This window comes from Necator americanus, chromosome V (assembly GCF_031761385.1).
Source record: "Necator americanus strain Aroian chromosome V, whole genome shotgun sequence".
In the NCBI taxonomy this organism is placed as follows: Eukaryota; Metazoa; Nematoda; class Chromadorea; order Rhabditida; family Ancylostomatidae; genus Necator; species Necator americanus.
The window spans coordinates 13777189-13888544 of NC_087375.1; the positions used below are offsets into that span (position 1 = coordinate 13777189).

The following is a 111356-nucleotide window of genomic DNA, read 5'->3' on the forward strand; positions in this document are numbered from 1 at the left end:
TTTTCACTTGCATTACTTACATACAACTATGTTCGTACATCCTACAAAGCTACTTGTTTCCAGATTTCCAGTTCATTCCACCTAGAAGGTTTGTAAACACGTTCCTCTTTGTCGTTTCAGTAGTTTTCCATACCGTACGCACGTACGTTTTTCTGCTTCATTCAACCGCAGGTTCTAGTTCCGAATGTATTCCGAAGATTTTCCTTCCATACGTAATATCAAGTTATCCACGAGCAAACAGCTGTAAAACGCCAGCATTCTTAAACAGTTGCCGCCGATTGTTACGCTTCATTGCGAAAATGCGCGTAACCAGATCTTCACATACGTACGTTACGTTACGGATCAATTTCATTCCCCTTCACTGTGCAATACAGTAACGCAACCAGAGAATCCTGAGACTATGCCTTATTTTTATTGAACGATGTCTTACGATAGCACTGCGAGGAATCGAGAAAAAAGGAGGTTTATGAGTGGAAATAAATGGAAACGTAGACGTAAGCGGACGTAGCGGCAAATCTTTTTCACCGTAACATGATGATCTTGCTTCAAAAGCACGAGTGTGGGAGAAATATGACGACAAAAAATGTGCTCCGCTGAGAAACCGACACTCTTCTCTTTTCGCCTTTTGAAGGATGTATTGGTTTCAATTTGTCTTGGAGCGTGTTTATTGCTTTATTTCTTTCAGATTTTTTATTTTCTAAAAATTATTATCGTTCCTCTATCGTATTTTTCCACTTCCATACAAGTACGAAATTTTTCTGTCGATTCATCGATTCATTTTTCACTACATCTACAACTCTATCTCTATCTGCGCAACCCTTGGTTTCGCACTGCTTCGATAGTTTAGCGGTGCAAAGAAGTTTCAGAGATGTTCAAAACACAGCTATGGGGCCGAATACTTTCTTCTTAGTAATTTGCACCTTTTTCCCATATACCCTTAGATTCCTTTTCTAAATAACCCTTTGTTCAGCATAGAATCCTTCCATGTGTCATCTGGTTCTTCATTAGCGTCCACAATTCCTCAATCTTTTTTTAAAATAAATTTCGTAGTGTACAGCTAGAGATGAGCTGGAAGAAATTAAAAGTCTGTTAAGAGTAATGTGTACGTCAAATGTCAATTAATCAGAATTTTTGAAAATTGGATTGGAGCAAAAAAAAATCGGCAAATGAATGTTAATGTTGAAAAAATTGAACGTCTACCGACTCAATACTTCTGCGATTCGCTAGAAATTATAATTCTCTATCAATTAATCATAACTACCAATGTAATTTAAGCTACATATGCTGTAAGGTAAGAAGACTGTAATCCTCAAACACGCGTATCTCTAGTTCATGGCTCGTTTCACGAACGGAGACCGCATGGTCATATCCCGTGACTCTGACACGTGTCTAATTTTATGAAAATCGTGGAAGTGAATGCATGTCCGCATGGCTGTGTCCATAAAGTCGGGAAAATCCTGCACAGCTTTCTTGATATGCTGTGGTATCTTTGCGTGGGCAGGTGTAGTGTAGCGGTTAGAGGTTCCGCTTCCGGCACGATCGATCGGAGGTTCGAATCCGACCTAGTGTTCACCAAGCCCTTCATCCCTCCGGAGTCGATAAATTGGTACCGGACTTGTCTGGGAGGATAAAAACACCGACTCGACACACCGGCTGGCCACCGCAAGTCATTGTATAGGCCAGTTGCACGTTCGGAAACCTCTGAATTGAAGTGAACATGGGGGCTCATCCCAAGCGGATTGATTAACGCCAGAAAATTTGTCCTTTATCCTTTACCAAGTTGAACCAGAGATCAACGGGACGCAGATCTTCGCTTTCATACTGTGGTGGTCACCATAGGATAAGAGAAAATGTTCTGCTCTACTGTCGGTCGTACTCCGCGTTATTCTGCTTTTTTTTTCGTGGTTTTCGTGGTTTTTGCGTTTCTAACTTTTTATTGTGCCGATAATGGTTCCTCTATTCCATTTCTCAGCTTTACATTTGTTTTGACTGAATTTTCTTCCTCTCTACTAATAACACACCGTCGATTTAAAGAAAAAAAGCACACTACAATGAAAGCAACATGCTAGTTTCCCAGTTTTCTCTATTTTTTCTTTTGCCTCTACCCTTCTCAGCTGATGTTTTCTAGCAAAAGTTTCTGTAAATAGTTGTTTTTTGTGCCCGTCTAGCCTATTGCTCATCGGTCTATTTGTCATATACCATCATTCTCAGACTTTAACATTTTCCTCAGAAAACCAGGAATCGATGGGAATCTCTTAGAAGAACATCAAAAGGAAATTCAAAATTTTTCAAAGAAAAACAAGTATGCTCCCTCTTACTGGAAATTGTATAATGCACCGTTTGTAAATATGGATATAACAAGCTACCTTTAAAATATGGTGTTGTAAAGGTAACAGAAATATAGAAATATACTATTTCTCCTACGGAACCTCTTTTTCCCGAGCTCTTCTTCCCACCGGTTAGTCTAACCTCTGTGCTTCGATCTCTCGTGCAGATACTCGAAATCCTGGTGAGGGCTCCGAATTTCGATTTTTATTTATCTGTTTGTCAAACGATCATGATCCTCGAACGTGAACCTTTATCCCTCAAGCGAATGGGAAGTGAAGGAAATGTGGCGCTGTTCGGCGCGGCTACTCACGCACACCTCATAATTCCTCAAATGCGGCCGCCGCCTCCTTTCCGCTTGTACATCACTTGAGGTCAGCGTCACTTCTTCTTTGTGCAACGTGCGCATTCGTTCTTATGAAAAGTCAACAGACAAGTCGTCGGCTTGTCGGGAGTCGTCGGGCACCTGTGTTCAGCAGCAGAAGGTGCGCGCTTCCGTGCTCGAGCGCTACACTCAGCAAACACCGCACATGACCACCAACGAGACGATCATCCCCGCGTATTGGACAAGCCTCTAATTATAGGGGGTCAACACCAATTTGCCCCCAAATTCCAATTAGACAGAGAAAATTGAGTAAAAAAAGATGCTTCGCATTTATCTTTTTAATAAATATCTCTAAATAGTTCTTGGTCCTATGTAGGCCTTTTAAATAGCTGCGTGCCAACTAATTCTGGAATGCTAAACAACTGACTTTTATTTGCTATATTCTGTGAATTCAAGTTTGGAGCAGAAGTAGTGCTTAATTAATAAGTGTAATTATGAATATTTAATTCATTTCTTATCACTGGGTGTCAGAGCTGCTTCGAAATGGGAATCTATTGATAAAAATGGAAACATGCATGGCGTTCCAGCTACTTGCTATCGCCCTCTAATTCCTCCAGTTTTCTAGGATTTACACACCTAGCCAGAAAAAAGTCCTTGTTTTGAGTTCATAATTCCGTAATTCATAGTCTAAGATTCTGGCAGAAATAATGCAAATCCAGGATCACCTATTTTTCAAAGATTGTTTAAAAATCGAGAGTCATGGAAGAATATCGAGAGAACCTTTAACAAGCAAAGCACAAAGAAATTCCAGAAAATCTAATATTGAAGTGAAGTTGGAAGTTCAGAGAAAAAAAAAAGAAAGGGAACCAAATGAGAAAGTGTAGCAATCTTTTACTCTCCATCGATAGGAATTCTTTTCGGCGTCATCGTTTTTTTCAATTTTTCGCCTTGCTCAAAGTGCCACACTCCACTTCAAAAACGAACAGAATACTCCCGTCCACACACAACAATGAATGCACGACCAATCCGTTCCCTCGTTCCACGGAATTAATGACGATAGTAGCGATAAAAAACTTCTGCACGTCCATGGAAACAAAGATATCGTTTGTTCCGGCATTTTCTTGTTCCAGTGAAAAATTGCCGCCAGTTTTATCAAATGTAAATGATATGATTCGAACGATTTCTTTTCCCAGTATTTCTCGTATAATCCCCTATAGGCGTTAAATCATTAAAACGAAACCAGTTCTATATGAGGAGGATTTTCTTCGAGAAGTCGAGGAAAATTTCTACGCGTCGCTGGTTGCTTTATTTCTCCAACGGCCTCACTTTTAGTTTCCGTACAGATCGTATCCGACGAAGATAAGCGCCTGGTGTTTTCAGCCGATCCTGTTACATCCGCTCGTTTCGTGTGAAATCAGCCAACTTTAGTGATACTACTGGTCCGATTCGATAGTCGAATTCGAAATGTCATCGAATCGTTTCGCATGAACAAATCATCTAGCATTTTGAAATTATTTTTGCCGATTCCGATGTCAATTTCCTCGTCGCTCACACAAATCATCGCCCCACATTTTCATTTCCTTGTCCAATTCATTCTTGGTCGTCAGTTATTTCCACCTTGCTCACATCTGACAATTCGTCGTTGTCGGTAGATCATCACAATCGATAGATTCGTTCTTTTTTACAGGAATTGCCCGAGAATTCTAGAAAAATCTTCTGCTCACACTTCCGATACCACTACAACCATTATCTGTTGTTCAAATCTCGCTACTTGACATTCCTTCATGTTTTCTTTTTTTCTCTAAGTTCATCGATACGAATGTAAAACTTCCTGCGTACCTTTCATTTAGCCCTTTGCAGAAATTTTGGGATTTTTCAAAAATATTACTTGGATGGATATTTTATTACCTACTTATTCTAATCACCAACATCATTGAACCATCTTTAGTCTAACTAGTTGGGAGTACCTATTACTAGTGTTACTTTATTAGAATTAATTATTGCAATGGTTGGGTGAAAACAGGAAGCACTGTACTGTGGATTTATTAGTGAGATTTACTGCTAAAATTGCTCCTGGGTGATCAGCTATAAAACTTCAAGACACCCTAGTCCCGAGAAATGTTACCTTTGAAGGCTTCTTATGTCGAAAAATTGCGTAATCAGATAAATCCTTAACGGATACTCCAGAAAATAAGCGCTAATGCACGCAACTGATATTTTCTACTCCGATGTTGTTTCCTTTCGTGTGCCATACCAATTTATCTCAAAAATTAGTCACGACTTTTTTTCTATAACATTCCTTTGAGGTAGATCTTTGCGTTACGTAGAGAATTAGCTCCGTAATGTGACTTGCAATAAGGAACATGGATGAACATCCAATAAAGTCCTGAGAAGTTTCCCTGTTCGTTTCTGAAGTTTATCACGGTAAACGTCAAAAATCTGCCGATCCTTGAGCACCGTTAGCATGGGAAAATTGCTTGGATACTTCGACAAACTCCTTCGCCGCACCGGATTCCTGAAATTAGAGTCCAATGATGCCGAAGTGCACTAATGAGCACGTCTATCGATTTGAAAGTGAGATCACGAAGTGTCGGAGTTTGAGAGCTGTTTTTCATCAACCGCAACCCCTCGTATACGAATCGTCGTCAGAATCCGACGTCACGTCGAACCTGAAGTGCAATCGATATTCCTTGGGTTACTTCGACTACGCAGCATTCGGACATCAGAGAAAGCGAACGTTTCTTGTTTCTAATCCGTACCACCCCGCTTTCCTTTCCTCTTAGGGTATGTACGCAGCTTACGATGCTATTAGCACTCCCTATTAACGGAATTACTACCTGAATCATCGTTCACATTACATTTTCTTCAATTATAGCTATAACTAAGCTAAGCTGGTTAATTTTAGCTAAAATATACGAACGAGCAATTGCGATAGAAACTAAGAATTGGATCTTTCAGAAGAAAAAAATCGACAGGACGAAGAATTGCATTCTTCTTTATAAGTTTGTAACACAAAAACAAGATCAGTCGGATTTCGTGAGCCTTCAAGTATTCAGTGCAAATCATTGAGCTAAAAACTATTCTGTGCTATCCGCTCTCTACATGTGAACCCTTTTTCTGCGGGAGAAATCAATACAATTTTTCATGTTCCCTTTTTAAATTTGGAATTTCAAATTCCTTTAAATTTTTTTATGGCTGTTATCACTATACTATAATAATATTATCATTGAATTCCAATTTTTCCAAACTTTTTTGCCTACTTCACAGAAGCGGATTCATCAAATGCAGAAGAACAAAAAACTTGAACAAATATCTTCAGGTAGCCTGCACTAAAAGACGTCCCATACATCTTCCACTAAATTTCATTTGGAAATTTTTGAAAGCGTGTAAAATTTCTCTGACCTAGAACACGCGTGTATCTCCCACTTCTGATCGCTTTGTTTATTTTCCCTTGTGAATATTTAAAAGAAAAGAACAACATTGTCTTCGTAACCGGTCCTACGACTTACATAGAACAAAAAGGAACGTTTGTTTGATGAAAGTGTGGATCACCTCTCAAAACAAAGTTTTTCGGAGAGCGTCATCTCTGTTCACTCACGTCTGCAACGTTGTTTTCTCAGTTACGACACTTTCTCATGACTGAGTTGTCGAATAGGTGAACACGTATCGAAATAATGACTTATTTTATTGTTTTTAAGAGGTGAGTGATACAGTGCAAGGGTGAGGCTCTGAGTTTTCGCAACGAGGCCTTGTGTATGGCTCGAGAAAGTGCTAAAACAACGAAATCATTGATCTTTTTAGTGGCAAAAAAAATTGAGGATTTGGAAAAAAAATAGAGGGAAATAGGTTTGGGAGGATAAAGAAACAAATTTGATATCAAGTTGAGTCAAAAAGAAGTTCCGTCTAGGTAGATGGTACCTATTGTTATTGTTTACGCAAACAATACATTACCCAAACAAGGGATTTTTGTTATAGCAGAATTTCGGTTAGTCTTTATAAAACAAGGTATGCAGTGTTGTGCATATTACGCCTAATTTTTTTTTGTCCTGGATAAAATGCAAAAGTTCAAAAAATACACTTAAGCTATGTGAGGCGTTGGATTCTAAACAAGGTCAAAAATTAAACAAAAATTTTAAAAAATTAAACAGTATGCATGGCGAAAGAGTGCTAACCGGTTGGGCGGTTGGAGATTGGTTTTTCAAACTCCGTTCCGGAGATGGGACCTTGAAAGACAGGAGCAAAATCCACGTTGAACAACGAGAGGGTTACCGGAAAAGCTCAATACGTCACAATCAACTTGTTTAACCCCACGAAGAAAAATGTATGAGAATCAAAACGGACGTTATCTTAATCTCATACATGGATTCATTGAAAAAAAAACTTTACAAAACTCTACAGTTCTGAATTGAAATCGAACGTAGCATGCATTTCAAAGCGATCAATCAATCGATCGGACTCAAACATCTCATCCTTTGGCCTTTATTCATTTGTTGTTTATTATTTATTTTTCATGACAGTCATCCATTTCCAGCAAACCATCATTTTTCACTAGTTTAACACTTTTATATGAGCTTAATCATTTGTTGTTAGCAAATTTTGTTTCGTTTTCATCTCACAACACTTTTTTCCTTAGTTCTTTTTTCTTTTCTTCTTGCTCGCATTCTTCATCTTTCAAACACCTCAGGTCAACTTTTATTTTTTTCTTCCAGATGAGCTCTTACCTTTTCGCTAATCTTCACCAAACGTTCATCAAATTTCAAAAAAAAAAACTACGTAGAAATTTTTGCAATCCTCTCTATTCCGGCTGTAGGAACAACACATTCTGCAATTTTTCATAAATTCACGTTGAGATTTTTTTGATTGGCAATATAAAATTCATGGTTCATGGGAGGAAATGATATGAAATCAGTGAAAATTAAATGGAAAGAAATGGATTTGCAGTGTGCAGAAGTGAAAAATCTTCTATCGGCTCTAAATTAACTGTAATCTGAAAATTATCGCTTGTGTTAAATATTCATTCAGCTATTGTTGCCTATTTTTTTCGCATCAATTCCACATTGCGTTTAAAATGTTTGTTTGTTGTTGTTATCGCTACCTCGAACAGATTTAGACGAATTCAGAATGAAAAAACCCCTTCTGGTGTTGTGTTTGGTTTGCGGTGTTTCATGTAGGATAGTGCTGTCGCCGTCACAAGCGGAAGATACGAGAGAGAAAGAAAAAGACTCATTAACGATCGTGGTGAGTCATCGTTTTTCAAAGCATATATGATCCGAGAATTTGCAGGATATTACTGTTAAACTCGCAGAAGAGTATAGCGTATAATGTCAATGCTACATCAATGGTATTTATGCAAGATATTTATTTATTTGCTCACTCACTTACTCATTTTCAATCAAATACAGAAAACCACAGAATCAAGTACCGTACTCGATCTCTTTATATGTGGGGGAGCAGGGGAGAAGATGAAAAAATATTTGTCGTGTATCCTCGACACCATAACGATGACTTGAGCAAGGGCCTGCTTGACACTTTATGTCTTTATGCGAAAGTAATGGTCCTGGACCCTTGATAAAGCGATCGGGGTCTCATGGGTTCTGGAGTATCCCAGACCTGGAGTTCATTTACTTTGATTCTTCTAGAATAACTAAACTCTAATCTCCGGGATATATATTTATATACATAAATATTTGTGTAGGTATATTTGTATATAACTGAATGGAATGGTAAATTAATTTTTCGCAGACAATTTCGTTATTTTCAGGATGCATCCCAACCGGATGCATTCGACGACAACTTATCGCCACCTGAACTTCCCAGTTTATCCCTTAACGAGAAGCTCAAGCTTATACGAAGAAGTGGCCAAGATCCTAGCAGGCGGAGAAGAGCACGACATTTAATAAGAAGAAGTGCTAGAAAAAAACCTTTTTTCCTACTTATTCCTCTCATATCAGAAAATTTAGTGCAAAAAATGAAGCGTGACTTGGCGCTGACTCCATGGCGGATCACGCATGTCGTTCCGCGAAAGCCACCACCGCCGAAGAAAGCGAATCGTCCTGCGGTAGCCCTGCCAGTAGACCTCTGTCCGGATCAGATTGATGCTATCACAAGAGGTGAGGAACGTCCTTCCTAAACAGAACACTCTTGAATTTTTGCAGACGTTTTCACAGGAGTTCGCTTAAACCTAGACGCTCGAGTTGGATTTCCCATTTCTCCATAGTTTTTTTTTGCTTGAAAAAGATTCATCCATTAATGCATACTCTGATCAAACCTTTTTCTTTCGAATTTCGAATAATCTTCGGGTAATCTCCGCTTAGATATGAAACAAAATTGTTGGAGGTTAAAAAAGACGAAATTTAAACGAAAACATCAAAATACATCTCTTCTAAGATGGGTCAGAAAGAAAGCGAGTCCCACTGCCTTTTAGTCGTCCATTTAATCCTAATCTTCAGGTTACAATGGTCGAACCTATGCATTCGCACGAGAGCGTGTCTATCAAATGTGGTACGAGGATGATCTTCCACAAAAAGTATGCTCTCACCACTTTTCCTTTCCTCATTTGCTGCTCTGTTTTACTTTTTCACTTGAAATTTATATGATGTTAGTCATGGTGATAAAAACTGGTAAACTTTTGTTTATGTTTACAGGCTTCTTACCTGATCACCGAACTCTTCCCTGGAGGTCCGCGATCCGTGTCTGCAGCGTTGACTAACTCACGTTCGGGAGTGACCATTCTCATTGATCGACGGACCGCGTACCGTTTTCGATGGAACAGAAAACATAAACGGTTCCAGGTGCGATCCATTCACATCGTTTTTCTAAAAAAAACCGTTTTATTAGTTTGTCAAATTTTTCCTTTTCTTAAAGATGAATTTACATGTGATCGTTCATGAATGAGTTTTCAGCTGGCTCGAAACACTCCTCAGAACCTGCCTGCGAATATTACGATAACTCCACAAACTGCCTTTGAGTGGATGGATGGCAATCAAGTCCTACTCGCTGTGAGGATTATTAGCTTATGTTGAGGCGAATTTAAAAATTGCAAAAATGTGTAGAGAGGAAGAAGGAAAGGAAGAGAAAGAAAGAGATAGCATCACGCAGAAATAAAGGGTGAAAGGAAGATCAATCTCTCCAAGGCATTTGATTTAAATTCAGCAACCTATGTATCAAGCCAGTTTTTTTTCTGGCAGACAACTGTACTACTAAATAATCTTCGTGGAATGAAAAGCTCAGTTGGCTCTGAAGAGTCTAGAACCATCGCCCAATCGCAGACGCAGTGGTAACCTTGTGATCGATTTGGTCGAGTCGTAGCCAAGATTGGTATTGGTCCCTCTTTATTAACTAACAGCGAGCGTTTCGGCGTTATCGTTTTCGCCGAAGCCTGAAAATGAAAGTCATCAATGACTTAGCCTCTCAGGCGCCTCATCACTCTGAAGAAAGCGATGAAAGGATAGGCAGACTCAAAGGACAACATATCGGCTTGTGCTTACCTCACTTGCTGAAACTTGTGACGTAACAGACCACCACGTACCACAACCCAGCCGGCCCCATACACCAAAACCAGCAAAGATCTTGATATGGGGATAGCTCCTTCGTAATTGCTATGTACTCATCCTTTCTGTTTTTGGATATTTGACAGTTATCCAGAATGCCTCTAGTGTTCTGCGTCCTACGGTCTAGGACTCAAACGATAGCATAGTAACTTCTACCTCTATTTGGGGGTTTTGATGACGTATTCTACGTTGCGCTCAGAGTGGGGTGGAGAGTTTAGATTTTGTGAGCCCATCTAGATGCTTCTTCACCCGAATACGTGGTGGGCGTCCCATTTCTCTTGTGTAGGGCACCACGTAGTGGTTACCTCCTACCACTGCGTTACACCCGCCGTAGCACACAGACATACAGGGATTTCATAAACACCAACATCTGTGCTTGTCCAGACCACCATGTGCATTCGGTTGAACGGAGAAGAAAGCGAAGATGGATGGTTTGCGGTCGATCAAGTAGAGGTAGTAGAAGTAGAAGTGCAAAATACAATGCACAAGTCTAATTTTTTACTCAATTTCAAAAAAAAAGTCAGCCATAGCGGAGTACGTCTTGAAAGATCAACTACACAAATAGAAAAACGGAACGAATGGGATGACACGGTGGAAAGAGGAAACTACTTGCAGCAACAAAAGGAGATATATTTTAAGTACACTGAAGTCAAACAAGTCCAGAAACTGATGGACATACAAGTATTGTCAGACAGACAAATCCCTACGCTGAGCTAATCCTCAACTGTAATATTTTTAGGGAGACAAATTTATTATTTATGATGCTTACTGGAACATTGCAACATTTGCCGGACAAACAAAAAGGTATACTCTTGATGTAGTTGTTTTGAATTATTGTTCCGATACACTAGGTTCTTTGACTAGAATGTGAAAAAATTAATTATCTTCAAACCCAAACATTAGTTTCGCTTCTTCCAGGTATTTTCCTAAACTGCCAAGAGATCTGCTTGGCATTATTTATTCAGGAGGAAACACGATGTTAATGTACACTAGAAGCCATTCAGTGAAGGTAATGCGCAAAATTCTTTGAAAGACTGGAAGAGTGTCGGACACAGCCATCATGCTTTTCAGGTGTACAACGCTAAAAAATACCGTATCCTACAGGAGTATCCGTTGAAAATCAACGAGTACTTTGGATGTTTGCTAAGATGATCTTCGAACGGTGGATCTGTTGCTGTAGTGTGTGTATAGACGCCGGTATTTATATTTGTGCTGACGACCGCGCCGTGGACCCAGCGCATCTGAGTTGATGCGGACGCGTCGCGGTCGCTCGGACAAACATAAGTTCTGGTGACTGTATGTGTTATGTGCCATGTCACTGCCGTCAGCCACTTTAAATCATATGCCATTCCTTGGTGATGAAGCAGGATTCTGTAACGAACAAGCCCTACGTGGGGCTGATCCAAGGACTTACACGAACCCGCCTGTGCTCACCGTCCTCCGTTTTTCATTGTCCACTGCCATTCTTCTCGAAAATTTTGTAAAGGAACATTTCCAAGACTTTTCTCTTTAAAGATCACAATAGGAAAATATATAGAGAAGTATCACCCCGTTGTTTATTACACTAATACGTGTATTATGTTCATGTGTTTCCTATTTTCAAATAGTTTTTTTTCTTTGTTATGTTCATGAAACTCTACTTTAGGTTATCGATTTTTTTGAATTGTCAACAATTCCATTCCTATGGTCGTTCTCTGGAGTTTTGTTGGAAGTTTAGTTCATATTTTCCCATTCTCCTTCTCATTTCTCTGCTTTTATTCAATTCATCTCGCTGTTAATTATTTACCGTCATGGATTGATTGTCATCTCACTATGCTATTAATTGATACGATGAATGCGTTTTTTTTGCTTGGTAATTATTGTTGATCCAATATCTCGTTAAGGGGTCTCCTCAGGCGTTTCCAGAGGTAACGGCGAGACCAACTGCTGAACTGAAAGGCAACATTGCTTCAATCACAGCCACAGTTTGCTTCAAATTTCCTTAAAAGATAATGTCTTACAGTGTTCCAAAGATTCCGTAGCTTCCTGAATAAAATTCTAATAGAAAAAGAATAATAGATTTCACAATATTCGAATGACTCCATACTTGCCTCTGATCACAGTCTACCTCTGTGATCAGTGGTTAAGGAAAAACTCGATTCATTCAAAATATTGGCGCTAAAAAAATCTCTGCCAGGCTATTTCTTTGTGCATCGTCGAAAGTTCTAGCATTCAATCTACTTTTTTTTCTTCCGAATTCTTTTTTTTTTTCTTCAAAAGCTTCGTTTAAAACCATCGCTGTCATCTATCAACTGCAACCACTTACTCTTCGTTGCAGTCATTTGTTTTTCAGTGACATTTTCATTGGCTATTAGACAAAAAAATTGTAAGGGAAGGAAATAAATGATAATCAGAGGGGTTGCGTCAGAAGTGCAGGGGCGATGGAGTACTGCGTCGCAGTCTAGCTCTTCGGTTTTTGAAGGGTCTCCTAAGCTTTGCGTCGTTATCTTGAAGGAGATGCACCGAAGCTCGTCTCGTCCCCTTTCCTCGAACAGCTTACGCGAGTTTCCAGAGCTGAGTTGCATAAATGACAGTGGTAACAGTGCGTCCTCGCTGTCTTAGTACTACATTCCCCCAGAATTCCAGAAATAGCAGGGGAGGGCCTTCTTGGAGGCATTTCCGACATGCCTTGTGTGGGTCTTGTACTAAAGGGAGCCACATACGGGTGCTAGTCTCCGGATCCTCCTTGACAGCGTCGAGAATGGCGGAGTCTTCCACACTGTTACGCCATCCTAACCGAGTCTTGTGTTCGAAGATCGTGTCTCCTCTCGCGAAGCCAGCGAACCAGTGCAGTTCTGATAGTAGAGGTGCTCTCCCCCAGTGCTCTGTTGATGTTGGGATTGCTCTCGTCGACCCAAGTCCTCGTCGCCATTCATAGAAGATGATGGTTCAGAGCCGCTCTTGTGAAATTGGTTTTGTGCTCAAAGTCAAATAACAGTGTTCGGCTATATAAACCTCTTGTGGAGAAGCTTTGAGAATGTCTTGTAAGAACCACATGATTAATCATAGGTATCTATAAAGAATCGAAAGTTCTAAACTTTTGAAAAACCCTGAATACTTTTTAAACAATCTAATTATGACCACTTTTATACAAGAGCAGAAAATTACCACATTTGCCCGAACATCTAGTGTTCAAAATCCCTTAAAGACCAAAATTTTCCTTTATAGAACCATACGATGTTACATCATCATGTTTATTTTTAATTTGTATTGTTATCTGTGGACTCACTAGCAGTCAGTCGTTTTAGTATCCGTAGGAGAAAACATGTACGAAATATGTAATCTGTTCTGCTTTTTATCCTGAAATTTCAAGTCTTTTCCGCTTCTTCCTAACATTTCAAAACAGCAACGCTGATCTTGAAGCATGAACGTAGTAAACTGTGCTGAAAATAAACATTTTTGTGTCGTTCCTGACTGAGTGAGTATGTAGGGACATTTTTCCCCTCCCGCGTAGTAAATAACCGCAAAGTGCTACTTACCACTTCACTTCTTGCAACTTTTTTGCCCTTGCACCTGTAAATCTCGACAATTTGTTAAGTGGACTTCACCGTTTTCGAGAACTGGTTTTGCAGAAAGTTCATTCGTGGTTAAGTGAATATCGGTCGGCATTATTTCTGAAATGTTTACGTCGTTTAAAAATTCCCGAATTTCTAGCGTTATTAAATATTTACGTTTAAGTTCTAAGTTTTGATAAAAAAAAGGACATTATTGAACGGTTTAAAAAAAATTATTGAAGAATTAAAAACACAAAAGTTGAGAACAAAAAATTGTTCAATTATTGAACGGGTTTTAGTTCCTTCCTTGAACTATATACTACCACTCAATTTCACACCATACTTCTTCTTCTTCTTAATAGCGTTTGTCCGCGTTGTTGCAAGATCCGCTTTTCTGCTTCTTGTCTTCCATTTGGTTCTATCCATTGCATCAGCCGTACACAAACGCGCATCTATCATATCCAGCTTCACATGGTCTAACCAGCGAATCTTTGGCCTCCCACGCGGCCTCACTTCTGAAACGTCGAGCTTCAGAGCGGTTTTGCAACGGAATCTTCCTCTCGCCGCAAGACGTGACCAAAGCATCTCAGTCGCTCCTCCTTCATCTTCTCAGTTATCGGGACGACGCCTAAGATGGAGCGTACAGTGTCGTTGGATACTTTCTCTTTTAGCGTTACACCTATCGCCCATATCAACATCCGCATCTCCATAGCGTGTAACACTCTTTCCAATGCTTTCGTCGTCGGCCAGCACTCGCATTCGTAAAGGGCAACAGGACGCACAACCGTCCTGTAAATCTTCGACTTCAGTCGAACAGGGACCTTCTTGTAGCACAGTACGCCTGTTGCCATTTTTCATTTCATCCATGCCGCATTAACACCTGCTCGACCTTCTTGATCAATGTCGCCTGTGGAAGTCACCTTGGATCCGAGGTACTTGAAACAGTTCAACTTGTTTAATTCGGTGCCATCGACACGAACTGAACCATCCTCTATCCTTATTCCGCACTCCACGTACTCAGTTTTTGATGTTGAGGCGCAATCCATATTGCTGCAGTCGATCCTTCCAAGACTGTACTTGTTTCTGAAGAACATCTCGAGACTCTGACGGGAGCATGACATCGTCGGCAAAGAGTAGAGTCCACGGATGCTGCTTCTGGATTTCCTTCGTTATCGTGTCCACGCACAGTATGAACAGCAGAGGTGAGAGGGATGAACCCTGATGAACCCCAACTTGTACACTGCCTGTTTGTTCCAGCAGCACATCGTACAACACTGGTAGGCTTCGCATAAAGCAGCTTTGTCCACCGCACATATTCTTCTGGTACTCTATGCGACCTCATGGACATCTATAACAGCTCATGAGGGACACCGTCGAAAGCTTTCTCGAGATCGAGAAAAGCAAGATGCACACTGCGGTTCTTCTCTCGATGTTTCTCCAGGAGGATACGGACAGCATGGATAGCATCTATAGTGCTGCAGTCCTTCACAAAACCGCACTGGTTGAGTGAAACGCTGACAATTTTCCTCAGACGAGCTTCCAGGACGCGCTCAAAAACCTTCATCGTATGGCACAGCAGTCGTATAGGCCTGTACGAAATGCAGTCAGAAATGTCTTCTTTCCCTTTCCAGACAGGCACGGTCACGGAAGTTTGCCAAACGTCTGGAGTCCGTCCTTCTGCAACGATCTTGTTAAATAGAGTTGCGAGCCACACGGACCCTCGATCTCCTAGCAGCTTCCACACATCAGCAGGTATGTCATCAGGACCGGTTGCCTTGTTCGACTTCATTTTTGCGAGGGCAGCACCGACTTCGACGGCAGTAATTGATAGAACAGGACCCTCGACGCTGGGAACAGTTGGGATCGGAGGATGACAGAACTCTTCGTTACACAAGTGATTGGAGTACTCTCGCCACCTCTCAAGGATCTGACCAGAGCGGCGCAGAACGGCTCCATCAGCTCCCTTAACGGTCTTGGTGTGTTCCATATCCAACCTTGGGCGATGACGCGCTGTGACTAAACGATACACTGCCCGCTCGCCTTCTCTGGTATCAAGCATGTAGTACATGTAGCGGTCCGACTTCGCCTTGGATACTGCCTCCCTCTTCGCCGCTAGGTGAGTACTCCCTCTTCGCCGCTAGGTGAGTACCCCGATCTTCAGGCTGACGTGTCCTCCATCAGAGCTTATACTTGGACTTCTTCTCACGAATTGCCGCCTGAACTTCCTCGTTCCAAAACCACGTAGCCTTCTGTACTTTGGGTTTACCTAGAGCCGTCTGTCCCACAGTGTTCTCCGCGATCAAGCGTATAACGCTGGAAGTAGACGACCACATTTCCTCCACAATACGAGTTATGTGAGGTTGTAGACATTAGCAGTATGACGCGACTGGGGTGTTGTCCTCGGTCGGCCTGTCGCACTAGCAAGCTAGCAGCCTGGCACCGGAATCGTCGCACTACCTCCTCACTTAGCTAGCCTGTAGTCTTGGCACAAGGACCGAGCTACTAGCCGGACACCTTTGTGGCATGGTTGAACCTACCGAGACGAAGTCTCGCCACCGCTGCCCGACGGCCAGGGCCTCGCCGCCACCGCTGCGCCGCTTTGAGGCGTGAGGTAGGATTTGCAGCAGAATTTCACACCATACTGTACATTTACATTTACATTATATTATGCCACCGAAGATTCTGAAAAAAAGTCTTCAAGTAAGTCTACCTACGACTAACGAAAATTTTGACTTGCTAATTTATCTACTCTTACATAAATTTTGATGCAATGCATTTTTTGAAAATTTATTCTGTTTACGCACGTAATTTATGCGTTTTTTGAAAATTTGTTCTATTTCCCAGAAATTCACGGGAATCAGAATAAATTTTCAAAAAAAAAAGAAGTGGAAAAGAAATGGAACATCTGTTTTACGAATAATTAACCTTGGTTTTTTAGATTTTTAGATTTTTGCAACTCCAACCATCATGACTCGGAGAAAATCGGAAAAACTAATTCGAAAATTTCTCAGGTTCCTTTAAACTCTGTTGCCTGGTTCTCTCGCTAAGCTCACTTAAAAATTGATTCTAATAAGAAGACTACATTTAAAAAAAATGACAATCATTTTAATTTCTCTTAAGGTAAATTTTTTCAGCAGGCTAGTATTATCACGAAAGTGGAGATCATCATTCTCTCTTCGAAAAAATTAAAAGAATTATTTTCTGGATATGAATGCGAATTATTTATAGGCTAAGCTACAGCTGCAACCATATGTGGCCGTATTTTCCTTCTTAAAGCAGAGTGGTTGATTCCACTTGGAGTCGTCAAGGGTCCCCTCGACATAATATGTCTCCGCTTTGTGCGATTTTATGCGGTCATAATTGAACAGTCCTCCCTCGTCGCAACGAATGCATCGAAAGTGCACCTATTTAGCAGCGAAATTCTTATAAGTTCCCTACATCGGCGGTCAGTAGCCGCTACTTGGAATTCTTCGTAACAAGATGGGAGAAAATCCGAAAAAAAATCCGAAAGAAAGCTTTGATGCTGGATTATTTTTCGAGCATTTATTAGGGTACTCCTAAACAGATGTACATAGCGGGTGAAGTTATCTTAATGTGGTAGCCATTCGTTCGTTGAAAAACACTCGCATGGTCAACGCCCCGCTTCTACTCTCCGTTCGCAGGGTGTTTCTCGGCCTTGAGCCCAACGCTTTGCCAATCGTTGAAATGGGGATTCGTTTGACAACTGTGTTCAGTTAAATGGTTGTGTATTTCTTACTTTCATAGTCCTTGCCGTTTTTTATTGTCTTCCGTTTTTTGATACTCTATTTATTTTAATTGTAACCTTTTGAGATCATTTTCGACTTTCTGTCTGCTATTTTTACCAATACTTCATGTATTTCATTTTTTCTGGAACATTTTGAAAAAATCCACCAAGACGCTTGCTCATCTTCGGAGCCGTTTTCTCTCGGACAAATCTCTAGAAACTTTTATTGCGCATTCCTAAGGTATTTAATATTATTCTATATGATTACAGTTTCCCCCAATTCGTCATAAGCAGTACAGCCTGTTCTTCGACTGATTACATCCTCGCCGCTATCGGACGAGTTCTCACTTCCGTCAACATGCTTGATTGTTCTTTGAGTTTTTCTCGGAAGCCGTTCAATTAGAGTTGTTCCAGAAAAGAAGCCGTGTTCATACTCTAAACGTGTTTATCGTTAGTTTAAGATAATCAAAAGTTCGAACTCGTTTTGAGGCATATCGAACATTCCGGCCAACAATTCGTCAATTCGTACAATTAAGTCAGTTCGACCGCTAAAATAGACGTCACATACTTTTAAAAAAGCAACTAAAAGAAATGAGAGCACTAATGAGCTAGTGAGGTTGAAATTTGTGTTAAAAAAACACTGGTAGTTTTTTTTTAGTTAGGAAATAGAGAACCTTATTCTTTATTCTCCAACCTAATTTTATTTTTCCAGATATTTCGCAGCAATCTAGATGTTTGATCATTTCCTGCCCGAACATTTGTGTTCAAACTTTTTGATCTCCCTATTTGTTCACTTTTATCAGAAATCCCTCTCGGTGACTGTAGTCGGCTGCTGTCTTCTTTCCCCTTCTTTTTTCTCGAAAGCGAATTGCTCTGTGTGCGTGTGTGATATATGAAGTGCGTTGCTACGTATAAATTATTTGCTTAAAAAAGGCAATTGCTGTTTTCCACGATTGACCTGAATTATAGAACTCTCGGGACGGCTTTCAACATTTCCATATTTTACCTCAATCTGAAAATTTTTCCTCCTGCTATGCTTACTTTTAGAAAGCAACAATGATAGAGTTTATGACTCAATGCTGGATGGAAAGTGCGCTCTAACGTATTCTGGGACGAGCTTCATCAACACAGTTTTTCAGAATTTTTTCTCTCAATTTTTCTACGTTCCATGTCTTGCACGTCCTCCTCCTTCATGTAACAAAATCAAGTTTTTACCGCTATTGTGCGAGTTTCCGCTAGCAATTATGATTGATTGCCTTCAGAATCGCCCTTGACTTCCCACACAACCTCATCTTCAAGTATGTGTGTACGAATTGTAACGAATTCCAGTTATCTCATCTTTAATCTAAAACAAACTAGAATTTTTGCGTTCCAGGTCGTATAGGAAAATCGCGCTAGGGAAAATCACTGTTTGTCGGTACTAGCTTCTTCGTCTAATTTTGCTGATTCGGCCGATTGTTGGGAATTGCTACTCCCATGATTTTCCTGTGGCAGCTCGCGAGAACACGTACTTACAGCCGACGAAACTTCTGTGGTTTTCTTCGAAAAACTGTAATGACCACATAGCACTAATCAGAAAGAAAGTCGCACGCCGCGATTGCAATGCGGTGTACGCACCCATCCAATTTGAGAGTGTTTCATCATTTTGGTGTCTGGCATTCGATCCCGGCCGATCCCGCAAAATGAGGCGACAACTCGCGCGACACAGCAAAAAGTATAAAACCACCCACATCGCCTCGTTTTTTCGCGAAGTCGCGTTCGTCACCTCCCTTTCTTTCACCTTGCAACGAGGCCCACGGAGCCGTACGATTGGTGAAGTGACTTTGGCTCACCTCCACAGAGAAAACGTAACATCTTTGGAATGGCTGGAGTTAAATACAGTTAAAATGTTCATTTGGATAATCGATGCACGGTAAATAGTCGAATTTTCAAGAAAGCAGGAAATATTGTAGGAAATTGAAACATGGAGGTCCGATTACTATGTCAAAGTACTGGGTCATCCAACAATGCAGTATTCTACACTTTTTTTTACTCTGTAAAATTAGTTTGATCAAAAAAAGATCGGAAACACAACCTCTTCACTTTTCCACAAACTTCTTTCATTTTTCTGGTAGGCTTTCAACTAGCGACTGTCAAAATTCACTTGTTCGCGACGAAAAATACTCCACTGCTGTTCAGACCGGATCTACTGGAACCATACTATTTACAGTATGTCAGATTATATCAGATTATGCACTTATTTATTTATTTGCTCACTCAGCTACTTCTTTTCATCCAAATACTCCAGAAGAGGGCACAGAATCAGGCAGCGCCATCATCACTGTCACACAAAATAGAGCGTCATTTTTACGAGCCAGCTACCGTACTCCATCTCTTCGTATGTGGCGGAGCAAGTCGAAAGATGGAAAATTTTCATATCTTGGAAGGTCGAAGGGAACCAACTAAGTTGGTGAACATATGTACATATACATAAGTGCAATTATATATACCATTCAAATAGATAATTAGACTAACAAGTATAAATACCTCCCTCGCGGAAAAACCTTCGTTCAGCAAAAATAGGGAACCCCAGCTTCCGTTGCGTCTAAAGAACACAAACTCGTCTAAGTGATCTCAGAGGTTGTTCGGTTAACTTCCTAAAACGAGTCTAATTAAATAAAAGTTAAACACTTAATAAGAACTGAAAGGGAACTTCAGAACTCCACGTATGTACATTATTTTTCCTCTAAATGTCCATTACGGTCGTAATGTGAAAGTTTCGGCTCGAATTTTCCACTCGAAAACGTTGATTCGATTTCGACGCGCGGTGTTCGCCGTGCCGTCGGTCCGTCCACACGGCCCGGCCGCCATCGCCAGCGCAACCGTTCGTTCGTTCGTATTTCTTTCGTTGCTGTCCGCTCCGCTGCGTCGTCGCCTTTTTCGAATGGCGAATTCTTGAACGTGAATCACGGAACGCACTTAACTCTGCTCTGACTAAACTGTATGTCTGTGCGCACCTTTTTCCTTTTTCTACTTACAAGAACTCTCTTAACTCATTATCATCCTAATCAAAATTTTCTACTCCCTAGAAAACCAGTTCTGCCATTATTTCGACATCTATGCATTTTTCGCTGAGCACATTGAACAGAAACATAGTTCATAGTTGTTTCGAAGGCAAAACAGGAGCTAATTAATTAATTTGTTTTGAAATTATTGAAAAGCATTCGATAATTGAAATTTCTTACCGTTTTAAAGTCAAAAACTTTTCGAAGTCTAAAAAAAAACTGAAAGGAAAAAAAATTAATTCTAGCGTAATGATGATTGGAAACAACTGATCTTTATTATCCTTTTATTCATAACTTCTATACTTCTTTGTGATTATTTCTTTTTATTTTCTCTATATTGCCAATATTTCTTTTTTTCTTTGGATTCGACATTTTTGAAGATAGATAGGATATTTCAAGAAAAAGGATCTTCTCGCCGGTCGCTTTGTCCTCTCTTCGTTTAACTACTCATTTGCTCATTTGCCTGTTTATTCAGTTCAATCAAAAAGCGCTATGGAGGATCAAATTCCGACACTGACGATCGCCTTCGTAATTTTGTTACCGCCGGATATCACCCATTCCTTTTTTCTCTCTTGGCCTAATCGAATAGGCATCGCGGTCATCCGAACAAACATGAGCACCTCGCACCTATATTTGCATCCTTTTCATTCGATGGAAAATATGAAATGACCACCAACCCTTCTCCGAATTTCAGCGCTTCTTCCTGTTCAGGCGACTTTTAATCCAGTCGATCCTCTGATCCGTCAGCGCAGAATCTCCAAGCAGTTTGATCCTTTTTTGTCCTACACCATTTCTCTAAGGTTATGGAGTGATCATTTGAAATTGGAGTGTTTTCTTCTCTTCTACGTCACTGAGAAAAAAGCAGCAGATTCCGACAAGTTATTTTATTTAATTCAGTGGAGATTTCCGTGTATTTTTATCTAATCTAATTCTAATATCTAATCTATCTAATTTTCTCTTTTTATCTATTATTCTTTGTCACTTTTATTCCTTTTTTGTTCCAAATCCACATCCAAACTGCGAGCATTCACATTCCAAACTGTTCATGATTGATGAAGTTCTTGTGGAAAAGTGTTCGTAAGTGAATCGATGTTTTCTTCCTCCTTTCGTCCCTCCTCTCCTATTGACCTTCACCTTCAAATCACGTGCGTTTGTGTTCCTCATCTGGTTCCTCATCGTTCCACAAGAAGAATTCGTTGATATTGCGTCGAATGTGGATTTTCAATGCGCAAATTTGAAACCATTCCTTCAACAACCAGATTTTGCACCTATCAACAAGCAATTAGACCTTATGGACCGTATCCTCGCATTTGAAAACGAAATTTGCGTTTTCGTTTCACTCGTTGCAAAAATTGCTACCACAACAAAAAGTAATACATGCAATACTCTCATAATTTATTCATGGGAATTTCTGGGAATACTTGCGCAATGGTTTTCACGGTGGTCTTTTATTTTTCTCTTTCTTAGTTTTTCTTGCTAATTGTTACCGTTAATCATTGGATTTTCAATTTTTTCCACCGACAGCCACTTACTAGCACTGACTTATTTTCTTGGTTTCCACTATTTCCATCATTCCCACTTTTGTTAAGTATCCTTATCCTCCTCGTTAAGTTCTTTATTTTATCATATAGGGCTGACCATATGTGACGTCTCATCATATGTGGTTTGATAAGTAAATAAATTTCAATAAGCAGTGAAACTTTTACTGTGTTAACATATTTCCTTCTCCAAAAAAAACCTTCTTCCATGAAATCCTCCCTTTAGTCCTTAATTTCGATAGAAGAACATTGCCACAGAACTGAAAGTATAGACCAGGATCAAATATTACCATATCCGTTAAAAGAGCGAAAAAAAAAACATAGTCGCATAAATGGGTCAATGCAACGTGACTCATTTTCCGTTCGACAGTCCACGCCTATTGCCTCCTACCTATAGTATTCCCAACGATATGTCAGTCCTCTTCAAAATTTTCTTCAGAATCCGTTTTCTTTTAGACGTTAGTCATATGAAATGGTCCTTCTTCTTGAGTTACTAATCTTTCATTTTTCAAAGAAACTCCGTTTTTGCTCCGTTCTTCGACCTACCTTTTTTTTATCAGACGATACTGAATTGAAGTGAACGCGTCAGCGCATCCCAAACGAATTGTTGCGGATTGACTAAAGCCAGACACTTTATCCACTTTACTCTTTGTCTTCTCTTCACTACCGTTCCTAGAAGGCTCGCTATTCTCAACACACCACAAGATTAATTTCTCCTGGGCGTGGTTTGCGTTGGACTTCACCCAATACCACTATTTCGCTGCACTTTGTTTAAATGGAGTGTTTCGCGCATCGTCCCAAAAATAGCGCGGGAAAAGACGTTACCTCCTTCGAGAATACGTTAGATTCTCGTAGGAGGTAACGTCTCTCGCTATCCTTATCCTTATCTCTCGCTCGCCACGCTCCTGCCCTCTCAGATTGGTTTTACAGGAGTAGGCCGCTGAGGAGACCCCGCTGATCTTCGACCGCTCGCTCGTCAACGCGGTGCGTGGGCAAGTGTGGAGCGTTGTCATGTAACTCGTGGAAATAAACATCGTTTCTCACGCCGTTTTTGAGACGACTAAGAAAAATTGAACGGAACCATCCTCATATTCATAATCTATACTTCGGAGCTTGCAGTTTTTTCCGGAAATCTCCCGGCTATGCCAGCATCAAGTTCAAATTTCATGCGGAAACTACTTTTTCCCCTCTCCCGTAGAAAATGCTGTCGATATACAATAAAACGCATGGCAATACGCTTCGGTACTTCAACCTTTCCTTCTTGAAAACGCAATAAAACGTGAAGGTCAGCCACTGCAAACCGCAACGAGGAAGTGCTCCAAAATCTGCACAAAGCAACAGAAAGTGGTGAAATAATTCGATATACATACACCTAATAAAACCCGAGAGCTACTGTTCTTGATTGTTATCCGTGGGAAAAAAAGTTTCCATCCCATCGAAAGAGCAAGAAAGAAATTTTCACACCACACTTGGTTGTTCTCTACTAATTTTATTGTAGAAATTATTGTTGTTGTTTTGCTAACACTTTGATTGCTTGGTCAGTCATTATGTACATAGAACTTCTAGTAGAAAGAGGACGAAAATTTCTAGAGTTTTCCTCACAACTCTATATCTATTGCTATTTGCTTGTGTCACATTCCTAGCACTTTTCGTTGTTTTCTTCAAGAAAAAAACATGCCCACTTTCCATTTTGTCATTTTTTTTGATACAATTATAGTTTTGTTGATTCATTTCTTTACGAACAACTGCTGAGCGAGAGGACCTTTTCCGTTGAAGGAGAGCTTTTCATTTTGTAAGGACTCAATAATTGTTCATCCAGTAAAACTTTAAAAAAAGCTTATACGGCGGTTTCATGTTGCTTTGCTTTTTTATCTGCAGTCGCCTTAGCTCATGGCCTCCCGAGCGGCCGCGACGCGTCTGCCGCAACTCGCGCGCCCTTCAGTGAGCTGACACGTACACTTCCGCTCCCAGTCGTCCTCTGATGGAACGCGCACCACGGTCGTCGGGGCAGAGACAAGTATCGTATATATGTGCGTATTTAATAGACTAATTATCGGTAGCGAAGTTAGGAAGTAAAGGGCTCATACTGTAGAACGTCTCTTGCATCTTCAAATGAACATTAAAAATGAAATTTGTGGTTGGAAAGACTAGAAAAAAACTGTCAGGTTTCCCACATATGCTCAGCCAAGGAGGCATGACAGGCAGGTTGGAGTCCAACAATTTTGGCACTCACAAATAAATAAGTAAATAAATCTTAATATTCTGTCCAGAAAAAAAACTAGATTACTTTCTATCCATTGAGAAATTGCTGTATGAACATTTCTTATCGGTACTACAACTATTCTTGCACTCCATTAGCATCTCTTCTTTTTTTTCTTTTTTTTTTTGAAGATCTGTCTTTGGTTTTCGCTAGTGTTCAAAGAAATTTTCAGATCATCTGTTCCATTGCTAATGAAGAAAAGTCTTCACACTGAGGTGATGCGATAGAGTTGTTCGTGGGCGAAAAAGAAAATAATCGAATCTTCATCGCCGGTCATTCGTTTTAGTCACACACACAAACGCTAGAAAAACTGTGCCACCAGTCCAACAACTTAGCTCCTCCGGCTCCGCCTCCGCACCTATCAGTTGCCCGGATCTTTCATCGAGGTCGACCTTCACCCGTTCATACGTATGTGCACACCCGCAAAGGAAACTAGTTGACTTGCCACCGCTTCCGTCGTGGTCGTTTATCATTTCCCGCCGTATTCATCGTGAAAGAAGATCCTGGAAAGTTCTATTCTTTTCCTGTCATTCAACGACTAAAATTTCCACATTTTCACGAAAACTCGCTCTCGAAACTGTCACCACAGTGGTATTTCTGAAGGTTAACGGCAGAAATTTTCCCGTAAAAAAATCATCAAGTACTTTCTTTTTGGAAACTTTCTATTGTATTGAATTTATGTGTTTTCTTTCTGTGCCAGCGAGGCTACGGTGAGATCCTATTAATGGAAAACAAACCGTTTTAGGACTTTGATTTAGACGAGGTTGTTGAAACGTCTGGCCGCTAATAAAGTTTTAGAAGGACTTCGTTGGCACAATGGGAAAACGTATATCTCTTCTGAATGTTAAATCCACAGTATTTATACATAATGGACTTAATATAAATCACATAAATATACATTTATTCATTCAGTGCTCTGGTAATGACAAAGTAACGTTTGTCACTGAATTTTTTCCCCGTACATTATTCTCCAACGCTATAGCTCGTGAATTTATTGCCGGTTGGTTCTGGTTCACATCATATAAAATGTGGATGGTCATACGAGAAAATCACCGCCTAGTGGTTGGTTCCAGTTCCGGTAATAACCTATAAAAGAACCCACGAGAGTAGGATATTACGTTTTATTACATCTGTACAACATTCCACATTGTTATGTGATGACCTTTTTTTTTACTTTTTCTTAAAATCCAATTGTTCTACCCAATCAGGCAAGGATGCCTGTATCCGGTGATCTGCCAATTTATATCAATGTAAGTGAACATCGATTTTTTCGGGAAATTGTTTAGTTTCGAAAATTTCTGTTCATTCCCCGTCGTGTAGAAACTTGTAGTGTAAATTTGCGTGTCGGGTTTCTCTTAAGACTAATGTGATTTTTTTGAAAGGTAATAAAAAATAGTAATAGAACTAAAAAAGAAGGACAAAAGGTAAATCAGTGGGAGTGTTTGAAATATTGCATCTAACTCTTGTTGTTGTTCTTAGAGGCAAAAAAATTGGACCAAATTGACCAAATGATTTAATATTTATGAAGGATATCGATCTATATCCTTCAGAATTCAAAACCGAAAAGCTTGGATTTGAGGGAGTTCTAGAAATCTACATAATGTTCCACATTTATCTGCTATTTTCATGGGCATCATGATTCCTTTATCGTATCTACTTGTGTATATTCCGGTTTGTCAAAAAAAAAGTTCCAAAACTATTTTTTCCATGGCTGCTCATCTTTTGATCCTCCCCTCCTATGTAGTGCAAATTTACGTGTCTGTTTTGTTGCGTCACGCGACATAGTGGCCGAATTGTTTTCCTACAAAGTTCTACAGTACCACCCAGTTTTAAGAACGTAATGCCTGGCGATCCCTATTATCCTTCCTGATAGATACGTAAAATCGTCCTAACGCCTATGAAAATCAGGTACATCAAAACAAAGTGAAAGTGCTGAAAAATAGAGAGGTCGAGGAATTGTTGGAATTAAAAGTGGAGAAAAAGAAAATTCGGAAATTTGGTGCTTTTTTCCGGATCTCTAAGAGTACGTGAACATGTAGAGGAATGTGAAGAGGACGAGGAGGAACGAGGAAAAAGATGTCTCTGTTTTCCTTCCACCCACACTGCTCTTACTTGCGATTCGTCCACTATTGTTACATGTCATACAGAGGAGACCAGTCCTCACATATGTTTCCTGCTTTTCCCTCCCAATCACATATGCGTTTTGTCGTTCTGTGAGCCGTTCGAATTTCCTGGAAGACAGCTATCGATCGCTCAGATACTCCTCGTCCTCAGATGCCAAGGTAAGATTCATGTTTCGTATCAGGACCATCTTCCGGAGAACTTCGTCACATCCCATACCTTGTTTCCTCACATTTAACTATTATTTAGGAGGCTTAGATTCCTTCCAGAGAGGTCATGCACGATAGTGTTCCACTGTGATCTTCCCTAACTCCTCCTCTCGCCATCTTTTCTGATCTCCCTATCGCACTGTCATCCGCTGGTGACCGAATCGATCATTCTTTCTTTCATCCAGTATCCAGTTACACTGCCAGCGTCTGTCCGTCCTTTGTTTTGTTTTTTGCATGCTTCATTTTCTGGACTTTCTCCTTTTCACCAGCTTGTATGTTTTCGTTCTCCCAAATCAGCCCGCTCTGGATTCTTCGGATTAGCAGCTTTCACACCGGCTGGATTAAAAGACTGTTGATTTGAATGACGTTTGTTTCTTTCCTTTCTTCATTCATTTCAGGACTTTATTTAACTTTTTAATAATTATGGAAAGTTTTCTGCTCTTATTTGCCTAATTTTTTCCATAGAACCCTTCAGGGTAAAAGAAAAGGTTGTTTTTTCGTTTATTTGATTGTTTTTATTTCTGATTTTTCGGCCCAAAATTTACCACCAGAACTCAGAGTTTTGGAATTAAATTGAGGAGCATCACCAGAGAACACAGGATTGAGAATTGCTTTTTTACATCTTGAAGTGTTCTCCAAAATTTCAGAGTTATGAAGGACGAATTTCAAACTCTAAGGGAAAAATGAATTAAAATGAAGAAATTTTGCGAAACGCTTCAAAACGCATAAATTTTATACATTCATTATAATTATACATTCGCCTTTTACATTTAGTACTTATCATTTTTCTTTATTTCCATATCTGTTCGCTTTCTGTTTTGGTTTCAGTGCTCTCAAAGAAATATGTAAACTCAACTAGGCCTCCATAGCTTTGGCTAACTATAATATAAACGATCCCATTCTCCGTGTTCTCTGGAGATTCTGAATGGTTCCGCTTCCGAATTGATGAAGTGCAGGAACATCTGTCAAACAATATATCAGCCACGTTTTTGACTGATCCGTGGTTTTATACTAGATTTAAAATTGTAAAAGAGAGGCGAGGACGCCGATCATGCTCGCACTCGGTGGGATTTCATACCTTTTGAACTCATCTAAAACTTCCGTATAATCCAAGAGATTTTTTGGAAAATTTCCTCTTCCAATCCAATACTGCCTTCCGAAGCTCTCAACTTCCAATCTGGATTACTTATGTTTGTTAGTGAGACCGCAACGGGTCAACAGTTACTCACTGCCCCACCACTGTCCTCTGCTTCTGCTGTTCCTATCCAAATGCCCCGATGTAGTACACGCTCCATGCTGTGCGTGATGCGGTATGTCTTCGGGGATTCGGGGACTTTGAGTGACAACATGCATCCATAAATTCTTCACGGGGCATCCGAGTTGACGTGGTGAAAAATAAGATCGACCCGCTCCAGAAAATTCCAAAATAATTCGTGCAATTCCGAGATATCGACCACTCGCTGCAGCAGATGTTTCACATGTGCCTGTGTGTCTGTATGTTTTGTGATGAACAATACTCGTACGAACAACAAAAACACTGCGGATGTCAAACGCCCATCCATCCTGGACAACAGATGGCGGCCAATCGCTAGTGAGTTGAGCACAAAAACCTCCGCAACATATGATTTGTACTTCACGCAGCAAGATGTTCGTCGGCGGCGTACGGCCATTCCGTAGACCTCCTAAGGCTCACCACCACACACATTCACGACTCATCATTGCGCCAGACCACCACCACCTCGTCGGGCACACAGCAAGCCAACCGCTTGCCTCAGTAGTTTCCAATCCAGTCATGGCTGCATTGATGGTGTCCCTGGTGTCACTCACAAACCCTGCTCATCTTTAAGAATCCTTTAATCGTCCCAACATCACTTCGCGGGAGGACAGGATTAATTTTTTTGACCAACTGGCCTCTGCCACTCGTCGTCGCCTCGTCACGCTCTCCATCGTTTCCCTAACGCGTGAATTGCACGCTATCGATGACTGCGTGGAGGCTGTGCTTTGATTTCTGACCCATTCGTAGCTGAGAGCGCTTTCTTGACTTTGGTTTCGAGAAAGTCCTGGAAGGAAAGGGTAGCAGTATCATGAATAGCAAACAAACCTGTCTTGGATTTTCTAGAACCTGTAGAAGACGAAGCACAGGTTGCTTCTTCTTCTCCTCCTCGTTCTCCTTTTTTTCTTCATTTCCCTCTGGTTTCTTCCGCACCAGTTTAGTGCTTCTTATTCTGGGTGTAATCTACTGTTGCTCCTCTCTTTTCCTCAGTTCATTCCCTTTCATAATGAGGAATTATGAGATGCTGTCCTGCAATTCTAAACAAAATTGTGAACAAATAACGTTCTCAAAGCTCAAAACAGCGAAAGCGCTTGGAAGTTTTTCTTAAAGTACATTCTTCTCAAAGTAACAGCGCAAATCCATTAACTTTTTCCCGCTTTCTTTTTTCCAGTCCCCTTGAAGTCGTTCGCCCTTAACTGAGATACTGCTAGAGAGAGTTTCCTTGTTACTTCTACTACTTATAATTTCTGGAATTTTTCGATTCCATCGGCTGCGAAGCTCTTTGATAGAACGAGAAACAAGTTAAAAATAAAAGGAATGTGAATCCCAAGCACTTATTTTTACGTCTGGCCGAAACGTTCGGGCGAGTCTGGGCGTTTGATGTAGAGTTTCGAGAACTTCGTGTGGCAATTTTGTTGTGCAATAACTTCTGCCGAAATGTTTCCATCTTTTAAGTCCTCAGGAAAATTATGAAAAGTTAGTTTTTATGGAAAGTTGATATGCAATTTATTTTCCATGTTTTGGTTTTCTATCAATGGAACGTCCGTCAACGCTGGGAAGATATTATTGAAGGATTACATGTTTGTCATCATCAATTACATATCTCTTTATATTTGGGATATTTGGAATATTCGCCCTCTCATTCTTTGATTCATTTGCGTTTGTTTTCTTGTTGGTTTCTTTGCTAAAAGACTAATTTTTTTTTATTTAGGTCTCCAAAGGACAAGTGCACTCTTTCTGTAAAGTTTTTCGGCTCACATGTTCTGCATTATCAACAAAGAAATGTAATGCTCCTGAAAATTTCTGGAAAGAAATGCTAGTCGTTCGAATATAATCAGGTGTTCAAAATAGCTAATCATGATCACAAAAATGGCCGTCGTAGACCTTGACCGTGTTTTTGCAGTCAACTAAAGCCGCGTCGACGTTGTTCCGACGTTTCTGGATCGCATTTTTGTCGCATTAAATGCACGGTCGATTTCATGCAGTTTACCCGAGTTCTTTCATTCGCACCTCGGTCAATTTGCAAATTTTATATTTATTTTACATATATTGTTTAATTTTTCTTTTGTCTATTATAGACAGTCTATGTATTGTTTATTTTTCTACAGTTTACTAATCCATATCTGTTTATTCGCTTTACTTTCAACATTTCTGGTCGTTCGAGAAAAAAGGCATCAAATTTCTATTTCTATTCAGAAATAACCTCCTACAGGATTTTTCTGCTTTTTTTGAGTGGAAATTAGTTTTTTTGTTGACATTTAAAAAATATTTTTGTGCCCTCACAAGTAAGCCATGAAACTCGTCCTCAGTAGCACATATTTTCATCTTCTTCAATATTTCACCTATTAAAAATAAATTTAAAAGCTCCTGTTGCCGATTCCATCGCTACCAACATTTAATCCGCCAAGTCTACGTCCGATTTTTTCTCTAATGTTCTGACAGTTATCATTTTCAAAAAAAATCCATTGACATCTAGGATATAGTTATTGAAAAATGAAGTTGAAAATGGAAAGATGAATCCTCAGGATCACACTATCAAAATAAATCCAGAACGGCAAGTAGTTTTCTTCTTGATACGGTAAGCCCGCAGATCGCTCCGATTTCCGTTTACATTGGTTCTGTAGGCCGTGGAACCGTTTGAACTCAACACAATCTTCAAATCGCTTTGATTGCCTCTGTTTAGCCCTGTTATTCTTTTCTGAAAACATTGCAAAAAATTAAATCTCGGCATTATTCTCTCTTCACATTTCTCTGTAAGTTCAAAAATAGTACTTTTCTAAATGTTTCTCTTTAAATAATTTCGTAGGGTTTTACTATTTCTACGGCTTGTTTCTATGTTTAACGCCTCTTCCACTCGAACTTCTTCACTCATTGGGAAGACTGTCCATAACTTCCTGGTTCGTAGTGACTTTTCCAGCCTGAAGAGTCCCAGAGTCCCTTCCTCTTTTACTTCCCACTGAAAACACACACTTCTCATCTTATCTTAATTAGACCAAAGAAGGCGTGGCTTACCCTCAACGGTGATTGGCGGTTGATGGTGTGTCTTTTCTTGGTGTGTTTCTTCTTGTTGGTTTGACTTAAAACCCATAATTAGATAATTTTAAAATAAAAATGATTAATTACTTTGAAATCTGATGATTGGGTAGCTTGTTGTTGTCAGTTTGTGTATCGAAATAAAGATGGTGAGTGTACAATTTTATTGATTTTCTTTTCAATTATAGGTTAGTTGCACTTACTCAGATGTGTGTACATAACCTCGGCACCATTTCCAACAAATCCTTGAGACTAACACCAACTTGTCCGCACTACTGAACTGTGTTTAGTTCTCTGTAGATCTTGCGAAGAAAATATCTTTTTTCTCAGTGTTTCCAGTCTTGCTCTTCATGTCGGGTGACGTAGCAAAGTCGCTAATAGATTCCGCTGTTTCTGTACGATCGGAGGTTCGAATTCACCCTAGTGCCAACCAATCCTCTCATACCTTCGGGGTCAAAAAATTGGTACCAGACTTGTCTGGGAGGATAGAAACACTGACCTGACACATCGGCAAGCCACGGCAAGTCGTTGTATAGGCCAGTTACACGCTCGTAGACCTCGGACGATTCCGAATTGAAGTGAACGTAATGGTGCTCCCAAGCGGAATAATTAACGCCAGATTCATCCTGTATCCTTTGATTTTTTATGCGTGCAGTTAACGATATCTTTTAAATCAAATACACTCATCACGCAAATACCATACAAGAAGTTTGTTTACCCAATGTGTCGCGTCTGCAGTAAATTTCAAGTTATCTTCGTTAGACACATACGCACCCTGACCTCTGCCGTGCTCCAGTTGAACACGCACTGCGATCGCGCCGGTAAACCTAAGTATCTGACATTTCTGTTGGATTTTCCTGCACAAATGAAATCCCATTGAAATTGGTCTATTTACGAACATTCATCGAGTCATCAATGCTTTTTTTGGCAGAGAAATGTTTCTTGTGGTTACCATCTGTGCCGATTTACGTCTGACTTTCTGGTGTGGTTTTGTGCTGGAGCAGAATGTTACGTAAAGCATGCGTTTACCACATTATCTTCTACAATCGCCCGTTATTTCCACTATACGAAATTCTCACATCTGGCGCGCTCATCGTGATTATTTTTTGTAAGCAATATTCCTATTGGAACGTTTATTTGCGTCCTTTTATAAATAAACAGAGTCAGAATCAACAACACAAAGAAATTGTATCAGGAAATGTTATTTTACGTGGAACAACCACGCGCTGAAAAACGATCGCTTGTAAGAACTATAAATTGGCCTGCTCACAGGATTTAGGAGGTTACCCCACACATGACTAACTTAGGATCGAAAAACAGAACGTTAAATTCTGTCATTTCTTGAATTCTCTTCTGCCACTCAACTCTTCTGTAAATATTGTCATTGAGTGCAAATTTTGAGGCCTAAAAAAATTGCAATTTAAAATCGATGATCACTTTTTGCCAAGGAAGTTCTAGCATCTGGAGTTTTTTTTTTTTTGCGTTTTCGCTTCCATTTGAATGCTTCATGTTGTGTGTGATATTTTCTGCGTTTAAAGAATTACTCCACCGCTGTTATTGACGTTTTCCCCTCTCTTTTTCTTTGCTGAGTTTATAGTATCTTCATTCGGCGCAGCAAATCAGCGGTTGACCTCTCTGTGGTTGCAGGTGCGCCGCCATTTTGCGAAGGAGGAGGTGCTGCGCCGGGAGCAGCAATCGCATGTCGATGTGGATTCTCTACGGGTGTTTCATCGTCACTTTTTTCTACCTGCTCACCGTCACAAACATATTCGAAACGAACAAAAGTATTCACGAATTCATCAAATCGTCTCGAGTGAAGTACGCTCGATATCGTGAAGGAGTGGCTGCCGCTAAGGCTCAGAATCAGCCGAAACAGCTGCAAAAGCAGGGGGGTAAGTGGAAACAGTTGTTTCTTCATCATCTGGATGATTCCCATTTCACTGTTGTCCCATTGTCCTCACAATGTTATTGCTAAGCTACCGCATAGCAGCCAAATCTGTCCGAGTCGTTCTCCGTTCGCCTTCAAGTGTACCTTAGCAGCTTTTCGAGGAAGAGAGAAAAAAGAGAAACTCCCTGAGGGGTTATAAAGGTAGAAAATAAGTAGTTGCTCATTTATTCTCTATCATAATTTGTCTTCATGCTGCCAATCCTTGAGAACAAAAAGAAAAAGTTTGGAAGTGTAATTTTATCATACTACCATCAACTGAAATATCTGTCCCCAGTTCACCGTGTTGCTGCTTTTTTAGGATCTCTATGAATTTCTAAGTAGACAAAGGCTTTTTCGAACCATACAAAGTTTCTTTTGATTTAGTCATGCAGAAATAAATTTTATCCGTAGCAAACAAATATTGTTACAAATATAAGTGGAAAAAATGCAATTTTGAAACGATGAGATGATTTTCGACACGACACACATGTATCCTTCTTATGAACCCAGGATTGAAGACTAATAGTTGGATTTTCGAACCAACAGTTGTTTACAAAGGCTAGTTCCTAAATCACAGTTACGGTAAATACTGTCCCAGAGACCCATGTACTAGTCATGGAATGCTCGCATCGCAGAACCTGCGTTTTCCGTGCAATCGAAACACTCAATGCTATTTGGTTAAATATTACTTGATCAGCTTCGATGAAAAATTCCCAAGATTTCGTTTCTCAAATTGTCCTTAGAGATTTCTATGATGAGAATGTATAAAGCAAAAAAGTTAGGAGTATTTGTCAATCATTAATTCAATTTGTTTACCAAACTATATACTTAGACGCAGAGGAAAATTGAGGATTTTCTGATTCTTTTGCTTTGCGTCGGAGGAAAAATTGCAATAGATATTTATGTACCAGCAGTATCTTCGAGAAATATACAGCCTTAGTTTTTTTTTCCAATTCTTCTCATTTTTTTTAAAACGTTCTTGGAATAATAAAAAACCGATTTTAAGCGGAAACGTTGGAAAAATAAAAGAAGTGCGAATTCATTGGTGCAGGCTCGTTGAATCGCAATCGTGGAAAACTTCTGTCTTTTTCTTCCACGCTAGAAACTCATGCACTGATCTTTTCCTACTGTTGCTACAGTACTCTTTACTTTGTGGCATTGCGGTTCTGTTTGGGAAATCCTCCTGTAATGACACTGTTAATGAGAGTTAATCGCCATCTCCCATGGGATCCGAGTAACTGCCGCAGATGAGCGCAACGCTACATCTGCACTTTTGTTCATTATTGAGTCTGGCGAGGATCCCATTCACATCTGGCCCGCTGGATAATGAACGTGGTCAGCTGAGTTCAGGAAGATTCGGGGATACTGCGGTTATAACTGGTCATTTTCTTGAAAAAAAAAATCCATTCTTTTTGTTCAAAATATTGCCAAAATAAAAAAATAAAAATAAAAATAAAAAATATTTGCCGTTCAAAATAAAATACGGGTAGGAAACCAATGTAAGGCCATGATATGTGTTTTTTCCACCTCTTTCTTTTCATCAACACCTCCTTCTTTTTGTAAAGAAATGGAATAGGATCATGAAATTTGTCCTGATTAATTCAGAAACCTGAAAATTGGTTGGTTCCCGGGAAAATCTCATTGTTTTCTTCGTTCTTCAATCCATTTGTTGTTTGAAAACATTGCATCGATCCGAAACTTTTGTTGTACATCAGCTGTTAACCGTGGAATGACTCAAACTCAGGATATTGAACACAGTTACACATGATTGCTATAGTGCAGCAGCGAAGTGAATTCTTCTGGATATTTCCCTCGAAAAATTGGATTAAACCAGTAATAAAGTTGCGAATCCAGAAAATTAGAAAGAATTGAAATTTAGGAATTTCAAGAATAGTGGAGTTTATATTCGAGTAGAAAATTTTCGCACGATGCCGAAACATTGAAGAAAATCGATTGAATCTTCATATCAAAAATTATCCTTTGATATCTTTTCGATCTAAACCTAATCAGAGTGTTTTTATGTCACTCACTGTCCTTGAGAGCTACCAGAAATTTGTAAGATCTGCAAATTTTTTCCGTCTAATCTAATTAGTTTCACTCCTCATTCAATGATCAGCGTTCGTGAAATTCGAGATGCGTTGGTTGTCACAGGTTTCAATGGATTCTGGATGTTTTACTAGTGAAAAGCTCCTAATAGTTCGAGTCCTCTCCTCGATCATCAGAATTTTTTGACAGGATACTCTTTTTCTGTTTACTTGTGTTCTATTTTAAAACAATTACTGGCTGAATGGAGCTGAAATCATGAATTTAGTTATGTTAGAATTTTATCCCTAAAAGTTAGTGTAAGGCGAAGTGTAATGTTTTTCTGAACAATATGCATGTGCTGCAGAATGCGATTATCACGAATTCTCACTTTTTGTAAACTTAAAAGCCAGGGTTTTTCTTGTGGAAAACGAATGCGAGGAAGAAATCGGAGGAAATCTATTTGAATCTAAAATTTCACTGAAAGCGTTACACTCTATCCACTCAGGTTTCAGATAATGACACAGGAACGAAAAACTTGAGGGAAATTTGAAGAATTTCATTTCCAAGAAAAATAACTGCAGAAGTGCATGTTTTATGAAATAAGAAACACTAAAACGGAATCATTTTGCCGAAAATGAAGTTACAGATTATAGTACAACGTGGCTAATTGCTTTAACTTTAATGCTATATCTATAAGAAAAGCACAATAAAGCGAAAAGAAAATTCTGGAAGAAAAAACAGTTGAAGTTCCAATTTTGTCGCTGTGTACAGAATTGGGTCTTGTCCTGAAATCTAAATTTTTACCTGGAATTTTCCATTTCGCGATTCTATTGCTAAATCTACTCCATTTATTTCTACAGGCTCTTTCTTTACTTAGTTTTCTCTATGGAAAAGGTGCTAGGCCCCCATACTCAGTGAAAGCGTACATAGCGCCGTGGTAAGAGATCAGTGCTACCCTCTCACGGTCAATGGGTCGAAACCGCGGCGGGCCAACCAAACCTTTCCTCCTACTGGAGTCGATTCGTGTCAGATGTGGCGGTAAGGTGAAAACACTGACTTGAAATTACGGTTGGCCCCAGCAACTCATTGTGTAGGCCGTATTCGCGTTCCTAAACCTCGAACCATTTTGAATTGAATTCGAACGAGTTTATGTGTCCCACGCAGATTAATCGACACTAGACACTTTATCCTCTATTCTTTAATAAGATTAAAATAAAACCACTTTTTTAAGTGTTCGACTATCCGCTCAACAATTCACCGCAGGATATTTTCGACACCTGCCCTTTCGTTGCGCCTGATCCATGGGACCCGGAGATTCTCAACTATATCGAAGTAAAGTACGGATTTTTCAATGTAAGTCGACTTTCGAACGATAGTTCCCTTTTCCCACGGGACAAATCTCAGACATAACAAACAGCTCGCTATCAGTTTACGACATCGCTTTTACAATACTCATGTGTTTCCCACAGGATGATTGGAGATTAGAATGAAAATAATCCTTCCTTCCCTTCCTTTTTTCGCTTGAGAGTCACGGAATGAATTCTGAGTTTGCATACTGTAAAAGGACAGATTAGAGCCGTAAATCGTAAAACCTCGTCTGTACATTTAATTATGGCGACGATGCCATTCTTCGTAGAATTTATGCTCTACAGCTGCAGTTTTTTGCGCGGCGCTCGTCCCAAAACACCTGCACTTATAACTGGCCGAGATTTATACTAGTCATTTCGTCCAGGTAATAGTCTCCACCAGCATTTATGGGGTTTATGACCGCCATGAAATTATAATCCGGGCTCCACAGGACGTTCTGCAGTTTTTGCGCACAGATTCCTGCCCTTCGTGATTTTTATTTGACAGCCACTTTTTCGCGAGTGAAACTATTGGGTGATCCAATAAAGTGTTTTTCTGGACTATGGGAGGGAGGGGGAGTTGGGACGTTTTCACTGAGAGTCCCTCAGAAATACGTAAGAGTATTGTAAAAATCAAAAGAAGGAATATCTTAGAAAAATATGATTATTTTTGAAGACGATTGTTATAATGCTTCTAAAGCACCTAAGAGAAATTATGTTTGTAATAGTTTTGAAAAATAAAGGAAGTATTGAATACTGTGTTTTTTCTTGTGATGACCCAATATATTACTGTGAAAATAAGTAGCAAAAGAGAAGAAAACGATTTTCTTCCTTTAACTGAACCTGAAAAGTAGTGATTATAAGGTTTTAATAGTTTTTAACAGTGAAATAACGTCATTACGCGCAAATTTTTAGGCTTCAAAAAATTGCAATTTAAAATCAATAATCACTATTCACAGAAAAAACCTTAGCATCTAGAATTTTCTCCTCTTTTTCCTTACTTTTGAACCGTACGTGCCGTATGTGATAGTGACACTGACAGCTGTGTTTGTACAGAATTGTACAGTCAACGAGAAATGGGCTCCAATCACGGAACTTCGCAATGGTCGTGTACGAATACTGCGGGAGGGAAGCGCCAGGAAGTATGAATGTCGAGCGAGGTGAGAAGTGGGAGCAGAGCAGAAATTAAATCTGAAACGATGCTTGGAATATTTTCAGTGGTTTTGCTTTTCTTTTTCTTCTGCTTTTTTAATGTTCAATAAGCTCAGGTGTGTCAATTATTTGGATGAAGAACATGTCGATTTTGATCCATGGAAGGACATCGATGATCCGTTACCATTTCTATGCGACTTTGTACAAACGGAATGTATGTCCAGAAGACGAACCCTGTCCTACATTCACATGCAAATTGCGGAAATGAGGTTTGTAGAAGCACATATGTCTTTCTTTCCTTGATTTGTTCAATGATTTCAATGTCAAAAATGGAGTGCAACGCATCTGTCACAATCACGCTAATTTACGCAATCATTTCAAGTTTCCCCCAAGCATATAAAATGATAACTGACCGCCTGTAGAACGGGAAAATCGAATTTCATGGACAATAGTTTGTGAATGACACTTTTTTCTCCAGATTAGCTGGAATTTTGCTCAAAGGACAACATTTTCTGAATTTTTTCAACATACAGATTAAATTTCTCTCCATCAGGGAAACAGAATGTCTCCCTGATGGAGAGAAATTAAGCTGTGGTGAGAAAATACTATGGAAAATGAAAACCATGTTATTTGTCATAAACCATCGCTTTTCTACGTCTTGTGCAGAATAACTAAATGATGGTTTGTTACTGATAACTACACCAAAATTTTCAGTAGATTGGGATAGACCAAATAAATAGACAACAAAAAAATAAGATTTTGAAGAGCAAAGAAAAATTTGTCATAGTTGTGCTACTAAAACGGGAAAAAAACTCCGTTTGAAAATTGATTATGAAACAGTTTCTTTTGCTTTTGTAAATTTTTAACGTTTTTCTACAGTGCATTTTTTTAGCACGAAATCAGTACATGCTGCTATTCATCCGAATGTGCATGTTATTCTTGTAGATTCGGTGGCTTCTTCGCAAGCGATTAGGTACGTGAGCTTTTCTATTTGTTTATTCAAATGTTCTCCTACATACTGTTTATATTTGTGCCCCTACTTTCTTCATTTATGTGTAGCTTCTGTTTCGAAAAAGAAAATACAGGAAGGATAGCAGTTCTTACCGAAGTTTTCTGCAGAGTTAATAGAAGTACGACAGTCTGCTAAGCAGTTTTTACCTTTAGGGCCCTACCGCGTACTGTCAATTTTCTCACCAATGCTATGGATGCTGTGCAGTTCAGGAAGTTGAACAAAGTTGGTGCAAATAGTCGACCAAATGGTTTCGTGATGCTTTTCGGTGAGTAATTCGTCCGATTCAATGTGAAATTTGCGGATTTTCAGAACAAATAATAATAATAATAATAATAATAATAATAATAATAATAATAATAATAATAATAATAATAATAATAATAATAATAATAACAATAATATTAATAATAATAATAGCAGAGCTAATTAAAAGAAAAGATCATTGCACACAATATCTTATTTGTCTTTCTTGTCTGTTTTTTGCTGCTTTTTGTTTTTTTTTTTGTTTTTTCTTGAGGTTCACTTTCTCGAACCTTCAATTCAACTTCAAATTCTATTTTCTGTCTTCTATTTTTGCACAAATTTTCTTTTCCAACCTGTAGGTAAAACAACTGAGCCGGTGATGCGAGAAATGGTCGACCAGGAGCCGATCCCAGCTGACTGGACTTATTCGACCTACTGCAGAAAATATCTGGATGAATCCGTGTACATACCTGTACAGTATAGGAATGCAGGTTACAAGGTGCTCTTCTGTTTTATCTACGTATTTGAATTCTTTGTTTTTCGTTTTCAGCAGAGAAAAATGCGGAAATAAGCACTTCCATGCAAAAAAAAAACGTTCAGAATGTTTGATCTCACATTGACTTTTAATCTTCAGTCAGTTCTTTGGTGTACATTCGATCGATTCCGATTTGATATGAATTTTAGGGGCAGAAAAAAATGGAATTCTGGCAGGTTCTCAGATTTTGGCCTTGTAGCTTTCTCGAATATTTTCTTCACTGTTTTTTTTTTGCTGTAGTTGCTTTCACCTTACCAGTGAAAACTAAATTTTGGCTACTTGGCTTCAGTGGACCTCTGGACATATCGAGTTTTGCCTTAATACTCCAGAAATTACTCATAACTCCGCCTTATAATGGCGTCAAAGACCTTCATGGGCAATTAGTACCGACGAGTTGCAAATTACTGGAGATCTTTTGAAAAACTTTAACAAATCCCCTATTTAGACTATGTTACGTGCGACAATTGCTTATAAGTGAACTAAATTTGAAGTATAAAAACCTCTCCCAGTGTTCATCGGTAAAGGAATGGATTTTTTACTGCTAAAAAAGGGAACGGTTATAAAGGATCAACAACACAAGGTAAAATTTGAAGTTAACTCACTATCTTCAGACATTTGGAGCGCAAGACTATTCGGCAAGTTTGCTGAATTTTCCCAACTGCATGGGATTAGAGAAACGGGAATTCCAACACTCGTACAGGTTCCTCTTCTTTTTCCTTCTTTCTTTTTCACGGATTCCTGCAAAAAAAAAAAATTACGGTCATCGACCCGTTAACCATTTTTTCTTCAGACCTTTTGATCTACTGCTATCAATGGATCGAAAATTGAAGATCGCACATGAGACAGCACCTTGCCTGCGATCGCACAACAACATGCTCAAGTACTTGGAGAAATTTCTAAACTCATATAAAGGTACATAGTTATAAATTTACAATTTCACTATCAATTGTTCGTTTCTCCCTTGATTGAAAGTGCCGATCGAAGACAGAAAAGATTTCGGCGTCATCAATAAAATATACATGCATACTTGACCTCTGACTAAAAGCAAAGTAAAAAGAAGACAGAAGTGCCAAACACGATATCTTGTTTGACTGAATCTAAATAAAGTAAACATCGTTGCCGTTTTTGCCTCTTTTTATTTCCGTCTTACAGTACCAACATATGACATAAATACTGTATTTTCAGAATTTCATTCTACTTATTTTACTTAGCAAAACAAGCTACAGAAGGGCTAAAAGTAAAAAATTACATTCGTTTTGTAGTCAGTACAGAATGCGGCCAGCATCTGTACAAAAAATAGTTCCGTTTAAATTTCCCACTACTTAGAGTTCTCTGAATTTAAATTTTTTAGACACTTATCTCAATTTTCAAACATTTTCTTGAATTTGTCTGGTTCGATTCCTTTGTGTTTTTGTATTTCGTTGTACTTTGTGTTACTTTTTTTTCGAACAATTTTTAATTTTTACGGTCTGTACCCCACCTATAAAGTACAACAAACCGCCTAGACCTCAGCATAGTTTTTTGTCACTACTTGCAAATCTTTATCTGTATTTGCTGGAGCCTTTCCACAAATTCAGGATGCTGCTCGTAATGTTTGTCGTCCTTCCAGGCTCGTCAAAATTTTCGCTATCATGGGTGACGAAGCTTGCACACGATGATACTGGCCGTTTGTACAAAGGAGACAATGATTTATATAATTTCTTTGTGAAAAATAGACAAGAGGTAGGACTTAGTTCTATCTTCAGCGATTTATCTGATCTATAAATGAATCGTCAGAAAAGAGGCGAAACTATATCAGTTTTTTTTAATTTCTAGCATTTATCCTTGCTTCTGTAATTTATGATCGGAAAGTAGTGGAATGAACCCGTTTTTTCAACTAAAATTCTGAAATAAGGAAAACCGTGAAAGGAGGCGTGTATGTGTCTTTTTTTTCAGCTCGATAACTCTTTTCTGTTCTTCTTAGGCGATCATGGACCTCGTTTCGGAAAAGTATGTTTCCTTTTGTTTACAAATATTTACTGTTTACTTGATTAAAATGATGTTTCGTGGTGTTTTCAGCTGAATTCCTGAACGTTTTCAGGAAACTAAAACTGCGTTTGGAAGAAACGAGGCGAACAATCCGTTCCTATACGTGACGGTTCCAAAATCGATGAGGAACTCGGAGATGTTCCGAGTTCTCAAGGAGAAAGAGTACGAACTCATCACGCCGCATGACATTCATGCAACACTCAAAGATATTCTTGAGGTAAGCGTCATGAATGAGGTGATGTGACCATATCGATGATTGCGAGCGAATTTCGGAAACTATTCTTCTTCTCACCGCAAAGAGCTCATGCTTCCAACCTGTAGGCCTACAGATTTTTAGAGTAGCATGATTAAGCAAACTTTGATATTTTAGCTATTTTTGCAATAATACTTGTTCTGTACACTTGTCACTAAGTAACAAGATTGCTTACTAGGAATTTCCAGTGAATTTCAGTAGGAACATCTTCTACTAAATTTTAATTCATTTTTAACTCTGAATTATTTTATCCTGCAGTGTACAGATCATCCACGTACTTTAACTCCTTGTAGGGATATGCGTTTAAAAATGGGTTTGATAACCTTCGGTTTCTAGGTTATTCCGAAGGACTTCAATTTGAATAAGATCCTGAGGATATGAGCTTACTCATGCATCGACCCTATTCAAATTTTTTCCCTAAAATTACTCGTCTTTTTTTGGGTATGCTTCCATTTTTTTTCTAGGAGCAACCATTTTCCAACTTCGTCGACACCGCGTTCAAGTCTTTTTTGCCTTCGAGCAGAGGTTCCTCACTTTTGCGTGAGTTCGAACCGAGAACGGCACGGAATTGCAAGACGTTGCCCATACCATTTCAGTACTGCATCTGCCAGTATGCTAAAGTACCACTTGAGTGAGTATGTTCCTAGAGATTCCAGGAAAAAAGATTGAAATTATTCAGCTACCTTACTAGAAGGAAAATATGTTTTGAAAAATGACTTCTTTCTACAGACTAATGATTTTCAGTGATGACTCCTTAGCAATAAAGTTGGGGCAATTTGCTGTCGACGGCATCAATAATATTCTGAAGCAAAATAATGCGTCAGAAAACTGTACACATCTTATTCTTCATCAGGTAACAAACCTATTTGCAAGATCACGCACCTATTGATTGATAGTCTAATAGGTTGGACTAATAAGATCGATATTTCTGTTGGTGACGTCATTTTATTGTTTAGGTCCATTCCGTTTCTCGTTATGTTCTTCCCGAAGAGCAAATGAGAACCACTGCGATTTATGACGTAACATTCCAAGCATCTCCTTCCGCCGGACTATTTCAGGTAAGCAAATTTGTGTTTTAAATTCCCAGTCCGTTCTGAAGAGGAAAATTTATTGCGAATTTACGAGAATTTTCTCAACAACTAAAATGATGTTGAAATGCTGGTTTACTGAAACAGTGGCTTGATTCATGTAGAGACGAATACAAATGAAAAGAGAGGAAAAGGAGGTAAAATTATTGACTAAATTAAAAAAGTACTAAACATCAAAATGGAACCGCTAAGATGTGGCGACGAGAAAGTAAATTTTGAATTCGAAGAGTCACGGATAATGCAAAAGTTTATGTCACCCTGAAAGGTCCCTTTGCAAATTAGTGAACACACTTATTCTTAAAAAATCCTTCAAAGCCCACACTGTTCCAAAATTCTTCCTCTTCCAAAACTCATTTAAGACCACAGGAACGGTCAAGGAAACGGTACAAAAGCTAAAAGAATGCCGATCCCAGCATTTTCTATAACTATTTCTTGCATCTTCAGCATTTCAGCAATTTTTTTTATTCATTCGTTGCTATGTGAATGAGAGGCGAATCTATACTAAATAAAGGGAGGTGGATATTCTTTTCGAATGTTGATGTGCGGTTTATACGAATATTAAGCCAGCTGCCATCACCGAGGAAACACGAACGTAAGTGAAAGAGATTGACGTGGATCGGATCCAAAAAGGTTCCTCATCGAAGTGAAACTTAACTGATCAAAATTATTTTATTGTTCGAGCTCATCACTAATTTTTCTCCTCTACGAACCGATGCCTCATGTTTCATGCAAAGGGTAAAATGTTTTCACTAAAAACAAAATAAAATATTCATCCGCCTTGTTCATCTATACTCTTTATTTTCTTATTTGTGTTCTAATCTTTCTGTATTTGGGTGCTTGTCATATTTTATTACAGTTACACCTTATTTCTACTTTATTGTATTCAATTTAACCAGTTGCATCTAACGTGAGCAGTCCTGAACAGGATTAAAAGAGCATCAGATGAAAGACAACCATGTGAGCAGGCACGGTTTCTGAAAGGGTTGCTCACATACACACCGTTTCGAAACTCATCGAAGTATCGCGAGAATACAAGATTCCTCTCTGTTCCACCTTCATCAACTTGAGGGAACGCTTCGATTCAGTTGAGACAGAAGCGGGCATGGGAGCCAACGTGTTTTTACTCCATACATAAAGATACGTTGTGAGTTATATAGCAACTTTACGACTAAAATTCCACAACAATGGCGTATTGCAAGCAGGAGGAAAATGCAGTCATAGAAGACTTAATCGAAAGGTGATTCTAGGAGTATCCCGCTTTACGCAGTTGAAAGTGAGAACTCGAACTTATGTCCTACGTCAACGATTGAAGATCGAGACGGTGCCGCATATCCCAAGTAAAATTAAGTGGACGTTTCAACTCATCAGAGCTGGGGGCACTGGATACCACGCTATATCAAACACACTGCAGAAAGACCATCGACCCGAAGTTCAGACCTTCCCACGGAGTTCTTCAAAGATAGATGCGATCTTTTTTGAGTCCCTCACAAGAAGAGAAGCCGCTGGAGAACACTTAGGTACGACCAGGACAAATGGAAGTATTACTGGTACCCGCTCGACAGGTGACAGGAGCATAGGTGCAGGTGAACCAGCTGAAAGCATTTGTGGAGTTATACATTAAAATGTAATTCCTAACCTTCTTTGAATCTTGAAATTGTACAGTTGAATCGCGCACTATCTTTTTTTACTAGAACCAAGATTATCGATGTTTATCCTGGCTGGCTTTTCGGTGTCGTCAGAGGCTGGGAAATCAAACACACATGTAATCCATCCCCTGAAACGCCTAGTCATCTCACAAGAGTAGCAAACAAATTGCTCAAAGACAACGTGAGAGAGGCGAACCAAAGATAGTGCTCACCTTGATAGCCATAAAACCGCGATGTTAGTGGAGCATCGTTTGATAGATCTGCACCATCAACACTAACTAATAACTATCCACCTTTCGTCTAACCCCGTAGGTCAAAACCCGCACAGGTCTTGCTTGATACGGCGCCTGCTCGTTGGTCACAGCTATGCATTCTTGCGTACGATTCATGATTGGACTTTTGGCTGTTATGTTATGATATGAAACGCTTCCAATGCTTTTCGCGCTAGGACGTCAGGTTCCCGTGCCAAGATCGTGACTGCTATAATGAAATGGGTGTGTTCATTATACTTTCTGCCATGAGCACTCAAAACGGTTGATGATTCTGATCTTGCAACTCTATCTAGGTGCTCCTTGGCCCAGATACATAGTCCTCTTCTTGTTTCGCCAACTTACTCATCCCCACTTAATCGACAAGTAATGAGACTAAGACATAATCCATGTTTCCTCCTAGATCTGTATTTTGCGCAACATCTGAGTTCGATGCAAAGATTAGAACCAATTATCGAAATATCCTCTTGAAGTTTTTCAGTTATTTTTGTTGTTTTTTACTTTTGTTTCGTTTGACTATTTCTCTTTTTCCTTCGTTATTTTTTGTCATATTAATTTTTACTATTGTTGTATTTCTCTGAAAATGATGCGGTCCAAAAATGTTCTCATCGGTCAATTTTTTAGATCCCAATTCGTTCTAAAAATGGTGTGTTTATGCTGGCCGGATCAACATTTACCCGTCTCAACGAATACGGGAAACAGTCGGTTTGTGTCGCTAAGGACACACTAAAACCGTTATGTTACTGTAAAAATCAACGAATCGAGACAAATTCTTAGATATCGTCTTGAATTGAAACGGGTATTCTCCTCTAGTGCCTTCTCGGTCTTCGTATATGATGTGATTGTTTTATTTTTGTGATTTTAATCATTTCCTGGAGCTTTCCACACGTTTGTGTCTTCTCTTCTCGGACCAAGGTCCGCAAAGCGAACTCTTGTTCATGTTATTCTCTTACCAGAAGTGCTCTCAGGTTGACCTTTTTTTGTTTTCGAGCGTGAATTCGCCAGAAATTCACAGGGAATACAAAGCAAAAAACCTCTTTGTTAGGAAAAATTCTCTGCAAATCGTTATTACTCCCATATCAACCATACTACGCTGTCTATTTTCAATTTTCTTGCTTAATGAAATTTATCATTTTGTAATTTCGTTGCTTCGGCTGGAAATTCAATAACGATTTGCGATTTCTAGTTCTCTGGAATTGATTGCGATATCCAACTTATTTCCAGCGCTATGAGTATGAGTATGAATTGAGCGGGATTTTATGATGAAGCTATGGTTGTAAAATTTGGGACCAGATTTTTACAATCTACCGTACAGCTCCTAATTTTTTAGAATGGAATTTTGTGAACGTGTATATTACCGATTTTAGCTGAAGAAACATTTCTCTGCCTTCGGCAATTTTCTCACCCGGTTTTTTTTCGTGCAGTGGGAAAATTTTTCCCATTTTTGTGTTGGTTCCGTTTTTTTTCGTGCACTTTCAACAAAAACCCACTTCAAACTGCTGGTCCACGCGATTCGATGGTGCATGTTCTTTTTTCAATGTTCACCAAAGCGTGTGTGTGTATATGATCTCTATGATGGGCTCACATTTTACATACACTTTGATATTCAGTTTTTTTAATTGTTTTTATTTTGCTAAGAAGATGTTTTTTATAAATATGTATATTACGCTTTTCTGTTTTTGATGTGTCTTTGTTAGAATATCAGTGTGGGGATAATTACTGAACGTTCTACAACGAGAATCAGCTGAAACATCCCCAACTTCTGTCGGGTGCAATGAAAATTTTGGAGAGGGCGAATCGACGTTATCAGCTGTTTTTTAGACTCTGCCTCGGAGTCTTCTGTTTGCTAGGAAGTGCAAAACATTGTCATGTAAACAAGTCACTCAGTTGTTTTCTAAAAAGAGAAGAACAATGAGAGGAATTTCTTGGTTGTTGTGGAACTGGGAAGTGAAAGAAATCCTTAACGGTGCCAAGAAAGTGATATAGCAGTTTGCGCGATTTCATCTGCTTACCACACATTCCGTGAATAATACTGAATTCTGGTTTTTTAAAGTGGTTGGGGAGAATTGTAATGCATGCAGAAATCGTTAACTTAGTTATTCAATTTTAAGCGCATATTTCAACCACCCGGAAATAATATAGCACAGATGGATCCGGTTACAAATCCCTTTTCTACGTTTTCAATTTGGTGCAAGTCACCACAACTGAAGTTAAAGACAACTTTTTTCCTTTTTTGGATATTCCTGAATCGTTTGGGAAATGTCTATGGAATTTCCGAGAAATTGTCTATAGAATATTCGATACGATAAACGATCGATACGAAAGAAGGAAGAATTGTATATGTAAGTTTAATCCGTTCCACAATAACACTTGTACCGTTCAGATAGTCTACCAAGACCTGCATTCCTATGCTCCATGCGAGGAAGTCTTTTTTTCCTCTTTTCAATCACTTCTACTTTCTGATTTCATTTCTTCTCATGAGCAGAAACTGTATGGCATCCACCCACTCCTAACATAGCGTTCCGACGTGGGTGATTCTCTACACAAAAGAGATTTTTTATTGGCAATTATTAGTTTTAACTTTCATTTAGACATATTTTATTGGCTTCAAGCTTTCACGCCCATGTTTATAGACTAAAATTTTAGTCTAAGTGTTATCTTATCTATTTTAACGAGGTCTCTACGACCATGCCCTGGCTGGCGTTGGTCATGATTGAAGCACACAGCAAGGTTTGTGGTGTTCCCCGCGGTGTGATAAGAAACTTCGGATCGTCATAGTGCTGAATCATTGCTGAAACTATCGCTTTACTTATTCTCTTGTGCAAACAACGTAAGAATTTATGAACGCTTGAGGAAACTCATAAATCATATATTTTGTGCAAGAAAAATAAAAATGGCTAGTTAATATTTATTTTGATATCAAACTCGAGAAAAAAGCATTGATTCAAGCTTTCAGCTGTAGTTTTCAGTGAGATAACAAATTTGGTAGAATGGTATCTCAAACTCGTTACTTATTATTCTATTTCATATGTTATTGGTCGTTTTTGTCATTTTTCTTTGCTTTTCGAAAAAAATCTCAAATACCATGCACACGAAAAATAAGACAACTTAATGGTTTACGGTTGAAAAAAAGAAAAAAGAAAGTAATTTTATGTGTGCTTTTTTCTGTTTTTTTCCTTTTTCTGTTAATAGTCAAGTAGTGAAAGGTATCTAACTATACTTTTACTAATTAATTAGAAGTTCCCATACATCTCAATCACACACCCTTTCTCTAAATATTTTTTCGGTTCTTCTTCGACGATTTTGATTTTTTTTTACTGATTCAGTAATTCATTTCCTCTCCCATAGAAACGAATTCCCTTACTGTGTAGTTATTTCACAGAAGTGCTCCACATTGATTGTACCGTTGAATGTACCTCCCTGTCTGTCCTGGAGTTTCTTATTTTCAAACCGGAGTGTTATATGAATCACTTGTCAGAATCCCCTTGCAGAGCAAAGAACAGAAAAGAAAACATTTTAGTGTCTATGCTACTATTGAGTATTTAGTGCAAATCTTCAGTGAGTAATTTATGAAGTCCCTTGATTCCTGTGGATTTGCAAGTTGGAAGGTTAATTTAGTTGGAAGAGTAAAATTTCCCGAATCTTTTCAATGGTAATCACATACATTTCTTAATTTTTTATTCCCGACTTCACTTCTGTTTTATTTGATTGTTCATTCCCTATTTAATTATTCACGAATTATATGATAGCTCACGTTAAAAAACGACTTTCCGAGAGATTCTGTTTTTTCAGTTTCTCTTTGTTTTGCCGAATTATATGCGAAGAACTCTGATCAAAATTTAGACCCAAACCTAGGTCCCCATAGTTGATAGTTCCCATTTTCCAAAGCATTTCAGTTGAATCCCTAGCAGTTGGCCTATGTGACATTGCTACGCAGTCAAGCGATAGGACTTCCATGATATTCATGGGCTTTGCCGGTGGCGATAAGCTGGTGGAGATGAGAATTTTTCTCGATTTTTTTAATATATGACCGAGACATAGGCGAGAAAGATCAAAACCAAGCGATAACAGAAGTCCAAAGCATAAGGAGAGTAAGGAGAGTTCGATATGGAAGCGACCTCTAACGTATCCATTTGTTTCGCATTTGTTGACAGTTCACAGTTCGTCATATTTTTCGTTTTGCGCTTTTTATTTGCACACTGTGCACATACATTTGTCTAAGGAGTTTCATCGTGTTTTTGATTGCAGTATCAGCATTTGGTTGCGTCCCTTAGATACATACATTTGAATGTGAACAGTGCTTTGATTCCTCATCATGTTGTCACTACTTCAATTTTGTTTTCGATTCCTCACGTCGTGACGTCTTCGGCTTCAGAAGGATCCGCGGTCGAAATGAAAGTTGCAGCTATCAAAAGACTTCTTCTGCCTCCTGTCAGTTATGCAACAAATATTTCACTTCTACGCTCTATCTTATTGTTATTATTATTATTACTATTGATGTTATTATAACCATTTTCACTATTATTATTATTATTATTATTATTATTATTATTATTATTATTATTATTATTATTGCTGTAGTGATGTAAAGAGCCATCTATTTTAGCTGAGATCCAATATTCTTCGCTAATTGAAATATTATTCAAACAAACATTCTATGTAATACATGGACTTCCATGCAATTTTTTTTATAACGTTTTTGTTTCCAGTGTTTTACCTTTTCTTATTTGTTGCATTCGTGAAGAGATTTTGTAAATGATTACGTTGGATTCACATAGACGCACATAAAATATTTCAATTACCTAAAACCTAAACCCACTTTTTTTAATTAAAGAATTCTTTCATGCTGTTTGAAACCTTGGAAATATTAGATAAACAGGATTGGAGAGAAGGTTCAGATCCACGTATAAGGAGATCTTTTTTTAAGTAATCTTTTCAGATGACTGGACTTTGGTTACTTTACGGATTCGTTATAATCGGAGTACTGTACTACGTAAGCTACGACGTATTTATTCAGGAAATAAATGAGCCTGAAAGGAATGAAAAAAATACCAGTTTACCGAGCAATAATTTAAGAGTAACAAGTGAGTTCCTCAAGAGTTTCTTCACGTTTCATTTCTATTGAAGAGTTTCGAAAAATTATTCATTGATTCACTATGTTATAGGACTGAATCGAGTAATTATTGATGTATCAGGAACAACAAAGCCCACTTACAAGGGCATCCAATCTTCCGTTCTCTAAATCCTTACTTATCTAAGGAACGAATATGACTAGAGAGCAACTTCCATCTGATCATAACAATTTTGAAAACCTGAATTCACTTTTAAAAATAGGAAAAAGTTATGCATTGTTGATGCGAATCAAGGCAGTTGCTGAAAAAAAAAAGATCAATAGCCTTAATTTGGCAACCACAAAACTTGTGTACGAGAGGATCTGACATGGGTCTTACGGATTCGAACTGATGCATTTGTGCCCTGGTGAAATCCCGCATCTCCACCTCCAAAACTATTTGTTCGGCCAAGGATGCATCTTTCCGCGACATCGCACCCTGAAAGAGAATGCAACACACAACGGCATGATATCGCACCTTGGGAGACAATAAGAGCCACTGGATTCCACGTGATATTAAAGGCAGCATACCACAAATCTGGGGTGGTATAGATTTCAGGTGGAGTATCCATATACGGGGTCGTAGATTATGGAGACAGGGACGGTTCCGCTCATCTCTCCCTTAATCAATGCAAGCAGCAGGCCCCTAAATGTTGTTTTACACGATGCCTTCTGTTGTAGCGCCCCACTTTTGCACGCGTAATGTCCCTTAATGCCTATCGGGGATTTTCGACGAATCGCAGGGCGGAGACGGAGCAAGGTTTGGAGCGTTGCAATAAATGCCGTCGTACAAAACAGCATTCTGGAGGAGGCTGTTTGCAGTAATGCAGGGAGAGATGAGCAGAACCACCTCGTTTCCATAATCTACGACCCCGTATACGGATACTCCACCAGAAATCCGCACCACCTCGGATTCGTGGTATGTTGCTTTTGACGTTATCACGACCGCGGCCTACATGATGCGTGGCAAACTGTCACGATATTGCACCCAACGAGTCATGACCTACATTGCATCGCACCCAATAAGTTAATGTGCTCACCTCTTTAACACCGCCGTACTTCCTGCTCTGACCTATGCTTCAGAAGCGTCACTGAACGCTCATCGCAATTTTTCCTGCTTACAAAGTGCCCAAGTGGAAACTCAAGAGCGATGCTAGGAGTATCCCGTTCTATACAGTTGAAGGACGAGATTCAACGCTCAATCTTCTCAATCTGTGAGGCAACTTGCGACATTGTCACAATCTTTTGACACCTTTTCACACCCGCCTTACTATCGCGATTAGCATTTCCACACTACTACGATACCATTTTCCACTAAGTCGAATGTGTCTTGAGACAACTTGAGATGGTAACCTATATCCCTCTCTACGGGAGGCGACCTGCATATATTCCACGACTAATAACAATGACAAGCACAGGGGATGAAATGAGAAAGGGAATTGTATTTCTGAACCAATTCTTTGAATCTTCGCCTAGTTTCAGCTAGTACTATTTCTGTTTAACTCGAAATCAAAATATAACATGGCAAAAGACAAATTATAGGCATAATGTTTCAGCTGTGAACAAAAATTCAACAAAACAACTTGACACTGATATTTTCGACTATTGCCCATACAAGCCTCCAGATCCATGGCATCAATCAATCATGGAATTCGTTGATGTGAAATATGGGTTTAAAGAGGTGGCTCTTATTTGCATTTAAATATAAGTCCTTCCTTGTGGTTTTAGGAGATGATGTCTCTATTTGTATTTTGCGTAAGCATTTTAACCTAATGGCTGCGCGACATAAATGCCATATTCTTTTTTTCCTTCTTTTAAACATAAGGTCTAGATTTTTTCAGCAATGTACTTCCAACGCCTCTTTGGATCCAATCACACGACTTGAGAACGGAATAATCACCCTTGATTTAGGCACAGAAGGATTCAGTTGTTGGGCGAGGTGGGTGAATAAGACATTCTTCAAATATCTCACATGAAACATCGAGGTAGCGTCATTTGAATGAAAATGAAAGGTTTCTTTCCGTAAAAGTGACTCTAGGAAACGAAACCATTACAGCGTTTGACTAGTGTTCCCTCTTCCTTACAACAATCTGCCCGCACTAGTATCGCTTGAGATCGATCAGAAAGTGGGCACCAGTAATACTCCCATTTGTCTCGATCGCGCGCAAGAGTTGCCTGGAAGCATCCTTTCTCGCGAGGGACTCGAGAAGCGTTGTACTTTTCTTTAAAGGACTTCGTAAAAAAGTCTGATCATTAAGTCGGCTGTCTTCCTGCGGTGCGTTTGATGTCTCGTGGCATCCACTTGCTTACAGCCTTGGTCCAACGATTACCAATGAAACGCATCACGTGCCCGGCCCACCTAATTTGCTTCCCTCGGCATATGCGGCGGCGTCTCTGATCTTCGATCGGTGACGTAGGAGTGAATCCTTTCTGTCGCTTCCGTGAGTTACTCCTAGCATCGTCCTTTCAATTCCGCATTCTGATCGCATTTCCCTCTTGCTTGCGAAACGCCCACGTTTCCGAAGCGTAGGTCAGAGCAGGAAGAACGGTGGTAATAGGTGAGCACGGAGCCGGATGTTCCTGGTCCTTTTCACCACATCCTCGATGCTCTTGAATGCTCCCCAAGCCGTTCGTTTATTTCTGCCCAGCTCGGAGGTCAGGTCGTTCATCATGTTGATTTTCCGACCTAAATATACACAGCTGGAGCATTTGGGTATGTTCGTTCCGTTGGGCGCGAATGGGGCATCAGTCAGTTCCTCATAAACATCGTTTTGTCTAGGTTTAGTTGAAGACCGATCTTTTTCCGCGTTTCATCAAGTTCGGCCAGCATCCGTTCCGCCTGATTCATGTTTGATGTTATAAGAACGATGTTACCAGCGAAACGAAGATGGTGTAAATGACGGCCGTCAACTTCCACTCCCATGTTATCCCTTTCCAATCCTCGCATCGCGTTCTCGAGAGTGACACTGATTATTTTGGGTGAAATTGTGTCACCCTGACGAACTCCTCTTTTCACGTCGATTATGACATCATTGTAAAATGGGGGGAATGTAAAATTTTGTTCGTGAAGTTGCCATACAACTTACGAAGTACTTTTATGTAAGGATACTTCAACGAATTTTGAATCCGTGTGTATGTGGTCAATCGTACTGAACCCTTTTCGTACGGCTGTCCTTCATCTGATGTTCTTTCTATCCTGTTTAGGATTACTCCTGTGAAGAGCTTGCAGATGACAGACAATAAATAGATTGGACGATAGTAGCCGATGTCTTGTCTTGGGTCTTCCTTCTTATACAGCACGGTCTTGCTGGTTTTATATTGCTTAGGAGTCTTGCATTCCAACAGATAACGAGTAAAGAGCCAGTGTGTTGATGAGGACTGGCGGTAGGCACTTCATATGTTCAGGTTTGATTCTGTCAAGACAGGATGAAGTACGATTCTTCACCGACATGATGGCATGTGGGAACCCTCGGAACCCTCGGAATGGCATGTCCATCTTCCCTCAGATGGTGAGTAGGCAAGTGGGCATGGCTGTCGAAGACATCTGAGTAGAAGTCGCGAATGACATTTTCTATCCCCCTTCTCGATGCTGTAGTTGTTCCGTCTGAGGCCCGGATTGTTGTTTTACGATTGGCGGATTTCCGACGGCCGTAACGAATGTTCTGTCCCCCTCTGCAACTTCAGCCAACACTACTGCTCTTCTCTCTCTTTAAGGTCTCCCTTTATCGCCTCTCTGCAAAGTCTTGCGAGCTCGGACGTGAGTTCTTGGGTACCTGCATCTCGTGCAGCTCCACACTCACGTATCGGCTCTAAAGGTTTCGGATACAGGCATCTCTTGCTGGTTTTGAAACTCTTCGCTTTCCTCGTACGGTCGTGAACGTCATGTTCTGCAAGCCATTCGTCGTCGATGTTGTAAGTGACGGCATCTTTCCAAAAGCCGACAAACGAAGCGAAGAGCACCCAGTCAATGATGGATTTTGGAGTTTGCTTAGTTTTCTCCTCTCCGTGTAAGACAAAATCTTCCTCGAAAGAGGCGATGGTCCGATCCCGTATGAAACTTTGGTACAACAGTGACATCCGTCGGGCAAAACCTTTTACTGACGATGATGTGGTCAATTTCATTGTGATACTCTCCGTCAGGTGATTCCCACGTCTAGCGTAGAGACGAAGGCTTCTGGAATTGCGAGTTTCCATGGAAGGTCTTAGTCGTCATGATGAATTCTGAAAGGCTCTCTCCCTGCTCATTCCATTTAAGGCTGTGAGTTCCGATGTCAAGATCTCCAGGCGTTCTTCTGCGGCCAATTTTAGCGTTGAAATTACTAATTATGACCTTGTAGAAGGTGTGATACTCTATAGAACTTCTCAGGTCCATATAAAAAGCTTCGATTTCTTCTTCTTCTTCTAAACTTCTTAACTTGCATCATCAGATCTTCAATGGTCGCATCCGTTGTAAGCGTAGAGGCGTTATAAGCACACCAACTTAGTCCTTTTCCGTTTTGGTAGCCTACATGACTCCTGCAACCGCGTCCTTCACGGCGTTACCGCACCGGGCTTTCCTCCGGAATCAAGAGACTCTTTTCTACTAATGTGTTTTGTATAAAAATTTAAAACGGATCTCCCTCTTAGAGACCTTGTAACCTGCCCTAAGACGTAACCGCAACCTTGTATCTGCCCTAAGACGCAGGTGGATTCAGGATATGTACTCCCTGCTTCTGTTGTGCCAGGATTCGCTCTTAATACTCTAATATTCTTGTATCGCGCACATCGGTCCTCCCAAAAATCAAGTGACTGGGAGGTGCAGAAAAGGCAGTTTGAAGTCGCTTCCAATAAATAAGTTCCACTTGTTCACTCCGAGAGGGCGCAACGTTCTCCCAAAACTCATGGGGCTAGAGGCCGACTGTGGAAAGCGTGGTACAGTAGCGCCAGTAAGGACGGGGTTGCAGGAGTCATCTAGGATACCAAAATTGTGTAGAACTTGAGTGACGACCTGCACGTACCAGGCACGTATCAGAAGCTGTCATTGAAGAACTAATGATGCAAGCAAAGAAGATTAAGTACGACGTCGTCGTATTGACCGAGACGAGACGAATCCCAACCACTGCAACTCGTATATTAAGCTAGAGGGAGTCCTGTCCTTAGAGTGCAAGAGTAAACGAATTGGTGGAGTTGGTGTCCTCATATCGTAACACGAGTATGACTAAGAATATCATTTCTTTCGAACAACTTACCACTCTAATCGGATGTTTGCGAATGAGAAGATGTGGATCAACGCCAGCGTTTACCATCTACGTCACTTACGACTTCAATCTACAAAAAAACCTAATATGTCTATATGGATCTAGAGAAATTCAACAGAAAAGATCATACCTTCTACAAGGTCACTGTTGGTGATTTCAGCCTCAACATTTGTCCCAGAAGAATACCTGAAGAACCTCACATTGGAAACTAAGGCCTTCAATGGAACGAGGCGGGGGAGAGGCTTTTCGATTTTATCATGACGACTAAGACCACCCATTGGAACTTGCAATTTCAGGAGCCTTTTTCTCTACACTGTAGTCACGCGGTCGATGGTACCGTTATGAAATTGATTTGAGAGTAGAATGTGAAATTGGGTGGCCCGAACACGTAATGCGTTTTTACGACGAGAGCTGTGAGCGACTGGATACTACGTGATATGAAACGCACTGCTGGAAGACCGAAGACTCGTTTGTCACACCTATTCACAATTCTCTTCAAAGTAAGATATGGTGCTATTCATGCGAAAGGAGAAACTACTGGGCGACTCTTAGATGCGATGGGGAACAAATGAACTTAAGCAAATCGACGAACGACAAGAGCACAGCTGATGCAAGTGAATCCCTATGTATAACAGTGAAGGATCATCACTTACATGTAAAACGGTGATGAACCCTTAGTCTTTCCAAATATCAGAAAAATAATTATTGTGGTGTAAAATAATGGAATGATGATTTTAAATAGCACTGGCTGAGAGATTAAGCATACTATTTCTACATTTGTCAGAAAAAGGAGTTGGGGAATTTCCATTGCATTATTCATTTGAAATCACTATGAAATTACATTACAACAATGACAAAATCGTAAAAGCCACAGACACATTCAAAGAATTTTAGGTGTTTGAACTACAGAAACGACAAAAGCTATGATGCTGGACATTGGCTCCCCATTGAGAAATCAGTACTAGAATGTGATTTCGTTGAAACTGAATGCAAATCCAACGATACAGTGAAGTCCTTCGTTCACATGCAAATAAGTGAAGACGAGTAGGAAATATCTCACCGCCTTTTATACTTACAACTTTTCATCCTTGTTATTAATGGATTTAATTCTGCAGCAAAGAATAGCTACCTGAGAAAACCTTTAGCGCAGGTTGAACAGAAAAGAAGCCGATGTACGGAGTCAGAAGAATCCAGATGTACACCTCATTGTGATTGATTCGGTAGCGTCAACTCAGCTGATTCGGTTAGTCAAGTAATGCACAGCCATTGTCGTTGGGTAAAATTCCGTAGGGAGTGTCTTTTATGTTTGAGAATAGAAGACTATGATATACAGCAATCCAGAAATATTTAGTGCATTGCCAAGAACTGTAAATTTCTTGCTACATGGAATGGACGCTGTTGAATTCCAAAAACTCAACAAAGTAGGATCAAATAGTAGGCCGAACGCTTTTCCGCTTCTATTCGGTATGTGTGTATGCTGCTCACTATATTCCTCGTGGTTTTTTTTTTCAGTTGTTCATTTCTGCAAGCCCCACGCTTTCAAAAAATGTGAAAATGCAGAGTTATGCTAAATAACGAAATTACTGCATAATCAATTCCAAAATCTGAATTAAAGCAGCATTTTAGGTATAACTACTGAGCCTGTTATACGAACAGTTATGCAACTGAAGGATATCAAAGCGGACATGACTGAAGATCAGGCCTGCAGCACCTACATGGATGAGAAGTCATTCATCCCAGCTGAATATAAAAAAGCTGGTTACTTTGTAAGTTTTACTAGGGAATTTAGATGTAACGGTGCAATATAAGGAAGTAACTTGTGTACAAAATGAACCTATCGAAAGAAAATTCCAGACATCCGATGCTGAAGATTACTTTGCGAGCTTGGTTAATTATCCAAACTGCCGTGGACTGAGAGAGAAGGCTTTTAATCATTATTATAGGTTCGAGAGAATTGCTCTTATTCGTATGTTTAATGCTAGATGCCCAATATTAACGCTATTCATCTTTGGGTTCTTTTTGACCTCTTCCTCTCCGTACTCCTGGTTCTGCTGTGGTCTCGCGGAACTTCTTTTGAGGCTTCTCGTTAATTGATTAATTTAATTTTCTTTAATTTCAGTAAGATAATGTCTTGTTAGATTACTTCCTTTATCTGTTCCTGTCACTTATTGTCGCTCCCGAAACAACGGCGAGCATAGGCGGCGAGATCTCGCGGTATAGATTACATGGTCTATCCCTATTGTATCATACGACGAAAAAAAAGAAATAAGTACTACTACTTCTACGATTATGCACTACAACGGCATGGATACACGCTCTAAAGCATGGCATTTCTAAATACAATCGTGGCTGAGCGGAACACATTAATGGAATCTTATCTTGGGAGTTAGAATGACTAACATGTGATGCCAGCTAGAAGTCTGCACTTCTCGTAGTTGAGATGTGAACAGGTGCATGGTTCATGGAGTGACCAAATCGAAGACATGAAGAGAATTCTAAAATTGCAAGAAGGGTATGACAAAATTGCAAAAGGAAAGGGACGATACTAGAAAAGAAAAAAGAACTAGCATGAGTGCCCAGAACGGCTCCTTATAAACTCCCGTGAGAAGTACAGTAGGAAAAGGCGCGCGACGGGATCTCTTCTTCGCAACAACACTTAGAATTTGCTTGTTTCGGCCTACAAATTATTAATTTAGGCCTTTCCACATCAGAATTCGAGAAGACAATAATCTTCGTAATATACATGAAGAAGGAAGATGTCGTGGATCGTCCAACAACATGTTGGACTACCAATCCAACTTCTTCAATGCCTACAAAGTTAAACGGAGTTCACATTTTTTTGAAAGCTCCTACAATAATTTCTCCTCGAATAATCTATATGATTTGTGCTTTTAGGTTACCCAAAGTTTTCACTCACATGGCTCGTCGAGCTGACTCATGATGACACGGGGGAGCTGTACAAGGCGGATTACGATTTGTATAACTTTTTCACAAAAAACCGGAATTCGGTAGGGAAAAAAATGCACGAGGAGTGCTATACTCTGTCATTTTATCCCACTTTTCCAGTTGAACAACTCCTTCATATTCTTTTTGGGAGATCACGGTCCCAGATTTGGAAAAGTGAGACAGGCTACATATTCAGCGTGCAGTAAATTTCATAAATATAAGAAAATTTCATTCAGGAAGCAATGACTCCGTACGGTATCAAAGAGCAGAACAATCCGTTCCTATACATTGTTGTTCCGGAGCATTTGCGCAACTCGCCTATGTACAAACAGTTGAAGAGGAACAGCGAAGAATTGGTCACGCATCATGATCTTCACAGTACACTTAAAGACATTCTTTATGTGAGTTAACTCATTACATGTATCGTACTTGGCTAAGGTCACCAGAAAAAATTGACCTTTACAAAAAATAACTAAAACCAACAAATATATCCAATAAATCGAAATTCCCTGCATTAACTACCAAATAACCTCTGCGTTGCAATTATTCACTGTTGTTGAGGTGTTCAAATAACACCATGCAGAATCTGTGGACTTCTTCTAAGTCCTGACTAAAGCTGTTTTTATATCCGTGGCAGGGGCGGGTGTAGTGTAGCGGTTAGAGGTTCCGCTTACTGCACAATCCATCGGAGGTTCGAATCCGCCCTAGTGCTCACCAAGCCTTTCATCCCTCCGGGGTCGATAAATTGGTACCAGACTTGTCTGGGAGGATAAAAATACTGACTTGACCCATCGGCTAGCCACTGCAAGTCATTGTACGGCCAGTTACACGTACGTAAATCTCAAACGATTCTGAATTGAAGTGAATGTAGGGGCGCATCCCAAGCGGATTGATTAACGCCAGAAACTTTATCCTTTATCCTTTATATCCGTGGTCGCCAGCACTTATATTTATCTGAATTTCCGCGACGCATTGTTGCACTCAGCACTTGTTCTATCCAACATGCGCTTTCTGTTGCTCCATAAAATGCGAATCGTACTTGTGCTGGTAAAATAAGCACTGCTGCCAATATCTGGAAAGGAGGCGGAATATCCATCGCGTACAAGTTGCATCCGCTTCGAAAATGAGCCGATTTTAAGTGAGAACACACTGTAATTCAAAAAAACTTGCGAGCTTTTAGTTCCAACCTGCATCCGACTTCACGGAACTCGAGTTCAAAATATTCGACAATAACCGCCGCGGTTCGTCTTTATTACGACGATTCCAAGAAGGAGTACCACGAACCTGCAAAACATTACCAATACCATTCCAGTACTGTATCTGTCAATATGCAATCGTTAATGTCACGTAAGTTTATTTACTATGTCTTTAATTTTATCTTATATGTGTTTGATAATTGCATAAGTTCTTTCCCGAACCAAAGATTAACTTCGACAGCTGAAATTCTAAAAAAAATATAGTCTACTGTTCTTTAAAATTGTGAGCCTCTCAGCAATCTGTTCAGTTGTTAACCAGAGCGAAGTTGATATTCTAGAGTCAAATCTCCACTTCTGAATCTGCCAAACCACTTCTTAGTGTCCGGAAAGCAAGACCATGGTCCAACTAAAATTTCTAAATGTTTCTTGGAGAGCCCCAACACTCACGCCTTTTCAAAATGCGTATAGCATTACATGTCGGACTTTTCGTTCTGCATCTTTAAATAGAGGATCCCTAAGGCATAAATCGACTTACTTGTACAATAATTGGCAATATAATAATATAAGACATTCCAACCTTTCTGTGCATGCGAAAAAGTAAGCAAAAATACTGGAATTCATCCGCGCAAATACATTTCAATGCCATTTGAGATAACTGATACGACCTCGATTCACATTTGTTGGCTATGTTTTCTTCTACTTTGTTGGATTTCATAATGTTTTTACTTTGCACTCCAAGTGTGCGAGCTGACCTCACGTTCTGTTTACATCAACACTTATAGGTTATTTCAGTGATTACACTTTAAAGCAAGAGCTTGGTGCGTTTGCTGCTGACCAGCTGGAACTGCTCCTAGGATCTGCAGGAGTATCATCGAAATGTGAGAGTATAAAATTGAGCTGGGTGAGAGCATGTATTCTTTTCGTTCGTTTTTTCTCAATGCCCAAAGAAATTTGCAAAGTCCCAAAAGTGATTCTTAGCTATGCGCATCATTCCGTTTCATAACTAGTAATTAATTCGTAACTACGGCCGGTAGGACGTAGTTGGTTAGAGGTCCGGCCGATGGTTTGAAACCGCCCTGGTGCAAACTAAGCCTTCCATTGCTCCGGGGTTGATAAATTGGTACTTGTCTGGGAGGATAAAAACACTGACTTGATTATGGGCTGGCCACCGCAAGTCATTGCATAAGCCAACACGCGTTCGAAAACGTCAACGATTACGAATTGCAGTAAAACACTGGCTCATCCCAAGTGGATTGATGCGCCATTAACTCTACCCTTTTTAAATTCGTAACAATGGCAAGCAAGTGAATACACCATAGCAAACGTTTAGGCTGAAGCGGTGCAATTTTCTTCTTCAACGTCAGCGCGTGGAGTTTTAGACAACATGAGCTACTTTGACGTCACTTTCGAAGTTATTCGACCAGCGTACGGAAAATTCCAAGTAGGAAGCAATCATTCACTTGTTCATTTTCCATGCTGTTGATGAATTGTGTGTATTGCAGATTCCTATTCGGAGAGAGCACGCAAAGCTAAGTTTGGCCGGTCGATTTACTCGTTTAGATCGATATGAATCCCGTGGTGATTGCATGAGCAATGATGCTCTTCGACCATACTGTACGTGTAAAAATCGTGAACATAGCAAACATGAATTTGGTGTTCAATTGTTCAATTGGTACTAGGTTTTAATATATTGAAGGTTAACACCTTTAGAGTTTCTATTTCGTCTCGGGTAAAATGTTATATTGCGCAGATTAACGGGAGTACATGTTAGTGGTTTAGAAACTGCTCAATTCTCAAATTTCGCAAACAACGAACTTTTCGTGAATTACAATTTGCACTTCTTTGCTATATCTGAGCTGACAAACGTGATATCTTTCTTCGTTTCCTCTTCCCGTTGATCCTTGGTCTTCTTTTAGCGGCTTTTTCTTTTTTTTAGCATTACTTTACTTAAAGACTGATATTCTGTAGAACACTTTCTATCAATTTATCAGTTGATTCTGCGCTTATGTTCCCATGACATTACTGTCGTGTTCGTGGCTTTGTTGTTATTTGAACTTCTAACAGGCAAAAATGTATCATTGTTGTCGAAATTTATGTGTGGAAAATGAAGGAAGCAGCAACACCTGGTCGCTATCATTGATCCTGGACTCTCAATTCCAGGCAAGCTTCAAATTTAGTTTGTGACCACTCTTGCTGTAAATATACCCAACGCCACTAGAAACTAGCAGTTGGACCTTATTTTGGAGGAACTGTGGAGGCAAGGAGTGTTGTGCCATTGCGATTCATAGTGTTGCACTATGAATCGCAATGGAAGAATATAGGGATAAGGTGTGCAATTATTTCTGAACTTTCGGCGATAGAATTTATCAGCTTTCATTTTTACTGGGAGTCTACTACTTCGAGTTTCTCGTATACGACTCAGACATATGCCTGCGTGGGGTATTTGAAGGTTGTCGGAAGAACTCCAAGTAGCAGGTCTCGTAAGTCAGCAAATGCTGGCACAACACCCCCAGACCCATACACACATGGTCAAGGTCCCGTCCCCTACTTCGACTCTTTCTTCGAAGACATCGGGGCTGATCTTCCACCCATTCCTCGCAGCACACCCTTCCAGAGCTCTTCAGACCCACCTATTTTGTGATGTTCTAATAGCAGTAAGATGTAGATGAGTAAGATCGTTCACAATACGACAGTACTAGGACGTGGTTACAATACAATACAACAACAACAACTATACACGATTAATAAAAGTTGTAATAAATTAAAAGTATGGCATACATAAAGAGATAAGAGGGCTAGCCGTCTTTGGAAAAAAAAAACCGGCGTAGGAGCAGCTTTCCTACGAGGTGAGTTAGTACGCGCACCTTTGTACACGCTCCGGTCTCCTCAGCACACTTTTCATTCGTTTTACTTGAACAGGCTGGTTAGGAGAAGATGAGCGGAGCGACCTTCGTTTCCGTAATCTACAATCCGAACTCCTTCTCCTTGTGGTTTGCGTACTCTGTCAATTTCCTGATATGCTCCCTCTAATTGGATTCAAATTAATTTCGAAATCACACGGAAACACCACTCAAATCCAAACGTAATTTCAAATTTAAACCCGGATCGTGGAAAATCAAAAGGCAGCGAGAGATTTCGAAGTACAACCGAGAACACAGAGTGCTGAGCGCCGCTCCTACACAGCTGTGGACCGTGGGAACGGTGCAGTAAGAAGCCAGCAGCGATATTCCTGACGTGGCGCCGGCTGAGAATCGTGCGCAGGTACGACGAGCGTGCTGATTCCCTATATCGAAAACGTCTTGGATAATGTCACTAGGCGATTATCGACGTTACCGATCTGTTCCTAGCATAAAGACGATGGAAACATGTTAGCAGAGATTTTTACATATAATTTATACATTTGCCAAGAACGCTTCGAAGTCCTCTCAGCAACCAAATCACGAAAGTCGGTAGACTGTAAAACAGTCTACCGACTTTCGTGATTTGGTTGCTAAATATTTGTATGCACACAATGCTTCCTTGCATTGTTTTCTGGCACCACACGAGGTTTGACAGAAATCTTAATAGATGCTACAGGTATAGAGTGTCTGTGGTTCCCTATCTATTGAAAAATTGTTAATTCCTTCTTTTTACGTTTAGGATTTTTTTAAGGGTTCATATAACGTCCAGGTGACACAAACAAAGCTGCAAAGTGGTTACAGTTACAAATACAGATTACAAACACTACCACATCTTTACTACGAAATTGCTATGTCCTACTCGAATAATTTCTTTTTCCATACAAGCGAGCATATTCATTTAATGTCACCTTCATCGTACTGCTCTACAATTATACTATTTTTTTGCCTTTCAATTGTTAATCGTGATGTATTACATGGCGAGTATCTTTCATTTACATCGTCAATCAATCCTTGGGCGGAGCACCATCTGACTCTTGCCTATGAGTCTCCATGCCAACAAAGAGTTTAAAAAACTGAACAAAAATTACAGAATACACTTTTCTAGGATTATTTAGTAGCATACGCGCCTTCTCTTTGCTAGTGTATGTACGTTTCTTTTGCGTGCTTTTTCTTTCGCTTTGCTTCATTTTGCTTTTTCTTTCGCCTGCAGCCGCGATTCCTTCCTCATAACGGCGCCTACCATGTCCCCACACCATCCTGTAGCACTTGAGGGTGTACTTCCATCTCTTTCAGATTATTACTTGCTCATTCAATAAACGGGATGTTGTTAAAGTTGTTATTAACATTAACAGTAATTAATTTATTAATTAATATAAAAAAGGAATAAGTCTTTGGCATATCAATCCATTTGAAGGGCATCAACGCGTTCTACCGATCGCAGATGTTCGATGAGGTTTTGGAATGCGTGATGGCCTATACAATGACCAGCGTGGCCAGTCGATAATCAATTCAGTGGCCTGGAGGGATGAAAGGCGTGGCTGCCACCAGGCCGTGTCGAACCATCGACCATGCCGCTCTCACACCTCTAACCAACTGCGCTACACTCCAACTAATTATTTAGTTAATATGAAATTAACCTGATGTTGAAGTGGTCTTTGAGTTGTGGCAAGCTTAACAGTGGCAAACCACTAACTATTCTACGCCAAAGAATTTCCAAATTTCAAAAAAGTGAACTGCGATAGAGTGACTAGTATGATCTGTCACAAAACTTCCACAGCATGACAAAGCGTCATAATTTCGATCGCATTTTTAGCTTTTGAAACTTTAGAATTTATTGCGGTTTGTTCTCAGAAAAGAGAAAACCTGTTGATATCAAGGATTTTTTACAGGGTGGCACAGAAGAACGGAAAATCTGCAAGTGCAATCAACTATCACGGAAGTAAGGGAAATAAATTTGCAAGTCTTCTTGTTGAAAATAAAAAATAAAACACAAACCATCAATCTTCCAATGCAAAAAACGTCATTTTCTAAAAGCTATATCCATAAAATGATGGTCGTTGTATTCTTGGAAGCGAATAACGGATTCACATGACACGTCGAAGCAATTCATTGGGAGTCGTGGTTTCTCGTTCTTCTCGAATCCTCGTCTTCAACTCAAGGATAGTCGTTGCGCCTGTGTGGTGTACACTTTGCGTTTGAGGTGAGTCCACAAGGAAAAATCGCACACTGACAAATCCGGTGAACAGAAGTCGCACTATCACCATTTTTGTAAAACGACTTCAGAGCGAATGCACGTAGTGAGCCGACCAACTGGTTAATGATCACTAAACTGCAGGCGGTTGTGTACTGAAAGCCGCCACTCCCACCTGTCTACCGACTCCCCAGGCCTGCCACTGCTGCAATCAAAATCTCCCTTTGTCACCCTGTGTTGCTCTATGCTACTTTTACCTTCCTAGTTCTTTTTTTTTCTGTTACAAAAAGATAAATGTTGCGAAGCTTTCCCTCATTCCTTATCCGATCGTCGTCTACAAAGTGATGCAGTGTTGACTTTCTACGCGATGGCACGCTAAATATGCGGAGATGTTAAAGCAGCATTCGGAAAGTCAACACTGCCATCACTTCAGCCATAGATGCCTCAGTGAGCAAGAAATATTTCAAAACTGTGCTTTATTCTTCATCTGTTTCTTCAGTTTTTTAATTCATATGTTACATCATTTCTTGTATTTCCTACTTGTCAACTTCTTGGCTATGTTCAGGCCACTTAGAAGTTCATGAGAATTTTTCTACGAAATAGTCTTAAAGTCTCTATTTCCAAGTTTGGAAAGGTCGAGCATAATCAGTGTCATACAGCATCTTTCATACTAGAGCTATGATATGAATTTTGAACCTATTAAAAATTACCTGTGCCTACAAATCTATGGAATATTTTACGGTGATCTATGAAATATTTTACGGCGAAGTGTCCATAAATATCAGATTAACTTCTCAAGAGTGTGCTTGATAAGATAAGGCAAATTCTCCTTGTAATTGAAGAGCAAATGAAAGACCCCAGAGCTGATAAGAGGCCCCTCAAGACTTTTCCCTCATACTTATAGACTTTGAAGCTCTGCATTTTCTCGTATCTCTCTTCCCACTCACATCAAATCCTGAAAATTGATTTGTGATCACATAGTGAAGCCTCAGAGTAACAATTAGTTGCAAAAGAACTTCTGATCCATCTGATGATGACTGAAAGATCCCAAGTGAAAACTAATGCACAAAGAACAACGTTAATATTCTGGAAAATTCAATGTCATGTATTTTTGTTAGTGAAAGACCTAGAATCATCCGGAAAGCCATTAAAAGCGTACTCTCATATGTATGCTCCACTCGTCTTCAGTGAGTCTTAACAACTATTCGTAGATTATTCTGCGTACCACGAAGCTGACGTGATTGGGATCTCCGTGGATGTACATAGGGATTGGAGTGTAAATTACGAGTATGGGGATGGGCCCCACTCAATTGCTGCCGATCGTCTCGAAAAACGCCGTTTCTCCATACGATGTTCGTGAAAACCCAGCAGTTCTGTGCAAGCGCCTCATCCATGAAGGAACGGTCAAAAATCAATGATGTCCTCACACCAGCCAATTCAAGTCAAACCTATGAATTAACTGGTGGAGTAACCATACCGTAGGCAAAGATGACACGTTCCAGCGCACCTCGTTGGTTAGGTTCTCTTTCATTCCAAATTATTATTTAATAACAATAATATAATATTGATAGTAATATAATTAATACTAAAAATAATAATTGACAACTCGAAGAGTTCAGTAGACTTGCAACGTAGTCTTGAGCATCGAAGGTCTGAAATGTTCAGTTTTATTGTTTAACTTTTTTCTTCATCGGATATTTTTCCAGGGATAAATACAGGGTAGGCGACAAAAAAAAATGAAACCTAGGATTATTGCAATTTGAATGGTGGTTCCATCGTTGTGCGTATAATAAAAATAATCACACAAAATGTCACCCACTTTGTAACCGGGTTTTCTATACTCGTTCGGGAAACAAGTTATATTGTCCAAATACTGGGAATAGAAATCAGTGTAGTTCATATCCGGCGGTATAGTTTTAAGCTTCTTCAGTGTTCGTGTCATAAGCTCCATCGTTTTTCCAAGCGAAGTGAAGCATATCAAGTACCTATGTAAGTTTTTCGGGAGAAATAAATTTCAAACTTCAAGTGATAACGTATTTAGACTTTTCCAGAGGCTTTACTTTGGTTAGAATATCAAAAGCGATACCAAAAAGTTGAACGAAGGCATCAAGCATAATTGCTTTCCTAAGCCGATTTCTTCAACGTTATCTTAAAAAAATCTCCCTACTTCGTTCCTTTTTTTTCGTGTCTAAGTACATATTTATAAATAGAAGAAGAAAAGAAGCTATTTTACTAATTTATTTCTTTTACAGATGAATATTTTTGTGGCGTTGAGTCTACTACTGCTGGCGCTTTGTTGCTTTTACGTAATCATCATCGTTGACAGCGATTACTATCGCTCAGTCGATATCTTATCCAGCATAGGCACTGCATTCCGAGGTGAGTGATCGATGCTACCAGATAAATTCTAGACAATTTCTGTTGCGTTGCCTTATTTGCGTGACAACGTTTGTCATTATCCCGTCCAACAATCATTACAACAGTTCGAGTCCTCATGGAGCAGAGCTATACATTTTCGCTATTTCTATGACTTTTCTTTCAATAAATGAATGTAAATGAATGTCACCTCTGAATTTTCCTTCTATTGTTCGGTAACAGAATTTCTTAAACTACCTCTTATAATCGTCATTATGTCGCTCCTGATGCGTTTTTAATCTAACCAATTAATGCAAGTAAAATTTGCTCTACTTGCTCCACAACAATGAAAACAACAAAATGAAACTCTTCAACGGTGAAAGAAATGGCAGCAAGCCTTGATAGTGCTAGGAAATGTCTTATGTACCCAGTACAACTTTTGAACTGAAGTAGACCCTTTGTTAGTTCGAAACTGTATAGATTTGCTCCACGAATTCATCCAATCCTGGGTCTGGTTCCATCTTCGTTTCCTTTTTGTCTGCTTCTTTTGCTCCAAAATTGTGTTTAGAAAAAGATGATCTTTTTGACCATTGCCCGTATTACCCTCCGGATCCGTGGGACGACTCCATAGCGAAATATGTCGATGTCAAATACGGCTTTGAAACGGTATGACTAGTCCAAGCCTTTTCGGGCACCATGATAATGTATTTCAGTCTGGAAGAATTGCATTATGCAGGAATGTGACTTGAAAAATCCACCGGAAACAGTTACGGAACTTAACGGACGGAAAGTTGTTCTCAGAAAGGGACATGAGCAGTATAACTGTTCTGCAAGGTATTTTGCAAAGATGCTTTAACTATCACTGATGGCCCAAAATCATAAAAAAGCGCTATATAGCACTGGATAAATTTCCATCAATCTTTCATTCGCAATCAATGTCCATCGACTGTTAGTTATGTTACCTGGAATTTCCCTGCTACAATTGCATCAAAACGACCTAATCCAGAGTAACGAAATGTTTTTTTTTTGCATTTACTCAAAATATCTTGACTGCTCTTATCTCAACTAGAACATGTTAGCATGTTTACTTCACAGATTTACTGTGCCAAATTGATGGCTTGAAAATTGCAGAGTTATAGTGGAGTCGATGGTTTTCAATGCACAATCGATTTTAGATGCTTGTTCTATGTTAATGACAAAAAATTCAACACTTCGCAGTGGGAAAAGATTGGAAACGCGACTTTTTTCTGTGATTTCATAGAAACTGACTGCAGACAAGGTAATGCCACGAACCGGTTCATTCACATGCGTATAGAGGAGAAAAAGTGAGCCTATTCAGTCTTTTTTCTTTTTTTTTAGCTTAAATCAATCTTTTGACGTTTGATGATCTAACGAAGTGGTACCAACGATAGTCAGCTCAGGTCACCGAGAAGCGTACCAGTTTTGAAACGAGAGAGGAATCCGGATGTGCACCTCATTGTGCTCGACTCGGTCGCATCTACGCACTTTATAAGGTTTGAAGTGACGAAATTTTATTCAATAGCAATGTCCGACCATGGCAGATTTTCCTCTAGGGAGCGTTTATCCAAAATCATATCATATCCCAACCATATCCAAGAAATTTATTGGATGCAGGTTCTGAATCCCAATGCAGTCGCAAAAGCGAGTTCACCCAAAGCTGTCTCTGAATCTTCCACTGATCAGTGTTATACCGTATTGCTTTATTTTTTTCTTTTTAAGCATTCCTTTTTTCACAACTGCGTAAGTAAAATTGGTATCAACCGCTGATGACCAGTGCCTCGCAAACACGCGTTGTGGCTAAAGGAGTATCTCGAACATACAGAGGCTAATCACAAATTTAACTTGTCATATTGATTTTTATATATTAATTTATATTTATATTTACATTATACAAATGTAAATATATATGAAAAAGAAGCAATAATAAGCTGCAGAAGGTAGAAAAGATTTGGAAGAATAACATAAAAATATATTGGATTAGAAGTACAAGCATTATCAGTATATATGACATGCATTGTATATAATCCTCATCAAAATTTGACAATGCATTTATCTGAATTGTTTTTGCGATTACATAACAGGACATTCGAAGACAGAATTCGTTTTCTTGTTAGCACCTTTATGTTGCTAGTTGGAAAAGAAACGATAATTTTAAAACAACAGAAAACACATAGTGTGAGGTGAAGTCTCCAAAGTGAGGTCAGTGTAGGTCATGATAACAGTACACCACACTTTGTTATGCCAGTGACATATCTATGAGTTGGATAGAACGATCAACACAACCCGTTGTTCTCAGACCAGGATGAGCGTTCAGCTAAAGCCGGACTTCAGACTTTCTGTGGTGTTTCCTTTGCTCCCCTTCACTGATCAACGAAAATCAATATTAGTGCCCTTTTCTGTGAAATTGGACTTGTGTATCTCTAACAATCTTTCTTCATCTTTTTTTATTATAGATAAGGACAAAACTTTTCATTGTTTTCTTTCTAACCGCGTCAGTTCCACATTTGGAGAATATTCGAACTTCAACTTCAAACACTCCGTTGATGCCAATATAATGTAGACACAATTTGAAAGTATTACTCGAAATTTGAGTTTTCCTCCTGTTTCCCTCCAAGACTTGTCAATGAATGATGTTTTAGCACAAAATGACGTGAAAGACTTTATCCTACTGATGAAGATAACGTTCTACGTCAGATCATGTAAACTGTTCGCTACTTTTTAAGCAGCCGTTTGCATGCATGTTTCCACCTTTTGAGGAAAGCATGTTACCAACTTGAGGCGAACAGAAAAGGAAATAGACACGCGGAGAAGTCATAGAGGTGAACACCCCATATTATGGCTATCTAGCGCCGGCGCACCAGTCCGAAGCCTGTGGACCCGTCGCACCCCCGCTTATAGGTACCTGACGCCGGTGGACCTGTCCCACCCCTTTCTATAGCTATCTGGCGCCGGTGGAGCCGTCGCACTCCATTTCATTGCTTTCTGGCTGGCACCAACTCGACGCCGGCGGACGGTTGCGCTCGACGTCGGGTGGATGACAGGAGGGGGTCGGGTCTAGAAGGTCCCAGGCAATCATACAGATTGCCGACCTTATGCAAGGCCAGAAGTAATTACGCGGAGGTCTTCGGCGTCTCAGGGCTTCAGCCGATTTTCGCCTCTACCTCTTGTCCCACATCCGCGCGATGGGCGTGCAGCTGCGAGCGAGCTGGGAATCATCTCTGTAGTCTAGTTGCAACTTCGAACACAGTCACTTACACAATTACACCGGGTTTATTTCCGTGGTCCTGCTCATTCGACTTTTAAAGGCATCACCCCACGAATCTGAGGTGGTGCAGATTTCAGGTGGAGTATTCGTATACGGGAAGACTATGGAGAGGGGGGCAAGGTTGGCGCGCTCCAGTCGAACTCCCTGTGCAAAATAGTGCGCCAAAACGCCTGAAGCCGTATCTTCCGGGCCGTTTTTTACGGCAGTTAGGAAGAAATGGACGGGATCATCCCCTTCTCCGTAGTCTCCCATACCGTATACGAATACTCCACCTGAAACCCGTACCACCTCAGATTCCTAGGGTGATGCCTTTAAGTGCCTCCCAACAACCACTTGCTTCCTTGATGTCACATTCAGTTCGTGGGAGAACCTCTAAAAAGCCTGACGAAGTCGAGTTGGAGTCAAAAAGTCCCTCGCATCAAAATCTTCGGACTACTACAGATTCAAAATTTGAAATTCGTCCAGAAGATATGCCGAAAAAATAGAGCAAATGATATGTATTATGTAGATTGATATGATATAATTGTGCATTTATAAATGTTTTTTTCCTATCGCTTTCTTCGATTCCATTCGGTTTTTCCAGGTAAACACTTTCAGGGCTCTACCGAGGACCGCTAATTTTTTAGTCAATGGTATGGCCGCTATAGAGTTCCGCAAACTTAATAAAGTCGGCTGGAATAGCAGGCCAGCAGGTTTTGCGACATTATTAGGTGAGCAAAGAAAAACTTCAGAGGCAGGCACACTTTTGAAAAAAAGAACTAACTTTTGTTAGAGCGCCTAAGTCACGAGAAAGAAATGTCCCTAAATATTTCTCAAAATTATAAGTTCATGGGATTTCTGTAGGGAAAACGACGGAGCCTGTGACACGAACACTGATGAAGCTTAAAACTATACCGCCGGATATGAACCACACCGATTTATGTTCTCAGTACTTGGACAATATCCCTTATATTCCAAACGAGTATAGAAAGGCCGGTTACAAAGTGGGTGACATTTTGTGTTATTATTTTTATTATACGCACAACGATGGAACCACCATTCAAATTGCAATAATCCTAGGTTTCATTTTTTTGTCGTCTACCCTTGTATTTATCCCTGGAAAATTATCCGATGAAGAAAAAAGTTAAACAATAAAACTGAACATTTCAGACCTTCGATGCTCAAGACTACGTTGCAAGTCTACTGAACTATCCGAATTGTCATGGAATGAAAGAGAACCTACTTGATCATTACTACAGGTGCTTATTTTTGGTTTCATTGCAAAAACACGCTGAGAATCGAAGGACGATATGAAGACAATGTTTTACGATGACTCTAGTTAACGTCAAGAGAACTCCTGAAATTAAAAAAAAAACAATTTCTTCCCACTGAAAAAGTAGCTGATGATATGACCTTTTTCTTGAGAAAACGAAGAATTGCTGCTCTAATTTTACCAGCATTTGATCATTTAATTAATGAATTATTAATTAACCAACCTGAAAGCCGATCTTCAGACTTTCTGCGGTGTGGCACTTCGCTCACCTTCACTAGTCGATGAAAATTACTAGTAATGGCATTTCCTGTAAAACTGAAACTGTACTTTTCTAACAGCTTTTTTTCCTTTTTTCCTAAATTTAAGCAAAAGAATTCATGGTACTCTTTCTAAACGCGTCAGTTCTACATTTGGAGAACATTCGAAACTTCAACTTCCAACACTCCTTCGACACCAATGTAGTACAGACACAATTTGAAAGTATTACTCGAAGTATGGGTTTTCCTCCTGTTTTTGCCCAACAGTTATTGAGGAACGATGTGTTAACACAAAATCCCCTGAACGACATCATCGTACTGATAAAAACAAGCTCCATATCAAATCATGTAAACTGTTGGCTAATATTTATGCAGCCGTCAGCATGTGTGTTTCCCCTTTCTGATGAAGGCATGTTATCAACATGAGACCTGCAAGGAAATAGATACGAGGAGGTCATAGATGTGAAACGCGACATGGGCAGTGACCAAGCCTATGGGATGGTTATCACGTCTCATTCACCTTTTGGGACATGCGCACGGAGTGGTTTTTGATGTTACTGTACCACGGCACTAATTCCACGCCATTGAAACCGGGTCATACCATTTTACCGCATTTCGACGACGGTGCACCAATTCAACGCTGTGGGACCCGCCTCCCTTCATTCTGGAACTTTGTTTGTCACAGACTTCGTGACAGAATAAGTCCGTTATTATATAGCATGATTATTGCACAAGAAGGCAATGTGCGACAACTGTTTGGAGATTGCCCGCTTTGGCCCTATAAAACACATGAAAAAAAACAACAAAACTTGTGAGCCACCGCTGAGGATCGTTAACCTTTGCACTATGAAATGGTCTCGAAATGGGTACACATGAACATACTTTTATTCTCTTTAGTCAGGAGATCCACGGATCTCCACCACTAGAGCATTCGGTTGAGTTGCTTCCTGTATCCATCTATCGGATACCACAAATATCCGATAGGGGGTTAGAGACAATGTGCCCGCCCTGAGACGCAAGTCGGGACTCAGGCGACGAGATATTTTTGGCGCTAGGATTAATCCGTAGTATCGGTGTACCCTCCGCAATAACAGAAAAGTGTCAAAAGTGAATGTGTGTCTGTCAAACAAATGAATGATAGATGCAGAAGAAGTGGTTTGAAGTGGTTCCGTAAAATGAATTCCATCTATCCAGTCCTCTAGGATTCTTCCACAAAACTCTTGGAATAAGATGCTAACGACATGCCAATAGATTACAAATTCACCAAAATCAAAAACACAGTTAGGCATTAGTATGAAACAGTATTTGTTCGGCCCTCTCTACCTAGCACACTCACGTAGTTTGCACCTCAGTCAGAGCTCTGGTCGTGAAAGCATGCAGTTCACTCTCCATGAAAATGCTCCTTATATCGGATTCGCGGAATATCGAAACAAAATTTAGGACCAAATCCGCGTGACAAGATCGGAACGCCAAAAGTTCTTCAAACTTCTTTCTTGAGTGTGTCTCTTCTGCGAAATTGTTGTCGGAGAGTGGATGTAGCGCAGCCTGTAACAAGTAAGTAGGTAAGCTACGCTGTGACTGCATGATTTATCGATGGTTCAAGACTGTCCTGGTGCCAACCAAGCCTTTCATTACTCTGGATTCGATAAATTGGTACCAGCCTTGTCTGGTAGGATAAAGGCACCGACTTGAGGGATCGGCCAAAAGGTACCTGTTTGACGTACCACCGCGTATCCAGGAGGCTAATGAGCATCGATAATTGCACCTCGTGGCGCCTGACAGCGTCATACTCGCCACAGTAAGCTGATGGCTTTCCCTGTACTACGCCTCGCTGACGTCTGACGTTAAAGGTAGGTCAGCAGCCCTCAGCAGATTTTCGCATGTACCTGTCGTCCCGTATCTACTGACTTCACACATCGACTAGCCCCTGCAAGTCATTGTAGGGATGCACGCGCGTTCATAAACCTCAAATAGTTCTGAGTTGAAGTGTTCGCATTGGCGCACCAAAAACGCACTGATAAGCGGCAGACACATTATCCCTTATCCTTTATAGTTACCAGGTTTTTCCTGGGCTCGCGCTGCTTTCTCGCACCGAAAAAAAACAATGCTGCCACCACGAGAGCCGGTTGTGTGGTCCTTAACAGGCACTCGCACGGAAAATACGTGAAGATGTGCATTTTCAGCGGAAATATTGAGTTTTATTTTCAATTCTTTTCTGTGAATAAACCCCAAATTTAAAGAAAAAAAAACTTAAAAATTGATTAATAGTCTAATAGTACTAATGTAACTTTTTCGATAGTATTTTAGGTCTTTCCACTTGCGACTTCGCCAAGATAAGGAATTAGCTGGGATTCATGGAAAGAACAGGTGTCGCGGTTCCGTAGGCAACATTTTAGAATTCCTCAGTCATTTCGTCAACTCCTACAATGTTACGAGTTCCAACAATTTGAGACAATGCTTTGCTGACATTTTTTTTTGCTTTGATCTCTTCACATCACCACTTAATTTTAGATTCTCCGAAATTCTCCTTGTCATGGGTTGTTGATCTGGCACATGAGAGTGGTTTAGGACTATACAAGGGAGATTATGCTCTCTACAATTTCTTCTTCAAAAATAGGAAGGCGGTAAGATGTGAACTTAAAAATTGAAAGTGACACTTGAAAGAAACTGATAAGAATGCAATCGTTCTATAACGAAGCGCAAAGGCTATTGATACAGTTACAGCTCTCTAATTCTTTCATATTCTTCTTCGGTGACCATGGAGCAAGAATGGGAAAGGCGAGTCACAAAATAATTCTTTTTGCCGTTCACGAGTATAGCCTTACTTCTCTTCAGGAAGCATCAACGTCCTTCGGTTACAAGGAGCAGAGTAATCCATTTATGTACCTGGTTGTACCGACATTTCTAAGAAATAGCACTTTATACAAACAGCTGAAAGAAAACAGTAAAGAGTTGATTACACATCATGACCTACATGCAACTCTTCAAGATATCGTTTACGTGAGTTCCCCAGTGCCGTCATTCTTCAAGTTCTTGATCTCCACTGATCCCAGAGCTCCTAATTCCTTGCCAACTGACATAAAGGTTCCTATAGCCGGGTTAAAACGAACTCAGGGGGAGCCTTGCTAGCACCATCATCAACCATCGCTGCAGTTCGCAGCGGTCTCCGCCGATCCCAATCCCCAGCTCCATCGCGCCGCTTCGAACGCAGCCGCTCACGCAGCTGCACTGAGCTTCATGTCGTGTTGACCACACTTGTCTGTCATTTCTTCACTGATGTCTATAACTCCTTTAATAAAGTTAGCTAGTTTCATCCCTAGACTTCCTTCTTCTCTACTTTTTGTGATTCTTGCGGCTCAGGGTTAGAACATAAGGCAAGAACAAGGACAGTTGGCTTTAAATCAAGTTTGCCGATCCTACCCATTTCAAAATCAACAGTACTCTCAATATTGACTCTTTATCCGATAAGCTGAACTTTATTTTAATCCTAATACTTCTGCATCCCAGTATGAATTGAATTCTGTTGAGTTATGAGCTTCTTTTATTTCTCTTCATCCCTATCCTCAACAGTTTCTGCTCCAATCGTCTTTCGTGACCTACTTACCGTATCGGTGGACGTCTACTATCTCGTCCTTTTGCCCCCTATTCGGGAGCGATGTGCACTACAGTCAATCTACAGTGCTCCTCCGATAATTGCAATTCACAGAGCAGACATCGCAGCGGCGGACTCTGTTGGCGATCAAGAGTTAAAGAAAGGGATTCTAGAATCTCTACGAATTTTCAGTCTAGTACAAGTGTATAATTAGGAGCGCTTCGTGTGACCTTCTTCGCAGACGAATAGAAGTATATTTCAGTTCCAGAAGCAGGCAAATTTCAAGGATCTCCAGTTCAAAACATTTGACAAGAACTCACGGGGATCATCACTTCTCCGTCATTTTCAAGCAGGAAAACCCCGAAATTGTAAAACGCTACCCATACCGTTTCAGTACTGCATTTGTCAATACGATAAAACGGAAGTCACCTGAGTCTCTCTCTTCCTTGTCTTACATTAGCTTACCTCCAGTTTTTCGTTTTGTGCAAAGACGTCAGGAACAGAAAAGCTGAATTTCAAATTTTAGACATCCAAAATATTAGTCCCATTTATGTCAAGGTTGTCTTTCTGTCGCCTGGAGCTAGTTGAGGTCTCAGTGTCTCCTTTTAGGGATGAGGCACTGAAACGAAAACTTGGATCGTTTTCCGTGGAACAACTCGCCTTTTTTCTTGAGTCCCGGAATGTTTCTTCACAATGTGAACCTATCAAATTACGCAAGGTAGGACTTCCAAAACCTTTCCTATAGTTCAGACGTTGTCGCGCTTTGGAAACTACTCGTAATGATAGTAATGATAATGACAATAATAATAATAATAATAATAATAATAATAATAATAATAATAATAATAATAATAATAATAATAATAATAATAATAATGATAATAATAATAATAATAATAATAATAATAATAATAATAATGTTGTTACTGTTTCGATAGCCCTCTCACTACCCTGAATGATTATCGAAACCCTGCCCCAGGATAGTGTGGTATTCGTTGGAATAAAATGTAAAATTGTTTCAGTCAACCTCTATTTAGCTCTTTAAAGACGGCAAAAAGGCTGAAACGGAGGCTAATGAAGTTTCCAGCCAAAAAACCTCGTAGGCATGTTAATAAAAAACAGTTTCCATATTTTGCACTTTCATTGTTATTTTATATTTACATTGTATTTTACATTTTTCTCATGTGTGCATTTACTGCTTAAGGTGGAAGCAAAACAATACGGTTCAACAAAAATAGCTATGTCTAACACCGAATCTAGTTTTTTCGAAGTCACCTTCGAAGTAGCTCCTCCTGCTCTAGGAAAGTTTCAGGTACCATTATGTTACATATACTGAGATGCAAGACGTTGCTCGACTGATCTGCTTCAGATTCCCATTCGCAAAGAATTGGAGAATTTGGATCACGGTGGAGCATTGTTTACTAGATTAGACAAATATGGCAAGAATGGAGATTGCATGAAGGACGAAGCATTACGACCGTATTGTACCTGCAAGAAAAGACCGAAAAATGTTGCTGGATAGGTGTTATCAAAGCTCAGGAGCTCTAGTCCTGCCTCAATTCTTCTCATGGGTCTCCAACAGCTTTATCGATGCCTTGCTATGTTCACTCGTACACGTCGATTTGTGCGGTGATCGTGACTGTCACTGGAAAAGTTCAACTTTTTAACTGAATGAATGATCGCAACTTCGTCACTGTAATACGGTATCCGACGGTAAGACTGAGGGCTCAGATCGGGCCAGTACGTAAAAGTACCAGTCTTTCGGCTCAGAAATGTCCATTTGTGTTATAGCGTATTCAGCAAGCCGACTTTATGACTTTACTATTATCGTTTTTTACTTGTTTTGAGCCTCTGCAAGCTGAAGCAAATTCAACAGCTTGATAATGTAGTACTTTACAAATTTTCTTTTTTGCCCATCCTTGGTAATTCACATCTTTATTTGTACTTTTTTTTGTTGTTGTGCCACTTTTGTAACTTTGTTCCTAAATAATTTGGTAACTTTTAAAATTTTCGTCTGTTTTTTTACTATTATTATTGTTATTTATTTTGAACCTTTTCAAGCTATTACATCTCTCGAAGGATTTTGTGATTTTTATACGAGTTTTCCAAAGCACCTCTATATTCTATATTGTTTTGTATTGTGTATGAGTTTTTATCATTTTCATTAGTTTATATTGATTTTTAGCTAGTTATCATAAGCACTAAATGCCCTTTTTGAATAAATAAATAAATAAATAAATACATAGTAGTTGTGTCGTCAGTTTGGCTTTACCTGAATGCGCATCCACAATGTTGCCCCCAGATCACAGAAGTCAGTATTGAGTGGTATGGCTACAGCAGCAGTCAACGGAAACCAGGGATCTTCTGGGGATGCTGGACAGATATATCACATAGTGCACAGAGATTCAAATTTGCAAATCCAGCGGAACATTTGCAAAAGTGCGAATGTTTCGGTGAATTCGCCTTCTTCTGAATTCTTTCGGTGGATTCGTCTTCTTCGGAGTCTGGCAAGAATAGATTCAAATGTGATTTACACAAACAGATGTTTCATATGCGTGTGGGATTTTATTCACTTCCTTCCTAATTTTTGTGTCACTCAATTACTCAAAAGATTTTCAAAAGAAGAAAAACCATACGCCAAGAACAGGACTTGTGCAGCCACTGCCAACCACTTAGACGCGAGGGTTGTTAATATAACCAGAATAACATCATTTATTAAGGAGAATTCCTCTGTTGTCGAGAAACATTTCTGTTGTATGTTCCGTAGCCTGAAGTGAATAAAGTGTGCCAAAGCTTCGTGAACACCCAGACTCAGAAGATGAACCGATACCTCATCATGTTGGTCTTCATGGAAAATCGAGCGTAGCGACAATATCCCACTGGAGAGCATCAAGAACAGAATAAATCTGCTATATGACGGCGATAAGAATGCGAACAGCAATCAAACACCTACAGCAACATTGCGGAGGTCATCCATCTCGACGTCGACCGTGACCGCCGAAGCGGTCCCCGGGGAGCGCTGGACCGGCGCCCACCGCCTAGCCATCCAGGCCCCGTGAGCATGCACCCGCCGGAGGCATCAAAGCGCTACAATTAATAGCTCGACGGCGGCTGCAACCGATTTTATACTTCAATTTAGTCTACTGCTCCTCTTTCAATCATAAACTCACAACGGAGACTTAAAGGACCTTCTGTTGTGCTTCGAGGACCCTCTTCATGTCCTAGAATTGATATGCACTAATCGAAAAAGTGGCCGCGTTACACTTCTGAAACTCCTATTTTCCAACATTTGATAGAGCGGCACTTCAAACGGCGCCAGATCAAAGCTTCATCTAGAATTTGGCGAGAAAAGAATCACTATATTCTAGGTATGTGAATTTTCTATAGCGCTTATCTTTTTACAAACTCTCGATGCACCATCATCCTGTTAAGAATCAAGAATCATTACCACCGCACCATTGACAAAACAGTGGTCATATTCTATGCATTTTCCTTTCCTTTTCCTCTTTCTTTCCCACTTTTTCATTCCATTCATTCCTTTAATTACCACAACCTTTCTGAAATTTGAAACAATAAGTTTCAGTTATGAAGAGTCCGCAATTTTTATCTACCTGTGCATTCACTGCAACCTAAAAATACGTACCTAGTTGCCTTCATTCACATTTCTCCAGAAAATCGTCACCCACTCGCAGTAACTCTTTGCTTGGCACTCGCTTCTTCCACATTCCCTCAGTGCTCCAATCGACCGCCCACGGCGGTCGTTATTATGAACATAAGTCCTAACGCCTACAATTATAGTATCAAGAGTTCATAATATAATTATACTATCGAGAGCAGATCATCTTCTACAACCATTTTCAACTGAAATCCAAGTCTTCGTCTCCAATGACTCTCTGGATTCGCTGAGTTGATCCACTGGTGGTAAGAATGAGACGGGCGACGAACGTAGCAACACAGCATACTCTTTCACGATTCTCGCGTGTTCGGCAGTCTTTTCGACAAGGGGTTGGTATCTTCTCATTTCTTCTATTTTTTTCCTTACTCTTTATTTGTGTACTACTTTTACGCATATAAGAATTCGTTTTAGAACCTTTTCTTGAACACATGTTTGGGTTTTGGTTATTCGTCAGTCAATCTTTTATCTATTTTATTTTATTTATTCTATTTTCCAATTTTATTTCTTTCGTGAGAATGATGCAGTGTTTTCAAACTAACCAGCAGCTTATCAGATTAAATCAAGATCTCTAAGCCAAAATCTCTAAACAGATCTTTGTGAGGGCTTATTTACTTCTGGATTTTCTAAGGCTAAAGAATATGTTCAAAAAGAAACTTTTAAAGTTAGTTAATAAAAAAAATTCAAAGCTGGATAATTTAAAAAATCTCTCTGCCATTCGACATAATTATAGTATAGTAGAGGACTTTCAGAAAAGTTTCCGTAGCAGACTATATAAGTCAACTTGAGCGTGCTTCAGGCCCATCAAGTTCGGGAAGATGTTTGTGAGAAATTCAAGAGAGTGCGCAAGATCCCAAGGTGGCTGCGGATTCTGAAAACTGTAAGTAAGTCTACTCCACTTGAAGACTATTGTAGAATTTGTTGGACAAATGCAAACGTACGTTTTCTTCTCGTCAATTTTTCAGATTTATCATGAATACGGCCTAAAGCATATCTGCTTAATATCGATCCTGATTATATATCAGTTCATCGGCGCTGGTGTGTTTTATTTTTGTGAAGCGGGTTTTGACGAGTCTAAGGAGAAGATTTGGAATATGAGGTAAGTGATCAATAAGACCAACTTTTATCTGTAAGTTAACATTTATTTGCGTTTTTCCCCTAAAGAGATCAAAATCGCTTTCTGTTTTTGATTTAAAGGCATCACCCCACGAATCTGAGGTGGTGAGGATTTCAGGTGGAGAGTTCCTATACGGGGTAGTAGATTATGGAGAGAAGAGTGATTCCGTCCATTTCTTCCTAGTTTCCGTAAAAAAACGGTCAGGGAGATGCGGCGTTTTTTACGGCATTTAGGAAGGCCCCTTCTCTTCATAATCTACGATCCCGTATACAAATATTACACCTGAAATCCGTACCACCTCAGGTTTGTGGAGTGATGCCTTTAACTAGACAAGAACAACACATCTGAAGACAATCAAACTTTTATTTTTTATCGTCTCAGTGTCTTTTCCGAATTGAACAGTCTCTAATTTCCAAAGAAATATCCATTCGTGCTTCGCATACGCGCCAATTTGTTTATCTGATCAAATTCGGTATTGATATATTATAAAAATATTTGTATTTTTTTGTCAAAGTAAAAAAAATGTTACGAGAACACTTGACAAAGGAATGACGTTGTGAAGACAAACATATGAAAGAATACATAGAGTGCGACAAAACATTAGAATTCTCTCAATTCTGCCATTGTTTGCTGAATTTTTGATTCACTCTCCTTCTTCACTTACATATTTTCCTCTTGTCCACGATCGGCCAGAAACCTCTTGAAAGTATTTCTCCTTCTCATCAAAATTTTTGTAAGCAGCAAACTCTTCATCGAATCATCAGTAGCATTGCTTTCAGAATAGCTGAAAATCGAACAAAATTCGTGTTCGGTATTATTCCATTAATGTTCAACAACACTGACTACTTATTTTTTATCACACAGGAGCAGACGAATGAGGTTAAACACTTTTTTTTTGCTTATTGATAGTATAAATGGTTCACATAATAATGATATTTGAAACTATTCTGTACATGTTTAATCCAAGGGACTTATGTTTGCCCTGAAGACTGCGACGCACCAAAAGGAAATCACACACCTTCCCAGGCTAACATGTATTTTCTTTACTCGCTCTAAAGAGCATTGTAGTCGAGAGGGTAAACATGAGTGCCGCCACCTCTATATCATAATATGTATGTATTATAGGTTTCGGCAAAATTGCATGCTGAAGTAAAACGCTATGAAAAACAATTAGGGATTAAGTACACAGATCAAAAGATCAAATGGGATTTCTGGAACGCGATGCTGTATGCGCAGGTGAGTTCATATCTCACAGTCCGAAATGGAATCATAACGACAGCCACGGATGCGAAAGAAACACAATCTTCCTTTCTAGACAATTTGTACCACAATCGGATATGGCCATCTGTATCCATCTACCGTATCCGGGCGAGTGTTCACGATGATCTACGCGATCTTCGGTATACCTCTCGTTCTATCGATTCTGGATGACTTAGGTGAGACGACGCTCTAATTTCTTGTCGGAATTTTCTTCACATTATTCATTAATTTCATACTGAATTCTCGTAAATTTCGACTCTTTAATTAGCACTTTGGATCTTCTTTCCTCTTCTGAAAAGTCATCCAGAAATACTTCTGAACAATACTTTTTCCTAAACTCCTCATTCCCATACCAGAAACTCGTCCTTTCCATCCATTCACTGACATTTTCTTTTCCGCCACTAGCCAGAGTATCGATGATATTATCAAGCTCTTCCGGGAGTCTAAATGAATAATGAGCGCTCGTGCTCATTTGCATAAAATGACCAGCGTTCCTTGCACTCTTACCACGAGTTCAAAAGGTCCTCTTGGATTTAAGAATTTACAGATTTTGGAATGTCTGGAAAAAATAAAGACATATCAGAATTTTGAGATAGTTACTTAAGCACATGGTGAATCACTGCTCTCGTTGAGTCAGTCGAATTCTTCGGAGATAAGAGAAATCTCAAGACATTGTCCATAAAAATCCATAGCTGTGGTGTCACTCAAACCCTCCAGGGTCCATTTTCTCTCGAATCCTTGACAAATGATCGTGTGGACACGCGTCGAAATGGAATTAGAAGCAACATCCAATTAAAGAATCAATAATTGGTCCGTTCTTTTGGTTAGCGTTGTGAGAATTCTTCTTACTTGGATACCTCATTCTAGTAACATTGCGTTCGTATCGTTCGGATTGGTTCCCCTATAGGCCCGAAATTTTCATTACTTTCTGAAATTGTCTACGAATACGTTACGCTAATGGTTTTCGCATTTTCTCTTCAATCTTTTGCTCAACTCATTCTCTTATAATTTTTACCAACCGGTCCGTATGCGCATCCGGAATCTCACCTCGGTGTGAAGAAATCTACAAGAATTTTTAGGTAAACTGCTGACAAGATGTCTCAAAACACCATGGTGGTTGATAAAATGTGGTTGTCGGCGGATGTTTCGCTATTGTACGAAACAAACAATGGCCGAGATAAGAAAATTGGACGCAGAGGATAAAAGAGGTAGGAGCATAAACGCTGCATAGATGTGACCTTATTCAAAAATCCCACTTTTCTGCGTCTTTGTGAAATTTTATTTCTTGCTACTTAATATGCCATAAACGTTAGTATATTCCATCAAAGAGCATTTTTTTTCTCCTTTTTTCTAGTGCACCATGTTCCTGTTGTCAACTATCGGTTTATTTTTCCAATGTTTGGCAATTATGAGAAAAAAAATGACTTTGTATGAATCTTCGTTTCCAGATCTGGACATATTTGACCTACCTATTCCAATCGCTATATTCGTTGTAATCTCATGGATTTTCATCTGTTCGGCGACATTCTGCATTTGGGAGCACGATTGGGATTATTTTGTTGCCTTTTACTTCTTTTTCATTTCACTGAGGTGAGGTCAACACCACACTGAAGTGACATCAAGTTTGAATTTAAAAAAAAAAACATTTTAGCACAATTGGACTAGGCGATATCACCCCGACACAACCAAAATATCTACTCATGTTATTTATTTACATAATTATAGGACTGTCATTAGTTTCTATGTGTATTAACCTAATTCAGGTATGCCAGCTTCGGGTAAGATCTAGTTCATTTCTTCTGTCTGTTTTGAAAAGAGTATTTCTAGGCGAAATTGGAGCGAACGTATGAAGCTGGTCGAATGCAAGAGTTAGAATTAGAAGCGGTTATGTTGATGGAAGGAAATCGCCTCACACCACAACGAAGGGGAAGCAGCCTAGGTTCATTTAGACAGACATTAGAATCGTAGAATTGCAAACTAATACAGCACCGCTTACTGTAGGTGTATTCCGATCCTCTTCGTCAGTTCATTCATTGAATAAGGAAGCTGTACAAGCTGCTTTGGCTAATAGGAAACGTACTAACAAGACATGTCAAACTGTACTCTCATTTCCGTCCCCAACCAGTACGAATACGCACGTTTGCAGAACTGTTTCAAACTCTCGGTCGGTTTTTTTACTATCTTTCTATAACATTACATATTTACGCCTATAATTTATTTGTTACATTTCCTATTGGTTCAATTCAATCATTTTATTTCTTTCATACACCCATATAGTCGAGACAACTTCATGAAGCACGGTGAAGTTGCGTAATGCGCTGCGTTCGAAGCGGTACGGTGGAGCGCATAGGAGAGGATCGAATTGGGACCATGGCGTTGCTGACACCGTTCCTCGCTACTCCCAGTTCGATCCTAACCGCTACGCTTCACCGCATCGCTTCGAGCGCAGCCGCTTACGCAGCTGCACCGTCCTGTGTGTGGTTTTTACCCTACTATATTTGTTACTATGCCACATTATTAATGATGTTGTCCAATTCCATACTCCCCAACGTACACTGGCTTTTTTCTCAGAAGTTTGCCAGAGGATCTATCATTCAGAAGATAGTTGAAAATCAAACATTCGATTATAAATACCTACTTGGCGCCACTCTAATTGCCGCCTATATCATTATTTTACTCAACATTCGTTTTCGTAGGATGCGATTCATTCCGCGAACGCTATCGATTGACGACGTCATGCAGATGGTCGACACTGAGGATGGCGATATTCTAGTTCTAACTGACCTTGTTCGGGAAGAATCCGGTATGAGTCAGAATTCCGGGGCAACAACATCATCAAGTGATGAGAGTAATAGCCAGGTGAGATTTTGAACAGCAACTCACTGACGCATGCGTAGATCATTTGGACAGATAGTTCAAAATTAAACATTCGATTACAAATAATAATCATCAATTTTCTGAGGACGTCTGAACATTGAAGTGTCGCTATTCGTAAAAGATTGCACTCAGAAGCTGCTAGAAACTTTTGTGCCTGGATCTTAGCATTGGGTTCCGGAAGAGGAAAAATCCAGTCGCACGTCTTTGAGTGTTATCGATGTGCGCAAATAAATAAGGCGTAACGCAGACAAACTTAGAAGCCGTCATACAGCAACCTATGGAAGAAAAATTTTGGTTTTGGCAGCAAGCTGGGGTCAGATAGCTATAAAATGGGTTGCGACGGGTCCACCGGCGTCAGATACCTATAGAGGGGGATGCGACGGGTCCACCGGCGCCAGATACCTATGGAAGGGAGTACGGCGGGTCCACCGGCGCCAGATACCTATAGAAGGAGGTGCGAGGGGTCCAACGGCGTCAGATTGGTGCGCAGGTGCCAGATATCCATAATATGGGGTGCGACGGATCTACCGGCGTCGGTGGATCCGGTCATTGGTGCGCAATAACTCAGTGTGCATGAGATAAAAGATAAATGGTTGCAGCCGTTTCATGGCTGTGACCACTGGGCGCTTTCCTCTTTACCTTTATGACTCCTCTATGTGCATATTTCCTTCTTCTTTCGCCTCAAGTTTGTAGCATGCCGTTCTCAGAAAGTGGAAACACGCATCCAAACGGCTGCTTAAATAGTAGCAAGATGTTTACGTGATCTGACGTGGAACGTTATCTTTATCAGTAGGATGATGTCTTTCACGTCATTTTATGTTAAAACATCACTCTGTGATAACTTTTGGGAGAATTCACGAGAAACACCAATACTTAGAGTAATGCTTTCAAATAGTACCTACATTATTCTGGCATCGAAGGAGTGTTTGTAGCTGATGGTCGAATATTCTCCAAATATAAAATTGACGCGTTTAGAAGGAAAACTCCGTAATCTTTAGCATCAATTTATAATATAAAGAAGAGAAGGAAAGCGTTGTTAAAAAAAAACACAAGTCTAATTTTACAGAAAACACCATTACTATTAACTTTCATTGATCAGCGAAGGGAAGCGAAGCTGAAACCACCGGTCTGAAGTCTAAAGTCCGGCTTTAGCCGGACATTCAGACTGGTATAGAAATAAATAGACAAAATTTGATAGCATTACTGGAAGTATGGATTTTCCTCCTGTTTCCCCCAACAGTTATCACAGAATGATGTCTTAGCATAAAATGACGTGAAAGAAATAATCGTACTGATAAAGATAACGTTTCACAGCAGGTCATGGAAACTGTTCGCTACTATTTAAGCAGCCGTTTCATGCGTGTTTCCACTTCCTAAGGAAGGCATGTTACCAACGCGCAAGGAAATATACGCGCGAAGGAGTCATAAAGGTGAAAAGCAACGCTCGCAGTGGTCACGACTATGAAGCGGCCGCAAAGTCCTTTCAGCTTTTGCGACATGCACACGAAGTTATTGCGCACCATTTCGACGCCATGGGTGCGACGCCTTGGGACCCGTCGCAACCCATTTTATAGCTATATGGACCTGGCGCACCTATCCAACCCCGTAGAAGCCGTCGGACTCCTTTTTTTGAATTTCGTGACGCAGAGACAAACAAACAAATAAACAAACACACACATGTGAGACAGACTAACCTTGCTATTATATAACATGATCATGATTTTCTCATACCTCAAAATTTCTTCCATGTTTCCATTGCGAAACGTAGAGTATGTAGTGAATCAATCAAACTCAATTTCTCCAGTTTCAAATTGATGGTTCGTTCTTATATCCAAGTTTTGTTCCAAATTCTTTCGTTAAATTGGATGCTTTTGCACTTTTTTCGTTCCATTTTATTCTTTTGTGGTAGCTAGGAGAGATTCCTCACAAACAACTGCATTCTCTGAGTGTCATTCCATGTGCAAGAATGTCCCCACGTCATTGCTCCCATTTATCGTCGTAATAAATACATCTGAAGAGTTATTGATATTGCCAAAAAATTATTTTTTGATCTACCTATTTATCTACCATCGGTTTCCTAAAACTTCCGCTCTTTAGGTGGTGGTATCAAAATCATTCGACGCTAATCTTTTCCAAAGAGGTCGTCTTGAACTTTCAGAACCGGTACAAGCGCCTTATTCAAGTAAGTTCTCAGAACGTTCTCTGGTAACGTGGATTTACAGACAAATAAACAAGTCAGTGAGTTGATTAAATATACGGCATTCCTTCAGGCTTGGGAAGACTACGTCTATCTCCATCACAGCCATCAGTTGTTGATATAGAAGCATTAGAAGAGATGGAGGATCGTATAGCTCTTGGACAAGCCAGTCAAATTGCAAGTACCGTACATTTCAGATCAAGGTGATTGGAAGAAACCATCATTAGAACTGTTTCTTTTGAGGAAAATCCGGATTTGTACCAATTCTTAAAAGTAGTGATGAGAAAAAGATCGCTATAAGTAGACAGATTAACGTGCAACGCAATGGTCGCAAAATGGCAAATTGTCGTCCGTAAAATTCGCAGTAATGAATTCTCACAGAATGGATTCTTTAGAAAAAAAAAGTGATTAATTCAAGTCTTACAACTGCTGAGATTCTCGACCGACAAATATTCAATTGCAGGTTATCACTAATTCCCGAACAAGTCCCATCAACGGTAGAAGAGTGTGAGGAGCCGAGCGAGGATAGCCATGTCCTCTCAACTGACGAGAATACAGACAGTCCCCCAGTTAATAGGTTAGAATCAAATCAATTAAACCAGAGTACTATCGTAGCCTTGAATATAGAGCTTTCATAGAACTTTTTCTTCTTGTATGAATAATTCTTTGAAAACTAAGTCTTTTAAGGAGAAGCCGGTTACAATCAGTCTTTCGCGGTATTTTGAGGCGAAAAACAAAGGATCTGCCAAGTCCAACGTCAAAACCATCCTAGATCAGACGAAATCGTAATGAAACTACTCTTAAGGCCTGCCATATATTTTAACGTCATTACTATCTATGGGTTTGCTTTTTCGTGTGCTATATTTATTTGTGCTTGACCTCATTTCCTCGTTCTGCTGATCCGCTTATCATCATAGAGCTGATTCAACTTCCTTCAAGCCCAGCACGAGATGTTCGCTGGTCAAACTAGATAGACAAGAGAAGAAAGCAATTTTTGCAAGAGTTCACGAAAAAAGCAAAATTTCCTGCCCCGGAACTTATTTCGAATTAATGCTTTGAAAAAGTTATTTAAGCGTATTTATGTTTTCTTGTCATGCCAACGAGGTTTAGGTGAAACTTTTTTATTGGACTGACGCCCACAAAAATGAGAGCTTATCAATTAGCAATGACGTGTTGCCGTTCGTAACACTCTGCGAGCTATAAGATTGCCCCACATGCAATTCCTTAACGTTATCCAGACACCAGTACTTAAGGATACTGCCCAGTGCGTAGATCTCACTCGCCTCGGTGACAATCTTTAAGAAGGCGGTGGTTTATCAACCCCACTAGTCGGTGAAACTGGTCAGTTGTTTTCCTTATGAAGGTCTTGGTGTACTTCGAACAATATCGAGGGTTGGCGAGGAGAGAGGAGGAGTTTGATGGGATGTGTATGGCATCAAAGACCCCAAACCATTTTCAGGCCTTTGAAAAAGACGAGTTTGTCGAAACGTCAGGCCAATAAAAAAGTTTCACCTAAACCTCGTTGGCACAACAAGAAAACATAAATGCACTATCAAATGCCGAGGTTTCAAGAAGAGAATACTTGGAGATAGTTATTTAAGCGACGCTTCTGATATAGAGTCAATAAGATTGAAGAAAACTAAAGAAATAGAAGCAAAAAATACCAGAAAAAAAAAGAAAAAGAAAACTTTATAATCCCATTTTTTCTGAAAGTTGTGACACAAACACGCCACTTCATACTTCCTCTATGTTTCCAATCTTCTATCCCTTTTTCTCCCTTTTGCACTCTTTTATTGTTTTTTTCTTTATTTCTTAAGCCTGGGTAATGTTGCATCAATAATGGGGCATTTTGAGGTCTTTCAGAGGAGCTCCGCAAAGTTCGAAGTCCATCAAAAGGCATTTGTTCTCATCTCATGGCGATTAGGGATGATCTCGTGCTGCGGACTAAATTTCTTCTTATTCTTCTGGTTTTGGTGCACTATTTTGGTGCAATCGTAGCTGTACTACAACAAGGTTTGAGTCTTGTTACTTCGAGCTTAAATAAAAGATTCACTTGTAGATGTATTTCATTCTCTTCCTTTACATTTCCATGAGCATACAATCGATGAAATAAATACCTTCGAATAAACTTTCTGCCATCTTTTTGCTCATTCGTGTGCTTTTTCGTTTCAAAAAGAGTCTTCATGTTTATAAGTGCTGAGATAAAGGCAACTTACCGTACCTTCATGCCGCACCTCCACCGTTTCTGAGCCGCCCGTCTCGCCTTCACCGACTCCATTCAAAGCCTATCGTGAGAATTACTAGGGCATCGCTCTGAAGACTGTAACAAATACTAAAGCACGTATATTGTCAATGCTTTTCTCGTCTTACAATGTACGAGAATGCTACGGTATGGAGGTGTGCATTATGATCTAGTCCTTCTATACGAAGTATACATTGTCATTATACGAACAAAGAAGTTCTGGCGGATCTACCGTAAGCAGATGTCATTTTTTCTGAAATTATCCCACCAGCTATACTCCAAACATATAATAGCACCTTTCTCGATCACGAGTATCATTAACAATAGCAGAGTTTTGATGGATATTAGTTCTAGGCGAAGCAATCGTGACGTAGCTATTGATACGCCCTCATCACTTGACGAAATTGTGATCGCATCGTTAGCGTTGGTAGTCATCTCCAACGGGAGTCTGGAATAGCATTAGCTAGGACTGCTTTTCAAAATCAGCTCCGTTCCACGAAAAGGACATTCCAAGTAAAGCGTTTGCCTATTATCAAGAGTTGTTTTTGTTTTTCTCACGCTTTCGTTTGTGTACTTTCTAACACGGCCGGAGGTGGGTTCATTTCACAAAAAGGATTCACCTCGACTGGATTAGTCTGAAGATTCTAACATGAGCCGTAGCGTATACTTTGGAGCTGGCGGAGGTGGTGGAGGTGGAGGGTAAGTGCTTGTCGATAACTTTTATGTAACAGGTTTCTGTAGCTGTGACTGCAAAACTTTCTGGAAATCCATACCATGAGATTGGGTGCATATGAAGGCGACAATCTTTTATATAGTAAATCCGATCCAACGGTAACTGTTAGCTAATGATTTTAATTTCAGAGGTGGCGGAGCTCAAAGTGTGTACTTCACGCCGGGTGCAGCCGGAGGAGGTGGCGGCGCGCCTAAAGCACCTATGTCTGTATATTCAACTATCCTTTTGGCACTTTACGACTTCAAAAAGCGTAGTTAATTTTATAGGGGAGGCGGTGGCTACGGTGGAGGAGGAGGCGGTGGCGCCGGAGGTGCCACCAGTGCATACATGATGCCTGGAGCAGGTGGCGGAGGAGGAGGGTCAGTTTAGAGACTGTTAACCACAACATCTACGGAAAAATCTTATTTCAGCGCGCAAAGCGTGTACTTCACACCTGGAGCAGGTGGCGGAGGAGGAGGAGGAGGAGGAGGTGGCGGAGGATACTTTTCGTAAGACGATTGGTTACTAAAAGTTATCGAAGAGAGTGAAAGATATAGACGCAGTGTTGCTGCATTTTCGTTTTGTGATTCTACTTCTCTACCACTGATCTACTTTCTTATCAATAATATGAAGTAGTTAAAAGCCTAATTAACTAATTTTGCTTTAGGGTACCAGGGAGTGCTGGTGGTGCTAAGGCAGTCGATGTCGAGCCGAAAACTGCCATTGGGGCACCCCGAGACGATACGAGAACCGCCATACGACCAGTAACGGACGAAACAAGGACTGCAATACGACCTGTGATGGGCGACGAGACTAAAACTGCCATTAGGCCTGTAACGGACGAAACAAGGACCGCCATCCGACCTGTAATGGATGAAACAAAGACTGCGATACGACCCGTGATGGGCGACGAGACTAAAACCGCTATTAGGCCTGTAACGGACGAAACAAGGACCGCCATCAGACCTGTAATGGACGAAACAAGGACTGCGATACGACCCGTGATGGGCGACGAGACTAAAACCGCTATTAGGCCTGTAACCGATGAAACAAGGACTGCGATACGGCCTGTGATGGGCGACGAGACTAGAACTGCTATAAGGCCTGTAACAGACGAAACTAGGACTGCGATACGACCTGTGGCCATGGACACGACAAAGACTGCAATTCAGCCGGTGTAAGTATAGAATTTTGCTGTATAGTTTTCCGACACCAAACAGTCATATTATAGTGGTGGCAAAGGGTTCTTCGGAGTTACGCCTGCAGGTGGAGGTGGGGGTGGTGGAGGCGGTGCTCAAAGCGCCTACTTTGGAGTCGGCGGCAGCGCACCAGGAGGAGGCGGAGGAGGGTTTGATGGGTGCGTTCCTTATAACAAGAAGGGTTTTTGTACGGGAAACAGATCACTGCTTTCTTATCACTGCTTTTAAATGCAATCAACATTTTTTAGAGCTCGTAGTTCTTACTTCGGCGTCGGTGGTGGTGGTGGTGGCGGAGGAGGGTTCGTCTTCCAGTTGAATATGAACAACAAGACAACGCTAATTGCATCCGATTCATTGTAGATGTTCAAAGCCGGCAGGAGGAGGATACAGTGGCGGAATGGCGGGCGGTGGTGGAGCCGGGGCACAAAGTGTATATATGGCGGCTGGAGGTGGAGCTTGCGGCGGCGGCGGCGGAGGAGGAGGAGGAGGAGGAGGAGGAGGAGGATTTGATGGGTACGTTCTTTATAATAAAAAAGCGTTTGAAAGAAGAACGAAAAATTATATTTCCAGTGGAGCACGAAGTGCATACTTTATGCCTAAGTAGAAGAGAACCAGAGCGAGGAGTGGAAGGATTGTAGATTTATTCATAAATATTAGAAGGTTCCTGTCCTCCAATGAACTCTTTCGCTTCTCTGTACTACAGAATCTGTGCTTCCTTTTTAGAGCACTACAATGTTGCTTTCACTGCGAAGCAGCCATACTAATATGTGTTACCGAGACGCTTAGAGTGTCTCCTATTCTTGGTCATTAGCGGATAAGTCCAAGAAACGTCGCCCAATGTATAGCTGAGTCAAAACGACGTGAAGCGCGCTGCACTTGCGTAAGTGGTCGCGCTCGAAGCGGTGCGTTGGTGCGTAGCGGTTAGGGTCAGGTGAAGAGCCCTGGCCTCATCTAAAATCATCTACTTAAACGGCTGTGCGGGCGGTCACTTTGCGGCAGGCTGTCTCCATTGTACCTTGGGCTATCAAAGCAATAAAGAGAACTACTTGGGAAATTTTCTCAGCTGAGACACTCGTCTGTTCTCTTCGAATCTACGCCACCATACTATCTGCTAAAGATTCTTTTCTCAGGGTTCTTTTTCGAACTGCTGTACTAGAATAGTCAACAGCGTAATCTTGCTTATCTGTGTGCTTAGGGAAAACGTTGAAAAAAGGACACCGTTGCCTAGAACCAACTGAACTAATTGCTTTCGTAAACACGATACTGAAGAGTTTTTACGTCAAAGAGTTTCCCGTAGCACTTTTTCTCGCGTTCTGGTAAAACTTCAGGAATCTGATCCTCTTTGTCACCTGTTTTTATGATCTAAATTCCTATGATTAGTTTATATGAATTTTCACAAATCGAGCGGCTTAACCAGTGCTCAACGTTGAATCTTAATACCTATTCATCTACTTATTAGTTTTCGCAAGGTTTTCCAGATATAATCTGATGGCCACTTAAAATAAGTTTCTCTCAGATATTCTTGACGCTACTGTTAACGTCCCACCTCTGTTCGACTCAATCTATTTTAGATGGTTCATCCTCAAATCATCGCATTCTTGTTCATAGAAGAATAATATGGATTGCTATTCAGTATGTATCTTCCAGACTGATGCATAATCCATAATCCAAGTTCACATATTTTTAAAAAAACAGAAAAAGAAATGTAAAAAAATATTTCTAAGAGCGAGATTCAATGGATGACTAGAAGCAAATGATTCTTGGATGTAGCAAAGAACGACCTCAGCAGATGACATTTATCAGCAGAATAGAGGGTTGTGCAGGCCGAAAGTCGGAAGACGTACTGACGTTTCTGCCAAACTCAACCAGATGCAGCACATACTATAATGTTATGTTGTAACCAACACTGTCAGCTTTCCACATATTTCAAAAAGCAACCTACGATGTTGTGTGCAAGACATTAGATGAAAGTTAGCAGGTATTGAACACACATCTACGCCCACAGTAGAGGAAGCACTTCTAGAAACAACTGTTTAGTGAACCTATCCTAGGTAACAGTAAACACCAGAAGTGGGTCTGACCCCTCCACTCACTATTCAAATCTAAATACTTCCATTTAGATCAAAAGGAATTCGCAACATAGTTTTTTCTGAGACTTCCAACCTCGCCAACCCAGCGTGCTGCTGAGCGACCGCCCGCGCAGCCGTTTAAGTTGATCTAGATGAGACGGAGGAGCCGTGCTACCACCGTTCCTCACTATACTTCGCGATGGCCCCACCTCGATTCCAACCGCTCCTTTCATTGCACCGCTTTGAGCGCAACCGCTTACGCAACTGCACTGTGCTTCATTTCGTTTTGACCCGACTATACTTTTCATGTTGTGCAACTACACACTTTCTTTGTTTCATCCTATGATTGGCGCAAATTGCTCATCACACTGTCATCACATCAACCGAAATAACGAAAACTGGGATGCCTTTGGCAGCGTACTGGGCAACAGCACTTTTTTTGCAATATCTAGGTGACTTCCGGATCATATAGCTGTGCAAGTCATATTGGTAGTACGTGACCAGAACATATATTCAAATTCCTGATTGCATCTAGTATAATCACCGCAGTAGGTACCAATCGGAATTGTATATGCAGCCCATATGTGCGGATATAAATATCAATTCCTCACATGTGCGTGCTTGACACCGAGATTAATCTTACGCTTCCTTTTCTCTTTTATTTTCTCTTTCTTCTGGCATTGGCGAGCCTGTGGTGCACACGGGATTGTACCGCTGATAAGCGGAAAGGCACCGACTAGCGTGCAGGAAACAGAGATGCGAATATTTAACGTTTGCTTTCAAAGAATTCAGATTCGTCTATGTAAGTCGGGTTTAAGTTGACACTATTCTATTCTATTCTCGCTATTCTCGCCTTCGTTCAGTGTTTTCAGTGTTTTTCAGTGTTTGTTTTGTAAGGTACATTTTCCGCCCATTCATAGGCGGCATCACTGTGGACACAACGTTCCAGTAATCTTCACAAGATAAGGAATGTTCTATGTCACAAACAAAGATGATTCTTTCTATTCGGTATTCTAGCAATTTCTCATGCGGTTGTATGCGTAAACTCGATGAGCGAAAACGTGAGTGATAGTTACAAGCATTTGTAGTTCCTTCGAAGAGCTGTTAGTGGCACTCACGTTGCGACGTGCGTCTGATGATCGATTCCGTATGCAATATGCAGAACTGTAGCGGGCGAGTACTCCTGCTCTCTCCAAACCCCAGTATAACCTACCTCCTCACGTATACGCAACATAACCCCGCTAACTCTGTAACACAGTGATAGCCAGGGATCACTTCTTATGTATCCTGAAAGGGCGCAGAAGAAAGTAGTAGACTTTGGTTAAAATGTAGTTGGAAAGGGGGGGGGGCGCTATGACGCAGCACTATCGAACAGTACTGGTACTGCAATAGCGAAGGCCCAAAGATGCAAAAACGCAATAGAGCACAAAAACTGTTCTTAAGTGGCAGATGGGTTTCCCATATGGGAAGCATTTGAGAAGGCGATAGTTGATCAATCGACAGTTCGTCACTGGAAGTGAATACCTGGGTCACTTGGGGCCCTAAAACCTGAGTATCAGTCTTAGAGGATCTAAGAGGTTCTAAAGGGCATGTAGGTTAAAGGCATCACCCCACAAATCTGAGGTGATGCAGATTTCAGGTGGAGTATTCGTATGCGGAATGGGAGACTACGGAGAGGAGAGTGATTCCGTCCATTTCTTCCTAATTGGCGCAAAAAAAACGGCCTGGAATATACGGCTTCAGGCGTTTTGGCGCACTATTTCCTACAGGGAGTTCGACTGAGCGCGCCAGACTTGTGCGGCGCCGCATCTTCCGGGCCGTTTTTTACGGCAATTAGGAAGCCATGGACGGAATCACCCCTCTCTCCGTAGTCTCCCATCCCGTATACGAATACTCCACCTGAAATCTGCACCACCTCAGGTTCGTGGGGTGATGCCTTTAAATCTACTAAGAAAAAAGGAGGAGGAAAAGAGGGAGAAGGAAGAGCTTGACCTACTACTACTGTTTTAACTTTACCAAACCTTCCAAAATCATCTCATGTAGTCATCTCATGTCATTATTTCCAAACAAAAAAGACCTAAAATGGATAAACGAAAACTAATAGTAGTGCCATTTTCTGTGAAATTAGACTTGCGTATCTCTAACAATCTTTCTTCATTTTTTTTATTATAAATAAAAGCGAAAGATTTCATAGTCTTCTTTCTAAACGCGTCAGTTCTACATTTGGAGAACATTCAAAGTTCAGCTTCAAACACTCTTTATCAATACATTATAGACCAAATTAAAAAAAAAACACACACACACAAGCAGAACAAACAACAAAACGTATGGAAAAGACTTTGCTTAGACCGATTAATCCTATGCACAAACGTTTGTGCATAGATTTGTGCAAAAAAGAAGGGAAGGCCATGAAAAGCAAAAAGAAAGGAGTTTCGGGGATCTTGCCGCGTTCCGTGGAGAGCATCACTGGGCACACTCATCGGGGACGTCACTTTGGCAGAATATATATTTTATAGTAGAGTCAAAACGACATGTACCACGGTGCAGTTGCGTAAGCGGTGCGGTGGAGGGTAGCGGTTAGGATCGAGTCACCCCTGCTACCACCGTTCATTGCTGCAGTTAGCGATGGTCCCATCTCGATTTCAACCGCTATCTCCACCGTGCCGCTTCGAGCGCAACCGCTTGCGCAACTGCACCGTGCTTCATGTCGTTTTGACCCGACTATACATCTACCATGTGTGTCAAGCGCTGACGGTAGTCGAGTAGCGCGATCATCCAGACGTGCGTATTTAGCAACGACTATACGTGCTCCTTTTCTTCGCTCGCTTGAATTGTTGAATTATCCTAAACTGTTAGTGTGTTGAACAATACTTGCTGTTGTTTAGTAGTTACTGTGGTGAGCGGTTGTGCGAACTTTTACGCAGGAGACTATAATCCAGTGCACTATCAACAATTGTTTAAAAGGTCGCCCAAAGGGACTGCTTTTGCAAACGAAAAGGAAAGCTGTTCGAATATGTTCAAACCACCGCATGCTGACAAAATTGCCGATGAAGTGGAATTTTGTAATTAAGCCCTGACAGGTCAAACCTATGTAGGTCGACCGACTTCGAGTGAAATGTGGCTTCTTTGAAGGCTATCATAGGGAAATGATGCGGCTGAGCAAATCGGTTGTGTTCACAAAGAAATAGAGGGGTCCGTTTAGCAAAAAAGTGGGACTGAGTTGCGGATGATAAGCAGTCTGCACCTGCTTATCATCCGCAACTCAGTCCCACTTTTTTGCTAATCTAGGCATTCCCTCTCTTCTGAATGGCTACCATCATATATATATAGGCCTTCCCGTGTACAGCATTTCGGTTTGACGTTTCCATGATCCTTCCATTGTTTAATAATCTTTTGGACAGTTCGAAGCGGAGTTTTGAGTCGACCCGCAATTGCTGTTGACTTCATTCCACTTACCGTCAAGCGAGCGATCTCATCTAGAACAAACTTTCATTGAAACTAAAACGGAAAATTTCAGGACGAAAAAAATGGGAAGTAGTAGGTTCACTGGAAACTATATCCTGTCTCAGAAATCCCGAAGATGATACGCGCTCAGATGGTTTTGTCACCATGCAGATTCTAGCATCACTATGCGAATTGTACTTTTTTAAATGTCCGAGTCAGCAAAGCTTAATTTTCGTTATTTAGCCATTTGTTTGTTAGCAGCTGTGAGCCGTGCAATTTTGTTAATAGAGCATTTGAGGCACTGAACTGCTGTGTGAAGAACTGTGTGAAGAGCTTACTGCTGCATTTTTTATTACTATACTCGTTACTACGCATACTGTTTCAGTGCGTTGAGCTTCCTCGAAGAGCATTACCTTTCTTCGGTAGACGTATCGTACTGCCTAGGTAACGTAATCCTTTGTATACGAAATCATCTCTCCCAGAGGACAGCAACCCATCAAATCTGATCTACCATCGCCATCCCAAGCGGAATGAATAGAAATATCCCAATACAATGCATGTGTGATCTTAGACGGAAAAAACTGGAAAAAAATGCCCAGTCGCATCTAAAAGAGTTGGAAGAAAATTCGTGTATGTATATCCAACCTATTCTCACAAAATTGCTCTTAAACTGATCAAAAGACGGCAGACAGTAGGCTACTTCCACTCATATCTACTACAGAACGTAGCGATTGCGCCAAATTCTGATGTGGGAAGATTCAGCGAACTCACTGGGGACTCCAATTATATCGACGATTTTTTAAATAGTGCACCCTGATTATCTAGCAGAATTCAAATCTCAGTTATTCCTCTCCTGTTTAGGAACCACAAGACGCAAACTACGATCGGGTTCTGGATCTTGAGTGCGTGTTTCAACTTTTCATCCAGTTGTGCCTGCGGAACACCATTCCAAATCAACCTCTTTTCACTTTCAGTGAATCACTCCTACGCACATGTCTTTCGGAGGGTGAGCAGGACAATCCCGTTGTTGATAATGAAGCAGAAAAAACCAATTTGGAAGACAAAGAAGCCAAAGCTCGAGAGCATATGCAAAGGTCACCAACCAAAGATGAAAATGTTCTTGGAAAAGAAATTCCCAAAAAATTACTGGTAAAATAAGTTTTTGATTTTGTCTGATGTTCGTTCTGCTGTAAGAACAAGCCGAATGAAAAGAAATAAAATTCTAGAAGGAATTGGATGATTCAGAACGAAAAAATGAAAAACAAAAATCGAAACAGGAAACAGCAGAAACAAAGGTTATAGAAAAAAAAGTCGAACAACCGAATGCAGAAAATGAGAAGGAAAAAGAGAAAGAGAAGAAAGGATCGAAGGAATCGATAGGAGGGGTAAGAGTTTCTGTTTCTTTTTTAACTTCATGAATTTGTTCCGCTTATTTTCTTTCTTCAGAAAAACTCGAAGGACAAGGAGGCAAGTCACAAACTTTAAGATTAGTAATGGACATAAAAATGGACGTAGGGTGGTCGTTGTCATGTCGGAAAAATCGAAAACAAACAATGATACGCTCAAATACGTAGTAGTTCCATATGCGAGACCGTTATACGAGTTTTAAGGAGCCATTCAACTTTGCTTGTGTTTGTAAGCTGCAGTATGAAGTAATGCAGTAAACCAATAGATGGCCTTGATTGAATGTTCGTATTAGAAGGATAAAGGGTACGCTCAATCCCTGTGAGGGCGCGCAAAATCGTTTGAGGTTTATGAAGCATTTTTCTACTTCCACTGTCAAATTACTATCGTTACCTCAATATCACATGAAGCGTGGTGATGCAGATGCGTAAACGACCGCACCGTTTCGGTTGCGGTCGTGCGCTGCGCTATCTCGACCGCATCGTCTCGAGCGCAGCGCAGCCGTTTACGCAACTGCACCGAGCTTCATGTCATTTCGTTTTGATTCCGATGATAACTATCAAAAATTCGATTAAAGTCGCCGTGGACATTTGACTATTAGTATTTGATCTCCTCCACACAAATGCATATGTAAGTTCATTTATTTATTTATTTATTGAAAACACCTACAGGTGCGCCATAAAAGAAAAATAAGGTGGAACAAAGCTCACTAGAATTTCGCCTAAATTTTACACAACAAGACTGGCCCTTCAAAGCATAAGGGGTGGTAGGTTGACAGATCATTCTCCCTCTACAAAAGGTGCGAAATCCTCACGCGAGATCCTTTTCCAAGACCCAGAACGCTACGGTAGATAAACGGATACCAAAGTTTGGGTGACCAACTTAACTCCGAATGGAGGAATCCGTCAGGGACCCTGGGCGAACGGATAGGGGACCTCAAGTGCAAGGGTTGTGCTATCCTTGAACGGAAGTTAGTAAATAAGCTGGTAAGTGACGCCAAACAATCGCTGGTTTGTGGTAATATTAGGCTCTGTGAGAATAAATAAAGATAGTTCTATGAATAGTCACTCATAGAAGTGTGAACCTCTTCAATCAGGACAAAAAGTGTCAAAATGACAACTGTTTCTTCATAATTTGAAAAGCTTTGTGACTCAAAACTTTAATTTTGATGTCCACCTAATTGCACCGTTCACAAGCGCTCGGCGTTTATTTCAGACGAATAAAGCGGTGGAAACAAGCAAGTCAGCACTGGCGGAAAAATCTAACGTGAGTCTGCTAAATCTCTCTAAATTTCCCTGATAATGCCGCGTCTGAAAAATGTTTATAATACGCAAAAAAGCATTTAAACATTCACTCATTCATTCGTTCAATTAACATAAAACAGTTCTTTAGCTGTTTTTGCCTCAGAAACAAAGAAAAACAAAGAAACGCTCTTTTAGACAGGCATGCAGAAGGCGCTCCAACTAGTTGTACGCCAGCGGAGCTCCAGAATGAAATTATTCGAAGAGAAGAGGAAAGCAAGGGAACGTGCCCTACAAGCCCGGAAAGCTCAGCAATCTCAGGAGTTCTCGAAAATTCGACAGAGAAAATCGTTGTCTAGAGTATTTCTCGACTTTTTTCCCGTAGTTTTTTTTTCGTTCTTTTAAATCGTATTACATTTCTGCAGAAACGCGCAAGCAAATGTCTATCCATTCGTAAAATGTTATCAAACAAAGGAAAACCTAAAGCAAGGAGCAATTGAATTCCAAAGAAGTTTATTGATTGGTCAGTGGAAGTAGGACAAGAGTAACGTGTCGCTAGAATTAGGATGCAGCTTTTGCGATTTTTCGACTCAGAAGACATTAAATGATTCGCTGTTGTCCTAAATCTGACGGTTTTTAAGTCGAATGATTTCGTTATAATACATGAAGGACAACATTCAAAGGTACAGTATTCACAGCAGCACGATTTCAGACCTATTATTCAACGCCTACTATCAATTTGAATCAGATTTCTACGAAGAACGTACTGTAATCAGTTTTAAACGTAGTTGTCTCAAATGTAACTGTAATGATAAACAACTGCTTTTCTTTGTTACGTATTCTGTAAATTTCTATTTCTCAGTTTCCCTCGACAAGAACTCTTTTTGTGTCGGTATACGGTACAACAATGATTAAAAAATCAAAAAAGACGATCTTTTGAATTGTAATGAAAAGTAGTGATTTCCTTCGACACTTGAACCCACAGGATATTTGAACTCCTGCACGATTGACTGCCGAAGAGACTATTTCTGCAGTGAGGAAACATCTCGGGAATCTGTAAGAATTCTCGCAAATTTCTTCTCAAGTCACTGCACAGATACGGATTCGAACGCTTGCTGTTACGCTCAGTAACTGCGACCGAAAGCCCTGAGCCATGCGTCACCACCATAGTTAAGCATTTTGAGATTCTGTGCAGGGGCATAACGTTTTTAGCGCCTGTACACAAAAATGATGATAAGTCACAGGCTTTATAGTCTCGATTGAGTACGAAGAAGAAAAGGTGTCGAACATACTCCGCTTACCCACTCGACACTCCACGTTTTGATCTAAAAGATCAGGAATCAATAAAATAAAAATAACAGCAATAAAAGAATAAACAATACAATAAACAATAAATAACAATAATAAAGAACCGCAACAGAAGTAACTCGTAGATCAAAAAATTCTCTATCAACTGACGTTATTTTTTTCAAATACTTTATATGTTATATATGCCTTTTATGAGCGGGTGTAGCGCAGTCTGTAAGAGGTTCCGCTGTGTCTGCACGATCAACCGGAAGTTCAAATTCGTCCTAGTGATAATCTAGCTCGTCATCAGAAATTGGTACCAGATTTGTCTGAGAGGATAAAACATCGACTTGACACATCGGCTAGCCCCCGCAAGTCATTGTACCGAGCAGTTACACGTTAGTAAACTTCAAACGGTTCTGAATTGAAGTGAACGCTATCCCAATTGGAGTTATTCACACCAGACACTGTCCTTTATCGCAGGAAAGAATGAAACGCCAACGAATTATTCTTCACAACCCAGCTTTCTCTTTTCTAGTCTCGAGGATCACAGTAACTGAATTTTAAGGGACTTTTGAAAATTATAGCCAGTACTTTTGCATGTATGAAAAAAATCTTCAAGGCATCATACCTTATGAGTCACACGTGGTTCCTTGTGGTCAGAAATGCATGATTCAAAAATGAATCACGAAGTCATCATGTCAGACGAATTGCACTTAATGTGTTCCCCTCATTAGTGCCAAGTACACTTTCGTTATTCTTTTACTTCTTCGGTTGTGTCGCATGTTCACTTCAACTTCAAAAAGAGGTGATTTCGTCTCAGAATTAAAAATTTCGAACTCAGAACTTGAAACTCTCGCTTTTGTGACGAATCCGAATACTCGAGTACTTCTTGCCTTTTTCTGAGAGTTTTGAAGTATTAAATATATGACTAACTTTATGTAATTGATTAGGATTTTTCTGTTTGCCATTTTCATTTTTTTTCTCCCTTAAAAGGCCTAACCGTTAACGCTAATTTAGGAGACAGGTTCTGTTCGGGAAATACGAAAAAAGTGCAAGCGTCGGTACCTAACATTCTCGGAGCAACGCGTATTTTCACATTTGACTTTGCAGTTGACCGCACCGCAATTCTAACGTTTTGCGCTATTTGCACTGTTTTTGTCGGGGAATTAGAAATCACCTATGTATTCTCTCCCCAGTCCTCACCTAGGAATCATCTAGTAAATCACCAATACCCTGAGTGCTTGTTGAGAGAAGTCATTTTCTAAAATCTAGCTTTATCGGTAGATCACACCTTTCCTCTTAACTGGGGATTTGTAACCGATCGATGAAGCGCGCAGACATACTTTCGTCACGTACGTATACTAATACTGTCCTAAATCGCAACGTAACCATAAAAACCGGCGTTCAATCGCTGCGATCGCGCTTTGCGATGTCGGCAGTGAAAGCTCGAACCGAGAATGTGCGCGTACTCATTTCTCAGTCTGTTTTTCATAGTCAAGGGCATTGTCGCCTTTGTTGGAACTAGTCGTAGTTCATTGTCATTGACATCTAAGCGCAACGCCCACGTATACGTACGTATATGTGCAAGAGACTGTGCGTGTGCGCGTATGTGCGTGCACCTGCCCGTGTGTACGTGCTGCATACGGCAGCTGCTGTCAATCATTTGCCGTTTCATGACGTTCGCGCTCAGTTGTTCCACGACAGCCGCATAACCTTGTATGTGTTACAGCTATGAACGAACGTTCATGGTTTGCGATATTCTTTGTTGCTGACGTTACACAAGGAATTTAATGTTTTACCGTAAGAATTACACTAATGACTCACTGGTTTCGGTCATCGTTAACAACGAACGTTCTCGTCACGCTTCATGGATCGCTCGCTCACGCATGCGTGTAATGTTTACAAAACCACAAGCAAGTGGTAGTAGTTATTGTAGAAAGGTCTTTACTCGTCGAAAAAAACATCTTCACAAGGATCCTTCTCAGTGAGACTGGTAAAGCATCAACTTCTGGTATCTACATGTAGTCATTGCATGTAGACCGTGCAATTAATCCTTCTCAGCAGATTGTGATTTTCCCGCTTTCGCTAGCACACTGCTCAAATGCAACGTCAAGAAATAGTGCACTGCTAAGAGAAAGAAAGAGATTTTTCCTGCACTCTCTACAATTTGATTGTGTGGGGAACAACAAATTTCCTATTGTTCTTTTCATTTTTCTTTAATTAGTTTTTGAGGCTTCCCAGTAAAAGGTTAGGTTTCATTACATGAAGTCTAACTTCCATTTCAAAGTAAGGTAGAGAGCAAAAATGCGATAGTCATCACAGCAACTGGTGCAGCTTTTCTTTACAATCATTTAGGCGATCTTTTTGAAAACGAAAGCATAAAAGACAGCCATACATATTTCAAAAATAAATAAATCAGTGCTCAACCTCGCTTTGAAACTGAAGTCATAACTTATGAAATGACACCTGACGTATTTCTGAGATTAAAAATGTTAAATTGAACGTGTTCCACTCCTGATATCTTTTATTCCTTAAGTACTTTAAGCATCCCAAATTTTGAATATAACACGCTAGTTTGTTAATTGATTTAGTTATTTTTTGCGTTTCATTTTCATTTCTCACTATATGCTCTCAATTTCTTTTCAGTTTCTCTCTCTCTACCTCAGATTGATCCACACCACACTCATAGTTAGTTATTACAGCTCAATATGCGGATTCTTTTTTTCTATTTTTCTATTTTAATAATTAAATATTCTATTTTTTTAATCTTCTCCTAGCCATGCCTGCTCACGTTTATTTCGAATTTTTTCGCCACCATGAAAATTCGCTTCAAAGTCTGCCTGTCTGCCTTTACAGTATTATTTCTCGCGGAATATCAGCACAATTTTCCGCCAACTTCTCTTCTATCGCGAACTCCTTTTTCTTTCCTCATGGTATCTATCCAAACAAAATGCAACGTTGTTTTATATGTCGTGTGCAAATTGCATTTAATTCTTTTTGGTATAAGAGTTACTTTGCACTTGCGTTCTACATATAAAACGACAAACGAACTATGGTAAGGACGTGATATTACTGGTTTAAAATTCTTATTGTGTAACCCTAAGTGATGGAAAATGGCGGAACATCATTGAATCATCATTGTCTCTACATAATATAGTTTTACCAACGTTTTCTTTAATGTGACGAGTTTACCATCATCTCTTCTCCGCCTAACTATCTCTTACAGTAGTCGATGATCATAATTTATTGATGCTATGTAGCTCCATAGTGCTCAAGTGTTTGCATAGACTTTTTTTTCTCGAAAACATGCTCACTTCAGCGAAACGAAATGTTGTTGTTGATTGGCTTTTCCACTTTCTTTATGTTCCCTGATTTCCCATCGTCGACACCAGCAAATTTCGCTTTTTTAGATTTAAACGTGCCATGCCTTCGATTTTTTTTCGTGATAATTTTTTTATTCTTTTGAATATATGCTGTTTTCGATACTTACACTGAATTTCTTCATGTATTCTTCTCATTGCGTCTAGGTACTGTATCTTCGTTTCTTCTTTCTATCCTTTCTCTTTGATCGCTTCTCTCATCACTTCACTGTCACATCATATCAAGCACTATTCACTCTTCTATGTACATTTTCTCGTTATTAAGTGTTCTCCTTCCTTTTATCCCTCTCATTCAACTTTCTCTTACTACTTCAAGCTTCCTGCTAGTTTCTATTATTGTTTTCTTCTGCCTCCTATCTGCTCCTGTATATCTCTTGCTAAAAGTCTCCATTTTGCTAAACATTTTCACAGCTTTTGCTGATTATTGTGCTCGACAGGAACTTTCTCCTGCACTTGTTCTCTAAGGGAACTCCTCTTCATTCCTGCAATTAAATAAAATTTCGACTGGATCAGCTTTCGTTTTTCACCGGATAAATTTCCTTTGAAAACTCCACATTACCTCATTCTCTTGTTAGCAAGGATCCTCTACTGATTTCGGTTTACGTTTCTACAGTATGCCGCGCTTGATATCCGCTTAATTATGTACGTCTGGTTAGCCCATTTTCATCTTCCAGTCGCTTTTTCATCTTCTATTTCGATCACCCACGATCACAAATATAAAGAATCTTCATCAAAAACTCATCAATTCACCAAAAATAAAAAGGACTTCCACCGAAAAATTATCGAGCAAAAATGAACCATTCTGCAATATAATCTGTATAGAAACAGTTTATATTGGTTCCTTTCATACATGTGAGCGTAGGTTATCGAGCCATTTCCTTATCGTGGAAATTGGAAAGTCCACGCAAGATTCTTTTCTTGTATCTTGAGCCCTATATAGGTTTACTATACAGTATATAGCTGTAGTGTAGTTATACAGTTATACTTCAAGCTTTTATGTTTGGACTCCAACGACCTCTAGTCCTAAGAGGAGCGACTTCGCATCAAGTTGTAATTTTGAGTAACAGCTTGTGGGTCCCTAAATGAGAAGGCTCATCAAATTCCCCACTCACTAAGAGTAGAACAAAAACGTTGAGGCCTACCAATCTTGGTGGTACTCCAGTCTATTCCTTGCGTAGGATAACAGATCAATGGGCAGATTTTGAAAAATTGTTTTAAAAGGAGCGGTCGTCTGAGAACACTTACATTCCTGCAGACTGCGCAAAAAGGGTTTAGAACGAAGAAGATGCGAGTATCGGCCAAACTCACAAAACTGGAGAGAAACGCGGTGGTAGATCCGACTAAAAAAACAAATTACGGGAATTACATTACAACTATACATATTTTTGGAAACTATGGAGTTGAGCAGAACGAACCTGTTCTTCCAAAGTTCTATAAATAAATGAAAAACGAGTATCAGGAATATTCCTCTAATCACTCCTCAAAGTTATTAGCTGTTGCATTGTGTAGTAATATTACGTAATAGTGAGTAATAGTAATCAGTCTCTTCCCCCCTCCCCCTTTCACCCCGAAATTCATGGGGAACAACCAAGGCAGTACTGTAAACTAAGTAATTGCAAGAAATGTTCATTATTTTCTAAACAGATACACTTCCTTATTGGCTTCCTTGTATACTTCTTCTATAACTCCAAGTTCGGTTTTCTCTGTTGTGTTCTGCGCTCGTGGAACCGTCCGATGTTGCCGATAAACCAATAGTTTTTCCCTTGAAGTTACAAAATCTATTCTCTTTACATGCGTTCCTCTGACGCTCATTATCGTACATTATCGTACATTATCGCTCGGAACTATCAAGTTCACCTAACAAAGGTTGGGAATACCATGGACGGTGTTGACTTCAAGTGAAGCACGCCATTTTGATAGCTTTTTATGTCTGCGTTTCTGCGATTTTTTCCGAGACCCCTCGTAAAACGTCACAATTGTCAAATGATGCTTAAGGTGTTGGATGGCTGTAGTGTAATAGGCTCTGTCATTGATTTGTTCTAGAATTCAGAAGTCCGCGCCCTTACCGTCAATATCTATTTAAGGTAAAGGATTTCATAAAACATAGAGAAATGAATTAGGAAGTGTGAAGAAAGAAAATCCTAAAGACATGTGTCTTTTACCAATGTGACTCTATTTCTCGCCACTAAATTAAATAATTATTTAACGTATTTCGTCAGGCATCCAGGGAAATGGAAAAATAAATAATCATCTTCCTTCTAATATCCTCTGAGTGCTACAAGCAGAAAATTGACGATGAACTGTAAAGATTACCCTCCATTTTGTTCCCGTCTCTCGATCTTCTTGATTTCACCACCATTTTAGATATGCTTAGCGACAAAAGTTACTGGAGAGCATTTTTCTTCAGTTTAGTATACTGAGCTGACGTTCCGTCATCTTCAAATCCCTAAAAGCGTTCTATTTGCAGTTTAAGCAATCGCATGACTTAATTCTCAGGTTTTACCAACATTGATCCAGCTTCACCAAGTGTAGATCATACGCAGAAAGCTCTCAGCAAGCACAAATTGCCGTTCGCATTCTGCGTCGAATGGTTTGTTTCACAGTCGGGTCAAAACGATGTGAATCTCGGTGGAATTGCGTAAGCGGCTCCGCTCGAAGCGATGCTGCCAAACGGTTAGGATAGTGGAGGACCTCGCTACCATAACTCATCGCTGCAGCTCGCGGTGGTCGCACCTGGATCCCAGCCGCTAACTCCTCCGCGCCGCTTCAAGCGCAGCTGCTTAAAGGTATCACCCCACGAATTCGGTGTGGTAGGAATTTCTCATGGCTAAATACTACGCGTGGTCGTAGATTGCAGAAACGGGTGGGATCCCGCTCATTTCTTCCTAATCGCCGTGAAAAACGGCCCGGAAGATGCGGCCCGTGCACAAGGGTGGCGCGCTCCAGTAGAACTTCGAGCTGTTTTCTACGACGAGTTCTGTTGGAGCGCGGCCCGTGCGCAGGGGTGCTTCTGGGGCGTCCTTACGGCAATTACAAAGAAATGAGCGTTATCCCATCCGTTTCTGCAATCTACAACTCCGTATAGTCTTTAGCCATCGGAAGTACATACCATATCAGATTCGTGGGACGTCTTTAAGTAAATGTCGTTCTGACCTGAGTGCAGCATTCATTTCATTTCCATTCTGCTAGATAAGTATACACATAAACGAGTGCACAAAATGCTTTGGCTCTGTACCACAGAACCAAAATCAGAGAAAAACAAGGTTATAAAACTTAGATCCAGAAAGAAATAATATATCAAAATAATGGTCAATTTCCCCTTTAGCCTCGAATTATCTGTCCTGTTGGACGACGAGATACTCTTTGTGCTTGAGGCAAATGCGGTCTCTCAAATGTGCTGACGGGTCGAACCGCCCCTCCGGTGACGAAAGAGATAACTGAAACTTGATCATGACAATGACAGCTTTTGCGTGATTTGACCTCGCAAAATACTGTGCCTTGGAGAGCCAGGGCACGCAGCCGGATAAACTGGATCGTGGTTTAGTCTCATTCAAGAACAATCCTGCCCCAAATTCACCTCTTTATTGGGTCCCACAAAAAAATACATCTCTGACAGTTTACTATAACAACAATGGAATATAATAAGTAACATGGTTGTTAATCATGGTGATTATGAACTACCACTATGGATCTTTCAAGAATTCTTCAAATATCATTAGATCAAAATTTTTTTCTCGTTTTTCCTGAATTTGTGGTAATTTATTACTGTTCAGTCATAAACTACATTGTTTACTGTGAATGCCATTATACTAACGTACAGTACATATAGACACATTCACTGCTTTCGCTTTCTTAGATACCGGTTGCTCAAGAATGTGCGACGGGCATCACCCATGTGAATGATAGCCATGAAAAAGTTCTAATAGAGAATTATCGCAGGCCTTCCGTGATTTTCAGTAACACGTCTGCATTTATGTGGCAACAAACAGTCTTTTCTTTTTAAGTGTTTCCCGCTTCTCATGAGTCAAGTGCTGTGGTAACATCGAGCGCGTAATTTCATCTTCTGGTTTCCGTTATTAACCGGAACTCTATTATTCTACAGATTCTACTTCTCTTTTTCTTTTTTCTGCTTGAATACGCTTCTTTCACTTTTTTAAGTCTTCGCGGATAGGAAGAAACCGCTCGGATTAATCGTCAACCTCCACTCGAGACCCGAAAAAACTGCGAAAGAGTCCCTTCTCAGCGACGAAAATTGCATTTTGTGCGTTCGGATTCATGGCCTTCACCTGGCGCGAACGTGTTATTTCAAGGACGTGCAACATAGGAGGCCCAGTTGCTTCAATGTACCGAAAATTGCGAATTTTTCTGGAAAGAAAGAAGTTTCTCGAAGGAGCTAAACACTAGGAATTCTTCCTGACAAACTAGAATTCTTTTTTTTTCCTTGAAAACCTTCAAATAGTAAATTTATTAAGGTTGTTTCACATTTCGCGATCTTGCTCTACAACAAATTAATGGTTCCTATATTCATTAAATCCATCAAAATTCATTGACATTTCAACAAAGTAGTAAATTCAGTGTGGTCCTCGCTAACTTTAATGACGCAACGGGGCATGAGGATTTCTAATTCATTGCTTTGCTAGGGAACTAGAGGAGGAAACTTATTTACCCACTGTTAGATCTAGTATGTTAAAATAAGGTCCCATTAAGACTAACTTCGTTGAATACCTGAAATGGCCGCTACCGCATCCATTATCATTCCAACCAACTAAATAAACACGCTCTGGCGGACAAGTGGGCTTAGCCTGGATATGTTGCTTCCTAGTAAAAATTTGCCTACGAATAAATGCTCCATACAACGGAGATACATATCCACTCGTTCTATTGCTGGAAACATTTATTCTACGAAGCACTAGGTCTCCCAGAGAAGACTTCGCTTCGCCACCATCCAGTACTGCCAAAAAGCTCCCAGTTTGTATCAGAAAGTCAGCTAAATAGTACTGGATGGTGGCGAAGAGAAGTCGTCGATGGTTTCATTTTCATCGTATTTATCCCTACTTGAACAAATATGTTGAATGCAGAAAACCCTTCTAAAGCACCGAGCACTGACAATTTGTTCAGTGTTTGATTTGTTCCTTATGGTTATATTTTATTATTTAACTATCATGTTGAACATTTTTAAAAATCAAGTTTGGGCGTGGCTTAGTCGAGTAGGGACAAATCAGCACAGGGAGGAAGTAAAACTGTGGGTTGGAACGCTGGGCATTGTCAATTTTCTCACTGCGTAGAGTGTTCACAACGACCAAGTTCCTTTTACCTCATCTTTTCCCTTGATTGCCTTTTAGCTATAAGATTTACTACACAATGGCCAAAGGACTGTCATATGGACGACCTTCTCAGCACTAGCGCTATTCCCTCAGAGATTCGTGTGCGTGTGTTCCAGCAAACCGTCGAGAACTCCTCGACGTTCCATGCGCTCGAGAAAATTCTCCAGTTTTGCGAGATTCGACATCCAACGCGGCATAGATGCACTCAAATGTTTGCTTCCCCAGAAAAGGAAATCAAGGACACAGCCATGAAAATGCTTGACATCCTTGTTGTATCGACTGGCTACATTTCGATATTTTTCTTTTTTATCCATCTCTTCAAAATATGCTCAGTCCTCTCACTTCTTCATGGCATGTATTTTTTACAGAAGTGCTTATCTAATTTCACTGACTCCAACCATAAAACAACTACCTACTTGGATATTTCCAAATTTGAAACAAATTACAAATAGTTGACCAGATAATCCGAAGCAACCAGGACTTATTCTCCGTACGCAAGGAAATTTGAAGAAATTTGAATACAGTCTACTATATTGCAATTCTCTGGACAAAATTCTGTGTTTCATTATAGGAAACAGTTTTCTTTTCTCAAAGTAAGGATAGATGCAACTGTGCCATTTTTGCGTTCTCTTGCATTTCCTTTTCAAATTAGTCGTTTGGGACTATCGTATATCCTACCTGCACTCTTTTCTCTTTTGTCGTCAACTGATATGCTGCCTGAATTTAATTTTTGATAGTTTCTCAGTTTCGCAGTGAACGATGTGGGTTTAGACGGAAACTGACTTATTTTTGGAATGAAAAACAGTCGGACTAGTTCATTAGGGTGAAAAAAAGCTTTATCATGGTTCTTTGAAAAGTGCAGAACTTCGGATTGTTGATTGGTACCCATGTGGCTACTGCAGAACATTCTCAAAGTTTCTCCGCGAAAGGTTTGTATAGCCGGGCATCCTTATTCAACTTTAAGCACGATATCAATTTCACAAAAGCAGTTTCGATCCATCATCTTCTGTGGATCTTCGCGGTAGTGGAGCGAGGACAGCAAGCCGCCACATCAACAGCGTGCAGGTGGAGGGCACCACTCCTATCACCGCTGTCCACCGCTGGTTCGCTCACTTCGCAACAGGAGACACGACCTTCAAACACAAAGCCTGCTCGGAATACGTCGCTGCTGTGATAAAAAGCTCCCCATTCTTGACGCTGTCAAAAAGAATCTGGAGGTGACCACCCGCAGTCTTGTGACGAGACTGGGATGTGCCCAATAGTCTTCAGTCGCCTCCAGGTGCTCAGCTGCAGAAACGTACTAACCCAATGGATTCCTCGTATATTGAAGGTTGGCACGCGCTACACTCGGGTGTCCATCTGCCAGTCTCTCCTTCCCCGCCCACATTTCTCGAAAGGAGTTTCTGGAAGAGCTGGTTATTAGAAATAAAAGTTGGATATTCTACGTTTCCTATTAACATAGTGCCGTTTACTATCCTCGAGGAAGCGACTACGCACCACACAACCCAAATCGCACTAAAATCGACACCACGCAACCCAAATCGCTTTTAGGGTTCGAGTAGAATGCTCTACTACGAGCTGCCCACGAAAGGACATACGGTCGTTCCTGACATTTTCGCCACCCAGCTCCAGAGTTTCATCGAAGCTGTTTGAGAAAAACAGCCAAAACAGGGCTCGGTGCAACTCCTTCATAATATCCTGAGACCCCATATGGCTAAAGAAACCGAGCAAAAAATAGAAGACTCAGACTATGGATGGTGCACAGTACCCCTCCCTATTCTTCTGACTTAGCCCCCTTTGATTAGCATTTATTCTGCTCACTTAAAGATTTCTAGGTTTAAAAAAACTTTCACCAAGTTCGATGACATTACTCTGAGAGCCGCTCACTTCTTCTTCTCCCACTTTCCCCACTTCTGGTAGAAGAGGATCGCTGACATTACGTGGAGCGCTGTAGCAACTAACAACGGCGTTCATATTGTTGATTGATTTGCATTGTGTGCTGAACAAAAAAAAAAGAAAAATTACGAAATTGACAAGACTTTCTTATCAAATTAATATTTTCTTCTAACTTCCATCAATAATGTGGAATTGCTCATCAAGTACTTCCTCCTTGTTTTCTCGCGTGCCACCACCACTAGATGTGAGGCATGAAGTTGTGCGCTCCTTTTTTATAACACGCTAAAATAAAAGTTGCAGTGCAGATGGAATTTTTGATTTTTCCTAATCAAATTCACGTTTTCGCTCGAAAATCCTCTATCAATTTCAAGTCATTACGTTGAATGCAGTTCACTCCAAGCATTTTCGCCTCTTCTTCCACTCCTGACTTCCTTTCCTTGCGAAAGATGAGAAAATGTTGAATACAGACCTATGCCACCACATGGGCCTTCTACCCGAAGATATTTGGACGATGTGCGAGAAGAAAATCCAAGCAGCTTTATAGAAAATATGACCGATCTTAAAGTCCCTTAGATCTGTTTTGAGCAGCACCAATAAGGTGAAAATTAAGACGGGTAAGTCTTGCGAAAACTGGTCCCTTACTAATAAACTCTTTTTAGAAACGCTTCGGCTTTTTCCCATTCTTGTGCTACAACACACCGCAATCAGTCATATAACAACCAGTACACGAAGAGAGTTCTTGTAACGAGATTCCTCTAATTCCAAACTTATTTGCATCCTCTATTCCTTTTCCTTTTCTTGAATTGCAGTAATGGAGATTAAAACAAGAGTAACTCCATTCTCGGAGAAGGAATTATACTCCTATTACTATTAATATTATTATTACATTAATATTATTATTAATAGGAAACGTGGCTTTTAACTGCTTAAAATAGTCCAAAACTGCTCAACTGATCATCTGTTTCACTGCGCAAAAAGTATAGACGAAGCTCAAGCAACCAACCATCAGGTATTTCCTATCGACACTTTGAAATTTCGACGAAGATAAAAATCTCGCGTCGCCCTTGGACGACTATACCTTGTCGGCCTTGCATTTGAGTTCTGCTTGAGGACGGAACCCATTCTATCAACTCTACAACTCTTTCGTCTCACAAATTTTTTCAAGACAAGTCTGTTGTTGATTATAATCTTGACTCCAAGAAAACTCGTCACGTTTTTCCACTACTCTC

At 40.1% G+C, this 111356-nt stretch overlaps 15 protein-coding genes across 19 annotated transcripts; 6 read left to right on the forward strand and 9 right to left on the reverse strand.

The window, feature by feature from the left end:
* Positions 1 to 7771: 7771 nt before the first annotated feature.
* Positions 7772 to 11352, forward strand: RB195_013797 (uncharacterized protein; the record flags this gene model as incomplete). Its single annotated transcript, XM_013448415.2, has 9 exons — positions 7772 to 7888; positions 8412 to 8556; positions 8611 to 8760; positions 9100 to 9176; positions 9295 to 9441; positions 9553 to 9648; positions 10940 to 11004; positions 11119 to 11209; positions 11272 to 11352. 9 exons carry the CDS (start codon positions 7772 to 7774, stop codon positions 11350 to 11352), a joined length of 969 nt encoding a protein of 322 aa, XP_013303869.2.
* Positions 11353 to 14263: 2911 nt separating this feature from the next.
* RB195_013798 (uncharacterized protein) lies at positions 14264 to 14584 on the reverse strand (the record flags this gene model as incomplete). Its single annotated transcript, XM_064203789.1, has 1 exon — positions 14264 to 14584. The coding sequence occupies one exon, from the start codon at positions 14582 to 14584 to the stop codon at positions 14264 to 14266; it is 321 nt and encodes a 106-aa protein (XP_064059670.1).
* Positions 14585 to 14750: 166 nt separating this feature from the next.
* Positions 14751 to 15047, reverse strand: RB195_013799 (uncharacterized protein; the record flags this gene model as incomplete). Its single annotated transcript, XM_013448413.1, has 1 exon — positions 14751 to 15047. The coding sequence occupies one exon, from the start codon at positions 15045 to 15047 to the stop codon at positions 14751 to 14753; it is 297 nt and encodes a 98-aa protein (XP_013303867.1).
* A 34-nt stretch (positions 15048 to 15081) lies between these two features.
* RB195_013800 (uncharacterized protein) lies at positions 15082 to 15801 on the reverse strand (the record flags this gene model as incomplete). Its single annotated transcript, XM_013448412.2, has 1 exon — positions 15082 to 15801. One exon carries the CDS (start codon positions 15799 to 15801, stop codon positions 15082 to 15084), a length of 720 nt encoding a protein of 239 aa, XP_013303866.1.
* Positions 15802 to 32655: 16854 nt separating this feature from the next.
* Positions 32656 to 60648, forward strand: RB195_013801 (uncharacterized protein; the record flags this gene model as incomplete). Of its 4 annotated transcripts, none has more annotated exons than XM_064203791.1 (33): positions 32662 to 32848; positions 36140 to 36261; positions 37311 to 37414; positions 37523 to 37675; positions 38299 to 38379; positions 38571 to 38683; positions 39021 to 39160; positions 39808 to 39896; positions 39987 to 40108; positions 40806 to 40918; positions 41132 to 41185; positions 41277 to 41441; positions 41942 to 42108; positions 42222 to 42330; positions 42434 to 42535; positions 45105 to 45185; positions 48729 to 48911; positions 49420 to 49564; positions 51147 to 51271; positions 51432 to 51529; positions 55722 to 55871; positions 55978 to 56070; positions 56179 to 56291; positions 56454 to 56593; positions 56682 to 56770; positions 57524 to 57654; positions 57723 to 57835; positions 57894 to 57947; positions 58010 to 58174; positions 58954 to 59120; positions 59762 to 59870; positions 60300 to 60410; positions 60472 to 60648. In XM_064203791.1, the coding sequence occupies 33 exons, from the start codon at positions 32662 to 32664 to the stop codon at positions 60646 to 60648; spliced, it is 4065 nt and encodes a 1354-aa protein (XP_064059672.1). The 4 variants fall into 4 exon arrangements, with proteins under 4 accessions (XP_064059671.1, XP_064059672.1, XP_064059673.1 ...); XM_064203792.1 differs by lacking the exon at positions 48729 to 48911 and adding an exon at positions 47259 to 47310 and having other exon boundaries at positions 45105 to 45181; XM_013448408.2 differs by lacking the exons at positions 32662 to 32848; positions 36140 to 36261; positions 37311 to 37414; ... (11 more) ...; positions 42434 to 42535; positions 45105 to 45185 and having other exon boundaries at positions 48873 to 48911.
* Positions 52122 to 52537, reverse strand: RB195_013802 (uncharacterized protein; the record flags this gene model as incomplete). Its single annotated transcript, XM_064203793.1, has 2 exons — positions 52122 to 52276; positions 52384 to 52537. 2 exons carry the CDS (start codon positions 52535 to 52537, stop codon positions 52122 to 52124), a joined length of 309 nt encoding a protein of 102 aa, XP_064059674.1.
* On the reverse strand, positions 53281 to 53784 carry RB195_013803 (uncharacterized protein; the record flags this gene model as incomplete). Its single annotated transcript, XM_064203794.1, has 1 exon — positions 53281 to 53784. The coding sequence occupies one exon, from the start codon at positions 53782 to 53784 to the stop codon at positions 53281 to 53283; it is 504 nt and encodes a 167-aa protein (XP_064059675.1).
* Positions 60649 to 61044: 396 nt separating the features above from the next.
* Positions 61045 to 66011, reverse strand: RB195_013804 (uncharacterized protein; the record flags this gene model as incomplete). The annotated part of the gene is made up of 4 exons (XM_064203795.1): positions 61045 to 61111; positions 61600 to 61664; positions 65008 to 65097; positions 65880 to 66011. The coding sequence occupies 4 exons, from the start codon at positions 66009 to 66011 to the stop codon at positions 61045 to 61047; spliced, it is 354 nt and encodes a 117-aa protein (XP_064059676.1).
* Positions 66012 to 66312: 301 nt separating this feature from the next.
* Positions 66313 to 72222, forward strand: RB195_013805 (uncharacterized protein; the record flags this gene model as incomplete). The annotated part of the gene is made up of 7 exons (XM_064203796.1): positions 66313 to 66439; positions 66984 to 67081; positions 67152 to 67249; positions 70299 to 70411; positions 70545 to 70684; positions 70851 to 70939; positions 72108 to 72222. 7 exons carry the CDS (start codon positions 66313 to 66315, stop codon positions 72220 to 72222), a joined length of 780 nt encoding a protein of 259 aa, XP_064059677.1.
* A 3102-nt stretch (positions 72223 to 75324) lies between these two features.
* Positions 75325 to 76217, reverse strand: RB195_013806 (uncharacterized protein; the record flags this gene model as incomplete). Its single annotated transcript, XM_064203797.1, has 2 exons — positions 75325 to 75421; positions 76078 to 76217. 2 exons carry the CDS (start codon positions 76215 to 76217, stop codon positions 75325 to 75327), a joined length of 237 nt encoding a protein of 78 aa, XP_064059679.1.
* Positions 75325 to 76371, reverse strand: RB195_013807 (uncharacterized protein; the record flags this gene model as incomplete). Its single annotated transcript, XM_064203798.1, has 2 exons — positions 75325 to 75753; positions 76291 to 76371. 2 exons carry the CDS (start codon positions 76369 to 76371, stop codon positions 75325 to 75327), a joined length of 510 nt encoding a protein of 169 aa, XP_064059678.1.
* Positions 76372 to 77510: 1139 nt separating this feature from the next.
* Positions 77511 to 77865, reverse strand: RB195_013808 (uncharacterized protein; the record flags this gene model as incomplete). Its single annotated transcript, XM_064203799.1, has 3 exons — positions 77511 to 77570; positions 77633 to 77681; positions 77756 to 77865. The coding sequence occupies 3 exons, from the start codon at positions 77863 to 77865 to the stop codon at positions 77511 to 77513; spliced, it is 219 nt and encodes a 72-aa protein (XP_064059680.1).
* An 864-nt stretch (positions 77866 to 78729) lies between these two features.
* Positions 78730 to 86698, forward strand: RB195_013809 (uncharacterized protein; the record flags this gene model as incomplete). Its single annotated transcript, XM_064203800.1, has 16 exons — positions 78730 to 78807; positions 79275 to 79355; positions 79441 to 79574; positions 80372 to 80471; positions 80718 to 80828; positions 80908 to 81028; positions 81932 to 82060; positions 82301 to 82442; positions 82504 to 82615; positions 82680 to 82791; positions 82854 to 83016; positions 83549 to 83711; positions 85827 to 85911; positions 86000 to 86129; positions 86390 to 86503; positions 86614 to 86698. 16 exons carry the CDS (start codon positions 78730 to 78732, stop codon positions 86696 to 86698), a joined length of 1860 nt encoding a protein of 619 aa, XP_064059681.1.
* A 2119-nt stretch (positions 86699 to 88817) lies between these two features.
* On the forward strand, positions 88818 to 90683 carry RB195_013810 (uncharacterized protein; the record flags this gene model as incomplete). Its single annotated transcript, XM_064203801.1, has 9 exons — positions 88818 to 88867; positions 89030 to 89104; positions 89168 to 89260; positions 89312 to 89389; positions 89548 to 90057; positions 90112 to 90237; positions 90328 to 90378; positions 90440 to 90592; positions 90650 to 90683. 9 exons carry the CDS (start codon positions 88818 to 88820, stop codon positions 90681 to 90683), a joined length of 1170 nt encoding a protein of 389 aa, XP_064059682.1.
* A 1149-nt stretch (positions 90684 to 91832) lies between these two features.
* Positions 91833 to 105549, forward strand: RB195_013811 (uncharacterized protein; the record flags this gene model as incomplete). 2 transcript variants are annotated; one of them, XM_064203803.1, is made up of 11 exons in its annotated part: positions 93198 to 93209; positions 96454 to 96494; positions 96567 to 96741; positions 96819 to 96977; positions 97039 to 97059; positions 98212 to 98262; positions 98436 to 98465; positions 98503 to 98597; positions 98663 to 98760; positions 98950 to 99021; positions 105404 to 105549. In XM_064203803.1, 11 exons carry the CDS (start codon positions 93198 to 93200, stop codon positions 105547 to 105549), a joined length of 900 nt encoding a protein of 299 aa, XP_064059684.1. The 2 variants fall into 2 exon arrangements, with proteins under 2 accessions (XP_064059683.1, XP_064059684.1); XM_064203802.1 differs by lacking the exons at positions 93198 to 93209; positions 98950 to 99021; positions 105404 to 105549 and adding an exon at positions 91833 to 91919 and having other exon boundaries at positions 98436 to 98597; positions 98663 to 98737.
* Between the last annotated feature and the right edge of the window lie 5807 nt (positions 105550 to 111356).